Below are 144,179 nucleotides of genomic sequence, written 5' to 3'. Positions count from 1 at the left end.
TAAAGCAACATTTAACAGACGTGAACTGGAAACAGATGTGCCACAGTATCCATACACCAATCCTAAAACACTAGAAACAAATAGCAGTGAATGTATTATCTGTCCATTCCAATGTCTGGGTAAGCGCTATTACACAAACACAATTACTGATTCCGATTCTGATATCACATGCTGCCGTCATACACTTACCAGCACTGTGTGACGCACCAGATTGAAAGCAGATAAAAATGTGTTTTTTATTTTGTATGGAGTTGTTATAAAGAATGACTTTAGGGGATTATGCACCCAGCTCATAAATTGAATTGGGGTAAAGTAACAGCAGTAATACACAATAAAATGGTACTCTGATATGCTTTATGAATATGGGCCCTGCAGTTCAGCATGTCCATAATAGAAACAGTGAGGAGTCTTAGATGACAGCTTCTCCCCAGGCCAGACAGACACCACTAGGATTTGGCCTATGTGAGCACATTAGTCTGCTTTTTTATTTCCAACAACATTCTTTCCTTATGGCAGTTTAATGTATATATGTACTGAGCTTTTTCTGCCTACTCTGGCAGTGTTGGGATGTTTATAAATTACCCTTTCACTGCTGTGTCCATGGCAACCCATTTCCCTTGCACTGTTCTGTAGTAGTGGGGCCTGTCCTCATTCTAACTCTGTCTTTGTTGTGTTTCCTGTTGTCCCAATTCTTCCTCAGCGCTGCAGTAAGCAGTAAGGGAAAGACAATGACGAGAGAGTTACTACTGAAATGACTCAAGTGTTCTGTGGCTGTCCTCTTTTTTATGGCCCTTGGGGAAGAAAAGGGGCCTTGTCTGGTCGCATTAGGGGCCTGAGCTTTTGTCAAGACACTAGAGAAAGACTGCTCTACGAGTACTGTGAACAGTGGTAGAGTTGGCAAGCGTAGTCAATGCGTACAATGAGAGAGAATTCTTCAACGCTTCACTCCATGACTTTCAGGGCATACAGTAGGTTTGAGATATAAAATACAGCTATGGAGAGAATTCACAGAATTTAATGACTGGTGCTGTTCAACTATTGACCATATTTAAAAGTAGACTATATACATGCCAATAGTACATGCATCCCCGTTGGCATAGGGTGCAGATACATTTGATCTACTAGTACTGTTGAAGATAAAGATCTTATGAGGATAAGGATAAGACAGGTACATGACCTGCATTGGAAGAAAGGGAGGGCGAGCATGATACAGAATGCAAAAACACAGATACCAACACAAGTTTAATATTATATTATTTATCTTTGTACAATGTAATTACAATACAAATATGTAGGTTTAAATACAAAATTCAGTAAATAAAGAATAAAAATAAACTCCACTAGTTTGTTATCACTACACTGTGGTTTACAATCAAGTTTATGAGGTAATTTAGTTCTTATTTTGAACATAATTAACCTACATTTTAATTTAAAGGGCGTGCAAACAAGGGTAATTTAACTAAATAAAAACAGCAATTTCATGAATGACTATGTCTTTTCTCTTAAAAGACGGGGAGAGAATTAATTTAGAAAATCTATTTGTCTAAACAAGCAAAAGCATGGCTCCTCACTACTGCTTTATGTCTTTGGGAAAGCAAATGGATGTCAGTCAGTATTGTGCCACGTGAAAATGGCAAAGCCTGATTCGCCGAGTCCTAAGGAGTTAATGACCAGGAGAGCGGGATGGATGGAGCCTGTTTGTCTAGTTGTGATGTCCATTCAATAACACTGGTCCCACTCCGTCTCACTCCCATACACTCCTGTTGTTTGGGGCAAGATCATACATAAAGCATTATAATGGCAAATAGCATAAACCATCTCATCTAAGCACATGCGTTTGCCCCGTCTTGACCTGCCATTGGAAGTCCTGCCAAATGGGCTAAAATTCCGATATGGGATTGTAGCTATAGTATACTGCACATTTATTGTCTTTGTGTGTTTAAACTAGTCACGGAAGGAAATGCTTGCCTCTTTTGAGAACATGATCAAACAGTCAAGTATTGTTTCTATGGAGCTCTAAATGCATGGTGAGTATCATTCTAACAGAATTACCTTTGTTTGGGAGTAGTGAAAGGAGTTTAAAGGAATGAAACAACCAGTCTGTTGAACTTAACATTTTTCTTCTTTCATCTTTTCTCAGTTCATCATAGCCCTTCAATAGTCCACTTCCTCATCTCATTCTCGTAAGTATGCCCTCGATCTCTCCGTCTACCTTTCACCTTCCCGTTTTCTTTCCCTCTCCCCCGACTATCCGTATCACTTTCATGTCTTTGTTTTCCCTCTACAAAGATGGATGCCTTCCTCTGTCTGTTTAAAGTGGTAAATGACTCATCACTTCCTCTAGGCATCTTTACTCAGCCTGGTACTCAGCACACACAGCAGGTGCCATAACGTCTTCCTGTCACAATGGCCTCAGATCCAGAAGCCTCTACAAACTGACTGTAGTCCCACTATGTCAGAAGTGCAGCTTGACCAAGCCCACTGGGCACACACTGGTTGAATCCACGTCATTTCAATTAAATTAAGTTGAACCATCGTTGAATTGACGGCTGTGCACAGTGGGAGGCACTACTTTTGACCAAGGCCCTATGTAGGAATAGGGTGCTATTTCAAACCCAGCGACAAAACAACATCATAACTTCCTCTCAAATAAAGCTATGCCGACCTCGCCCCAAACTCACCATCTTTATCTTACGAAGTGCTCAAGCTCCTTGCCTCCCTCCTCCCTTGAACATCAGGCTCAACATTCCCAAATAGACCCTCGTAGTGTTGACTGACTAAACTCGTACTGGGGGTGACTTGACTACTACCCTGTTTCAGAATATAACGCGAGTCAACCAACCACGTTGGAATGTGCCATACTATTTGGAACATTTGAACCCTTTCCAGAATGTTCTAGGGTTCTAGTGTGTCTGCCGTGCAGGTGGAGTGGCACTGGGACAGAGAGGTGTTAGGTCACCATGGTGATTTAGCTAACAGTGACTCATTTGGGTTGAAAAGCAAATTGACAGTTATACGTGGATTGGTAATAAATAGAGGGTGAAAAAAGCATGCTATTTACACTCGTTTTCAGCCTCTGGTTTCATGACTCACTCCCTCTCTTTGCTCCCTCCGCTGCCAGTTACAGTTGCTAGTTATTTCCCTCCTCTTTCCAGTTCCACACAAAATAAATACAGGGAGAAACAACCTTTGAACACTGATGAAGAAAAATAAAAGTAAAACTATAATGGTTCAAATCTAAGTAAAAATAATAAATACAACTATTTTGGCCGTCAAACTGTCACTCTTATTGGTCGACGCCTCCTTTGGGGTCTCTACCGCCGAGTCGTGTCATTGGCTAGTTAACCAGGGCCTTTGCTGTGCTTGGGTAACATCAACGTAATCTCTCAGTGTCCTGTGATGTGTCCATATTCTCTGGGTCTTCCACAGATCCCCACGCAGAACATGATTGCTAGAAATCCCATGGAATGCATCGCGAGGAGCCCCATACACAGTCATCATGTCCCCCCTGCATTCAGACCCAATTTACATCCTGGAGTCTCAACAGAGGAGGAGAAAATTAAGAGGGGGGTAGCGAAAGCATTTAGGGCAGGGGGCTGGGGGGGGAGTGGAGTGGTTCAGTCTGGTTGGGGGTCTGCATCATCATAGTCTATGCAGTGGCCTGGCCTGGGTTAATACCGAGTTTGAGCTCGATCTCAAAGGTCTTTTGCAAGTCATTGGAGAAAGGGTTGGGCGCCGCCTTGGGTTGCGATTTGGTCTCCAGCGCAGCCCACTTTGCCTCGAAGCGATCAACCTCCTGGGCATTGGCTGGGGGCGGGTTGGCCAGCTGTGCGCTCTCCGGTGGCCAGCTGCTGCTGCTGCCACCATTGCTGCTAGTGCCGTTCTGCGTGATGGTGGCGAGGGAGGAGGTGGGAATGTTGTGGGGGAGGCCGTTGACGGTGGGATGAGCTCCGAAGGGTGGCATAGGGAACCCGCCCGGCTGGCCGGAGAAAGAGTGGCGATGCCCACCGCTGAGCGTGCCCATTTTAGGCCCTGAGCCCATGCCCATGGAAGGCCCGCCGGTAGAGCCGCCTGCCGTGCAGAAAACATTAGCCACCATCTGGGAAGGCGTGATGCCCACCACAGGCACACTGGCGTTGGAGTACGTCATGCTGTTGGCCAGGGCGGGCAAGTAGGCCTGCATGGGTACAAACGCTGGCTGCAGGGGTGGCTGGGTATACATGCCCACGGGCGCGGGAGTGGCATCAAACGCCAAGGGAAAGGGCTGCATGGAAGTGGGCAGGGAGCCAGGTACCCCTGGCATGGTTGCCCCCATTAGGGGCACACATGACATAGGTGCGATTGACATGGGTGGCCCTGGAATGGCAGGGGTGGGCTGGATGGGTGGCGGGGGCAGGTTGGGGGTCTGTTGCTGGGCTTTGACGGCCTGGGCCACCTCCTCCAGCCAGCGCTCAGCCTCGGAGGGCGTCCTCCTGTGCCCACTGTGGACCACCGGTGGAGGGGACTGGACCGGGGGCTCCGCCTGCACCCAGGAGGACGTGGCTGTGGAAGAGAAGCAGAGAACCACACGTCAATCACATGTTACATCAACCCTGCTGCTGGATCTCTCTACCGCTTTACCATGTCAAGCACAGAGGACACACCCTACACACCTATTTTTAAGGGTTGAGCCGACATGCACAACATTTACCATGAATATGACCTCCACAAACATCGGGTAAAAGGCCTTTAAAAAGCTGCATTGACGGCTGTATAGTGACCTGCACTATAGCACATCACAGGCTGAGATAACTGGCAGAGATAACTGACACTTCACAGGCAAATCAGCCTTACAAGCAATACAGCATTAGAACCATTACAAATACAAAGTTGGAGTTGACCTGTACACTACATGTTAAGACAGACTAGAGCTCATAGAGAGAGACTGATAAGGTATTCAATGAGTTACCTTGCAGGGGGGCGGGGGGAGGGGGGATGGCTGGGGGCACAGTGCAGGCCGGCAGGCCGTTGGGGGTGGGGTTGGAGAAGAGTTCCTCAGAGGGCCTGGTGAAGGAATGGTTGATCTGGCTGCACAGAGCGTTGATGCTGCTGTCTGCCTCGCCACACACGGACAGATCCATCTCTGGGACTACAGAAGGGGAGAAGGGTTGAGGATTGGCTTTCCTTTGGATGATTTGATGGCAAGATTAAAGTCTTGGGCCAAACATACACTTATATAATGATATAAGATTAAGGTACATGACACCGGATGTAAACATTTCTAAGCCTTTTGTTGAAAAGTAATCTGTTCCCATGGTCCTATGAGGTCTACATAATCGTTTGTACTTCAAAGTAAGAAAATAAAAGTTCCTCTGTAACACACCTGACCAGTCTGTTTTTCATGCATGAGATTCTCTATAGCCTAAATCCTTAGTGTAGAAAACAGAGAAAACCTCTCAACCTATAGCCAGTAGATAAAAATAGCTCAAAATTTGTGTAATTCCCCTATCAGTGACCTGTCCCTGACAGAGAGAGAGAGCAAAGCCTGTGGAGAGCAGAGAGAGCTGTGGGGCCAATCAGAACCAGAGGGGTCAGTGGTGGATGTAATCCCTATGGAGCTGCTGCTGCACTGTCTCTCTGTTGGGTCCTATTAATTAGGGCACACCGTAGCAAAACCTTTTGCAACGAAAACGAGTAGTCACACCCTGTTTCAGTCAGTTTTCTTCTGTTTGGTGGCTAATGAATATGACCTTGCTTAGAAGAACTACTCCAGGTGCAGATGTAGTGTCTTTCTGTCTGGAGAGCCCTGCTGCTTTGTTCATGACTGCCTTGTAATGTCTCTCTTTCTGAACATTTCATTGGCCTATAGGGTTCAGAGAGGATGGGAGCAGCTGTGGGGTTTCTCTGTGTAGTAGTGTAGTGTTAGTGTGCATGCATGTGTGCATGCGTGTGTGCATCCGTGAGTGTGTGTGTGTGTGTGTGTGTGTGTGTGTGTGTGTGTGTGTGTGTGTGTGTGTGTGTGTGTGTGTGTGTGTGTGTGTGTGTGTGTGTGTGTGTGTGTGTGTGTGTGTGTGTGTACTACAATCTCTGGGTCTATGGCTGTGAGAGGGGCTGGCTGGGGGCTGTCTCTGTGGACATGACAGCTTTAAGGGGATGTGGAGGGACTGGTCTAGTGGAGACTGCTCATAGACACATTGTTCACTGAGAGAGCTGTGAAATTAGCTGCTACTGTGTGTGTGTGGGTGTGTGTACATGTGTCCTGTGCTTGCGTGTGTTCATGCTCGTGTGGCTTCTATTGCTAGCTAAGTGCGTGTGTGGGTGTCTTCTATGCATGCGTGGGATTCAAATAGGTACAGATCCTATACGAAAGAGAGAATCTCTGTACACTATGCTACTGCTGCTACTGCTGCATACATGAATGTAAATAGATGTCAGGCACAATTGTGCTGCAACCATCAGAAATGTGTGTTTATTAATTATTAAAAGCCGCGGTCTGCCACCATCAGCCTCATAATAACTATAATCAACATAACTGAGAGGTTTAATCTACCTCACTACAGCAGGAACAAAGCCGTGCTGGGAATCCTAATTATTATACTTATAACCATTACATGGACTCAGCAATCAGCCACAGCAATTAACAACATCCTTAATAACACACTAATGATCAACTCCACTGCTATTATGACCCCAATCAATCTCTGGCTTCACTTGTTCCTGGTCAAATACTACTTTGGTGTAATTATAAACACCACCATACGTTGTCATAAGGGTCCAGAGTTTTTCCTGACCCATGATCTGACCAGGAAAAAGCCCTGAGTTAGCCTTGGTCATGTCATGAAGGCAGGAAAACTCCAGGCTCTGGTTGACATTAGCCTTGATTTCCAGGCTTCCTCCGAGTGATGAACACAACATGGAAGGGTGGCATTGCAGGACTATGTTGTCCTATACAGGAGAGGCTAACCCCTCTTCGCCCTAGGTCATAGAATGCAGAGACTTAGCTAAGCTAACATAAACAGGAGAGGCTAACCCCTCTTCGCCCTAGGTCATAGAATGCAGAGACTTAGCTAAGCTAACATAAACAGGAGAGGCTAACCTGGGTTCTTGCTTTGGAAGTCGGCGGTCTTGCGCTGCAGGTTGGAAGGCAGGTCGTTGAGGCGCAGCGAGAGCTGCCTCTTGAACGGGGAGTTCTTCCCGCTGAGGGCCGGGAAGCCCCGGAAGGAGCCCTGACGCACCAGTTGCTCAATGGGCGCGTGGCGCCGCGGGATGGCGTGCTCCACCCCCTGCCCCACAGGCGAGGCCGCGCCCTCAGGGGGTGAGGAGGTGCCAGAGGGGATGGCTGGGATGGTACACGGAGGCTCTGGAGACAGACAGAGTGGTTAATGTTGGACTACAATGACCAGGGTTAATGTTGGACTACAATGACCAGGGATAACGTTGGACTACAATGACCAGGGATAACGTTGGTTGTGTAGCGACCCGCACAGACAGCTGTGTGTTATGTGTTAGGCTAGTAGATGGTTGTGTTGTACCTACCAGAACCCAGTGTTCGCGGGGTCCGACATGCCAATCAACCTGCTATCTGCCAATCACGGGAATGCCTGGAATGTTCTGATGCCGGGCATCCTGGCGGTTGGCGTCGAGGGGGGTTGGGCAGGGGGATGGAGCATTGGAAGTTAAGACCAGGTTTAGCCTTTGTTCTCCCTCTTTACGTCTGGGCTTCACAAGAGAAGGTCACGATTGGCTTGTGGGTTATCTGTCATTTATTTGGCGTGTGCTACGGCCCAAACAGTAGCCAGTGTAAAGTTGGTTTAATAAACCGTCAATTCGCAAACTCAAGCCTCTGTCTGGACAATTGTTCATTTATGATCTTGTCAGGTCATTACATTGGTGTCAGAAGTAAAAACGTTGATAAAAGTTAGCCAGCTAGCTAGCTGACTTCTGTGGCTAGCTACCGTAGGTGAGAACCGGGGTTGAAAATGCTTCGAGGGAATCCGAAAGTGAAGGTGGAGGTAGGGGACGATTATGGCCAAGGAGGTGCGTGTGCATGGACGTCGGAGGTTCTGGCTGAGGAGATCGCCAGGGCGTCGGAGCGCAGAGGCCGCTTGAGGGAGGACGTTAGAGTGATGGCGGCTGAAGCGGGCATAAGCGCCTCGTCGACTGTGTTTCGCGCGGATTCAGGTGGGCGGACCGAAGTGGTGACGTCGACGCGGCGGGACGAGGAATCTGGGGCTCAGGATGTAAACAAACATGGCGACGCCCAGTTCCTGGCTGCGTCAGTATCTGTTAAGACCCCGAAGTATTCCGGTAAGGCGGATTGGGAAGCTTTTCATGCTCAGTTTGAACTGTTAGCTCATTTTAGGGGGTGGTCGGATGAAGAAAGGGCACTGCAGTTGGCATTATGCCTCACGGATGAAGCTCTGGCCTGTTTGATATTGATTAGCCCCGAGGACAGACATGATTATGGTGCTTTAGTGGGAGCACTGAGGCGGCGCTATGGACAGTGTGTACAGCCCGGGCTACTGCGCTCCGAACTGAGTAATAGACGCAGGCAGCCTGGAGAGCCTCTACGGGTGTTAGCTAATGACATTGAGAGCCTCTCTCGGCGGGCATATGCTCACATGCCCCCCTCCGTGCAGAGCGAGCTAGCACGGGACCAGTTCATACAGGCGCTCTCTCCTACGGAGCTGCGCATACAGACCCAGCTGGCTCATCCTGAGTCATTGCAGATAGCCTTGGAGATGGCTTTGGAGAGGGAGCTGGTGTGGGCTGGGGCTTCAGCTGGGGCTTTGGTGGGGGTGCAGGGAGACACACCCTCTGTGCGAGCTGGGGGGCAGAGCAGCCCGGAGCCGGAAAAGCCTGCATGGGTGGCTGAAATGACAGAACTCATTCGTGCTGTGTCGCTACAGGCGGCACGAAACACACGCCCTGGTCCCAGGGTCTGCTGGGGTTGTGGCCAGCCAGGCCATCTGCGCCGAAATTGCCCCATGTCCCCCAGAGCTCGGCTCGGGGTCCGCATAGACCGGGTAGTGCGGACCCCTGGCTTTCTATCCCAACCACCATCTTCTTCAGGAGGAGCCCACCGGCACAGACGGGGAAGCAAGGCTCCACTTCCCCCAGAAGCAGACGAGAGCAAGCGGATGGAGCCTGTTGTTGTGGTGGGCCGGACCTGTGTTGGGGACTTTTGTCATGTCCCTGTCACTGTGGAGGGGGTGCCCTGCTCCGCCCTGGTGGACACTGGGTCCACAGTAACCCTGGTGAGGCCAGATATTGTGCCAGGTTGGACTCAGTGTGAGCCTACAACTGTGCAACTCCGCACAGTCACAGGTGAGCTGGCACCCATGAAAGGGAAGGGAATAATGACTCTGACAGTAGGGGGCAGGACTGTGCGTCATCCTGTGTGGGTGGCGGCTGTGCAGGACCCTTGTATCCTGGGGTTGGACTTTCTTAGGAGCACAGGCTGCCAGTTAGACCTAAATAGGGGCACACTGAGCTTCCAGGGAGGGCCGGAAGTCACCATGGCCCCCCCTAATGTCACATTCACTCAACCCAACAAACCCTTTACTCCAACAGTTAAAGCATCAGAGACTCATGGCTGCCCCCCCTCCCCCACAGCTGTGTGTGACTTTTCCCCAGCCCCCCTGTCACCTACGGCGGTGTGTTACATTCCCCCAGCTACCTCCATGACACAGCCCTCTGTGAGCCCGGGCCGTGCCCCCCCAGCCCAGCTACCCCAGATGGGAGAGGAGAGGACACTGTCTGCAGTGAGGGAGATATGGGGGAGGAACTGTGTTGGTCTTGACCCCGAGCAGCAGGAACGGTTGTGGCAGTTGCTGTTTGAATTCAGAGACAGCTTTGCGCTGAGTGAGGAAGAGGTGGGTCAGACTCATCTGGTGCAGCATGAGATCGACACAGGTGATGCTCGACCCATCAAGATGCGTCCCCGCCGTATCCCGCTGGCACGCCAGGAGGCGGCAGACAAGGCTGTGTTGGAGATGCAGCGGGCAGACTTCATTGAGCCCTCAGACAGCCCCTGGGCGGCGCCAGTCGTCATGGTTCCGAAGAAGGGGGGCAAGCTGAGGTTCTGTGCGGACTACAGGCGGCTGAATGAGGTAACCAGGAAGGACTCATACCCCATACCACGTATCGATGAGTCGCTGGACCTGGTTAGGGGGTCCTCCTGGTTCTCCTCACTAGACCTCCGCAGTGGCTACTGGCAGGTGCCCCTCTCCCCAGAGGCCAGAGCCAAAACTGCGTTCTCCACTAACAGAGGACACTGGCAGTTCAAGGTCCTGTGCTTTGGCCTGTGCAACGCTCCAGCTACTTTTGAGCGTTTGATGGACAGGGTGCTGGATGGCATCCCCCGACAGCAGTGTCTGGTATACCTCGATGACATCCTGGCCCATGGCAGCTCCTTCCAGTCAGCCCTGGGGGCGCTACGGTGTGTGCTGGAGAGGGTGGCTGCCGCAGGTCTGAAGCTCCACCCCGAGAAGTGCCACTTCATGAGGAGAGAGGTGTCCTTCTTGGGCCACCGAGTGGGGAAGGAGGGGATCAGCACCATGGAGGACAAGGTAGGGGCTGTCAGAGACTGGCCCACCCCTACCGACCAGCGTCAGCTGAAGAGCTTCCTGGGCCTGGCCTCGTACTACAGGAGGTTTGTACGGGGCTTCTCAAGCGTTGCTGCTCCACTGAACCGCCTGCTGCCGAAGGACAAGGCTTTCACTTGGACAGTGGAGTGTGAGGAGGCGTTCAACACCCTCAAACGTGCACTGATCGAGGCCCCCGTGCTCGCCCCCCCTGACCTCACCTTGCCCTTTATCCTGGACACAGACGCGAGCAATGTGGGCATGGGTGGGGTGCTGGCCCAGGTGGGGCCAGAGGGGGAGAGAGTGGTGGCGTACTTCAGCAAAACATTTGACAAACATGAGCGCCGCTACTGTGTCACCCGGCGGGAGCTCTTGGCTGTTGTGGCTTCCGTCAAACACTTTAAGTACTACCTGGGTGGTCTGCCCTTTACTGTAAGGACTGACCACTCTGCTCTCCAGTGGCTCATGTCTTTCAGAGAGCCAGAGGGGCAGGTGGCACGCTGGTTGGAGGAGCTTCAGCCGTATGACTTCACGGTGGTGCACAGGGCAGGGGCACGCCACTCCAACACCGACGCCATGTCCCGTCGGCCCTGTACTGCAGACGGCTGCCGCCACTGTGAACGGAGAGAGGGACGGGAGAGAGAGCTGTGTGCAGAGGAGGGGGTCTGTGCCACAGTGTGTCGGGCGAGCGGGCCTGTCTGCTGTGAGCTGCAGACTGTCGACGTGGCTGAATGGCGGCAGCAGCAGGGACGGGACTCAGACCTACAGCCAGTGCTACAGTGGGTAGAGGCGCAGGTGAGGCCACCATTGGAAGAGGTGACAGCGCTCTCACTCGCGACCAAAGGGTTGTGGTCAAAGTTTGAGAGACTGCGGCTGGCTGATGGCGTGCTACAGCGGGCATGGAAGGAGTCAGCTACGGGAGAGGAGAGGTGGCAGATGGTGGTCCCAAAAGCATTGCGGGAGGCTGTGCTCCAGAGTACTCATGGGGGGGTGGGGACTGGACACTTTGGGGTCACAAAAACACTGCGCCGTCTCCGTCAGGGCTTCTACTGGGGGCAGCACAAGAGGGATGTGGAGGACTTTTGTCGCCGCTGTGACAACTGCACAGCGAGAAAGGGCCCCCCAGGCCGCTCTCATGCTCAGCTCCAACAGTTCCCAGTGGGGGCTCCCATGGAGAGGGTGGGAGTGGATGTAGTTGGGCCGTTCCCCACCACAGACAGTGGAAACCGCTGGGTGCTCACGGCCATGGACTATTTCTCAAAATGGCCCGAGGCCTATGCTCTGCCTGACCAGGAGGCAGAGACCATTGTCGACGCCCTGACAGCGGGGATGTTCAGCAGGTTTGGAGCGGCAGAGTCCATCCACAGCGACCAGGGCAGAAACTTTGAGTCCCGTGTGTTCGCCACCATGTGTGAGAGGCTGGGTATGCACAAGACCCGCACTACTCCTCTCCATCCTCAAAGTGATGGCCTTGTGGAGCGCTTCAACAAAACGCTTGGACAGCAGCTGGCCATCGTCTCTTCTAAACACCAGCGTGACTGGGACAAGCACCTGCCTATGGTCCTCATGGCATGCCGCTCCGCTGTCCAAGACTCCACCTCCTGCTCGCCTGCCCTCCTCATGCTGGGGAGAGAGATCCGCACCCCTGCGGAGATGGCGTTTGGTCGGCCCCTGGATAGCCCTCATGTTCCCCCGGGGCCGGAGTATGCCCGGAGACTCCAGGACCGCCTGGAGACAGCCCACACCTTCGCCAGAGAGCAGCTGGTGAATGCAGGTGTGAGGCAGAAGAGGAACTATGACGTGCACACCCGGGGAAGGCACTTTGTGGCTGGGGAGCTGGTCTGGGTCTACAGCCCGCTAAGGAAAAAAGGCAGATGCCCCAAGTTGGACAGTCACTGGGTGGGACCCTGCAGCGTCCTGGAGAGGGTAGGGGAGGTTGTTTATCGGGTGCAGCTTCCTCCCAGGGGGAGAAAGGTGGCACTGCACCGGGACAGGTTAGCCCCATACAGAGGGGCCTCTTCTCCCCAAACCCCAGGAACCCCCACAATTCCCCTCTCTGGCAATGACATTCTCCAGGCACCCACCCCCAGGTGCCGCAGACAAGGCTCCAGACAGCCCACTCCCCCTGTCTCCCCCCCTGTGTCACCGCGTGGTTCCCCAGAGCCACGGACTGTATTACCCGTTCCCGCTTCCTTGTCCCTCATATCCCTGCCTTCATCCCCTGGTTCCCAGAGGGGCACTCTGCGACCATCACGGCCACGCAGGCAAAGGAGACCTCCGGGTCGCTTCAGAGACTTTGTTTGTTCCCTCGGGGACGAGGGACTTTGTGGTGGGGGGGCTGTGTAGCGACCCGCACAGACAGCTGTGTGTTATGTGTTAGGCTAGTAGGTGGTTGTGTTGTACTGACCAGTACCCAGTGTTCGCGGGGTCCGACATGCCAATCAACCTGCTATCTGCCAATCACGGGAATGCCTGGAATGTTCTGATGCCGGGCATCCTGGCGGTTGGCGGAGTGGCGTGGAGGGGGGTTGGGCAGGGGGATGGAGCATTGGAAGTTAAGACCAGGTTTAGCCTTTGTTCTCCCTCTTTACGTCTGGGCTTCACAAGAGAAGGTCACGATTGGCTTGTGGGTTATCTGTCATTTATTTGGCGTGTGCTACGGCCCAAACAGTAGCCAGTGTAAAGTTGGTTTAATAAACCGTCAATTCGCAAACTCAAGCCTCTGTCTGGACAATTGTTCATTTATGATCTTGTCAGGTCATTACAGTATATAATGACCAGGGATAATGTTGGACTATAATGACCAGGGTTAATATTGGACTACAATGACCAGGGTTAATGTTCGACTACAATGACCAGGGTTAATGTTGGACTATAATGACCAGTGTTAAGGTCTGGACTACAATGACCAGGGTAAATGTTGGACTATAATGACCAGGGTTAAGGTTTGGACTACTATGACCAGGGTTAATGTTGGACTACAACCAGTAACCACTACAGCCAATAACACTGATAAGGGTTACTACTAGCCAACATACAGTAGATGTGTTGTTACACAGAGGGATTGAGGAGAACAACAACCATCGAAAGTGAGTGAATCCTCCTGTTCCTGTTAGCTCTATAACACAGGCCACATTTGACTTTCCAGTAACTTTCCAGTGATATATTAGAATGTGAGAGACAGGTGTGACTGTCTGTGTGTTTGTGCTGCTCTCCATCTCCTGATGAGTCATACCTTTCTTCTTGTCCTGCAGCTGCTTCGTGATGTCATCGCGCTCGCCCCCCTGCTGGCTGGACGACGTCATGCGGAACGAGCCCTCGCGCACGAAGGAGGTGCGGCTGGCGTCGAACGAGGCTGTGACGCCGCACTCTTTCTCGCGCCGCTGCTTCCTCTCCAGACAGGCGGCGAAGGCACAGCCCACGGCGTGGCTCATACGCTCGCCCTGGTGACCGCAACACACCCGGTCAACACCCCTCCTCAACACCCCTGTGTGTGTACGTGGGCGCATGCATGTTTGCGTGTGTGTAAAACTCTATTATGTGTGAATGGCCACTAATACTGAAACATACACATTGGCAAATCTGAATATAGCCTAAAGCCAGTCAATTTCCATACTGGAAAAGCTTTATCAAACCAAAGCCATGTCTTTGAGCAATGACTTGGCACTATAAAAGTGGTTATCATCCTGTAGGAAATATGTCTCTGAGTGCCAGGAGGTCACAGTGGATAGCGCTCCAAGAAGCAATTGAGACGGAGATAACCCTAGAGTAATCCTAATCTTAATCCCTGGGTGAGCGATGCGGGGATTGGACTAGTCGCTGGGCCTGGGCCCACTCACACACACACACCCTCACCGAGTCCTTCAGGGCCATGAAGCAGTGGCAGATCCAGCGGCGTGTGGTGCCGTCACGGCAGATGTAGGAGAAAGCCTTGTCATAATTGCGGTCGGGCGCGCAGAAGGACACCTTCTCAATGGTCTGGTCTACGATGAGGTCCTAAAGACAAAGACATTACATTGTAGAGAAGGCTGATTTTGCCACGTCATAAATGAAACGTATCACACATAACATGGTAGCCTATAGAGAATGTATATAATTAAAACACACATACTAAAATATCAAATGTAATTATTTGGTGAGGAAAGATAATCTACCGAAAATCAACCTTTGTTACTCTCAAGCACTAGATCTTGTTCACAGCTCTACAAAACATGAGGTAAAACATGATGTAAAGCATGATGCAAAACATGATGTAAAACATGATGCAAAACATGAGGTAAAACATGATGCAAAACATGAGGTAAAACATGATGTAAAACATGATGTAAAACATGATGCAAAACATGATGCAAAACATGATGCAAACATGATATAAAACATGATGTAAACATGATGTAAAACATGATATAAAACATGATGTAAAACATGATGTAAAACATGATATAAAACATGAGGTAAAACATGATATAAAACATGATATAAAACATGATATAAAACATGATATAAAACATGAGGTAAAACATGATATAAAACATGATATAAAACATGATATAAAACATGATGCAAACATGAGGTAAAACATGATATAAAACATGATGCAAAACATGATATAAAACATGATGCAAAACATGATATAAAACATGATGTAAAACATGATGCAAACATGATATAAAACATGATGTAAAACATGATATAAAACATGATATAAAACATGATGCAAACATGATATAAAACATGATGCAAACATGATGTAAAACATGATGCAAAACATGATATAAAACATGATGCAAACATGATATAAAACATGATGTAAACATGATATAAAACATGATGTAAAACATGATGTAAAACATGATGTAAAACATGATGCAAACATGAGGTAAAACATGATATAAAACATGATGCAAAACATGATATAAAACATGATGCAAAACATGATATAAAACATGATGCAAAACATGATGTAAAACATGATATAAAACATGATATAAAACATGATGCAAAACATGATATAAAACATGATGCAAACATGATATAAAACATGATATAAAACATGATGTAAAACATGATATAAAACATGATGTAAAACATGATGCAAAACATGATATAAAACATGATGCAAACATGATGCAAACATGATATAAAACATGATATAAAACATGATGTAAAACATGATATAAAACATGATATAAAACATGATATAAAACATGATGTAAAACATGATATAAAACATGATGTAAAACATGATGTAAAACATGATATAAAACATGATATAAAACATGATGTAAAACATGATATAAAACATGATATAAAACATGATGCAAACATGATATAAAACATGATGTAAAACATGATGCAAAACATGATATAAAACATGATATAAAACATGATGTAAAACATGATGCAAAACATGATATAAAACATGATGTAAAACATGATGTAAAACATGATGCAAAACATGATGTAAAACATGATGCAAAACATGATATAAAACATGATATAAAACATGATGTAAAACATGATGTAAAACATGATATAAAACATGATGCAAACATGATATAAAACATGATATAAAACATGATATAAAACATGATGTAAAACATGATATAAAACATGATGCAAACATGATATAAAACATGATGTAAAACATGATGCAAAACATGATGTAAAACATGATGCAAAACATGATATAAAACATGATGCAAACATGATGCAAAACATGATGTAAAACATGATGCAAAACATGATATAAAACATGATGCAAACATGATGCAAACATGATATAAAACATGATGTAAAACATGATGCAAACATGATATAAAACATGATGTAAAACATGATGCAAAACATGATATAAAACATGATGCAAACATGATGCAAACATGATATAAAACATGATGCAAACATGATGCAAACATGATATAAAACATGATGTAAAACATGATGCAAACATGATATAAAACATGATGTAAACATGATGTAAAACATGATATAAAATATGATGTAAAACATGATGCAAACATGATGTAAAATATGATGTAAAATATGATGTAAAACATGATGTAAGACATGATGATATAAACACTTTGTTTTTCTCTTGTTCCAGAATCTGTATCAGGCTCATTCAGGAGTTTCGGCTGGTGACCATAGGGAACTATCGGGTGAGGAAGGGGCCCCCTCTGTTACACCCCACCCCCCGCCCCATGCCACTAGTGGCCCCTGGGCTCCCGACACCCTCTGAGTCAGAGTGGAATGAGTGGGAAACAAGAGATGAAAGGGAAATGGGGCTCACACTCATCTAGGGACTTCCTTCCACTCTTCATCTGGGAATAGGAAGAGAGGGATGAATGAAGCGGGCAAGGAATAAATAACAGTCTATTCATTCAGAGCCAATTAGTAGATGAAGAAAGGCTGGTGGTGGAAGTGAACGTCTGGTTATGTGTGTGCGCGCGCTGGACTGGGTTTCCTCTGGGTGGGTGGAGGTGAGGGGGATAGCAAGGGGTATGTGTGGGCTTGTGGGGGATCACTCATAGGCATGTCACTGAAAAACTGAAAGTGGGCAGAGTGCTGAGTCATGTCACATGGGTCAGATACAGAGGCGGAGGGAGAGGGGGCTTTCTTTCTCTGTGGCGGTGGTGTTCTTTGACGCTGACTTTAAGTGGACCGGGAGAGGGAGGGAGGAGAGGGTGGGGAGGGGTCTTTAGGAGACTGTGCTGACTCAGTGAGGTAGGGGATTACAATAAAGAGGGGAGGTAGAGGTATGCTGAGGGGGGATGGGGGGTCCATTTGTCTACTGCCACACAGGAAACAAAAAAGACTGCTTAGTGGGACTGTTTCTCCCCCCCTTTCTTTTCTCTGGCCTGACAAGAAACGTGGGTAATTGCACTCGCAATAGGGGCCCCTGGCGGCCAGACAGTCCTGTACTGAGGTGTGCATGTGTGTTTCTTTGTGTGTGTGTCAAATCAAATGTTATGTGTGTGTGTGTGTACTGTGTCTCCCTCCCCTACACAAAGCCTCCTTTGACATCCAAGTATATAAAAGCATCGGACTGGTGAAAACGTTGGCTGGAGGAAGTTCCTTGCCCCAATCCATTCCTTTTAAATCCATGAGGGAGAGTACACAAGTAAACACTGTGTGAGAGAAGGAGGAAGAACAGAACTGGAATTTGCAGTCAGGCTCTGTCTGAGGCCGAAGTACGAATTTGATGTGAAGTTCAAGTCATGCTGTCAATATATTAAAATTTGAAATGTCAAGTGTGAAAACTCAGCAGTCCGGCCTAAAGTAAATCTGGCCAGCGATGATAAACACAGTCATCGGGACAGGCACGAGGTACGGTCCTTGTGCTCTGATTCTGAAGAGTGACATCATCAAGCCCAGACTGAGAATGGCAGGTGACCTGGGAAAGTGCTGGGGTAGAGAGACCTGCAGTGTGGGTAAGGAGAGGGGGGAGAGTAGCAGCCGAAAGGGTGGTGAAGGTGGAGGGTATAGGGGGGAGAGTAAAAAACGAACGGGGGAGTAGGGGGAGGGTAGAGGGGGAGAGTAAAAGATGAACGGGGGAGTAGGGGGAGGGTAGAGGGGGAGTGCCAGCTTCTCGCCTGCTGAGCAGTTTTCTCTCTTTGTCTTTCCAACACACTTTACCTACTAGAGATGTAGGATCTTAATTTGAGGCAGTTTGCTACAGAATAAAAATTATCCTGCAGCAAACAGAAATGGGAATTATTATGTGGATTATAATTATGGAAACGTTTGTAGGGGTTGAAAGATTTCCATGTGGAAATTACAAACTTCAGAAGCCTTTTTAAATATCAAATACACTATACATTTCAAATGTCCAGCATTGCAGGAAAGTTATCCTGCATCAGAGTGATCAAATGATGATCCTACATCTGTACACTTGCTCTGTCATACGAACTCTGGACTTACTGAGATAGAGACCACCAGCAGGGGTATCTATGGTCCCAGGCTGCTGTTTCATGTTTAGTCACTGTTTACATCTGGAAGCAGACTTTGTGTGTTTGTATGTATGATTAGCACACACTTTTATGCAAACAGCCCTGCAGGCACACTCTTACCTTGGTTTTGTCATCCACCACTCTGAGACCGTCTGCTGAAACCCACAGCACTGCTTTCACTGTCTTCTTGCCACTCTGTGGAGAGAGACCGAGATAGGGGGAGAGAGAGAGAGAGAGAGAGAGAGAGAGAGAGAGAGAGAGAGAGAGAGAGAGAGAGAGAGAGGAGGGGTGAGAGAGAGAGGGAAAGAGAGAGAGAGAGAAAGAGAGAGAGTGAGTGAGAGAGAGAAAAGAGAGGAAAAGAGAGAGAGAGGTTTTCTGCAGTATTATAAATGTAAGAGTTCTAAACTTCCTCAATAATTGGATTTATACCAAACATCGCAAAACTGATCATATTTCCACCCTACACACTCTGATAGATAAACATGTCCACCACAATAAGACCAAAATGTATGCTTGCTTTATTGACTTCCAAAAAGCATTTGATTCTATTTTGGCATACAGGACTGTTCAAAAAGTTAATGAAAGTGGTATAGGGGGTAACATATAACACAATTCAATGGCAATACGAGTATTATCAAAATGAGCAAGAAAAAAATAAAATTCTTTAACCAGGTACGAGGCCTTCAACAGGGTTGCAATGTCAGCCCCGCATTCCTCAATATTTACATCAAAGAATTGGCCAATATTATAGAAAAATAATAGACTTAATAGACTTAGACCAGCCTCTGGTCTAAGTCTCCACAATTCAGAGGTTAAATGCCTGCTATTCGCAGATGACCTGTGGCTTCTGTCACCCACAGCACATGACCTACAGCAGAGCCTGGACCTGCTAGAGCAGTACTGCCAGACCTGGGCCCTGGCAGTTAACCCCAAAAAACACAAATAATTATTTTCCAGAGAAGATCCAGATCTCAGGGAATTAGACCAAAGTTTTCAATTGGTAGAAAATACAGAGTACTGCACACACTACAATTACTTAGGTTTAAAAATAAGCTCAACTGGACACCTACATGAGACAGTAAATGAACTGAGAGAGAAAGTACACAGGGCATTCTACGCCATTAAAAAAACAAATTGAAATTGAAATACCTATTCAAATTAGTCTAAAACGAATTGAATGTCTCATTGCACTTAATGGCAGCGAGGTGTGGGGTTCACTTGCAAAACAAGATTTCACCCAATGGAACAAACACTGCATGCAGAGTTCTGTAATATTATCTTACATGTCCAGAGGAAAACTACAAACAACGCATGCAGGGCAGAATCAGGCCAATATCCACTAATAATAAAAACTAAACAAATAGCAATTACGTTTTGGAAACATCTAAAATACAGTGACCCACTCGCATATTATTACCAGGCTCTGCAATGCCAAGAGTCCTGGGGCTGAGTTCACAAACCTGTTCTACTAACACACTGACGCCCCAGGACCAGAACATCCAATCAATCAGAATAAACCAAATTACAACACAGTCTAAACAAGACTACATGACCTATTGGGAAACACAAGCACAAAGCAAAATGCTGTGCTATCTGACCCTAAATCAATAGTACACCATGACAAACTATTTGGCCATGGTTACTGATCAAAACCATAGAAAAACCTTGACAAAGTACAGGCTTAGTAAGCACTGCCTTGCCATTGAGGAGGGTAGACACAGGAAAACCTGGCTCCCTGTAGAGGAAAGCTGTGCAACCACTGCACCCCAGCAGAACTCGAGACAGAGCGGCATTTCCTGACAAAATGTACAAAATACAGTATAAAACAATTAGAGTGTCATTTAACCAAATTTGAAACCCTTATTAAAGGTTTCAAAGACCTCTCTGATGATGAAAATAGTCTACCTGTCCGGTTGGGCGAGGACACAGAGAACTGTGGGTTTACAGCGCACTACATTGCTGCCTGCCATAAGATGAGGCACAGTGTCTGACAGACCAACCAACCTGCACATGTCCTCTATGCCATTTATTGTTGTTACTGATTGTCCCGTTGACAATCTTGATTACTATTATTTTGATTATGTTAATATTATAAATTAATGAATCACTTAATTTCCAAAGTACGCTTTGGCAATATGTACATTGTTACATCATGACAATAAAGTCATTCAAATTTAATTTAATTGGAAGGCAGGGATTGAGAGAGAGAGAGAGAGAGAGAGAGAGAGAGAGAGAGAGAGAGAGAGAGAGAGAGAGAGAGAGAGAGAGAGAGAGAGCACCAAGGGGCTTCCACTCTCATCGAAACACACTCACACCACAGGGCCAATCTATCACTCTGGCCTGGCATCATCAATTGTGAACTTATCTGACTGATGCTGCAGGACCGGTGCAGTCAGATCACCAGAGGCCTAAAACATATGGCTGTATAGTAGATCTAAGGGTTTTCATTGTCCTCAAATGGCAATAGTGGAATGCATGTCCCAGTTGTTCTGTTTCTCTGTAGGAGGCAGTAGATAAAGAGAAATAGATGAGGGTATCCTACTGAGGGGAGCCAGCTGGCTGTCTCACTTCACAAGCCTCTCTATCTATTCAGCAGGGGGCACCAGAACAAGGCCAGGCTAAAAATACCATCAAAATATGAGGATAGCTGGGAGAGCAGTGCTCCTGCACTCCTACTGAGTGGCTGAGATGTGTGTGTGTGTGTGTGTGTGTGTGTGTGTGTGTGTGTGTGTGTGTGTGTGTGTGTGTGTGTGTGTGTGTGTGTGTGTGTGTGTGTGTGTGTGTGTGTGTGTGTGTGTGTGTGTGTGTGTGTGTGTGTCTGTGTGTGTGTGCGTGCGTGCGTGTGTGTGCGTGCGAGAGAGAGAGAGAGAGAGAGAAAGAGCGAGATGAGGGAGACGGAGAGCGCTGCAGGAAATGACTTTGAAAAGCGTGGCAAACCGATGAAGCGTCAGTATTTTGCATAATCCCAGAGAGAAAGCGCGAGGGCAGAGTAAAGGAGAGGGGAAGGAAGAGAGTTGAGGCAGTGAGAGAGCTGAACTAGAGGAGAGGAGAAGGAGGACGATGTAAAAGATAGAGAATCGTGTGAAAAATAAGGTAAAGCGATGGAGAGATAGCGGGAGAGGAAGAGGAGGAGAGCCTCTGAGAGAAGCTAAGAGTTGCTCCCTGACTACCAGCCGGAATTACAGCCAATCACTATACTGCAGAATGGAGAGAGAAAGAGAAAGAGAGGGAGAGAGAACTGAGTGTGTGGATAGGTAAAAAAAAAAGTGACAAAGGAGACGACAGGGGTGCAGCAGACTTGCTGATGAAGGCTTAAGGATAGAAGAGATACACACACGCTAGAATGCACACACACACACAACACACACACACACACACACACACACACACACACACACACACACACACACACACACACACACACACACACACACACACACACACACACACACACACACACACACACACACACACACACACACACAACTACCCTGCTGAGCAGTGGACAAAGCCCATGAAAGACGATGAGAAAAAAAGGGTCAGGCTGGGAAAACAAACAAGACAGTGAAACACCGGAGCCGGCCAGGCTTCTCCATGGGTCTAGGCCTGCTCTCCCAACTCCTTCCCCACAGACAGAGCACCGAGGTCGGGAGAGCCTGGGAGCTGACAGGGGGGTGTCCCCTCCTTCCTGACCCCACTCTGACTGCATGCCACCCTATCCCCAAGACCCTGTCTAGTATACCAGGCTTCTCTGCAACACTGGCCCGGGCAGCAGCACATGCTATGGTCGCAGCTTGTGCTTGTGTGACCCGGCCTGTTCTGTGCCTTCCCAGAGGGCCGAGTGGCGGGCGGCTGTTCTAAAGCTGTGGTACGGGGATGGTCAGGTCTGAGACTAAGGAGGGCTCAGCCCCACCAGGGGAAGGCTGCAAGGGGCTTAGATTAGGAATTAAATGCAGATGCTTGGGGTGGGATTGGGCTGAGCTTAAAGGCAAAATAGACGTAGGGCAGAAGAGGAGAGGAGATATGGATCTGGGGATAAGAGGTAAGAGGTGAGTAAGGAGAAAAAAGGGAATTGGCAGGAAAAAATCAAAACAGGTGAAAAAAGCTGAAAAAATCTCGAGAGGGAGCAAGACACTGCAGTGGTATCGGTGCGTGTGTGTGTGTGTGTGCGCATGCGTGCGCGTGTGATTGAGTGTGAGTGCTTGCGTGCATGTGTGTGTTGAACTACTGCATACGTGCACGGTGCAGGATATCTTATAATGAGTTGATAACTCCACCAGGATAAGAATACCTGCCTATACAACAAAACATGGCTGCTTACGTAAACAGAAATACAACAGAGGTACCTGCAGGGGGTTAGAGTGGAGGGATACTTACAATTTTGAGCTTTTTGACAGCCTCCTCACACACATGCATCCCTCTGGATTCCTCCACCTCCACCAGACCCAGGTACTACAGATAGAGATGGAGCGAGAGAGAGAAAGAGAGAGAGAGAGAGTGAGAGATAAAGAGAGATAGAAACAACGAGAGAGAGATGGAGAGACAGAAACAACAACAGAAAGAGAGAGAAAATGTGAGATACATTAAGACAGAGGGAGATGCAAAGGCTATTATGAAGATTCATACAAACTGCATGAACACACAAATATGCCCAAGTACCCTATGTAATCTATTTAATATCCTCTGCAGTCACATTATCACAAAATAGTGCAAGTCCTTCCATTCCAAAGTGAGCCACCAGACTGTGTTAGTTGCTAATAATGAGGATGAATGAGGGAGGATAAGAGACCTTTTACGGGATTAGATTTCCTGTCCCACCGAGTTCCCTGTGGCGCATCGGAGGCCCTTGGAGACAATTAGGTTGAAAGAGCTTTTTTTTGTAAAATACAAACCCATTCCTCTGAGCCAAGCCAGCAGAGTGAAAAACATACAGAAAAGCTGCCTCAAATACAGTAGTTGGATACTATCTTTCCACAGAGGCCTTTTGAAAGCATGAGTCACTTTATTTACCCCATTTAGAGTTGTGTGGCTGAGTGAAGGTGGACAGAGAAAATGAGAGAGCGAGAGAGAGAGAGAGAGAGAGAGAGAGAGAGAGAGAGATAGGCAATGTTCTCTCAAAATTGTTTCATCACTGAGCAGATTTCAGGTCTGCTGAGCTCAAACTTGAACATTGTGCAACTTTGTGCAACTTCCGGCGTGCTTTTGCTGTGAAAACTGAGGCTGTACCCACTTTAAGTTAGTTTTAACAGTGGTCAAGTAGGCTTCTGTGGCTATTTGATCATAATGTAGGCCTAACAATGGAGAAAACGCATCCAATAACATTTTAACATAGAAATAGCTGTTCTATCATTCAGTCTACAGTGGCAGCCAATGTGTGGTGTTCAATGTAGGCCTACATTCCATGAGACTTTTGAAAAAAACCTACAGGGCTTGACATTAACCTGTTTATCCATGTGTCCTTCAGACAAGGAGGTGACTGAACATGTTGTTTGATGCAAGAAACCACTTTACAAAATAAATGCAGCATTATTCCCATACCATTATTACAGAGAATTAGACAAATTATGCTACCCTCTGCCTATTGGCTACTTAGGCTTGAATAAGCTTTCTCAAAATACAACATTGCCTTTTTAAACAACAAAAAAGCTCTTTACCTATCTCACTTTTCAAAGATGTCTAGAAATACACACGTTTTGTGTTCTTGTAGGAAGCAATCACTCCCCCATTGCTGACTACAAGGGATCTATAACTGGGGTAATAACTCACTAACTAGTTAGGATAAGGATAAGAACAAATGTACACACGTCGCTACATGTAGCTCTCACTTTGATCTCAAAACAAGCGCATCTACCCACAACCGCTGATGCTGTAAACACAGTCCAGTTCAAAGTGAATGGCACAGATCCATATATGGCAATGGTCTATTTGCATATACAGTAGGCCTACTGCAGCTATGATTGGTTATGGCGCACCGGTCTGTGTAGAGCACGGGCTGAGTAGTGGTGTCATTGCAATAGAATCCTACTCTGATGTGTTCTGACTACAACAAAATATCTTATATAGTTAATTTTGTCTTGCATAGTTCGTTTTGTTTCGGTATGTTGCTTTGAAAGTGGCTAATATTTTGTTGATTCGATCACAATTCCCACAGTAAAGGGAACCGTTGATAGTGTTAACTCTAGAAAAACTCTAGAAAGCTGAGTGAAGTTCAATCTTCTGCTTCTCTGCGCAGGCTGATATTTATTCTGTGCAGCAGTCCAGGGGAGCTGCGTACCCACGCGCAGTTTAGAGGGAACATTGGAGAGAGGGAGATAGAGAGAGAAATAAAGGGAGCGAGAAAGAGAGAGAGAAACAGAAAGAGACACCTTGTGTAGAATTTGGCCTGCCTCCAAACACTGCTGCTATGTGCTCCAAACAACTGCTGCTATGCTCTTGTAGCAAGATGGCACCGACAGACATGGTCGCCTTGTTCCTAGTTCTATAAACATTTCGCTGCGTACGCGACCAATGAACTTGAATTTGTATAGACCTTTTTACAGCTTTTTGAGGAGGACCCCAAAGAACTTCCGATGCGTTTGTAAACAACAGCTGTTCCGTCACGGCTGTAAACAGCTAGCTAGCTAAGCTAGTGAACTTAGTATAATTCAGGGGTAGACCGCGAGCTAACAGAAGCTCGCCAAGCAATTATGAAAGTACCTGCATTTTTTCATTTGTTCCATTACAAACAGTCATAAACATAAAGCTCCCGGCTACTATCCAATCAAAGCCACATTTACATTTTCCCACCCTAATATCTGCCAATTAATTTCCAGCAATATTTACCAACTGTCTGTTTTGTGTGCGTGTTTGTTTATCATTCCATGTAGCCAGTTAGCGATGCTAATGATAACCATCTTGTGGGTAGACAGAAAGACTCCCCAATAACCTTCTCAATTAAATGTTAACTGCAAAGTAGGCTTACCTGACAGAACCACAGTACCAGTCAAAAGTTTGGACACACCTACTCATTCAAGGGTTTTTCTTTATTTTTACTATTTTCTACATTGTAGAATAATAGTGAAGACATCAAAACTATGAAATAACACATATGGAATCATGTAATAACCGAAAAAGTGTTAGACAAATCAAAATATATTTTAGATTTAAGATTCTTCAAAGTAGCCACCCTTTGCCTTGATGACAGCTTTGCACAATCTTGGCATTCTCTCAACCAGCTTCACCTGGATGAGAGAGTACAGAATGAAGATACGGCTTTTCCAATAGAACTCCCTGATCACACTTGTAGGTGATGTCATGGCGACAATGGCTAGCTAAGCTCTCTCTTGCATAGAAACAGATCATCGGGTCAAACGGTTGTCTCACGCCGAACTGCGCATGTGCAGGCCGTGAAATGGAAGGCACTCATTTGATATAAAGTAGTTTGAAAACGTGTCAGTTTGTCAGTCACGAGGTTGGAGTAATAACATGTTCAACTACTTAAGACATTGTCTCGAATCTCGGTTGTGCCTTTAGATGTTGAGAAAATGAACAACTAAGGAAGCACTTCTCTCATTTATTTCTCAAACCCCAAACTTTGGCCTGGTCTGTTTGACCTATTTCGCAAGCGTTCCTGTAAGTCTTACGAAGTTGCGCCTCTGGGTTTAGAAATTCTGTGCCATCACATTCCTCTCTTGCTAGATGCACAATTAAAAAGGAATTACACTCAAAAATCTTTGTTTACCTAAAAAAATGTAATCTGATTTTGACCATAGTATTTGCACGTGGGATGGTCCTGGCAACCATGGTTTCATCTATTTTTTTTAATTAATGTTTATAGATTTCCCAAAGAAGCATCGCAGCGGGCTGCATTTCCTGCATGGATAGTAATGCTAGCAGCAGGAGGTGGTGGCACTGGGATTATGTGCAGCACACAGGCAAGTTGTTTATCAAGTTAACCATCTATTCCAGGTAACGTCAGCTAGCTAGCTTGCTACATATAAATAGGATAGACAGACATCCAATATATATATTTTTTATGTCACAAACGTTAGCTTGATCTGCTAAAAACAACAACGTTAGCTACCTAGCTAGTAGCTAAACTCGTTAGCTAATGAACAGATTTCCAGTCCCAAAGAGAGAACTATGACAATACAAAAACACAATTGCAACGAAATATCAAATGCTATAACACTTGAGAATAATGAAACAAGTCCTAATTTCTATGTTTCCTAACCTCAGATTCAGAGACCTGTGAAATCTGCTCAACCCTGTCTATGGATGAAGGTCCCAAAGAAAGTCACAGGTCCTGGAGAAACTGAAGGGTATATCTCCAATGGGCTTCGGAAAGTATTCACACCCCTTGAGTTTTTCCACATTTTGTTACGTTACAGCCTCATTCTAAAATGGATTAAATAGTTTTTCCCCCTCATCAATCTACACACAATACCCCATAATGACAAAGAAAAACAGGTTCTTACATTTTTTTTGCCAGACCCTTTACTCAGTACTTTGTTGAAGCACCTTTGGCAGCGATTACAGCATCAAGTCTTCTTGGGTATGACGATACAAGCTTGGCAGAGTTGGGGAGTTTCTCCTATGCTTCTCTGCAGATCCACTCAAGGACATTCAGAGACTTGTCCCGAAGCCACTCCTGAGTTGTCTTGGCTGTGTGCTTAGGGCCGTTGTCCTGTAGGAAGGTGAACCTTCACTCCAGTCTGAGGTCCTGAGCACTATGGATGAGGTTTTCATCAAGGATCTCTCTGTACTTTGCTCCGTTCATCTTTGCCTCAATCCTAAGTAGTCTCCCAGTCCCTGCCACTGAAAAACATCCCCACAGCATGATACTGCCACCACCATGCTTCACCATAGGGATGGTGCCAGGTTTCCTCCAGACATGACGTATGGCATTCAGACCAAATGGTTCAACTTGGTTTCATCAGACAAGAGAATATTGTTTCTCATGGTCTGGATAAGAGTTAGGATAAGAGTAAAAGTCTGAACTAAGTTAGAGCTAAGGCTAGAGTTAGGTGTGATTTTGTTAGACGAAATACAACTTCCTTCCCTGCTGTCCCAGATAGTATGCCAATTGAATCTTATACCTCAATATTTTGAACCAAAAGATTAAGAGTGATAAGAGTTAGGTTGAGGATTAGTTAAGAGTCAGCTTAAGACCAGGTCCCAGGATAGGGGTCTCAGTCTTACCCTGACAGGGAAGTTGCATTTGCCCTTGCGTACGGCCTCCTCGTCTGCCTGCCACTGGTGGGGTCTACTGGCCTCCGGCACGTAGGTGGGCTTCTTCCTGCGCAGGCTCTGACGCAGCTTATTCATCTCCGGGGTCTGGGGCTCCCTGTTGCTATGGAGACAAAGACACACAGGGGGGCGAGGTCAGTATGTGTTAAGTGTGCACTCGTGACAGCGAAGGGGCGGGAGGGTGTTATCATAGAGGTGAAACGACAATGACAAGAAATGGCACCTCTGCTCTGAAAGCGAGAGAGACAACTATGGTGGCCCAGAGGGGCAAACCCCATTTTATGGAAATCAAGTGTAGACAACACTGTAACACGTGGAACATTTTAAGTTCCTTGGCGTACACATCATAGACAAACTGAAATGGTCCACCCACGCAGACAGTGTGGTGAAGAAGGCGCAACAGCGCCTCTTCAACCTCAGGAGGCTGAAGAAATTCGGCTTGTCACCCAAAACATTGACAAACTTTTACAGATGCACAATCGAGAGCATCCTGTCGGGCTGTATTACAGCTTGGTACGGCAACTGCACCGCCCTCAACCGCAAGGCCCTCCGGAGGGTGGTGCGGTCTGCACAACGCATCACCGGGGGCAAACTACCTGCCCTCCATGACACCTACAGCACCCGATGTCACAGGAAGGCCAAAAAGATCATCAAGGACAACAACCACCCGAGCCACTGCCTAGTCATTCTGCTATCATCCAGAAGGCGAGGTCAGTACAGCTGCATCAAAATTAGGACCGAGAGACTGAGAAACAGCTTCTATCTCAAGGCCATCAGACTGCTAAACAGAAATCACTAATTCAGAGAGGCTGCTGCCTACATTGAGACCCAATCACTGGACACTTTAATAAATGGACCACTAGTCACTTTAAACAATGCCACTTAATAATGTTTACATACCTTACAATACTCATATCACATGTTTATACTGTATTTTATACCATCTATTGCACCTTGCCTATGCCGCTCGGCCATCGCTCATCCATATACTTATATGTACATATTCTCATTCACCCCTTTAGATTTGTGTGTATTAGGTAGTTGTAGGGGAATTGTTAGATTACTTGTTAGATATTACTGCACTGTCGGAACTAGAAGCACAAGCATTTCACTACACTCATTTTGCTGCTAACTATGTGTATGTGACCAATAGAATTTGATTTGATGATTTGAAATGAATGACAGTAGTGTTTTACACACCTACCACAACCTAGTAATTGAATCCATATTATCATCATTAAATATCTATACAGAATTCTCTCGATTAGATGTGTTTAATCACATCTCCATCAATGTTTAGAGTCAAAAGGCTTACAGGTAGATTAGTCCACAAACCCCAGACGGTCCTTTCAACCTGTGGGCTTTGAACATTGGAATTATTGCCGGATGTAAAACACACACACACACACACACACACACACACACACACACACACACACACACACACACACACACACACACACACACACACACACACACACACACACAATTAGGTCATTCAGCCGGAATACCTGTTTTGCATTGGTAATTTCAACGTCTTCATAATGAAACATGACACTATCAAAACAAGTCCTGTTAAAAAATGCTAATGAGTTATTTTTTGTGGGAGTCAGTTTCTCGCTGTACAAGTCTGAACACTGAACCAGAGAAAGAGAAACATCTCAGAATATCGCACGGCCCGTTTAAAGCGGAACAGACAAATGATCTTACTATCTTGGGCATCTCAGCGATCACGCCCCAAGCTTCGGCATTCCTTTCTCCTGGCTTTTACTAAGTATTTGTCTAGTTGGGGTGTTGAAGTGTTCCCAAAAGTTTGATCAGAAAGTATAATCAGCTGATCTAGATAAAGCTCTTCCAAAGCAATCTGTCAGCCCTGTAGAACTGTTCTCCTCCCTTAAAACACACAGGCCAAGGTTTATATACTGACTCAAACACACTACTATTAGATAAGTCTGGGACACACACGTACACACAGCTCTATCACCTTACGGGATGGGTAGCAGGTGTGAGGCATGGCACGGCTGAAGTGAAAGTGTGTGTAAAATCGGGTGTGTGTACACGCACATTGGGATCTGTTTACGGGGTACACTCAAAGTGTGTTTACTCATCGCTGGCATGGCTGGCATGTGGCCTCTGCCAAGAGTGGCATGTCCCTCAGAGGCCCGGGAGGGAGGGGTGTTTCTGGGCAGCATGCCGGCAGCGTGGCACCTGGCCGGCGCCCCCTCTGGAGCAGGTGCAGGGGGGTGGCTGGCGTCAGATGGCCACCCAGGGAAGGAGCAGTGGAGTGGGCTTAGCACCCTGCCACAGGCCCTGGGACATGGGGGACCAGTCCAGCCCAGGGAGGGCCCAGGGAGGGGCCAAGGCTCTGAGTGTTGTGCTCCAGTTTCAGGGCTGATCTAATCGACTTGCTATGAGGTCATGTGACCTAACGGCTGAGCTCCTGCCAAGGAGGCCGCAGAGGGACAGAGGGGAGGGAAACGAGAAGTATGGAGAGAGAGAGAAATAGATAAAGGGAGAAACGGTAACAGAGAAGGAGGGGAATGAGAGAGTGGGAGGGAAAGTGTCAGAAAAGGAGAGGAAAAGAGAAGTGGAAGAAAAGATGAAGAGGGAGGAGGGAGGGAGGAGACTTTGACATCTCAATCTCATCTGATTGAGGTCACAGTGTTGCTGCTTGCTTCTCTCTGCCAGGGTATCAACCCCCTACACCCAGCGCCCTGCCACTCACCCCAGTCAGTACAGACCCAGCATTCAGAGGGCGGCACACTGGCACTGCCATACCAAACTACAGCCAGAGTGCAGTGAAGGAAACGTTGACAACACTTCATCCACTTTTACACCTCAACCTCTCACATTTACCGTCTAACTTCTCATAATCCTAGACCACTGTAGCTTTACAAAACATGCATCTCCACGGCTGAGTACAGACAGACACTGACACTGACACAGACACAGACGTGCACTCAGGCCCAAGTCTCATTCAACGCCTTCCTGCAATGAGAACCAGCTGGAGTTCACAGTTCAGCACAACAACAAAAAGTAAAGAAGAGGGAGAAAAGAGAGTGGGAGTATCCCTGTCTACAAATCACTCACATAAATAAGACACACATGCATATTAATTGCACAAAAAATACATACACACACACACATATTTGTTTTACTATCTTAGTGGGGACCAAACAATTGATTTCCATTCAAAATCCTATTTTCCCTAACCCATAAACCTTAACCTAACCCTAACCATTAACCTAACCCCAAACCCCTAACCTAACCCTAACTTCTAACCCTAGCCCCTAAGTCTAAAATAGCCTTTTTCATTGTAGGGCTCGGCGAAATGTCCCCTGAATATTCCTTTTGAGGATAGAAAAACACCCCAAAAACACACACACACACACACACAGTATAGGTCTATGCCAAGTTTCAACTACGAACAAATAGTTGCACCTCGCCCAATATTTTCATTTGAAGACATCTGGAGTACATTGTACTGGGAAAGTGTGTTTGGTCGGGGAATGACTAGTCTTTATTTTGTTTACCGTAGACTGAAGTCATCCTCCCGGTTTGCTCCCTCCCTCACCCCGTTTCTTACTTCATGTCTCTCTTTCTGACTCTCTTTGCCTCTCTCTCTCTCTCTCTTTGCCTCTCTCTCTCTCCTCTCTCTTTGCCTCTCTCTCTCTCTCTCTATGCCTCTCTCTCTCTCTTTGCCTCTCTCTCTCTCTCTCTCTCTCTCTCTATGCCTCTCTGCCTCTCTGAGATTCACATTCACAACTAATCAGGCAGGAAACACGTTGTTTAAACACTACTAAAATATTGCACAGCACAGTTTAAGAGACTAATGTAAACATTCTGCACAGCACTCCATGTTTGGCAATGGAGACCTTTGAATGAAACAGTGACAATATAAGAGTTATAGCTTGGGAGTCATGTTTGTTAGCCCAATGTTGATATTACACTGGCGGCAGGAGTGTGTGTGTGTGTGTGTGTGTGTGTGTGTGTGTGTGTGTGTGTGTGTGTGTGTGTGTGTGTGTGTGTGTGTGTGTGTGTGTGTGTGTGATGAGTACGCCCTTCAGCCAGAGCAGCACCATTAGAACAGCATACAGCTCGAGCTTGAGGGCAAACTGTCAGGGCACCAATCACAGCCAATCAAAACAACCAGGAGGAGCCGCCACACAGCTAGCCAATAACACATATACCAGTCCTCACTCACAGACTCCTCCTTCATACACACTCCTCCCTAAAACCCACTGTTTGGCTGGCAGACACAACCACAGCGGCGCTAGAAAAGGCATTGTAACGCGCCAAGAAACCTGTACGAAGAGAAAGCTGCATCTGTCAGCATCCAATGCCAAGTCTAACCCTCCCTGCATCTTAAGGTGTATTGTCTTGTACAGTGTGAGGCACTGTGGGCTTCAGATATACATTCAAATCCAAGAAATAGTATTAGCTTTATTCATTGTCATCCTTATCAACACAAAACAGCAACTATAAATGTCTGTAGACCAGCCGCAAGGACTCTATCCTCTCTCCCCCTCAGATACCCATCTCTCTCGCTCTCTCTATCTAAAAGGTGTGTGTGTGTATTAGTGGTATCTTCTCTATCTCTCTCTCTCCTCTCTCAATCCATCTCCTCTTCCTCTCTCATGTGTCTGTGTCTGAGGCTGCAGGAGGGAGTTGCAGCAGTGGCCTGTCCCTTTAAGAGTGTCTCTCTTAGAAGTGGACCTGCTCCATGGGTGGGAGAGAAAACGACGAGAGAGAGAGAGAGAACGAGAGAGAGAGAGAGAGAGAGAACGAGAGAACGAGAGAGAGAACGAGAGAGAGAGATACATAAATAGAGAGAGAACGAGAGAGAGAACGCAGAGAGAGAGAGATACATAAATAGAGAGAGAACGAGAGAGAGAGAGAACGCAGAGAGAGAGAGAGAGAGAGACAAGCTGCAGCCGTGAGCTGAGAAAGTGACAGTCCTCTCCCACTGTAGGGAAACATACCACCCCGTATGGCAGTCTCCACATGCAACATGGGATTGGGCTGGTTTAGGGGGTGGGTATTATTGTGTGACAGTGTGCATAAGCAACCTGTCTCTCTCTCTCTACATCTCTCTCTCTCTCTCTCTCGCTCTCTGAATGTCTCCCTTTCTTGCCCTGTATCTCTCTGTGCATCTGTTATACAAACCGTGACATGTTGAATACCTCTGTTCTTACACCCTTTTGTCATGATGTTGGCCTGTGGGTAAGGTTATGCCCCCCCCCCCCCCCCCATAAATACCTTTCTCCCTTCCCTCTATCTTGACTCTACAGAGGGACTCTTGAATAGCCTTTGTTAAAAATAGAGAGTCTGGGAACATCAAACAAGTGGAGGGAAAGGAACCATATTTCGGGAATAGAACCAGTTGAAAATATGCGTTGGTACTTAATGAATATGATGTTAGTTCGGTTGTCATCTGAGACATTATGACTGATGACAGGACGACCTAAACTGTATCTGGGAAAGTCTACACATTATAGTTATCAGATTCACATGGAATTGTTGTGCAAGATTTGGGTTTTCATAAGGTTAGGGCTCTGCTCAATCAGTGGCCCGCCCCTGTGAAGAGACATGGGTTATAAACTATGAAACACACCCTTCTCCATCCACTATATAAGCCCTTGACGAAAATGTAACCTTCTGTTCCGGGTACATTAGGACTACGGTCCGATGTCAGAAGGATTCTGATAATAACTACAGAACGAAGCCAACCTCAGAGTGAGCTTTGGTTGTGAATGGTATGAACTTTGAACTCTTATTCGCTACAGAAGTGATACCTCCTAGCCGTTGAGTTAGCAGCGGCCACTGTAAACGTGGGCTAGGAAAGGACGGACAGAGTATCCCGTCAACCACACAACGACGACACTACAACGTTTCCACCAGAGACACTCTTCAAAGGACAAAGGACTCTGTTGGGCAACACGGCCTTCCATCTACCACCAACCTGTTGAAGCGCAGCTCAGAGTAAATATTTATTGCATTTTCCTTTTCCAAATGGGTGGTAATTGAGAATACATAAGATTCTGTATTTACGATAGAGTAGCTGCCTACGGCCCGATAGAGACATCGCTTCTCCCTTTGTTCTTCAGTCTTCCCGGTCTTTCACTCAAACCCAACCCCCTTTTCTTTGTGTAACCAGCTGTCATATCTGTTCCGTCCGCTAGGGACGTTTTCCTTTATGACATAATTTATAATCAAGGTATGATTCATTCTGTGTATATGTAATTCTGTGTGATTAGTTAGATATTTAGTAAATAAATAATTAAACCCAATTTTGTATTGCTGATTCAACTTGTTAGCCAGGGTTCGTGAAGATAACCAAGAATTTACAACTTTCAGATGAGACTGAAATAAGGTGACGATTAATATTGACTGCTATTGATGTAAAATATTACTAGGTCTTTAAGAGTTTATTCGGAAGATAACAGCTCTATAAATATTATTTCGTGGTGCCCCGACTTTCTAGTTAGCTCAATCAGGTAATATTAATTACAGAGAAAGGATTTTATAGAATAGCATGTCATATCACTTAATCTGGCATAGCCAAAGACACAACACTTTTCTAAGATTTTCTCTCCTCTGTGATCTAATCAACCTTCTCCCTATTTCCTTCTCTGTCAGTCTGACCTATATTCCTCCTTTGCATCTCTCCATCACCTCCTCCTCCTCCGTTCACCTTGCTCTACCCACAGATATACAAGCCTGGAATCAGAGCACGAGATTACAGCTACATGGGCTTTCTTTTCTCTCTCAGTCACAGTGCACATAAACCTCTGCGATATTAACAACAGGAATCAGAGAAGTAGAGCAGGCAGGAGTGTGTGTGTGTGTGTGTGTGTGTGTGTGTGTGTGTGTGTGTGTGTGTGTGTGTGTGTGTGTGTGTGTGTGTGTGTGTGTGTGTGTGTGTGCGTGTGCGTGTGTGTGTGTGTGTGTGTGTGTGTGTGTGCGTGTGTGTGTGTGTGTCAGAGAAAATGAAGTAAAAAGATATAAAAACAAGAGCAGTATGCAGTTATGAGAGAAACCAAACGGGGAGAATGACAAAACAAAGATGAGAAAGAGGTGTGTGTGTGTGTGTGTCTGTGTGTGTGTCTGTGTGTGTATTAGTGGTTGGAGGTAGACGATGGCAAACATATGGAGAAAGAGAGAAAGACCATTTGTATTGTTTATTATCCATTTCACTTGCTTTGGCTATGTAAACATATGTTTCCCATGCCAATAAAGCTCCTTAAATTGAAATTGAATTGAAATTGAATTGTGAGAGAGAGGAGGAGTGGGAGGATAGGAAACAGGAAAAACGAGAGACAGATAGTGGTGAAACAGGCTAATAAAACTAGGATGGACTCTAGCATGGAAAATCATCAGTAAAACATTAGAGTTGGGCCACCACACATAAACACACAGCATTGAGGCCCCTCACAGTGGAACATCAGAGTACACACACAAAGATAGTGAATTTAGAGATAAACCATCCTAAATTCATTTGAGAGGAACAGAATTTCAATTTGTCTATGGAAAATGCGTATTCCTGTTCAAGACTTTGGAAGCAGTGTTTGAAACAAAACCACTCCATATAGGGCTTCTCGAGTGGCACGGCGGTCCAAGGCACCGCGCCGCGGTGTTGTCACGCCAATACAACTTGGGGTTTGATCCCAGGCTGTGTCATTAACGGCCGTGACCGGGAGTCCCATAGGGCGGCGCACAATTGTCCCAGCATCGTCCAGGTTAGGGGAGGGTTTGGCCGGGGAGGCTTTACTTGGCTCATCGCGCTCTAGCGACTCCTCCTGGCGGGCCGGGTGCTTGCAGGCTGCCTCCGGTAGTCAGCTGAACAGTGTTTCCTCCAACACATTGGTGCAGGTGTTAAGAAGGTTCGGGGGTTCCGATGACTCGACCTTCGCCTCTCCCGAGCCCGTTGGGGAGTTGCAGCGATGAGACAAGATTGTAATCACGAAATTGGGGTAAAAATAAAACAATATTTTAAAAAACACTCCACATGCACACTAGGTTAGTAGAACATCAGTCTAGTTCATTCAGTAACGGTAAGTCTATAGACGAACAACAGAGTTGACTGAGTTTATTACCGTTACTGAGGTAATATAGTTATCTCGGTAAAGTATCATGGTCTCCCACAGTTAGAAAAGCCTGACCGCAGGGCAGGGAGCAGGGAAAACGTTTATCAAAGCAAATGAGAAATAGACCAACTAGCCGTGGTCAGGGGTAAGCAGCCGCCACACTGTGAGAGACAGCTGATGATTAGGTTCTACTGGACGAGCGTTGCGGGAACGTTCCTCCGGCCATGTCAAAAATAATTTACTGAGGGAGTGGTGAGGAAAAAAACGTCTGTTGTGTAAAAACAGGAACCGTCTTTATGATGTTAACTGCATTCTATTTTTTGTGTGTGTATTTGATGTGGAGAAAGACATTTTATTAATAGATCACATACACACTGTGCTGCGTCAGGATGATCCAATTTCCGGGGCCTCTCGGACACTAAATGTAAATACTGAGCGACCCAGAGCAAGAAAAGAGTCGGCTTGTCCCCACGACAACCGTCTGTTTCCGCTTCCCCCTCTCTCCATTCCACATATCCAACCCCCCCCCCCCCCCCCCACCCCTTCTCTGTGTGTGTGTGTGTGTGGTTGTGGAATGAGGGAGCGGAACCAAGCCCACATAAACGGGGGCAGCAGTGTTTTGACTGCTGTCTGACCCTGGGAGAAGAGGTCGGCCCCACTTCATTCCAGTGATACGCAACTCTGGGGTCAGCGGTCCTTCCTGCTGATGTCACATTAGCCATAGTTCATTTGATACAGAGAAACCCCTGAGGAGAGGACAAGACAGAACTGTTGAGGAACACTGCTAATAGATCATCATCTGTAGTCTGTACTGGTAACACTGAACAAATACAACAGTAATGCTCTGGTGGTTACAGTACACTATGAAGGCCTATACTGTGTACTGGAACGGGATGGTTATGCATATTATAATGAGTGTGGGCTGTGTGCTGGTGCGTGTGTGGGTGGGTGGGTGTGTGTGCGTGTGTGAAAGCTGATGTGGAGAGACAGCTGGAACAGAGGCTGTCATGTGTAAAGGCAGTCTTCAGCCTGACGGACTGACACTCTCTCTAACCAGCACAGACTTCCTGTCTGCCTCCTCTCTACCCCCCACCAACCCGGTTTATCCTCAGTTCACCAGCACTGGGTCCTATTCATTAGGCACCAAAGGGAAGAAAACAGGATGAAACAGGGAGGGAATACCTGAACTTGTCCAATAAGAAATGCAAATTTCCATTTTGCGTAAAAAAATTGCTTGCGGGTGTGTCGTTATGAATATAACCCAGCTCTCTCCACTACTGTCACTATGCTAACTACTGCCTGTAGCACCACCATCCATCACATAGCACCACTCTCTCACCCATCATTGTGTAACTAAACATTGTTTCTCCTCAATCGCGACCATATATCATTCCACCGTCACACTTATCTACAGTACCTTTCCAGCCTTCTCTCTTTCACTGTCTCTCTCTCTTTCCCTGTCTCTCTCTCTTTCCCTGTCTCTCTCTCTTTCCCGGTCTCTCTCTCTTTCCCGGTCTCTCTCTCTTTCCCGGTCTCTCTCTCTTTCCCTGTCTCTTTCCCTGTCTCTCTCTTTCCCTGTCTCTCTCTCCATCCCTGTCTCTCTCTCCATCCCTGTCTCTCTCTCCATCCCTGTCTCTCTCTCCATCCCTGTCTCTCTCTCCATCCCTGTCTCTCTCTCCATCGCTGTCTCTCTCTCCTTCCCTGTCTCTCTCTCCTTCCCTGTCTCTCTCTCCTTCCCTGTCTCTCTCTCCATCCCTGTCTCTATCTCCATCCCTGTCTCTCTCTCCATCCCTGTCTCTCTCTCCATCCCTGTCTCTCTCTCTTTCCCTGTCTCTCTCTCTTTCCCCGTCTCTCTCCCCATTCCCTCTCATAGTTCATCCAGCAGACACTCTCTGTCATTCCACATCTATATTCATGTCACTTAGGCCATGCCGTAATACAATCACCCTCCAACACAGTAACGTGGACCATGTATGCCTTGTGTAGGCTGTGATGGCAGTGTGGGTGACAGCCAGGACTGTGGACTCTGATGTAAGGTAGATTATACTGATACATAACCTCTGACACAACACAAACACATCACACGCGGCGCGCGTGCGCACACACACACACACACATACACACACAGACACACACACATCTGCTCTCTACACACACACACACACACACACACACACACACACACACACACACACACACACACACACACACACACACACACACACAATCTTACCCCCCCCCCACCCACATTTCCAGACAGCGGTGACCCGGATGACCCACAGTGGTGGAAAAAGTATGACCCAATTGTCATACTTGAGTAAAAGTAAAGATACCTTAATAGAAAATGACTCAAGTAAAAGTGAAAGTCACCCAGTAAAATACTACTTGAGTAAAAGTCTAAAAGTATTTGGTTTTAAATATACTTAAGTATCAAAAGTAAATGTAATTGCTAAAATGTATATAAGTATAAATCATTTCAAATTCCCTATATTAAACAATCAAGATGGCACCATTTTCTTGTTTTTTAAATGTACGGATAGCCAGGGGCACACTCCAACACTCAGACATAATTTACAAATTAAGCATTTGTGTTTAGTGAGTCCGCAAGATCAGAGGCAGTAGGGATGACCAGGGATGTTCTCTTGATAAGTGCCTGAATTGGACCACTTTCCTGTCCTGCTAGCCATGCAAAATGTAACGACTACTTTTGAGTGTCAGGGAAAATCTATGGAGTAAAAAGTACATTATTTTCTTTAGGAAAGTAGTGAAGTAAAAGTAAAAGTTGTCAAAAATATTAATAGTAAAGTAAAGTACAGATACCACAAAAAACTCCTTAAGTAGTACTTTAAAATATTTTTACTTAACTACTTTACACCTCTGATGACCGGACGGGTGTGGGGGTCAGAACACACAGGGCATCTGTTATTGTGGTCAGATAGTTGATGTACCTCGGCATGGCAACAGACATAATTAGCTTTAAATAGGCTATGACACAAACACTCCATCAGTCCTTCATGTGGCCCTAATGCAATTAGGAAGAAGAAGCCACAGGCCGAGGGGCTTCTGGGAAGACCACTGCTGAGAAGGTCCAAGGCCCAAACTCAATTAGACTGAACCACAGGCTGGTCAGAGAGTTAGTCAGTTAGTATAATGAGTGATGCTCTGCCCTGGTCTCTGATTGCCTGTCACTCACACTGCTCTGCTGGTCTCTGGGATTCCTCAGCATATAAAGTACATGAATAGGGTGCATCACCACGACAACAGGTGAGGTGGTGGGGCTCTCTGCAAGTAGTTCCACAAACCCACTAATAGAACAGCATATTAGTACTGAACACGCCTAACAACGCAGTCATGGGAATATCTTTAAAGTTGTCACGTTATTTATTATTTATGGCCGTGGAGACACATTTCAAGCGCAAACAGCTAGTGTGAGGGAGGGCGCAAAAAAAAAAAAAATATTAAATGCATTAAGTCATAACGCTTAAAGGCATTAAATGTGCCTTATCACTATTTGTCTTGTTTCTGCAGAGGCAGCATTTTTCTCTCCAGAAGATTAGTAACATTTACAGCTCAGAGCTCTTCCTGAATCCTATTGTAATGTATGGCACAGTAAACAATGTCTTGCTATTCTGCGCGAACGTTGCAAACATAAATGTACACATACATGTTATTCAATCATTGCACCCACACTGCTCGCACGTGTCTGCGTGGCCAGTCTCTAAAATAGAAATTGGTTCTATTTGTGACGCTTAACGCGCTGCAAGTTCTGCCTCTCCTATCTCCTCATTGGTTTTTAGGAGTATATACCCACGGGGGGATTGAAAGATGAACTTAGGGCCACACTCCAGTCGGTTGCGGTAATGCACCTAAAGTTGTTTGCCAACCGCCATGTTAAGTCCAAAATAAGAAGAAGAAGAAGAAGCCTGAAGGAAGGAGGAGAGATGACTAGACACAAATTCGGTTTACCGTTTTATCTGTGGATTAATTGTCGGAGTAGAGGACCTTGTGCATTTCAGGTAAAATTGCCATAAATGTTTCATGCTTTTTGACCTGTCCCCAAATGAATATAATTGGTTCAGAGTTTGTTTTGATATTTCAACCTGCGTGTCGTGATCGCATCTGGTGTGGGGTGGACAAAATCAACGTGTGCAGTCTGGTCAGCATATAAGGCTACAGGACAAAATAACCGTCTGCATGTGTATGTGGATGGGGTCGAGCTTCAGTGTGTGTGTGTGTGTGTGTGTGTGTGTGTGTGTGTGTGTGTGTGTGTGTGTGTGTGTGTGTGTGTGTGTGTGTGTGTGTGTGGACATGTGTGCGTGCGTGCGTGGGATCTTCTGCTCTCTGTTTCCATTATATATACACATCATCGAAGAAGGGGTCGAGTGAGTGTGCCAACTGCCAAGACCGAGTTGGAATTTCCATAGTGCTTCCATAGCAGTGACTTTCCAGTTCTCAAACATACATTCACCCAGACCAGTACTACCAAGCATACATACTGCTAACTAGGAGAGAGCAAATTGACTTCCTATTACAGTCATTACTATGTAGTGCCAACCAAATTTATCAAAGCATCTATCAGAATGCATTTGCAGTACAGATACAGCAGCATTGTCTAAGGAGTGTCATGTATTTACAGTAAAAATACAGCAGCAGTGTCTAAGGAGTGTCGTGTATTTACAGTAAAGATACAGCAGCAGTGTCTATGGAGTGTCATGTATTTACAGTAAATATACAGCAGCATTGTCTAAGGAGTGTCATGTATTTACAGTAAATATACAGCAGCATTGTCTAAGGAATGTCATGTATTTACAGTAACGATACAGCAGCAGTGTCTAAGGAGTGTCATGTATTTAAAGTAAAAATACAGCAGCAGTGTCTAAGGAGTGTCATGTATTTAAAGTAAAAATACAGCAGCAGTGTCTAAGGAGTGTCATGTGTTTACAGTAAAGATACAGCAGCAGTTTCTAAGCAGTGTCATTTCAATTTCTGGCAACAAATCAACCTGCTTTCCCAACCTGCATCTCTGCCAAGTGATCTCAAAATGATGAATCATCAAGGACATCAATATCAAACAGGACAGGAGCAACTTGAGACCAACAATGATCCAGTATTGTCTCTGCCTTTCGGATATGATCACTGAGAGAGACACATGGACATGTCCCAAATGCCACCCTATTCCCTGTGTAGTGCACTACTTTTGACCAGGTCCCAAGTAGTGCACTACATAGGGCACTGGTTCTCAATCCTGGTTCTGGGGACCGAAATGGGTGCACATTTTTGTTTTTGCCCTAGCACTACACAGCACTACTACACAGCACTACACTACACATCAAAGCCTTTTTATGAGTTGATGATTTGAATCAGCTGTGTAGTGCTAGGGCAAAAACAAAAATGTGCACCTCTTTGGGTCCCCGGGACCAGGATTGAGAACCACTAACATAGGGAATAGGGTGCTGATTTGGGATACAACCACAGTGAGACCTGTTAGGGAGCATTGAGGCTTGGGAATAACAAGCTAAAGGGTAACGGTAATACGCTATATGTTTGCAATGTGAAGGTAAGACGTTCTATGCCAGGGACACAGAGCCATATGGTGCAAGTAGAGCCTATGTGCCATGTCACCTTTTCTCATCTCATAGACCTGCTACAAAATCAGAACATTTTGACTTATCATCTGTGTGGGAGTAAATCCTACAACAAGATTGTCTGATGTCCCTCCCTCTTCCCAATGTTAGGGGGGGCAGGTAGCCTAGTGGTTAGAGCGTTGGAACAGTAACCGAAAGGTTGCTAGATTGAATCCCCGAGCTGACAAGGTAAAAATCTGTCGTTCTACCCCTGAACAAGGCAGTTAACCCACTGTTCCTAAGCCGTCATTGTAAATAAGAATTTGTTCTTAACTGACTTGACTAGTTAAATAAAGATAAATGTAATGTCCCTCCCAAACACACAGCTGTGTCCTCATAGCTTAGTCACACTCCTCTTTCCTCTGTCCCTCCCTTTCTTCACAAACACAGGCTAAGCTCTTAGCCAAGGGCCTCTGAGTGAAGATGAGATACACACGCCTGTGTGTGTGCTCCAAGACATGGAGATGAACAACAAAAACACCTAAATCCCCCTGTGCCCTTGGAGCCGGGCAGAGAGAGAGAGAGCGGGCATGGCTGCAGTGGGCGGTCCAGCTGGTCCAGGGTGTTTGTAGGGGCTCCCTAAACAGCAGGACTAATGTAAAAACACGGCAGCCATGTGAAGACCTCTCACATGCTCTTATCTGCCCAGGCTAGACCCAGGCTAGACCCAGGCTAGACGTCAGCCACAGGCTCTCTAATCCACAAGGAGTCATTCAGACAAGAGCAAGTGTGCAGACAGCACTCACATCTCGAACACACACCGCAGGAAATAACGTGTGAAAAACATTTCCCTTTTCTCAACATAAGAGAAGTGTTGCATTGCCAATCACTCAAACAAAAAGAGAAAAACAGTCCCACTTTTCTCCTGTGTCTGCTTAACTTGGCTTTTACTGCTACTTCTTCTTCTACTTCTGTGGTGGTAAGATGACTAAGATTCATCCTTTTCTGCTACGAAAACATCCCTTAGCATTTAATGTCGCACACGCGGCACATAAACAAATATTAGGTCTTTTGGGATATCAATTGAGACTCTAATCTGCTCCATATGGGTGCGGGGGCTAATAGAGCTGCTAAGACTATGAGCTCTCGGAATAAGCTAATAGACGCCCCGTCAGTTTTGACAGCTGCTGAAATGGCTATGGCCAATAATAACCGAGGCTAATGCTATCGCTAACTACAGACACGCTAGAGCTAGGCTATTGACCTGTGTTCACAGCTACTGCAACACATCAGCCTATCCTACTGTAACCCCCCCCCCCCCCCCCAATCCCACCAGCCACAAACACTCACCTTAGCTCGATGGCCTCCCCCATCTCAGCGCTCAAACTCATCTCAGACTAGTGAAAGCAGAAGAAGAGGCAGAGAGCAGTAGAAGAAGAAGTGGAGAGATGATGATGATGATGGGTGTTCAAAAATGCGAAAAAGAGAACGCCCTGAGACTCGCAGCGGCGGCAGCAGCAGCGGAGGAGAATTAAACTAACAGAACATGCGATGAAAATCTGCTTGGGGATCAGAGAGAGAGAGAGAGAGGGAGAGAGAGAGAGAACCACACCTCTTCTTAAGAGATTAACTTGGAGAGAAGGCAACCGACACATTCACACAGACCCCTGTCGCTGTGTGTGTGTAATGTGTGCGTGTGTCTCTAACACACACACACTCCTGTCTGAATTGCCTGTGAGAGGGACGGTTCATCTTCAGCCTCTCCAAAACCTGTCCGAGAGGATGGGAGGATGAAGAGGACAGACAGAGAGACACAGAGAGGATGAGAATGAGAGAGGATGAGAGAGGAAAGAGTGAGAGGGGGAGGAGCGGAGAGGTGATTAGGCTAGCGGTGACACAGTTTCATCCGTCCATCTGTGATAGCCAGTGAGGCTGAAGGCTGTAGGCAGGGGTCTGGGATGGGGGGGTTTTCTGTGCCTGCAGCCTGCCTGGTCACACGTTCACCTCTGCCTGGGAGCCACTCATTCACTAAGCACTATACTGCTCCAAAGACAAGGAAGCAACACTCGCTCTCAGCTTTTGTACACTCTCAGCTGGAGAGATGAAGGGAGAGAAAGAGGGAGGGAGAGATAGCTAGACCTATAAAAATAGACAGTGCGTGAGAGGAGGACAAAGAAAGAGAGATAGCTTCACAAAATGGGAGACAGTTAGAAAGAAGGTGTGTCCATCTGTGTTGTGTAATATAGAGAGATTAGGTTGATAATTCACTGTAGGCAAAGCGTACAGAGATGGGCTGAGCTCTCCCATAAGCCTATTAATGGTATAGTTATTGAACACAATGACCTCACAGGCTGGATGGGAACACATACTGCTCAGATTCCTCCTTACATAACAAAAATGGCTTCCAAAGAATTTAATCAACCAGTGTTTTAACATCACCATCACACCCTAATCATTCCCATGGTAACACTAGCTCTGCTGTTCACCACTCACCAGAGCCCTGTTCTTGCTGTTGATTACACATAGAATTAGAATATAGTCATTATCTTTCTATTGAGCTAACTAGAGTGCACACCTAAACGAAACTATGAGTAATCTTCCCCTGTGGATTGCATTTAAATTAGGACTTAGAATACAGGATCTTTATGGTTTTCCAACTGTGTTGTTGTTCTGTTTTCCCACGGGATCATGGAGAAGACAAGAGCAGGCAACCGGCGGCCCGCGGGCCAAAACCGGTCTGTGAGTGATAATTTAAAATATATATTATATTATAAAAAAATAAAAAAGAGACATATGTGATCGTGTCTCAATGTAATCAAGGTATATAATGATTCTTATTTTCAAATAAATCTATTTTTGGGCTTAGTTGTGGTCAATTTGCAGTGTAAAAAATATTATAATTATGTTCCGACAAAAATCATCTTGCGGCTGAATCTAGTTGTCTACCCCTGGAGTAAAGGTTTTACCCCAACAGAAATAGCAATGCAGCCTGGTGTAGTGTAGTGTGGTGTGGGGTGGTGTGGTGTGGTGTGGGGTGGTGTGGTGTGGTGTGGTGTGGGGTGGGGTGGGGTGGTGTGGTGTGGTGTGGTGTGGTGTGGGGTGGGGTGGTGTGGTGTGGGGTGGTGTGGGGTGGGGTGGTGTGGGGTGGTGTGGTGTGGGGTGGTGTGGTGGGGTGGTGTGGGGTGGGGTGGTGTGGTGTGGGGTGGTGTGGTGTGGGGTGGGGTGGTGTGGGGTGGTGTGGTGTGGTGTGGGGTGGTGTGGGGTGGTGTGGGGTGGTGTGGTGTGGGGTGGGGTGGTGTGTGGTGGTGTGGGGTGGGGTGGTGTGGGGTGGTGTGGGGTGTTGTGGGGTGGTGTGCTGAGCCCTAGGCACTGTGAACATTGATTGCTCGGTGATGTTAATTGAATTTCTCATGACCCAAATGAGGGCCCACCAGTAGAGCTGGCTTGGTGTGTGTGTGTGTGTGTGTGTGTGTGTGTGTGTGTGTGTGTGTGTGTGTGTGTGTGTGTGTGTGTGTGTGTGTGTGTGTGTGTGTGTGTGTGTGTGTGTGTGTGTGTGTGTGTGTGTGTGTACATGTTTTCCTACATTATCAAGACCACAATGTCCTGACAAGTCACCAGAACGTTCTGACAAGGTAGGAAAACAATACAAATTTGAAAGGTTTAGGGTTTGGGTTTAAGGTTAGGGTTAGGTTTAAGAGTTAGGTTTAGCGTTAGAGGTTAGATTAGGGTTAAGGTTCGGTTAAGGGTTATGGAAAATAGGATTTTGAATGGAAACACATTTTTACTCACCAAAAATTCACGAAAACAAAGCTGTGTGTGTGTGTGTGCTCTGATGTTCCACTTTTGAGTGGCCTCAATGCTACGTGTTTATGTGTGGTGGAGCAACTTGTAAACTCTAATGTTTTACTGATGTTTAACTATGCTAGAGTAAGCACAGGACCTGCGGTGGTAGACATATTCTTTCATGTCCATGAACAGACACGCACGCGCAATCGCTCGCATGCGAACACGCACTCACGAACAGTCGAAACAATTCCGATCAAATAGCCTACCTGTACAAGGCTGCTGACGGGAGGACGGCTCATAATAATGTCTGTTTGATGATTTGATACAATTCCACGCGGTCCGCTCCATCCATTATCATGATCCCGTCCTCCCCAATTAAGGTGCCACCAACCCCTGTGCTGTACAAACGCTCGATACTAAATCATTTGTGCTTGTGAAAAAAACATTACAGACTCACATGCACTACCATGCAAACCCACAATACACATCCCACTCTGCACAAACTTGTTGAATCAACGTTGTTTTAACATCATTTGTCAAAAATAGTGACGTGGAATCTACATGGAAAATGCATTGGATTTGAAAACAATTCATCAACTGTTGTTTTGAGGGTGTCATTTTTACCACAGGATTATGTTATCATGGTAACCAATTTTTAACATAGACAAACCTTTTATAAAATATGTTGAATTTGTACCTTTGAAACAATGTCAGATCTCCAACATTATATCCACTATCAAAACAAATAAAAAATAAGCTGGGCAGCACCTCCTACTGGAGAATTGATTCATGTACAGCAGTCCATTTGATCTCCCATCCAGGGTTTTAACCAAGTCCAGTCCTACTTAACTTCCATATTTGTCACTGACTAATAGCAATGCGCTATCGTGAGAAGGATTAGCAAAATATTTCTTACTATAACTAGATTCACTGTTGCTATCAAATGCATTCCAAAGGGTAGATTTAACAAAGCAAATGAAATGGAACCATCTTTTCTACGTCATGTACCAGCAAATCCAACATCGGCCTAAATATTGATGAGTCATTAACAGCTATTGTTTCAATTTAACCCAGGGTTCAACAAAAAATAGACAATACAGTCCTAGGGTTTCAAGCTTTGATTGATTTCAAATGTAATCTTCAATTGTTAATGAATATGTTGGATTCATGTCTCCATCTCAACCAAACATCTAAGTTAAAGAATAGGACTATATCAAATCAAACTTTAAATGCACTTTCGATTTTTGGTTGAGATGGAGACATGAATCCAACATATCCATTTTTAATCTGTAGACATGGAATTAAAGCCAGACTCAGTGGCACAAAAGAGACATCTCCTTCAAATGTTGATATTCCGTTGCGTTGACAACCAAACACAATCAATATCACTTTTACAATACATGAAGTATCATTACAAACTAATGGAACAGTATTTACTTAACCTTCAAATGAGAAACACATCTATGGCAACATGTTGAGGTTATGTAACTATAAATGTCTTCATATGTAATCCTAGAACGCGTGCAGGTTCAAGATATCATGCTAAGGTCGCAGGTCTGTAGAGATCTTCACAATATGTCTAGAATAATCTGCACAGAATCTTGAACAGCGTTGATCACTTTGGCACTTTTCATGTCATCTCAACTGCAATCCAGGTCATTTGGTTGTGCTATTAGATAAAGCACAGTGATAGCACATTGTTGTTGCATAAATACAAAATGTCTGACACCGTATTCCCATGTGTACTTTGCTGTGCTTTTAAACGGTTGAAAGCGAAGTTATAACACAATTAGATGACAACTAAACCAAAAATGTCACGTTGTTCTTCTATTGGAATTTGGTTGTGCTTTCATGGTTGAAAGCACAGAGAGAACACATTAGGAATTCTACCAACTTCTGGCTGTCTTTTTAACTGAGCGAATAAAGGTTGAAATCTTATTGATCAATGTCTCAACCAAATATTACCCACATTTCCACGTTGAAATAATCTATGCACACAGGCAAACCCCCCAAGCATATACTGGCACAATATAGGCTAGACAGAAACTTCGCTGCAAATTCAATAACTTACATATTCTCAAGGTAGACCGTGACACTTGTACAAATTCAAGTCAGACTCACATATATATATAGTTTTCCAAAAGTGCTCATCTCATCTCTCCATTCTCAAACTCTGTGTCAGTTATTTTTATTGTATGTACATAGTTGTCCTGTTCTCTCTCTTATAGGCATCTCTTTTCCTCTCTTTCCCTTTTTCTATCCATGTCAGCGATTCCTCATCTCTTCTCACAACTCTCCCCCTCCTTGTATAATCCTCTTTTTCCTACTCTCCTTCCAAATTTTAGACAAACTTTGGTTCTCATTCTATACACAGTCTATGACAACAATATAGCCCTGTGTTTTCTTTTTGTATTCATCTTTATTGCACACGATTCTTCTAATATTATGGCAAGCCCAAACAGACAAACTATTTCCATGGGTTTGGGATGGAAATTAGAAACCTGCACCAACTGCTGCTGGATGATGTCATTTCCTGAAACATACCACAAGCCGCAGGCATTTCCCAAACCTCAACAGCAAGTGTGTGTGTGTGTGTGTGTGTGTGTGTGTGTGTGTGTGTGTGTGTGTGTGTGTGTGTGTGTGTGTGTGTGTGTGTGTGTGTGTGTGTGTGTGTGTGTGTGTGTGTGTGTGTGTGTGTGTGTGTGTGCACACAAAGTACTTCCATACTCAAATGCACTCTACTGTTAGGAGTATATGAACAGAGTACACTAAAGATACACTGGGCCAGTTTGAAAGTAACTATGTTTGCAGTTGACTTGTGTTGCTGTGCTACTATGATTCAAACATTATGTGCATGGATGAGCTCCAGTGTAAGTGTGCTTTCAACCAGGCTCATGTCAAGTGTGTGTATCAATTGTCTGGGAATGGTTTGATCTGAAATTCCTGTTTGCCACACTGTATGAGATACAGCTCAACATTCCTAACGATTGTCGCAAATCAGATACCAATCAGCTAAGCCCACAGAAGTAAATAACTCGTGACTCTCCTCCTGTCCAATCATCTTCTGAGCTTCGGGACACAGCCCCACTGTCCGGTCCAGTGCTGGCCAGAGCCAAGTCCAGACACTCATCTAAAAAGCACTGGGATCGATGTGTGGCTCTGTTCAATGCCTATCGCTCTCTCTCCCTCTCCCTCTCCCTCTCTCTCTCTCTCCCGCTCTCTCTCCCTTTACAACCAAAAGCCTGTTCTGTTCCCCACTACAAAGACACATTGTCACCAATCTGGTAAAAAAAACTATGGAGGATAGAGAAATGTGTGAGTATGTGTGTGTACCTCCTTGCGGCATCCCAAAACATTCAGAATGCAGCCTATTTAACGGCACCAACCAACCATGAAGGAAATGCTCCAGCCTCTCTTTTTTACTGTCTGGTAAATAAACTGTGGCTCTCGCCTGTAAATTGCCTGAGAGAGAGAGGATCGATGGCTTTCCTCTCTCCAGGGTGTGTTTGTGTGTGTGTGTGTGTGTGTGTGTGTGTGTGTGTGTGTGTGTGTGTGTGTGTGTGTGTGTGTGTGTGTGTGTGTGTGTGTGTGTGTGTGTGTGTGTGTGTGTGTGTGTGTGTGTGTGTGTGTGCATGTATGTGTGTGTAGAGGGAGCAGGCAGACTGAATTGGGTCACATGTCTGGTGGGCTAACAAAGGGGCAGCAGTGAGCCTGAGACCTGATATGCAACACCAGTGCTCTGCGCACACACACACACACACACACACACGCACGCACGCACGCACGCACGCACGCACGCACGCACGCACGCACGCACGCACGCACGCACGCACTCACGCACGCACACACACACACACACTATAGCTATTACACGTGGGCCACTCAACCTCTAATTGTGTCCACAAGGCAGGTCATTGCAGACGGCTGGAATACTGACCATGGTACAGTTTTCAGAGTAATAGCCATGGAGGGGAGCCCTCAGCCTACGTTGAGTTCTCTGTCAGGCCTGTTTTCAGCACCTGAGGACTGGAGTGTTTGGCTACCCTCTGATTGCTTGTCGTAGTAACAGAGTACCGCCCTATCTGTCGCCTCTTTCAGTCCCAACGTGTCTCCTGTACACCTTTCTACTCGATTATCTTTAGCCTTCCTGCCCTCGTCCTCCTGTGTTTTTCCTAGTCGTGCAGTGTGTGATTCTCTGTCTCTCTCTCTCGCTCTCTCTCTCTCTCTCTCTCGTCTCCTAATTCCCTCAGCCTTCTGGGACTTTACTCCTCTCTGATGAAGTTGGCGCTGCTTACACTTGAGATGAGATGAGAGGGAAAAAAACAGAACGCAAGCACAACCTTGTGCTGAAGAGGAAATGTGCCAGTGTTTACAGCAACAAGACCTATTCCTGAGCGGGATCAGAGCAGAGCGAGAGAGAGAGAGAGAGAGAGAGAGAGAGAGAGAGGGGAATGAGAGAAACAGAAACAGGGACTGAGAGACAAAGCAATAGGATGCTGAAAACCCTTTCCCTCCCACACACAGCCAAACACACACATTTGCAAACATTTCTAAAAACCCGTTTTTCTTTGTCATTATGGGGTATTGTGTGTAGCAGCTATTCCCAAACTGGGGTAGGGGCAATGCCGTCGGGGGTACGCCTCGTTTCACTGCCAAAAATACAATTAAACCATCTAGTGCTCAGCGAAATAACAACACAATGGCAAATACAGGTAGCCTAGTCAAATAATTGTATATCCAATCACATGAATCATTACTCTCTCGCGGGAAACCTTCACTCTTGCGCAGACATTTACAAACGAAATGTGACAATTCGAAAAATAAGCCACAGGAGTTTTCTGAGCGAGAATAAAGACGACTTTCGAGTAGTAAGACATGTATAAAAGCAACAGATACCATTAATAAGAAGGGGCTAGAACCTCTTATATGGTGAGCTACTGAGTGGCTAGGACAGGCAAGCCCCATACTATTGTGGAGGACTTAATTCTTCCTGCTGCCGTGGATATGGCTGGGACAATGCCTTCATCAAACAACACTGTTTCACGATGCATCAGTGACATGGCAGGAGATGTTTTGAAACAATACCTGCTTTCCATACAAGCCAGTGAATTATATGCGTTACAGCTGGATGAGTCAACAGACGTGGCGGGCCTGGCACAGCTCCTGGTATATGTCCGTTACATTTATGGGTGGTCAATTAAGGAAGACTTCCTCTTCTGCAAACCACTGGAAACTAGGACAACATGAGAGGATATTTTTAAAGTACTGGACAGCTTTGTGACATCAAATGGACTTTGGTGGTCAAGATGTGTTGGTATCTGTACTGAAGGCGCAAAAGCCATGACAGGGAGACATAGTGGAGTGGTAACGCGCGTGCAAGCAGTTGCTCCCGATGCCACTTGGGTACACTGCAGCATCCACCGAGAGGCTCTTGCTGCCAAGGGAATGCCTGACAACTTAAAATATGTTTTGTACACTACAGTGAAAATGTTTAACTTTGTTAAAGCAAGGCCCCTGAACTCTCAGCAATTTTCTGCATTATGCAATGATATGGGTAGCGACCATGTAACGCTTTTACAACATACAGAAGTGCACTGGTTATCAAGGGGCAAAGTATTGAAACTTGCCTGAATGATCTGAATCTAGGATTACAGGTACTCTCTGCAACTATATTTAATGTGCGGAACAAAATTGAGGCTATAATTAAGAAGTTGGAGCTCTTTTCTGTCTGCATTAAGGACAACACACAGGTCTTTCCATCATTGTATGATTTTTTTGTGTGCAAATGAACTCAAGCTTACGGACAATGTCAAATGTGATATAGCGAAGTACCTGAGTGAGCTGGATGCGCAATAATGCAGGTACTTTTCTGAAACAGACGACACAAACAACTGGATACATTATCCCTTTCATGCCCTGCCTCCAGTCCACTTACCGATATCTCAACAAGAGAGCCTCATCGAAATTTCAACAAGCGGTTCTGAGAAAATTGAATTTAATCAGAAGTCACTGCCATATTTCTGGATAGGGCTGCGCTCAGAGTATCCTGCCTTGGCAAATCGCGCTGTTAAGACACTGATGCCCTTTGCAACCACGTACCTATGTGAGAGTGAATTCTCGGCCTTCACTAGCATGAAAACTAAATACTGGCACAGACTATGTGAGGAAAATGATTTAAGACTGAGACTCTCTCCAATACAACCCAACATTGCAGAGTTATGTGCATCCTTTCAAGCACACCCTTCTCATTAACCTGTGGTGAGTTATTCACCATTTTTGATGAACAAATAAGGTTTTATATGTAAGATGGTTAAATAAAGAGCAAAATTATTGATTATTATTATATTATTATTTGTGCCCTGGACCTATAAGAGCTCTTTGTCACTTCCCATGAACCGGGTTGTGACAAAAACTCACACTCATTCTTATGTTTAATAAATGTATCGTATAGTGTGTGTGTGTGTGGCAGGCTTACAATGATGGCAAAAAACAACATTTGAGAGTGCGCTGACCCTGGTGCTAGAGGGAGTACACAGCTGGAGGTTGAATGTATGAAGGGGTACGGGACTATAAAAAGTTTGGGGACTACTGGTGTGTAGATTAATGAGAAAAATATATATATTTTAGAATAAAGCTGTAAAGTAACAAAATTTTGAAAAATTCAAGGGGTCTGAATACTTTCCGAAGGCACTGTATGTGTGTATGGCGTTGCATCAGTATGCATGTTTGCATATTGTGTGTGTGTGTGTGTGTGTGTGTGTGTGTGTGTGTGTGTGTGTGTGTGTGTGTGTGTGTGTGTGTGTGTGTGTGTGTGTGTGTGTGAAATCAAAATGTTATTCGTCACATGCTTCGTAAACAACAAGTTAGCGCAAAAAGGGTCAATGCAGATAGCCTGCAAAATATAGATGAAAACTATTTGGCTTAACTCAGGCGTGCAGAACCTTGAGACTTCCTTAATATTACAGATTGCGCACCAGCTGATGTTAACAAAGACACACCCTTACACGGCGCTGCCGTAAGGTCTTGACGGTGCATGGAAAACACAGCTAGATGTATATTATCCATGTCCTTGTGCAGCCACAACTCTGAGAAACATAGTGTGTGTGTGTGTGTGTGTGTGTGTGTGTGTGTGTGTGTGTGTGTGTGTGTGTGTGTGTGTGTGTGTGTGTGTGTGTGTGTGTGTGTGTGTGTGTGTGTGTGTGTGTGTGTGTGTGTGTGTGTGTGTGCTGGGGTGTCAGTGTAAATATGTGTGAGTGTGTCGGTAAGAGTCCAGTGTGTGTGCATAGAGTGAGTGCAAGAGAGTTAGTGCAAAAAAAAAAGGTCAATGCAGGTCGCCCGGGTAGCCATTTGATCAGCTATTTAGCAGTCTTGTTTAGCGGTCTTATGGCTTGGGGATAGAGGCTGTTCAGGGTCCTGTTGGTTCCAGACTTGGTGCACTGGTACTATTTGCCATGCGGTAGCAGAGAGAACAGTCTATGGATTGGGAGACTGGAGTCTGACAATTTTTGCAGCCTTCCTCTGACACCGCCTGGTATAGAGGTCCTGGATAGCAGCGAGCTCGGCCCCAGTGATGTACAGGGATGTGCTCACCACCCATTGTAGAGTTGAGGGCCTTGCAGTTGCCGTACCAAGCGGGGATGCAGACAGTCAAGATGCCCTCAATGGTGCAGCAATGGTGAAGAATGTTGAGGATCTGAGTGCCCATGCCAAAGCTTTTCAGCCTCCTGAAGCGGAAGAAGCGCTGTTGTGCCCTCTTCACAACTGTGTGAGTGTGTGTGGACCATGTTAATTCCTTAGTGATGTCGACACAGAGGAACTTGAAGCTCTCAACCCGTTCCACTGCAGCCCCATTGATGTGGATGGGGATGTGGATGGGGATGTGCTTGTCCCTCCGTTTCCTGTAAACCACGATCAGCTTATTTGTCTTGCTGACGTTGAAGGAGAGGTTGTTGTCCTGGCACCACACTGTCAGGTCTCTGACCTCCTACCTATAGGCTGTCTCATCGTCATCAGTGATCAGTCCTACCACTTTCGTGTCGTCATCAAACATGTGTTGGAGTCTTGCGTGACCACGCATTCATGGGTGAACAGGGAGTACAGAAGGGGACTAAGCACACACCTCTGAGGGGCCCCCATGTAGAGGGTCAGTGTTGCGGATATGTTGTTGCCTACCCTCACCGCCAGGAGGCGGTCTGTCAGGAAGTCCAGGATCCAGTTGCAGAGGGAGTGTAACGTCCTGACCAGAGTTCTTATGTGTTTTGCTTGTTTAGTGTTGGTCAGGACGTGAGCTGGGTGGGAATTCTATGTTGTGTGTCTAGTTTGTCTGTTTCTGTGTCCAGCCTAATATGGTTCTCAATCAGAGGCAGCTGTCAATCGTTGTCCCTGATTGAGAATCATATATAGGAGGCTTGTTTTGTGTTGGGATTTTGTGGGTGATTGTTTCCTGTCTCTGTGTTTTGTCTGCACCAGATAGGGCTGTCTCGGTTTTCACATTTGTTATTTTGTTACTTGTATTAGTGTTACTGTTTATTCGTCTAATTAAACATGTTGAACACTAGCCGCGCTGCATTTTGGTCCTCTCCTTCACCTATGGAAGAAAACCGTTACAGGGAGGTGTTCAGTTCCAGGGTCCTGAGCTTGGTGATGAGCTTTGAGGGGACTATGGTGTTGAATGCCTGAGCTGTAGTCAATGAACACCATTCTTACATAGGTGTTCCTCTTGTCCAGGTGGGTGAGGGCCGTGTGGAGCGCAATAGCGATTGTGTCATCTGTTGGGGCAGTATGAGAATTGGAGTGGGTCCAGGCTGTCTGGGATGATGGTGTTGATGTGAGCCAATACCAGCCTTTCAAAGCATTTAATGGCTATATATGTGAGTGCTACGGGGCAAGTTGGTATTACAGACCGGGTCAGGGAAAATATCAGTGAAGTAATCCTAGTACTCCTTTTTCTATGATTAGGGTCTCCTCAGAGAACAGCGTTCACTTTTAATTAAAGATTTCCACTGCCGGCCGAGAACCACATTTACATCCAGGACTGAGAAATAACATCGCAGGGTCAAGCAACGGGTGTATTACTGAGGGTGTGTGAATCTAATCCTGGGATATGATAGGCTGAACCGTCCTAGAGGCACATAGTGAGATCACTAGGGATGCATACGAGTTAGTCACGGGATGAACTAACTGCTACACGGTGCTGGGAAATAAGAGTACATATCAATAACAGTGTAGAAATATATGACAACATTCTATTTCAGCAGAGAGGAAGGTGTGTGGCTTTCAAGCCCCAGGATATTTCCTATGCATCACATTCAGTATGGAAACATCCAGAACATATATTTCACAACATCCCCTAAAGCAGTTAACTGACCGCAAGAGACTTGTGAGAAGAAAACAAAGTGCTACCAAAAGACAAGTTCCTACAACCTCCACTTTCTTCCTCAACAGGTTTCACTCATGACATCACTTGACTGACTTCCTGTCCCTCCCTCTCCCTCCCCATCTCATCCCCACCTTTCTCATCCACACGCCTCTCTTCAATGTAGAAAGATGGAGAGGCAGTGGTGACTGGGTATCTCTGTGTCTGTCTGGGCCATACCATTACCTCATGCGGCTCTGGTTTAAAAACGACACTCACATTCTTACACCGCCCCTCTAAGGCTGTAGTTGGAGTGACAATGTCATGTTTAACTTTGTCGCGCTCTGATTGGGTGTAATGTGAATTACCTCATGGTATTCTAGGAGGCCGCAGTGGTCTGACTGTCTGTCACACCCTGCCCTGCTCTGAGTGACTCACAGTAGGAGAGGAGAGAGTAAGAGTAGAGGCCAAACACAGATGGCCCACAGCAGGGCTGGGCTGGCCCAAATGGCCCCACCATGACAGCTAGCAGCGTCCCTGGTGGGGAACAGAACCACGCCACTTTGTCATGTTAATGGAGGGGGGACAGCTGCCGGGTGGTGGGGGGTGGAGGTGGGGTACGGGACCAGACAGGAGGGGGACACAAAGGAGGCTGAGTGAGCCCCATACAATCACCCCCACGTGCCAAAAAATACCATAAAGCCAGGTCCCTCTTCGCCTGTGTCCCTTGGCCCCAAGTGAACCCACACATGCGATGCGAGGCAGCCAGGAATGCTTTCACCCTGGACGGGTGGGCAGTCTGTTGTAGTGACCCACTGGGAGATCAGACAGTGGAGTTGGAGAGAGTGGAGTCAGGCTAGCTCTGAGAGATCGATAAGCTTTTAAGTCAGCATGTCTCTGTGACTCTGTCTCCCTCCACTGTCTGTCTACAGGCGGGTGCTCTCACTGGAAGCTGAGAGAAAAGCTTGCAGAATTTTCTAGGGCAATGAGAACAGCGGGACTCCCGGCAGCAGCAGCCTAAAGACAGGCAGCCAGTCACATCCCCTAGCCAATCCTACATTTAACGGAGAGTGTTCGTGCAGAAAAGCACCACTGGGCACACACTGGTTGAATCAACGTTGTTTCTAAGTCATTTCTATTAAACTACGTTGAACCAACGTGGAATAGATGTTGAATTGACGTCTGTGCCCAGCGGGGCCAGACTCGTCAACGAACATCTGGTGCCACGCAAAAACAGGCCGACTTAAAAAAAGCCCAGTCAAAATGTTTCGTTCAGAACTGTCACTGCACCCTATAAGAGTAGAGGTAATTGTCTTCAACAACATCGATTGCAGTTTGGTAGGTGGTGTTTTAGACTTGAGCCTTGGTACCTGAATGACCTTGACGGGCTACAAAAACGGTATTGATCCCAAACGAATGGCCTGATTGGTGCAGATAAACAGAGATTCAAGCATTTAGTGGGCTACACCAGGGCTGCCGTGTGTCAGTGTCTATGTACACTTGTAACAGGGCAGAGGAGCATGTGCCAGTCAAAGCACTCATCTAGTGAGAGAGAGAGAGAGATCAGACCAGTTGTTTAGTCTCGTTGCTATGAGACAAAGAGAGATCAGACCAGTTGTTTAGTCTCGTTGCTATGAGACAGAGAGAGATCAGACCAGTTGTTTAGTCTCGTTGCTATGAGACAGAGAGAGATCAGACCAGTTGTTTAGTCTCGTTGCTATGAGACAAAGAGAGATCAGACCAGTTGTTTAGTCTCGTTGCTATGAGACAGAGAGAGATCAGACCAGTTGTTTAGTCTCGTTGCTATGAGACAGAGAGAGATCAGACCAGTTGTTTAGTCTCGTTGCTATGAGACAGAGAGAGATCAGACGTTTAGTCTCGTTGCTATGAGACAAAGCATCAGAGTGAAGAGTGGCCCAGGATCAACAAATGACACTTTCAGCTCTTCAGGCAAAGAGGAGAAGAGAGGAGATGAGAGAGGAGGAAAGGAAGTGAGAGGAGAGAACGTCGACCTTCTCTGCCTTACAGAATGGCCACGGCAGAGAGGAATAACTCAGAGCCCAGGACACTTACAACACCATGTCTGTCCACTCACAAAACCCAGTGAGAAGACAGGCTAACCACAACAATGACAATACTCCCTAAACAAGCGTGCCAGGACAAAAGCAGGGATTTTGGGGCAGAGAGGGAGGGAGGGATCATGGGAGGAGTGTGGGTCCACAGTGTGGGCAAAGCACAGATTAGAAGCACGAATCACAGATGGCCGTCGCTTCTCCCCTTTTCACTGTAGCGCCGCAAATAATTAACCGAAGTGTCCCCCTTTTCTCTTTTGTCAGCACGCGTCTATCAAATGAGAGCGTGTGTCCGACGCAATGGCTGCCACACAAAGGCCCGCCCACCCCCCACCATCAGCGTGAATAGAGAGGCACTTGCAACTTGTCAGGGATTGGAACAATGGGATAGGGGAGGGGAGGGAGGGTGTGGCATCAGGCCAGCACGCAGCAGCCCACCCTCGAGGCCTCACAGCCAGCCACTGGATTGTAACTACAGCTCCAGGCTTCTACCAGTCCTGGAGGCCTCAGAGGCACACAGCCAATACTAAGCCACAGCCTTTGGTATGACTGATCAAACATTTGTCTCAAGGGGGATTGCATAGGTGTGTATTTCTATTTATTATGGATCCCCATTAGCTGCTGCAGAGACTGCAGCTACTCTTCCTGGGGTCCAGCAAAATGAATGCAGTTTATACAATTTTAAAAACATTACAATACATTTACAGATTTCACAACACATTGTGTGCCCTCAGACCCCTACTCCAACACTACCACATATCTACAGTACAAAATCCATGTGTACATGTGTGTATAGTGTGTATGTTATTGTCTGTATGTGTGTGTGTGTGTGTGTGTGTGTGTGTGTGTGTGTGTGTGTGTGTGTGTGTGTGTGTGTGTGTGTGTGTGTGTGTGTGTGTATGCACGTGTCTGTGCCTATGATTGTGTTGCTTCACAGTCCCCACTGTTCCATAAGGTGTTTTTTTAATCTGTCACTCAGGGATAATGAGTATGTGCGTAAGTGTGTGTGCATGCATAAGTGTGTGTGCATGCATAAGTGTGTGTGTGTGTGTGTGTGCGTAAGTGTGTGTGTGTGTGTGTGTGTGTGTGTGTGTGTGTGTGTGTGTGTGTGTGTGTGTGTGTGCGTAAGTGTGTGTGTGTGTGCGTAAGTGTGTGTGTGTGTGTGTGTGTGTGTGTAATCAGGTTTGTTCAGTCGGGGGAGAAGGAAAGTGAAAACCCTGGAACAGCTGGGTGGGGTCTGGGGGGACACAATGAAGAGAGAGAAAGGGGGAGGAAGTGAACAGGGGAGGGTAAGAGATGCAGATGCAGGCAGCTAGGCCACCTCTCCAAACGCTTGACAGGGGTCTTTTGTGACAGCAGCAGGTTTTGGAGGGGGTCAGACCAGCTGTGTTTTCATTGACCCTCCCTCCCCCTCCCCTCCCCCTCCACTGCTCCCCAACCAAACACAGCCAGCTGTAGGCTGGGGAGAGGGGCGAACAGGGATTTGAGGAGAGGAGTTTTCCTCAAACCCACGGCATGTGGTCATCTATCCCCGGTTCTTAACACTGAGCCTCATGCAGTCTCCCTTGACAACCCACCTGGCTTACTCCAGGACTAGCACATGGCTTAGAGGGAGCACTGGAGAATGATGATGAGGATGAGGATGAAGACGAGGATGAGGATGACAGGCCACAGGAAGCAGAAAATGCCAACCAACCATCTGTAGGAGAGCGTGTCTGTCATGTCATGTGATTTCCCCCTATACCAACACTGACAACATTTTTGCAGCAACTTCCACCACGTCCCATTAGACGAACATCAACTGAGCCAGCCACAGCCAGAGTTTACCCCAGAAATCTCTTCTAGAATGGACTAACTGGAAAGCACCTGGACACCAGCACACCCTCCTCCTAGTGAGGCCCAGAGGACCATGTGTGGCCCTACAGGCTCCAGAAACACCACGGACAGCAGAAACAGACAACAACACAGCAGAGAATCTGTTTCATAGTCATACTCTGTACTAATCATAATCATACCTGTCTCTCAGTCCACATCCACTTCAGCTTGAAAACGTGTAGTTATGGAAGAAAAACGAGTGTCTATCTGACTATTCTCACATGATACTCGTAACAGGGAGCAGAAACACAGAAAGGCAGAGAGCGAGAGAGAGAGAGAGAGAGAGAGAGAGAGAGAGAGAGAGAGAGAGAGCACGAAAGAGAGAGAGCAAGCGGAAGGGAGGGAGGGAGGAGAGTGAGAGACGGAGGAGGAGACAAGTGGGCCAAAGACCTAATTTCGCTGCCAGAGAATAAGCAGGGACGGGGCATGGATGGGGGAGTTGTTACGCAAGGCCTTGGCCCAGTCTCTCAGAGGACGAGTACAATGGTGAATGGGGGGTTAGAGAGACTGCACTGTCTGCAGAGGGATAGAAAGGAGCAACTTACTGTAAGTGTTAAGGGAATGTAAGTAGGGCTGGGTCAGTGAAGTCAGTGTTAGCAAGTAGCATTAGCATGGCTTTGGTTCAGTATTTTATTTGTATTTTTATTTATCCTTTATTTAACAAGGCAAGTCAGTTAAGAACAAATGCTTATTTACAATGACGGCCTACACCGGCCAAACCCGGACGACGCTGGGCCAATTGTGCGCCGCCCTATGAGACTCCCAATTACAGCCGGATGTGATACAGCCTGGATTCAAACCAGGGACTGTAGTGGCGCTTCTTGCACTGAGATGCAGTGCTTTAGACCGCTGCGGTAGTAATACAACATCCTTATAACACTAGAATAGAAATAATTAAATATCTTGATAACGTGTAACATTCTGGAGGTGGGAGAAGTCTGATTTAGTGTTGGGTAGTCAGTCATTTAGGGCCATGTTTGGGCATAGTGTAATGCTACCTGAACATACTCGAAGTCTTAATACATGCTAGGCCTATTTCTGGATATATTTTTTCCAAAAGCACTTTAAACCGCAACCTACCTCAGACAGACTCCCACCTGGCCAATCCCCAACCAACCAATTCCATAAATGTACTTTTAAGAAGGCGTACCTATTAATTGAAATGCATTCCAGGTGACTACCTCATGAAGCTGGTTGAAAGAATGCCAAGAGTGTGCAAAGCTGTCACCAAGGCAAAGGGTGGCTATTTGAAGAATCTCAAATATAAAATATATTTTGATTTGTTTAACGCTTTTTTGGTTACTACATGATTCCATATGTGTTATTTAATAGTTTTGATGTCTTCACTATTGTTCTATAATGTAGAAAATAGTCCAAATAAACAAAAACCCTTGAATGAGTAGGTGTTCTAAAACGTTTGACCGGTGGTGTATGCCAACTCTACCCCCCACTCTATCCATCTACTTCCTCTGAAATGAATGGAGCTTTCTATAATAAAGTAACTCATAAATACCATCATAGCTAAATATCTTTATACGAGCAGCCCTGTATGCCTCCTACTCCTGTTAATCTAAGCTTGGTCGACTTTCCATGCAACGGCCTGGAGAGTCTTCCAGGAAAGACTGTAGTTTACCGCCAGGCATGCACTCTCCCCTTCACTCTCCTCTTGGATCGGATCGATGTGAGGGAGGGAGGCCATGGCCATCTCCTCTCCCTGGGGGCAGCATGGCTGAATATTAGATAGACAGATTGCATTAGATAAGGGCCCGGGACCCAGATAGAAGCAGGGCCAGGCAGAGTAGCATGACTCAGGGAAGATCACACACCACCATGGAGAGAGAGGAATGGAGGACGCTGGAACACAACCACAGACACACCTGCACAGTACAGACACAACAGGCGTGTCTGGTCCAACTCCTAGCTGCTTGTTAAATTGAGACTGCCCAGAGAAAGAGACAGAGATGGCGACAAACAGTACGTCGATCAGATCACACATTCCTGTACTTAAAAAAAAGCACAATGCTTCTGAGAGAGATCGTATTGAGGAATGGGAAAACAACCGACATTGCATTTCCACATGACGGAATGGAAGAGAGTGGCTCTTAAGTGCCTCATGGTATGGCAGCGATGATGTTATTTTATTAGTGAATACCCACACAGTAAAATGAATCACTCAGCGATGGAAATGAGGTCTCCTACAGAGCCAGAGAGTCATAGTGTATTACTTTAATTTCACCAGTTCAAGGAGGGGCCTCAGGCGCCACTTTACTACTTATATATTTGGATATGTTTGGAAATGTGAGACTCCCCTCCGTTGGATTGGGATTCCCAAAAAGCAGCAGCTCGTAGTAAATGGGAAAAAAACTCAAACAAAAAAGATCAGTGACCGTATTCATAAAGCTCAGAGTACGACTGCTGATCTAGGATCAGGTCCCCCCTGTCCATATAGCCTAATCATATTCAAAACTGATCCTAGATCAGCACTCCTACTCCGTAGCGCTCTATGAATATAGGCACAGGATGTCTAGCCTACTACCTACAGCCTTGGGATCTGAGCTGTTCTGTGAGATTCCTCTCTGCCCGATGAAATGTGTGTAGCTATATACCATGAAGATCACATTGTGACTTAAACACCTTGTTAGTCATGTAGCTGCATTTTAAATGGGAAGCCAGACGGGGGGAGTACACAAGATCTGTCTGAGGGAGGAGAACACTCTGCTGCCATGAATCACAAGCAGGGATTTTCCTCCGAATCAGTTGGATTCATCAGCTGAACTGGAACAGCAACAATCTCCTGCCAATACTAACCACAGAGGAGTTCAGTAAGAGCAGACACACACAAACGCACACGCACACGCACACACACACACACACACACACACACACACACACACACACACACACACACACACACACACACACATATACACAGTGTAGTAGTGAGCTAAAAAAACGACAAGGAGACATGATAGGCATATGTCCCAACTGCCGGCTACATTCATGCCACCGACACCATGTGTGTTTGTGGCTGCTGCTGCTGCTGGGGGATTGGAACTGTGCTGCGCTGTCTGTCAAACCCTGTTTCTATGGAAATGGACACAGGCAGTGGATGGAAAGAGTACAGCATGTCAAGCATCTCCTCCACCCACCAGATCTCATACAGAGTCATAGAGCGAGACAGAACAGCTAGCCAGCTAACCACACCAAGACGAATGTCCAGTCCAACGAGAGCAGCACAGCCACACAGAGATATGGACCAGAGACATGGACCAGAGACATGGACCAGAGACATGGACCAGGCAGACCTGAACAGCTTCCTTTGTGACAGTGGAGAGAAGCATTGTGCGAGGCTGTTGTGAGGATGTCAACAGAACCCATTATGAAAGGACCAGTGTGGTTGTGGCGGGGATTGAGGGTTCAAAGACATGCAGTCGGGAGGAGGAGCGGGAGGAGGGAGGGTGCCGTTTGGGGTTATGATTTTCCTCTGGGTTTCTTGGAATGCCAAGCCACGAAGCTGGAGCAATAACAAATTCCCCATGTTGAGCAGCCGGAACTGTAACACACAGGCCCCTCCATGTCAACAACAGCACAGGAACCGGAAACATGAACTGATCGACATACAGTATGGTATTCATATTCACTTAGCTACTTAGCCTCGATTCCAGGCTTCCTGCATGAGACTTGGGACTGGGATTACAGTAACACGAGACTGCTATTCACTTGGCTTAGCTGGTGGAAGGCCTTGTGAGATTGTGTACTACTACTATAGGCTACAAGCAGGTGGAAGGAGATCGTATGAATAGGGAGGGAGAGCAATGGTGGCTGGCTTTATGACCGAGACTCCTACTAGAATAACCTACTAGAATGATGGGTAGACATGTAGTATGTAGAGGAGGAATGGGAAGAATGGGAAAACCTCCCATGGCCCATATGCACTATGTATTAGCTGTCTGTCTGTCTCTCTCTCTCTTCCTTCCCACCATCCCACCTCTCTACAAAATCTATCATGTCCTCTCCAGCATAGCTCAACTCGTGCTCCTTTCCTTTGTCCCTGTAAGCTTTCATTACTCAGGATGGGTGCTGAAGATATCAGCAGACACAATCTAATGCTCCCCCAGCCTTCTATCCCCTCTCCTCTCTTCCTCTTCAATTCCCTCACCATGCCCCCTCCATCTCAGCCTTCTGTATTAGTGCTTCCTCAGCCTATGGGCAGAGAGAGTGCACTGGTCTGGTGTGTGAGCAGAGGACACTTCTCTGCTGCTGCTACTGTTAATTGATCCCCAGTGATGGATGCAATGCAGCCCTGGAGCCCTGTCTGGCCAGAGCTCTCTGGCTCTCTCCCTCCCTCTCTCTGTGGACTGGCCTACTGACTGAAACCCTGGATGGCCCCAGTGCTCATCATGCAAGCACGACAAACAATGGCAGGTCTGTTTGTCTGTAGGGGCAGACTCCCTGTCTTGTAACGACCACTTCCACCCGTTCGATAATGCTAGATGCCGAGGCATTAGGTCTATGTGAGTGACAGACATTCACAGGGCAGGGTCGGCCAGAGGGGGGAGGCAGGGAGGCAGGGAGGCAGGCAGGCAGGCTTGTTAGCTGTAGTCAATGTCCTGAAAAGGCCAACTTCTCCATTCAAATCCCTGCGGTTTCTTATGGATACAGCAGGTCCTCAGTTTAAAGTGCAACGATCTGCAGAATCGGCAGAATAATGTGTTTCTATGACTAATTTATGACTAAGTAGTAGGCTATCTTCAATGAGCAACCATGATTGTCCCTGTAAGACACCAATAATGGGATCTGACCATGTATGCCTGTAGGCCTACTGTACATCTTCATACGGTGAATGTATGCAGTTCCCAGGCAATGTGACCAGGTTTCTTTCTGATTCTGCATCACACAGCAATAACCTTCCACTTCAACTTGGTTCCCATGCAGTTCCCACACCCTCTGTGGAGGAAAACATGGTCGGACATCTTAAAAAGGAAATCACCCAGCGGTTTGGGGTCAAGAGTAACACATTCTAGACCCGATGGGAGCAAACAACTAGGAACTGGCCTCTTCTGCAGCTGAAGGATTGGTGTTGATTGTGAAATAAGAGAGATGTATCTTTCCCTCCCAATCTATCCCTCCTCCTTCCTTCCATCCTTCTCTCCCAATCCCCTTCTTTCTCCTTCCCAGTGGAACTCTGCGTAACAGCTGGGTGACTCGGCCACATCTGGGGAGAAGCTGGGGGTTTTCAGACAGGCACACCGGGAGGCAGGGCTGAGAGGGGCAGGGGAGGGCAGAGAGGGGCGGAGAGTACGAGGTGAAGTGGGAGCAAGAGCATGCCGAAGATCTCGTTGCGAACCAGATGCGCCAAATTGTCTGTGATACCATCAGCCATGGCTACGGTAAGTAATGGCCATAAAAAGAGAAAGGAGCATGCCTCGTTTGCAAATTTACAACCAGAAGTCATCCAAAGCCAGCAGACTCTCCCAACAAAAATATTTAAGCAAGCCTAAAATGGATGTAAACCGGATAAGAGATGATGTACAGAGATGATGTGCAGCCAGAGTGAATCTCAGATGTAACTTTGATGTTGTAACCTTTTCTCCGGGCATGAGTCATTGTCTGTGACTTTCTACACAGCTGGAGGGATCACTCACATCTGCTTTGGATCTCAATTAGCTGTCTCTTCTAAAGCGGTCTCTTCAATTTCTGCTCTCTGCCTGGCTTGAAAGGTAGAAAACATTGCTTCTAAAGCACTGTTTTCAAAGGCATAATACCCAAAGACAAAGGCATATACTAAACAATATAGAGTTCCTTTCAGACAAGTATCTTCAGTCAAGTATCTTCAGTCAAGTATCTTCAGATGAGGAAAAGAGGTTTGACTGGTGTCATCCCAACAGATTTTGAGTAGGTGCTGGTGTCGTGATTTTGGAAAGCTGCCTCAGATCTGTGTCCTGAACTGTGTTGTTCCAAATGAAGAAAGATTGAAACATCAATGACTACTCATGTCTTGAGCTTGATTGCTAAGCTTATAGCTAGAGTCGTTTTCTCTGGAATATCAAATGAGGAACTGTGATAATGTCCTCTGCTCCTCCCAGGTGAGGGAGGACATGACGGAGCAGGGGTCAATCTTCAGTTCCGTCTCAGATGTGATTAGAGTGACAGGCCCTGATGGAGAATTTCATCTCAAATGTTCCAAAATTAGACGCTTGACAGAGCAGAGACGTGCTCTGAGACACACAGAGATATGCACACCAAGACACACACACACACACAAAATCTAGCAGGGACCTACTGCTTCTGTTAACCCCAGAAAAAGTCCTTCCCTGCTGGCTGCTACCATCCCTTCCTCTCTGTTCAGAGTTGCTTGCCTGGATGAGTTGGGATAATTCAGCCTGTGAAGCCATCCAATTCAACCCCAACCCCATCGAAAAAGCACCCAGCCTCATCAACCCTACCCACACCCCCGCTGTCTCCCTTCTCTCCACTCTTGACGGAGCGAGATGAATAGCGTGCTCTGTGCTTGGCAGATTGTGGTTCAGAAAGTCCCGGTAAGCTCCACTTCTCTCCTGTCAGAAGACACAGAGCTCTACCTCAAACTTAGCCCACCACGCAGCACAGAGTCAGACCTGTTCAACCGTGAGCCTGTGTATCACACAAGATCACGACCCCAATCATCTTTTGAGGATTGCACTTGTTTGTCACACCCATTTTTTTATTTCACCGATGGCATAGCATTCATACACACACCGACCACATCCTACTTGGCCTTGCTAAGAAACAGCAATTCACTTGTTATCTGCAGCCAAAATGTCACTGAAGCGGAAGAATCAAATCAAACTTGGTTTTTCACATGCGCCCGAATACAACAAGTGTAGACCTTACCGTGAAATGCTTACTTACAAGCCCTTAACCAACACTGATTACCAGGGGAAATCGGCAGACGCAAACAAAATTGTATGATTGCTCTCACGCACCAATCGCTTCACTCATACAAACACATACTCATAAATTTCTTATATGGCTGTTGGACAGAGTTCATTCGGAAAGTATTCAGACCTCTTGACTTTTTCCACATGTTGTTATGTTACAGCCTTATTCTAAAATTGATAAAATGATTTCCCCCCCTCATCAATCTACACACAATAGCCCGTGACAAAGCAAAAACAGGTTTAGACATTTTTGCTAATTTATTAAAAATATAAAGTATTCAGACCATTTGATATGAGACTCGAAATTGAGCTCAGGTGCATCCTGTTCCATTGATCATCCTTGAGATGTTTCTACAACTTGATTGGAGTCCATCTGTGGTAGATTCAATTGATTATACATGATTTGGAAAGGCACACACCTGTCTATATAAGGTCTCACAGTTGACAGTGCATGTCAGTGCAAAAACCAAGCCGTGAGGTCGAAGGAATTGTCCGTAGTGCTCCGAGACAGGTTTGTGTCGAGGCACAGATCTGGGGAAGTGTACCAAAAATGTCTACAGCATTGAAGGTCCCCAAGAACACAGTGGCCTCCATCATTATTAAATGGAAGAAGTTTGGAACCACTAAGTCTCTTTCCTAGAGCTGGCCGCCTGGCCAAACTGAGAAATCGGGGGGAGAAGGGCCTTGCTCAGGGAGGTGACCAAGAACCCGATGGTCACTCGGACAGAGCTCCAGAGTTCCTCTGAGGAGATGGGAGAACCTTCAACAAGGACAACCATCTCTGCAGCACTCTACCAATCAGACTTCATGGTAGAGTGGCAAGACGGAAGCCACTCCTCTGTAAAAGGCATGATATGACAGCACGCTTGTGTTTGCCAAAAGAAACAAGATTCTCTGGTCTGATGAAACCAAGATTGAACTCTTTGGCCTGAATGCCAAGCTTCACTTCTGGATGAAACCTGGCACCAACCCTATGGTGAAGCATGGTGGTGGCAGCATCATGCTGTGGGATGTTTTCAGCGGCAGGCACTGGGAGACTAGTCAAGATCGAGGGAACGATGAACAGAGCAAAGTACAGAGAGATGCTTGATGAAAGATTGATGAAGGGAAAAAAACAATATAATCCATTTTAGAATAAGATTGTCACGTAACAAAATGTGGAGAAAGTCAAGGGGTCTGAATACTTTCCGAATGCACTGTACATAGCCATTGAGTGCTCTAATGAAAATGACACAATAGGCTGAATGCAATTAACTAGCAAGAAAACCAATCACTCAACTTAGCATATAGGCACAGAAAAGATAAGCAAGTCCTGATGTACGAATGTCTGTGTACAAAATTGTGGGCCACAGCAGCTGACAGAAACACAAATTGAGGAAGACAAGAGACTCTTCTGGCTCAAAGCTATGCACATGTTGATGTAATCATTTCCAATGACCTGAGGATTTTTCTGTCGGGCATAGAGAGAAACAGGAGACAAATAGCTTTCCCCCCCCGTTGGCTAATTCCCATCTCTCTCTTTCTCTCCCCCTCTTTCTTCTGTGATTAATTCAGCCACCCAAAATAGATTGCTATAATTAATGCTAGGTTACTAGTAGAGCATAGTCCCTTTCACACAGACTCAGAGTACAAACATGAGAATTGTCAAGAGGCTGACAAAAATAGCACATCCCAAAGTAACTTCCTTTAGTAACCTATATATCACTGGGCTGGTTTCAGAGACAAAAAAGACCCCTCCCATGTTCTCGACTGGAAGTTACAAGGCCAAAACCCTAAACAGTATATTCAAACACTGCCGGTCAGAGCGGGGTGGAAGTTCAGCCCGTTGTTCAGCAGTCACACCCTGATTATCACAAAGGGAGCAACGCCCTCCACTGCTGGCTGCCTCTCAGCTCGCCACTGATTGGATTACCTTTGACCCCCTCCCTTTGTGAGCCCAGCTGGTCTGTCCCTCCGTGTGTCCGTCTGGCTAACAAAACGGTGCCAACTTTAAATGCTGCAATCTAACTAAAAGGAAGGGGAAACAGTTTGGGGAGATGAGAGGTTGCCAGGCAATCAGTTGCTTATTCCTCAACCAAATCCTCATCCATTTCTTACTGACTGCATTAAAATGGTCTGATACCAGCCAAGACAATAGACCTAAGTTTAAAGTCATTGTACCACAGGGCTGCACCCAGGTCAGACCCAGCCCAGCCCTAGAGATTCCTGCCCATGCAGCTGTCTAGCTATCCAAGCAGGTGGTCCTGGATCCTGGGCTAAGCCACACTGTCCCCATGTTAATACTCGGAATGTGACACCAAGGAGGGGAAACCATAGCACTCAGAGGCCAACAGACTGACAGACCCCCGAAATAACATGACTCGCTGTGCTCAAGAATGTAAGGTATGCAATCAAGACACGTGTAAAGAATGTTCACGCACTGTTGTTTATCGATACACGATATGCATACCTATATGTCAACTCAAGCACTTAAACCGCTTTTTTTATTTTAAATTACAAATACATAGGGTACTCGAGATCATTCCTAGCGTTGCTTTGCACATTTGACGGTGGGACTTTTTCACGGGTGGGTGACGTCGATGTAAAACTTGTCTTGAGTTGTCAACACTTTGGCCTCAAGGAGGGGAGGGACCTCTGGCTTTCTCATCCAATGGGGTTTGAGAAGGAGACGAGGAGAGATTAGAGAGGACGCGAGGACAACGCAATTGAGATCTACCCCTGTTCTCTGTCTCAGGGCGGAGAAACAGATCAATACAGCAGATACGCACCACCTGTCAATGTATTACATTCATCGATGCCTTTCAGATGGGCTGCTGAGTCACATATTTTGCCTAATGGTGACAACACCATGTCAGGGCGCATAAGTATGGCAAAGAAATGGCCATGATGGGATGACAAGAAATTTGATGCATCCTCATCATCATCCCCAGCCTCAACAATCATTGGTTTCTAACAAGAGGATAAGTGTATAGTGTGGGGGACATCTGGGGTCAATGTCTGGACGCTGGTCTGGACACATATCTCAGCCATCCTACCAGAGTATCAGAACCCGCAAGTCATTGTATTACCATATTATTAGGCTTACAAACCAGTCATATATTCTGCATAATGTTAGTGTCGATCCCTCCATACCAGCCCTGGCCTGAGGTCTTTCTTGACCCATTCCCATATGGCCAGAAGGAAGGTCCACAGAACTGATGTGCTTTATATCATTCCATTACAATAGGATACAGTAGGCAAACTACACTTCCTTTCAGCCGCACCTATACTATTCCAGTTGACTGTTCACTTTGCCATATCAAAGGATGCTGACAGCTAGCCTACATGACAGTACAAGGTGGTTCATTGCAGGCATGCGTCGTATAAAAATGCAGGGCGCGTTTTTGAAATGTATTACTGTAGAGATGAATAGGAAAAAACTATTGCCGCACAGAACACGATAGGAGGTGGGTATATGGCTCTACTACACCGGACACAGATATTTCATAGTTTACCTTTAAATAAAACCCAGATCATGTTTCTACACCACAAGCCGAATACAATGGTATACATCTGACTCAGAACGTAATGATTCGGCAATGCAGAGGGGCTTGTAAGGGTGGTCTTGATTGAACCATAGGTTACTGCAGACACTGCAAATCATTTAATATATTACATGCATATAAATAGCCTATTTCAAAATATTATCTGCAGTTATTTTTCAATAGATCTGAATTGTTTCGTATCTTGTTCATACTAATTGATCCCATTTCTTGGATTTGAAAACGAAGAAGACTTCCGAGACATGCACGCGCGGAGATGAATTCATTATTAACCATTAACAATCAACAAAACATCAAGTCCCCATAAATAACGGTATAGGGAATATAGAGTGAACTCACCAATGAGAAGAGTGAATAATTATGTGAGTCCGTGCCGCCTTTTGTGTAATCCAATCCCAGAGAAATATGGAAGAACATGTAATTTCAGAACGTCTTCATGAACATTGGACGGAGCGATGATGCGATGCGGGCAAGTGGTCTTCTTGATGCAAATACTTGTACGAGTCAATCCGTTTATGATAAAATAAAACAAAAAAACAAGACGGAGCAGTAAAGAACGATTTCAATAAATTGTTTGTAATCTTTATGCTTTAGTTGACTGTGCACTTACTGTCGCACAGACTGGGTTCCTTTCCCAACTCCAATCGCTGGCCCTGCCTTCTGAGCGAGCCTATTGGCACAGACGCCCGGACATGGAAATTTACTCTACCCATTGATGTTTTACAAAAACATCACGGACCCGTGTTTCACACTCTACAGCGCCACCGTGTGATTGTATAATTTAAAAAAAAGTGACTGCGCTATTGCCACTGAAGTGACAGAACCTTTCTTTCAAATTGGATTATATTAAACCGAAATTGATGTTGAAGACTACAATAAATGGGCTTTAAATGGACAAATGTGTTCTTGTCAGGCAGAAGATGCCATGATGTCCTGCCTTCAAGTTTGTGGATGAGAATCTACTGAATGGCTGATGTGTTCTAAAAAGCTTCAGAGATAAATTCTGACTGTGAAGATCCTAAAAAGTCTCCAGATTTAGCTTCTATAAGAAATGTTTCATTTTCCCACAAATTACTTTGTGGTTTCAGTAGACATCATCAGCATTTAGCAAGACACAATGAAAAGTGGTGCCTAATAAAATGTGTGATTTAGAGCCAAAATGTCAATTTTCATGCCGATATAAACTAAAACCAGCTGGTCATTATTAGCACCATTGCAATCCAACTTTCCATTACACAAAACTACAACATCACTGAGCCTTTCCTTTCCCAGTGTATGTGCCAGTCATTACATATTATTTGATAAATGTCCTTAGAAGCAGAGGTGGAAAAAGTACTACATTGTCATACTTGAGTAAAAGTAAAGATACCTAAATATAAATTGACTCAAGTAAAAGCAACCCAGTAAAATACTACTTGAGTAAAAGTCTAAAAGTATCAGATTTTAAATGTACTTAAGTACAGCTGTGGAAAAAGTACTCAAAAGTAAAAGCTATACATCACATTCCTCATATTTAGCAAACCAGACTGCACACTTTCCTTTTTTATTACTTTTTTGACAGCCAGGGGCAACTCCAACCCTCAGACATTATTTACAAAGGAAGCATTTACGTTTAGTGAGTCCATCAGATCAGAGGCAGTAGGGATGACCAGGGACGTTCTCTTGATAAGTGTGTGAATCTGACCTTTTTCCCTGTACTGCTAAGCATTGAAATTGTAACTAGTACTTTTGGGTGTCAGGGAAAATGTATGGAGTAAAAAGTACATCATTTTCTTTAGGAATGTAGTGAAGTAAAAGTAGTCAAAAATATAAATAGTAAAGTACAGATACCCCCAAAAACTACTTAAGTAGTACTTTAAAGTCTTTTTACTTAAGTATTTTACACCACTGCTTAGAAGTGGCAATTAATACTAACACTCATACTCGTTTAGCCCTACATGCATAATTGTGTAACTTAAAACCTGTGACTACAGTACTGCAGCGCAGCTCTCCTCATAAAGATAATAGTTAAGGTTTTCATTATTGATAGCTTCAGGGTTTGACAGTAATAGCCTACTTAGTCAATATTCTACCTTGACAATCAGAGGTACAGTGGCAAGAAAAAGTATGTGAACCCTTTGGTTAAAAAAAAAAAAAAAAGTATGTGAACCCTTTGGAATTATTGTCATAAAATCTGATCTTCATCTAAGTCACAACAATAGACAAACATAGTGTGCTTAAACTAATAACACGCAAAGTATTGTATTTTTCTTGTCTATATTGAATACATAATTTAAACATTCACAGTGTAGGTTGGGAAAAGTATGTGAACCCCTAGACTAATGACTTCTCCAAAAGCTAATTGGAGTCAGCTAATCTGGAGTCCAATTAATGAGACGAGATTGGAGATGTTGGTTAAAGTTGCCCTGCCCGATACAAAACACAAAATTTGAGTTTGCTATTCACAAGAAGCATTGCCTGATGTGAACCATGCCTGAAACAAAAGAGATCTCAGAAGACCTAAGATTAAGAATTGTTGACTTGCATAAAGCTGGAAAGGTTTCCAAAAGTATCTCTAAAAGCCTTGATGTTCATCAGTACACGGTAAGACACATTTTCTATAAATGGAGAAAGTTCAGCACTGTTGCTACTCTCCCTAGGACTGGCCGTCCTGCAAAGATGACTGCAAAAGCATAGCGCATAATGCTCAATGAGGTTTAGAAGAATCCTAGAGTGTCAGCTAAAGACTTACAGAAATCTCTGGAACATGCTAACATCTCTGTTGACGAGTCTACGATACGTAAAACACAAAACAAGAATGGTGTTCATGGGAGTACACCACGGAAGAAGCCACTGCTGTCCAAAAAAAACATTGCTGCACGTCTGAAGTTCGCAAAAGTGCACATGGATGTTCCACAGCGCTACTGGCAAAATATTCTATGAACAGCTTAAAGGCACAGCATACCAACATCAAAACCTCATCCCAACTGTAATGTATGGTGGAGGGAGCATCAAGGTTTGGGTCTGCTTTGCTGCCTCAGGGCCTGGACAGCTTGCTATCATCGACGGAAAAATGAATTCCCAAGTTTATCAAGACTTTTTGCAGGAGAATGTAAGGCTATTTGTCCGCCAATTAAAGATCAACAGAAGTTGGGTGATGCAACAGGACAACGACCCAAAACACAGAAGTAAATCAACAACAGAATGGCTCCAACAGAAGAAAATACACCTTCTGGAGTGGCCCAGTCAGAGTCCTGACCTCAACCCGATTGAGATACAGTGGCATGACCTCAAGAGATCAGTTCACACCAGACATCACAAGAATATTGCAGAACTGAAAACAGTTTTGTAAAGAGTAATGGTCCAAAATTCCTCCTGACCGTTGCGCAGGTCTGATCCGCAACGAGTCCTTTATTGCTTCCAAAGGAGGGTCAACCAGTTATTACATCCAAGGGTTCACATACTTTTCCCACCCTGCACTGTGAATTTTTACACGGTGTGTTCAATAAAGACATGAAAACGTATAATTGTTTGTGTGTTATTAGTTTAAGTAGACTGTCTGTTGTTGTGACTTAGATGAAGATCAGATCAAAATTGTATGACCAATTTAAGCAGAAATCCAGATAATTCCAAAAGGTTCACAGGCTTTTTCTTGTCACTTGTCTGGTACAAGGTAGATGGGCCAGAGATGACGAAATATAATGGCTAACTCTCCAGTAGATTATTGTGGAGGAAATAGCATTAGAATGGAAGGATCTATCATCATGATGTTCTGTATGTAGACCCTGGAAGGTCTCCTCTATTTCAGTCCAGAGACATGAACAGTAAATGACTCACGGGGAGTGAAGAAGGGAATCCAACAGGTTGGGCTCACACCAGTAAACCGCCTTCTCCGTATGCACCTTACAGTGCTTCACCTTGTGTACATCAGAGAGTTTAGCAGAATATACAGTAAAGATGGGCCATTTAGTCAATGTTCCATTCCCTGCCCCATCTCTTCATCAGAGTGAACATGTCAAAGGTATGTTTTTGTGTTATCTACTGAGCAGGTAAATTACCTCATTACTAGCAGGCGCCTGCTAATACAGGCGTATATTCATTAGTGCAAACCATAGCAAAACGTTTTGCAACGAAATGAGCGTTTCTTATTGGAGAAGTGGAGGTTATCCTACACATTTCAGTCCGTTTTGTTCTGAATTCAATTTAAACAGCTATCCCGTGGCAATAGGTCTGCCTTTTAGTCAACTGTTAATTGCAAGGATGGAAACCCACAGAATAATCATTGATTATGTCTTATGGAGGTGGAGTATGGTCCCAAAGTGCATGGAACAGAACATCAACGCACACATTTATGCGGCTGCTTTGTACAGGCGCCGTCATCTAGCTGGACTATTTTATCATACTGTTTTCAAGGACATTAGGGTTTCCATCAAACAGCCCTTTAAAATCCGTAGAACAATGCTCATCAACATGCCGTGGAAATACATTCACAAGACGGCTTAATACTGCAACCCAAAAAAGTCAGTGAAATAAGCCTTGTAAAGAAGTTATTTTACGGCATTAAATATTCCCCACATTGTGTTTTTTAGCCAAAAATATACCTGTTGAAGATTGCAATAATATCTGAAAGAACAATCTTTGTAGTGTGTACAATAACATCCACTTCACTTTTCAGTGTAAAAATTGCTTTGAGGACAAACACTGCCATTTTCAGAAACAAATGCGATGTTTGTGGCATTAGCATTAAAAATGACAGTTCGATGGAAACCATTGGACCAGGGCACATCAAAAAAACAATCCAACACTCAAAACATATAACCTTTTCCCTTAACATAGACACAGCTCAAATCAATTATATGTACAGCAAGTTGGACCATACCTTTATACAATTATTAACACTAATCTCAAGTGAAATCACACAAATGCTATAGAGTTTCTTTCTGTTCTTTTATACAAGCAGACGCTCTGCCTCCCACTCCTTACTGCCAGACCACCTCACTGAGTTTTGGAGTGGCATCAAGTCACTGACAGTCAAAGTGCTGGGAGTCTGTGGATCACCAATGTAGTGCAGTTACAATATCTTAAATAAACATAGTCCACAGCCATGGGAGTTGGACAGTCAGTTCTGCCCACTAGGATGCAGTCTGAAAGGGTGACCACTAGTAATGACCTTTGACCCTATCTAGGCCTGAATTTGGGCAGCCTTCTCTTTCTCCAGCCGCCGCTGTTGGTAGGAGTTGTAGATGTCCAGGAACATGTCCTTGCAGGCGATTTTGGCGCCAAGCTTAGAACAGATGAGGAAGGAGCCGGCCATCTTGCGGTGCAGGGAGTAGGTCTCCTCCGGGGGCGGGGTGAGGCGGTGACGCAGCATGACGGGGATCAGGCTCTGGATCCGCTGCGTGGTGCTCTGGGTGCCAAATTCAAAGGGGTCAGAGTTGGCGAAGGCCTCGCCCAGAATCATCACCGCCTCCACGTGGGCATCCTGGAACGCCTGGGGAGAGAAGGCATTTCAACACTACAACTCGGTAACACTCTGCATGTATAACGCTTTGTTTCTTGTTATAAGCATGTATGCACCTTTATGGCTTATAATATTATTATAACTTAGTAAAAAAACAAACAAAGGGACATACATTTTAATAACTCAAAAGTATAGAACAGTACATGGCAATGTATACACCCCACCCCAGTAGAAATAGAGGAGAGCGGGAACAGAGAGAGAGAGAGAGGGAAGGGATGTCATAAACCACACGTCAAATGTATGCGCTTCATGATACCATAGTTACCACCGCACAAAAATACCCTCTTACCTTGGCCTCAAACCCTGTGAGGAACTTAAGGTCCTTGGATTTCTCCAGTACAGTCTCCCTATCTCCGATGGAGGCTGCGTGCACCACCTGGACACAGACAGACCAACTTACGTCATCAAAAGGTTACAGAGAACAAAATCAAAGCCATGATTAGATTCTACCTGTGGTAAATTCAGTTGATTGTATACGATTTGGAAAGGCACACACCTGTCTATATAAAAGGTCCCACAGTTGACAGTGCATGTCAGAGTAAAAACCAAGCCATGAGGTTGAAGTAATTGTCAATAGAGCTCCGAGACAGGATTGTGTCGACGCACAGATCTGGGGAAGGGTACCATAAAAATGTATGCAGCATTGAAGCTTCCCAAGAACACAGTGGACTCCATCATTCTTAAATGGAAGAATTTGGAACCACCAAGACTCTTCCTAGAGCTGGCCGCCCGGCCAAACTGAGCAATCGGGGGAGAAGGGCCTTGGTCAGGGAGGTGACCAAAAACCCGATGGTCTCACTGACAGAGCTCCAGAGGGCCTCTGAGGGGATGGGAGAACCTTCCAGAAGGACAACCATCTCTGCAGCACTCCACCAATCAGGCATTTATGGTAGTGTGGCCAGACGGAAGCCACTCCTCAGTAAAAGGCACATGACAGCCCGCTTGGAGTTTGCCAAAAGGCACCTAAAGGACTCTCAGACCATGAGAAACAAGATTCTCTGGTCGGATTAAACCAAAATTGAACTCATTGGCCTTAATGCCAAGCGTCACTTCTGGAGGAAACCTGGCATCATCCCTACGGTGAAGCATGGTGGTGGCAACAGCATGCTGTGGGAATATTTTTCAGCGGCAGGGACTGAGAGACTAGTCAGCAGAGGCAAAGATGAACAGAGCAAAGTAGAGAGAGATTCTTGATGAAAACCTGCTCCCAGGGAGCTCAAGACCTCAGACTGGGGCAAACGTTCAGCTTCCAACAGGACAACAACCCTAAGCACACAGCCAAGACAATGCAGGAGTGGCTTCGGGACAAGTCTCGGAATGTCCTTGAGTCAATCAGCCAGAGCCCGGACTTGAACCTGATCTAACGTCTCTGGAGAGACCTGAAAATAGCTGTGCGGTGATGCTCCCCATCCAACCTGACAGAGCTTGAGAGGATCTGCAGAGAAGAATGGGAGAAACTCCCCAAATACAGGTGTGCAAAGACTGTAGCGTCATACCCAAGAAGACTCGAGGCTGTAATCACTGTTTCAACAAAGGACTGAGTAAAGGGTCTTTGTAAATGTGATATTTCCAGTTTATTTTAAAAACCCGTTTTTGCTTTGTCATTATGGAATATTGTGAGTAGACTGATGAGAATTTTTATTTTAATCTATTTTAGAATAAGCCTGTAACGTAACAACATTTGGAAAAGGTCAAGGGGTCTAAATACTTTCTGAATGCACTGTAATTGTTAGGGCACACGGTAGCAAAATGGTGTCCAGGTAGTCTGTCCCTGTTTCAGTCCATTTTCCTCCGTTTGGTGTTAACTTCTTGACGCACGGATCCCTTTAGCGGGATCATTTTCGTAAACAACCGCTGAATTGCAGAGCGCCAAATTCAAAGAAAATTGCTAAAAATATTTATATTCATGAAATGAAAGTGCAATATAGCAAAACACAGTTTAGGTTGTTGTTTATCCACCTGTCGTGTCAGATTTTTGAAAATATGCTTTACAGCGAAAGCAATCAAAGCGTTTGTGTGAGTTTATCGATCACTAGACAAAACATTAAGAACACCTAGCAGCAATGTATATTGGTCACGAAAGCCAGAAAAGCAATAAAATTAATCGCTTACCTTTGATCTTCGGATGTTTGCAATAAATAAATGTTCCTTTTGTTCGATAAAGATTTTTTATATCAAAAAACCTCCATTTGTTTGGCGCGTTATGTTCAGTATTCCACAGCCTTAGGCAGGTCATCAAGGCTTCACGAAAATTCCAAAAAGTATCCGTAAAGTTCGTAGAAACATGTCAAATGTTTTTAATAATCAATCCTCAGGTTGTTTTTAACATCAATAATCGATAATATTTCAACCGGACTGTAAACTATTCAATACTGGAGAGAGAGAAAATGTCGAGCAACCAGTGTCGAGCGCATGAACTAATGTAAGGACCTTCGTCTATCCACTGACGCGTTTTGATAAATCTCGCTCATTTTTCAGAATAAAAGCTTGAAACTATGTCTAAAGACTGTTCACACCCTGAGGAAGCCATTGGAAAAGGAATCTAGTTGATATCCCTTTAAATGGACGAAAGGCAGGCAATGGAACGGTGATTTTTCTAAATAAAAGGCACTTCCGGGTTGGATTTCCTCAGGTTTTCGCCTGCAAAATCAGTTCTGTTATACTCACAGACAATATTTTGACAGTTTTGGAAACTTTAGAGTGTTTTCTATCCTACTCTGTCAATTATATGCATATTCTAGTATCTGGACCTGAGAAATAGGCAGCTTACATTGGGAACGTTATTTTTCCAAACATAAACATTCTGCCCCCTAGCTTCAAGAGGTTTTAATGCACACGACTGAGGTTAATTTACCTGTACGTAATCATCTGTGAAGGCTTCAGGGTAATCCCGGCACGCACCGAAATCCAACAGAATAATCTGGAGACACAGTGGGCAGAGGTTAAACTACATCACATCCCCACCAAAACAACAATCGCCACCGTACATGTTCATAAATGCGGGGAATATAGTGTGGTATGTTCTCATGAAAATGAATGTTACATTTTTTGTACATGTAATCTGTTATAAATTCGTTATAAAGCTAATTCATACACAAACTAGCTTGAAGGTCAGAGTCATGGTATTGATGAATGACAAAGCTCGGAATCCCAAATGGCACCATATTCCCCAGGCTCACTCGCCCTCTCACCTTGTTCTGCTCAGCGTTGTAAAAGAAGTTGGCCCAGTTGGGGTCCGTCTGCATGAAGCGGAACTCAAAGAGCTCTCTCAGACACAGCTGTAGGATGTTGAAGCAGATCTGGGGGGGGGAAAGAAATTTGAGACCACAGGGGTCAGTTTACCACTCCTAGCCTGCATCCCAAATGGCAACCTATTCCACCAAATAGGGAATAGGGTGACATTTTGGACACAACCCTACACAGTGAGCGATATCAGTGTCACCACTCAACTCGGGTTACGGCCCTCTGCTGGTCAAATGTGCATAGTGTTGCATCAGAAATGTGGTTTTAGAGCATCCTTTTAAAACCTCTACAGGATCAGTGTCCTCACTGCGGGACGGTTGCGCTAATGTGCACTAATGTGATTAGCATGAGGTTGTAAGTAACAAGAACATTTCCCAGGACTTTCTGATACGGGCAGGAAGATTAAATTATTTTACAGTAGCTATTACAGTGAAAGAATACCATGCTTTTGTTGAGGAGAGTGCACAGTTATGAACTTGAAAATGTATTAATAAACCAATTAGGTACATTTGGGCAGACTTGATACAACATTTTGACAACAGAAATGCAATGGTTCATTGGATCAGTCTAAAACTTTGCACATTCACTGTTGCAATCTAGTGGCCAAAATCTAAATTGCGCCTAAGCTGGAATAATACATTGTGGCCTTTCCCTTGCATTTCAAATATGAAAAAATAAAAACCGCATGTTTTTTTTCTTTGTATTATATTTTACCAGATCTAATGTGCTATATTCTCCTACATCAATTTTACATTTCCACAAACTTCAAAATGATTCCTTTCAAATGAAATCAAGAATATGTATATCCTTGCTTCAGGTCCTGAGCTACAGGCAGTTAGATTTGGGTAAGTGATTTTAGGGGAAAATTGAAAAAAATGGTCCGATCCTTAATAATCCTCTCAGGTTTTCTGTGGTTTCCATTTCATTCCAATGCCACAGGTGCTAAATCATGAGTGAAACATTGTCCGTTTACAAAGTAAGAACCTGGAGCCATTTTAAACCAGATTCTACAAATCACTAGAGCCATCTAATAAATATACATGATTCCTCTACTGTAGAGACAATGGCATATGTGATTCATTGCTTCAGGGTTTTGGGGGAAATGCCTAATTTCTTCAAATCAATGACAACTGAGAAGAGCACATTATACAGCTGGTCTGCAGAGTCATAGTTTAGCAACCTATCTAACGGTTAAGGGAGAGTTTCCCAAACCCAGTCTTCAGGACCCCAAGGCGTGCCCGTTTTGGTTTTTGCCCTAGCACTACCCAGCTAATTCAAATAATCAACTAATCATCAAGCTTGGATAATATGAATCAGCTGTGTAGTGTTAGGGCAAAAACCAAAATGTGCACGCCTTAGGAAAGTTGGGTTAAGGGCAGTCATAGCTACAAAAAGGTCTCCAGTCAGTCACCAGTCACAGAGTTAGACTAAGGGTAGGTAATGATGTGGCCACAACATCACCCCACAGCGCTACCAGGAAAAAGACCCTTCACCACATTCACCCAATGTTTATTCTCCTGGGTGGAGATCAGAGGTCAGCTCTTACCTGGTTCCTTGTCTCCTGATCCAGATCTACACAGCTGTCCAGCGGTACCCCTGACACCAGCTCCATGGCCAGAACCCTCCTTCCTGAGAGCTCGTCCACCACAAATGGCACGTGGAAAAATGGGTCATCCGCCAAAAGTGACCTGAGGCAGACAGAAATCAATCATCTGCTCAACAGGACTAAACTGGTACATTACTATGAATCACTATACAACAGGCACACAATGTGGACTACCATCAGATTCACAGTGCATTAGAGAGAATATCATCTTGATAGGAACTAAACTAAATAAATCTAGAAAATAAAATGAGGACCAGCATCCCCAATACTGTGGAAAGTGGTATTTTAAGTGGTATTTAATTTATAGTCACTGTATAGTAACATTTGGATACACTAAGAGGACTACTACAGGCTATTCAAGTTAATGATCAGTCCTTCTGAAGAGACTTCATGCTTTATGACAGACTCGGAGGTGTAGGGCTTACTTAAAATGCTTGGCACTCTCCGCCTCTCTCTTGTAGTCACACTCCCACGCCAGCTCTCTTTGAAGGACCTCTAGACTACTGTCTGCAAACAAGCCTGTGAGAAAATAATGTCAATATAAGTTAGGCAGCCTCCTCAGGGCATTTTCCCAAGTACTTGGGACTTTCTCACTACAAAGCATTCAATACAGAGGACCAATTATTATTTAAGCGTTGAGATCATTTTTGTAATGAAAAGCGCTATATAAGTTGAATAAATTCTTATTATTATCATCATCGTTATTACAATAGGTTTAGATTTCTGAACCCTTACCCTCTGGTAGAACAAGACTTATCTTCAGCACAGACATCAGGTTGTTGATGTCACTGTGGATGCTCTCAGCTACTCCTGGGTACTGCAATAGAGAGAGAGAGAGAGCGAGAGAGAGCGAGAGAGAGCGAGAGAGAGCGAGAGAACAGAATTACATGAGTAAAGATCAAAGACTGTCTGAGAATATCAAGAATCTAATCTTAGAGCTCCCATGACAAAACACAGCGAGAATCTCTTCACCAGAACAATAACCTTTTTTACAAGTTAGTGTAACTAAGATTTTACAATGACAAATTAAACCTTTATTCATGGGTCAGTGACTGATACCATTACTTTTGCTACCATTACTATACTATTGCTACCATTACTATACTATTGCTACCATTACTATACTACTGAACCTGGCATTGGAGACTGGTTCCCTTTGGATGTCAAAGGATATTTATGGGATCCCTCACCTGGATCTTCATGGCGATCTCCCTGCCGTCTTGCAGCATCCCGTGATGCACCTGGCCAATTGAGGCGGCGGCGAAAGGCTTGTCCTCAAACGACAACAGCTGCTTCCTCCAGCCCGCACCTAGCTCCTCCTCCAGAACTTTCTGCAGTGACATACACAGCAGAGAGGACATCAGTCTAGAAGTCCAATTCAATTCCAAAATGACTTACAAACAGTCACAGTAAAACAGTCATAGTAGTGGAATGTCAAATATATGGATTGTCTATCTGTACTATACAATAACTGAAGTTTAAGAAGATATTTCAGTGTACGCATGACGCACATTCATCTGCCAGGCGGGCATGAAGTCCGCGCTCTGTCGGACCCGCTCAAAGATCTTCTGTAGCTGGGGGTTTATGAAGGAGTTATCTACCGGGAAGAACACAACAAGTGTTAAATTGACCTAGTATACAGCGCATTCAGAAAATATTCAGACCCCTTGACTTTTTCCACATTTTGTTACGTTACAGCCTTATTCTGAAATTGATTAAATATGTATTTGTTTCCTCATCAATCTACACACAATACTCTAATGACAAAGTAAAAAAAAAAAAAAATGTTTTTAATTTTAGCAAATGTATTCAAAATAAAAAACCGAAATGCCTTATTTACCTAAGTATTCAGACCCTTTGCTATGAGACTTAAAATTGAGCTCAGGTGCATCCTGTTTCATTGATCATCCTTGAGATGTTTCTACAACTTGATTGGAGTCCACCTGTGATAAATTCAATTGACTGGACATAATTTGAAAAGGCTCACACCTGTCTATATAAAGGTCTCACAGTCGACAGTGCATATCAGAGCAAAAACCAAGCCATGATGTTGAAGGAATTGTCCGTAGAGCTCCCGAGACAGGATTGTGTCGAGGCACAGATCTGGGGAAGGGTACCAAAAAAATGTATGCAGCATTGAAGATCCCCAAGAATACAGTGGCCTTCATCATTCTTAAATGGAAGAAGTTTGGAACCACCAAGACCGTTCTTAGAGATGGCCGCCCAGCCAAACTGAGCAATCGGGGGAGAAGGACCTTGGTCAGGGAGGTGACCAAGAACCCAATGGTCACACTGACAGAGCTCCTCTGTGGAGATGGGAAAACATTCCAGAAGGACAAACTTCTCTGCAGCACTCCATCAATCTGGCCTTTATGGTAGAATGGCCAGGCGGAAGCCATTTCTCAGTAAAAGGCACATGACAGCCCGCTTGGAGTTTACCAAAAGGCATCTAAAGGGCTCTCAGACCATGAGAAATAAGATTCTGTGGTCTGATGAACCCAAGATTGAACTCTTTGGCCTGAATGTCAAGCATCACATCTGGAGGAAACCAGTCACCATCCCTACGGTGAATCACTTTCGTGTTTTTTACATAAAATGTTTTTGTTGTACTGTATGTGTGTTTTATAGTTATGTTTAATGTTGTGTTAGTGTATGTAAGTTGTTTTGTCTGAAACGTTCCCCTTGCTGCTATTGGACCAGGTCTCTCTTGGAAAAGAGATGTTATCTCAATGAGAAAAACCTGTATAAATAAAGGTAAAATTAAAAAATGGTGGTGGCAGCATCATGCTGTGGGGATGGTTTTCAGCGGCAGGGACTGGGAGACTAGTCAGGATTGAGGAACAGCTGAACGGAGCTAAGTACAGAGAGATCCTTGATGAAAACATGCTCCAGAGCGCTCAGGACCTCAGACTGGGGAAAAGGTTCACCTTCCAACAGGACAAAGACCCTAAGCACACAGCCAAGACAACACAGGAGTGGCTTTGGGGCAAGTCTCGAAATGTCCTTGAGTGGCCCAGCCAGAACCCAGACTTGAACCCGGTCAAACATCTCTGGGAGAGACCTGAAAATAGCTGTGCAGCGACGCTCCCTATTCCAACCTGACAGAGCTTTAGAGGATCTGCAGAGAATGGGAGAAACTCCAAGCTTGCAGCGTCATACCCAAGAAGACTCAAGGCTGTAATCACAGCCAAAGGTGCTTCAACAATGTACTGAGTAAAGGGTCTGATTACTTATGCAAATGTGATATTTCCATTTTTAATACATTTGCAAAAATTTCTAGGCCTGATTTACATTGTCATTGTGTGTAGATTCAGGGAGAAAAAAAACCCAATACATTTTAGAATAAGGCTGCAACTTTAACAAAATGTGGAAAAAGTCAAGGGGTCTGAATATTTAGATGGATGGTTATGCTGCATCTAACAAGTATTCCAAGTAATTTAATCAAAGGTGGGTGACAGATGGGAGGGTAGATCACTATACCTTGTATACTGAGCATCTGTCCTATTTTGAGGGCTGCCCCTCTGACTTTGCACAAGGTGTTCACTATCCTCTCAGCATTGGCCTCGGACAAGAGAGGTGAGTCCAACAGGGCACCCTCTGAGAGAGACATGGTGGAGTTTATTACAGAATCAGAGTGAATGAGCGAGTGAAACAAACTAGTCTGAATTCATGAGCAAGACTGAAGTAACTACACTCTTGAGAAATACTGTATATCATAACATACAAAAGGTGAACCAAGCCATATTGAGAGGAACTTCAGTCTGTCCAGCCTGGCAGCCAATCGTACAACCTCCAGTGCCACCTATCATGCAGCTTCTTCATCTCATGTCTGTTTCAGAGATGCATGGAGGAACCTACCTGCACGCTTGGCTCCCATAGATTGCTTTACCACCTCTGCAATGGCACCTAGTCCCAGCCCGACTGCCAGACCTGCGAAGGATGCAGACATAAGGAACTATGGTAAGTGTGCCTACCATTATATGCATTCACTGCTGAGACACACCGATCATACACAGTAACATGTACCATTTAAGATGAGTCACAGAGAGCTTGGTGTAAGTGATCATATAGAGCTATACTTGACTCAAGGTCATAGGGACAGTGCTGTGCAATGATGTCATGACTATAATAGTTGATTTAAGAATATTAGAAATATTGATTGTAATATAGCTGCATGCTGGCTGGGTCATGTTTCCTTCGACATCTGTTGTATGGCATTATAGCAATAGAATCCTATAGGTGTACCTAATACAACTTCAATATCTGGGGGTGATTTACATTAATTGCATTGAAACGCTTACCCCCGAAGTTAACCAGCCTGCTGATTCTCGTGGCAGGGACCTTCCTCTCTCTTGCACGATCACTAAGCTGTAAAAATGAGAATGTTATTGTTTTAAAGATCAAATTTGCTAATTTGAGCTAATGCCAAAAGGGCAAGTCTCATACCAAAGGACAATACTGCACATTAAGACATGTTAAAAAATATACTGCGTGCACAATTAGGCAAGTGAGTATTCTGATCTCATTATTTCTATGCACATTTTCAACTCCAAACCATATAAACTTGAATGCTTATTGGATATAATCATTTTTCAGGTGATATGTATTTGTGTAATGAGGGAGGGTTTGGGAAAAGTTAACACCTTATATTAAGGTGTGCATAATTATTAGGCAGCTTCATTGCCTCAGGTAAAAATGGGCCAAAAAAGAGATGACACTGAAAAGTCAAATTGTAAAATGCCTTTCAGACGGATGCAACGCTCTTGAAATAGCTAAACTATTGAGGCGTGACCACCGGACAAACGTTTTGTTGCGAATAGTCAACTGGGGCGCAAATTAACTGCAAAAGACTTCAAGCTACCAGGAACCCATTGACCTCCAGTGCCACCATATTCCAGAACTGTAACCTACCTGGAGTGTCCAGAAGTACAAGGTGTCAAGTGCTCAGAGACATGGCCATGGTCAAGAAGGCTGAAACACGACTACCACTGAATAAGATTCACAAGTTGAAGCGTCAAGATTGGGCAAAGAAATACCTGAAGACAGATTTTTCAAAGGTTTTATGAACAGATGAAATGAGAGTGACTCTTGATGAACCAGATGGATAGTTCAGTAATGGACACAGCGCACCACTTCGAGTCAGGCGCCAGCAAGGTGGAGGAGGGGTACTGGTATGGGCTGCTATCATTAAGGATGAGGTAGTTTAACCTTTTCGGGGTGATGACTACAGTCCCCTAGCACTCACGTCCGTAGCCATGAAGTGCTTTGAAAGGTTGGTCATGGCTCACATCAACACCATTATCCCAGAAACCCTAGACCCACTCCAATTTCCATACCGCCCAAACAGATCCACAGATGATGCAATCTCTATTGCACTCCACACTGCCCTTTCCCACCTGGACAAAAGGAACACTTATGTGAGAATGATATTCATTGACTACAGCTCAGTGTTCAACACCATGGTACCCTCAAAGCTCATCACTAATCTAAGGATCCTGGGACTAAACACCTCCCTCTGCAACTGGATCCTGGACTTCCTGACGGTCCACCCCCATGTGGTAAGGGTAGGCAGCAACACATCTGCCACGCCGATCCTCAACACTGGAGCTCCCCAGAGGTGCGTGCTCAGTCCCCTCCTGTACTCCCTGTTCACTCACGACTGCTTGGCCAGGCATGACTCCAACACCATCATTAAGTTTGCAGACGACACAACAGTGGTAGGCCTGATCACCGACAATGACGAGACAGCCTATAGGGAGGAAGTCAGACCTGGCCGGGTGGTGCCAGAATAACAACCTCAACCTAACCAAGACTAAGGAGATTATTGTGGACTACAGGAAAAGGAGGACCGAGCACGTCCCCATTCTCGTCGACGGGGCTGTAGTGGAGCAGGTTGAGAGCTTTAAGTTCCTTGGTGTCCACATCAACAACAAACTAGAATGGTCCAAACACACCAAGACAGTCGTGAAGAGGGCACGACAAAGCCTATTCCTCCTCAGGAATCTAAAGAGATTTGGCATTTTGAGATCCTCAAAAGGTTCTACAGCTGCAACATTGAGAGCATCCTGACTGGTTAGTGCGTACGGCCCAGTACATCACTGGGGCTAAACTGCCTGCCATCCAGGACCTCTACACCAGGCGGTGTCAGAGGAAGGCCCTAAAATTTGTCAAAGACCCCAGCCACCCCAGTCATAGACTGTTCTCTCTGCTACCACATGGCAAGCGGTACCGGAGTGCCAAGTCTAGAACAAAAAGGCTTCTCAACAGTTTTTACCCCCAAGCCATAAGACTCTTGAACAGGTAATCAAATGGCTACCCGGACTATTTGCATTGTGTGCCCCCCCAACCCCTCTTTTTATGCTGCTGCTACTCTCTGTTTATCATATATGCATAGTCACTTTAACTATACATTCATGTACATACTACCTCAATTGGGCCAACCAACCAGTGCTCCCGCACATTGGCTAACCGGGCTATCTGCATTGTGTCCCACCCACCACCCGCCAACCCCTCTTTTACACTACTCTGCTACTCTTTTACTGCTACTCTGTTCATCATATATGCATCGTTACTTTAACCATATGTACATACTACCTCAATCAGCCTGACTAACCGGTGTCTGTATGTAGCCTCGCTACTGTATATAGCCTGTCTATTACTGTTGTTTTATTTCTTTACTTACCTATTGTTCACCTAATACCTTTTGTGCACTATTGGTTAGAGCCTGTAAGTAAGCATTTACCTGTTGTATTCAGCGCAAGTGACAAATAAACTTTGATTTCAGATGGACTGAAACTCAACTCCCAAACCTACTGCCAGTTTCTGGAAGATACTTTCTTGTACCACTGCTTGAAGAAGAAGTCCTCAGCATTCAAGAAGGCCAGGATATTTATGCAGGACAATGCTCCATCACATGCATCCAAGTACTCCACTGCTTGGCTAGCCAGCAAGGGCCTCAAAGATGCCCGAATAACGACCTGACCCCCCTTCCTCACCAGACTTAAATCCTATTGAGAACTTGTGGGCCCTTCTCAAATGTGAGCTTTACCGTGAGGGAAGACAATACACCTCTTTGAGCAGCATTTGGGAGGCTGTGGTTGCTGCTTCAGTGAAAGTTGATCGGGAACAGAACAATAAACTGACAGCCTCCATGGATGGAAGGTTCATGGCAGTTATTGAAAAGAAGGGTGGCTATACTGGTCACTGAATATTTTTGAAAGGCCATTTTATTTTTTTTATTGTCATTGTGTCACTTATTTGTTACACTTACTCTAAAAATTGAGAATAAACAAGTGAGTTTGGAGAAATTATTTTTTGTAATTTAGTTGCCTAATAATTGTGCACACTTATATTCCCCTGAGAAAGACAACTCACTTTTCCTTTGTTAAACAATCAGGTTCGAGGTTCAATAACATTTTGGATTGATTGAGAGAAATTGTTTGTTCAACAATAAAATTAATCCCGAGGAATACAATTTGCCTAATAATTGTGCACGCAGTGTGTGTATATCAAATTGGTTCATCCCAAAGATTTTTAGATTTACAATATTCTTGAGAACACACTACAGTAGGCCTACGTATAAAGACAGCCATTGCATACTTCTTTAGAGATGGGGAAATTATTTCCTAATACAGCACAGATCAACTTAACCCCCAATGCCCCATCATGATTTAAACCTACCTCAACATCAGCCCAAAATCCAGTCAGTGGAACAGCCCACACATGAGATCAAAGACAAATCAGGAGGTAAGCCTACGCCACTGACCTTCTGCTTAACAATAGGCCTGGCAAATGCCTGCTTGGACTCCCTGGCCTTCTTGATGTCCTCTGGGGTGAGTCTGGCCACTACAGAGTCATGGAAAAACCTGCTGTGCCATTGCGTCAAGGCAATGTGCAGGAACCGGGCACTTTGGCCAGGCCAACCTGCTCCCCTTGGACCCCCAGCTGGGCTGAGAGGCACTCCGCTGGGCATCTCTGTGGCCTCTAGGCCTGGTGGGAATTCGGAGCCCACCGCCCATTTAGCAGCCTCGTCCGGATCCATTTCCTCCCATCCCTCAGCATCAGGGAACACATCCTCCTTGATGGACTGTTGCTGAATATGGGAAAAGTCACATTCAGTGCCTCATTCAATGTCACTCCAGGCAATATACACCATGGTGCATGCAATTGTATTTGGCAGAGTACTATAACACTTTATGTAGCCTAAAAGCTTAAAAGGACATTGAACTGTGATAATGTCGCCAACGTCCTTCTATTTGATGTGTGCAAAAAGGCCCCCCTTCTCTCCCGTTTGAACATACCATGGCAGCACCACCCATGACTGTGCCCATCACGCCCTCGACCACCTCCTGGGCAGCTTTGACCCCAGTGCCCAGCGTGGAGTTACAGGCCATTAGCCTCAGCATCTCCCCTTGTGTGTTGGCAAATGCTTGGCCAACCTTCCCTGCTCCCCGCAGCACCTGAAACACCTCAGCTAGCATCACTGGAAAGACAAACACACGCACACTTTAAACAATCTAGCTACCTATACATTTAGTCTAAGCTTCGCTTATCATTGAAGATGATTCAGTGAGCATGACATGTAATACAGACACATGTGACTGAGACCTGCACTCATGAGCTAAGGCATTAACTAGCTAATTGACTTATATCCTTTCCAAAGACGTTACCGTTTGATTACCGAGTGAAGATGGTGGTACAAAATTAAAAAAATTATTTGGGTAACGATGAACGCATACATATAACCCAAGCCTGTTGTTCACACTAGCTACTATGTTAGGCTTCACACCCCAACACCAGAGCCAATTAATCACTTAGTTAACTGTAGCTAGCTAATTTAACATATACAGAGGAATTGTCAAAGTCCACTTACTATAGATGAAGGGATGCCTCCTATAGACTGTGGAGTAACAGACGTCTGTCCTCTTGCCTGTGAAGTGGAAGGACGCTGTTTTGCAACTACTTTCAAACCCGGAAATAGAGGTTTGACTAAATTGACAGACGTGCCTGTGGTCCAACTGCGCTCCGCGAAATATGAGAAGGCGGGCATAATATAATTAGACCAATCATACGGCACGTTTAAATGAAAGTATGTCCACTGAACAAATCAGAGAAGTGACAGGAGAAGCTACGGCAACCCAATGGCCAATAACTTTTAAAGGGCGTATCATGTTGGAGCAGGACCAAAATGCAAGTGTTTGGAATGTAGTTACAAAATCATGAGGATGGTGCTGTTGCTTAAAGGCGTGTATTTATGGTTGAACATTTTGCCCAAGAAAAAAAGAACAAATATAAAATAATGTATCTTTCGTCTCTCTGTGTTTCATAAGTTATTCAATTCGCAAGAGGCGGAATGTATCTCACCAGAAAAAGCATACGAGCGAGCGATACAGCGCCCCTCTGTCTCTGTATGTGTAGCCCATCTATCTGATGCTATGTTGCAGCAGCCAGCCAGCGCCAGCCGTCTGCTCAAAAAGAGTACGCTTCGATCACACCGACAGTGTATTTGCATTTTAGTACACCAGAATTTTATTAATTTCCAATGAAACACTGCGTTTGCCTTGCAGCGTTGCATCGCAGAGGCATTTATTGTACGTTCTGTGTGGTACATACGTTGGATTTATCGAACGTATGCGTCAAACTGTCTGCGTAGACGGCTTGACATTAGAAATGGTGGCAGAAGGCGAATGTTGAACTTTTGTTGCACACATATCCAGATGATGCTGCTTACTATTTTGCGCAATGATACTATAGCGGGGCAAAATGATATGCAGCATGCAACTAAGGTAGATAAACAACTACATATCACAGTCATAGCAAGTAAAACAATTGTTGTTACTGTTACTGAGAATCTTGTAGTAGCAAATGTATTTTGTGTCGAAATGACAAAATACCTCTTTATATCTGTATTTGATGTAAATACTGGAATGGTATGTTTAGCTGGAATGGAATGTTCTAAATGACTAAAATGTCAAATGTAAATGTTTTACATACAGATCTCATATTACTGTATTTAATGATATATATTTTAAATATTGATGTCATTTGTACAGTTCTTTATTAAAAATATAGTTATCTGTTACATTTGACTGCGTAGAACCCCAAATCTAGCAGTACTACTTTGCTGAGAATGACAGCTCTATAACACACATTTCTATGAATTTAGGTCGCCCCAAAAAGTTACATATTGCAGCTTTAATGAGAATAATTTATATTTTGACAGTACTGTGTGCAACTGTAACTACATGTGGAAGGTCTGGGATCATGTAAAAAAAAAAAAAAATGTTGTTCTTGTTTTTCAATCAACCAACAAAACACATTCCACATTCACAGATGTGACAGACTTAAAAATATATATATAAAAAAATAACAATAATAATAAAAAAATAAACATTATAACAAAATAATTATTTAAAAAAAATATATATAAAACAATATATAAAAAATAAACTTGCAGCAGCACTATCAAGGTTCTTATTAGCTATTTCCAGCCTTAGCTGAGACGGCGAGCAAATAATTAGTTTTTAAAGTACCTTACACAACATGTATCTGCTATTTTCCCTAATCACCCCATTTACTCTGTCCAATTTGAAAAATAGTTGAGTAGTGGAGACCAGAGTCTATCAAACTTGGGCTGTCTCTTGTGGAGGTCATAAGTGAGCTTTTCAAGAGGGAGAAAGTCAACAATCTGGTCAATCCACATTTTAAATGTAGAAGAGGTATTAGAAGCCCACAATAGAAGAATACATTTCTTAGCAAAGTATGTGATAGTCATAAACAAATTTTCTCTGTCAGGATCAAGAACAAAGTCCTTCTGGGCATTAAGAAGATAGATACACGGGGTCATATCAAACTGTACATCTAGTATTTTCTGTGCAGCAGTATGTATAGATTGCCAAAATCTGGCATTCTCTCTACAGCTCCAAAATACATGCATATAGGTTCCACTTTCAGAGGTACATCTTTTACAGTTATGAGAAATGTATGTTTTCATTCTATGGAGTCTCATTGGAGTGTAAAAAAAATTGTAATTAGATTCTTTCATTTTTACATTAGTAGAGGAGCAGTATACCCTGTCGCAAACCTCCGCCCATAACTCATCACTGATAGTCAGACCAAGGTCCCTTTCCCAGATTATTTTCTCAGAAAGGAGTCTATAGATATAGGAGATTTTGCCTTTAATGGATTGTGCTGTAGCAAGAAGGGTTTCAACTTCATTCAGCTGAGCTCTAAACCTCCTCTTGGAAGTAAATGAGGAAATGTCATATCTAATTTGAAGATATATATCTATTCTTTAATGGATCTTGGCACATTGAATTCACTGCAGAGCTCTTGAAAGGATTTCAGTGTAGTGGTTTTCTGATGAAATAGTTCTGAAAAGGTCCTGATTCCTAGAGTATGCCAAAGATTAAAATTGGCATCACTCAGGCTTTTGGCAAGTCGTTGTATACTATAGGCGAGTGAGAACATATTTGGGAGGAAATGCCCAGGTATTTCTTACAGTCCCTCCACTCTAGTAGGGTGCTGTTAATCACAAAGGTTTTGGCTATGTTGCCCACTTCACTAAAGTTATTAATGAATATAATTGAGCTAAGGGCCAATGAACCACAGGATTGGGCTTCTGAATCCACGTTGAGTCTTCTCTGTTTGTGATCCATGTTAGCATGTTACGGATTTGGGCAGACCAGTAGTACAATTGAGCAAGACCACCCTTAGATTCAGGTTTCGATAGAGTGGAGAACTTGATCCTAGGTTTATTATTGCCCCATATACATTTGGTGATGCTTTGGTTAGTTGTTTTGAAAAAGGAAACTGGGGTTAGCATGGGAGCATCTGAAATAAATCGTTCAATCTAGGGAGGATGTTCATACAGATGACATTAATTCTTCCGACTAAGCTAATTGGGAGGGAGATCCAGGTTTGGAGATCGTTCTTGATTCGATCCAGGAGTGGAAGATAATTTTCCTTGAAAAGGCTATTCAGATCTGGTGTTACGAAGATCCCAAGGAACCGACATAGTGTCTTCATAGAGCTGGTGAGTGTAAGATTGAGAGGGCAAACAGTGGATTTGTTCAAATGTATCTTATATCCTGAAAACTTGCCATACTGAGCAATTCTGTCTAAAATGGAAGGGAGGGATTTCTCAGGGTTAGATATGTAGAGCAAGACATCATCAGCGTAGAGCAAAATCTTGTGCTGCAGGCCGCCTGCAGAAACACCCATAATACTTGGATTGCTCCTTATCGACTCTTCCAGAGGCTCCGCCCCCAACAAGTAGAACAGGGGGGACAACGAGCACCCTTGTCTTGTGCCCCGTCCCAAAGGGAATCTGTCAGAGTTCAGTCCGTTAGTAGTCACCATGGCATTTGGATGAGAGTATAGGGACTTAATCCATTTAATAAAGTTTGGGCCCATATTGAACTTTTCTAAGACAGAACAGAAAGCTCCACTCCATCCTGTTGAACGCCTTCTCAGCATCCAGTGAAGCCAACAGGACAGGGGTCTTCTGTGCGTTTACTTGATCAAAAATATCAAAAAGACGGAGAATGTTATCAGAAGAGTACCGGTCTCTAATAAATCCAGTTTGGTCCGCTTTTATTATTTTGGGAAGAGGAGTGTTTAGTCTTTTGTCGAGCAATTTGGTAATTATTTTGTAGTCAAAATCCAACAAGCTTATGGGCCGGAAGGACGAGCAGGATAGAGGGTCCTTGTCTTTTTTGAGCAACACTGTAATGCGAGCTGTGTGCATAGAGTCTGGGAGAACTCAGTTTTTGCAAAAATCACCCAGCATTGGCATGAAAATAGGGCTAAGCTAGTGCCATAAAGCTTTGTAGAACTCTCTGGGGAATCCATCTGGGCTGGGGACTTGTTAGGTGGCATGGAGGTAATTGCCTCCAGGACCTCCTCAGGAGTGAAGGGGGAGTTGAGATCTTCTCGGTCGGTCTCTGATAGTTTAGGTAGCGAGATTCCCTCTAGGAAGGAATGGAGTTCTGCCTCCGTATGTTTTCTCTCAGAAGTATATAGTTTGCAGTAAAAATCATGAAAAGTTAAATGTTTCTTTTTTGGGTCATATGTGACCTCGTCCTCTGCTGTTCGGATAGCCATGATTGTACGCTCTGACTGCTCTTTTTTTAATTGGTAAGAAAGAAATATACTAGGCCTATTGCTATACTCATGTTATTTCTGTTTAGTAAAGAAAACTTATTTTTTATCTCCCGAATATAGTCCAAGTTCAGTTAGGCTTTGGCTGCTTTAAGTTGACTCCAGGAGGTGCTCCAGGAGCATGTATAATGTACACAAATGACACAGTAAGATGGTAATTACACAATAATAACTAGCCATAACAATACATTTACTACAAATAAGATAAATAAATGGTTTAAAGTTCAGTATAATGGGTGTTTACATGCATGATTCCCGAGTGTGTGTGAGATTGCGCGCTCAAGCATGGAGCCCAACACTCAGAAGTTCCATCTGGTCCTCTGCTGGACTGTATCAGCTGCTCTAAGCTCCTTCTACACACAAACATGTGCTACCATTTGCATGCATGGACATCATGCATTTGAAGAAGAGGCAGTATAAAATCTTGGCATTAGTATTTTGTTGTCAAATCTCAAGCAATGATACAATCCCCAAATACATTTACAGGACTTATAACAATCTTCTACTCTGATAGTACGCCAACTTGAACACTTTATTGCAAAATACAAATGTCATCCGTCAATGCATTCAGTTTTGTTGAGAGAATGTTCACACATTGTTTAGATCAGTGTTGCATTGCTGATGGTTTCCTTCAAACTGTAAATACAGTGGGAGGCAAGTTGTTTACCAGTCCTAAATCATATACGATGTAAAGCGAGACCTGCACTTTAAGGACTGTCTGGAGTTCAATGGACTTTCTACAAAGCTCAGAGATGCAGAAAATGTTGGGCTAATGATATACCTTGGACACATTGAGGGTTCCTTTCTTTTTCCTTCATTTGTATATATAGTAATAAAACTGTGAGCGCGAGCGAGACACTATTCTGAGCCTGACTACACTGATGCGGGCGGTAACCACCACATATTTGGACACCTCTCCTTGTAGAGTTGCCTTATTATAAATAATAGAAACAGTCCTGACCAAATACTGTACAAAAATTTGAAGGAGTTAGAGCGTCTCTGTCGGGCCTTAGGCCTGTACATGCTTAATGGTAGAATCAGATGGGACTCTTTAGGTCGGTTTACTTACTGTCCCACTTGTCTTGGGACAAGTGTAGTTGATTATGCCATCACTGACGTCGACCCCTTCTCCATTAGTGCATTCACCGTCAGACACCATTGTCAGATCAACGTGTTTCTAAAGAAATTAACCAGCAATACTCATAAAAAAACTGCCCAAAAAACTCTACAACATGAACCAATCGTACAGCTTGGCTCCAAACAGTGCAGAGAGATTCATTGAAACATTGAACTTAAATGAAATGAACTCTATACAGCTCTTCAATAACTCACAATACCAAAACAATAGAGAAGGTGTCAATTCGGCTACTCAAAACATCAATTGCATATTCCAAAAAGCAGCATCAAAAGCAAATGAGAAAACCAAAGAAATGCAACATCAGAAAACACAATGTTTCTGAAAAATGGTTTGATAACAAATGTTAAACAATTAGAAAACACCTAAGACAAATGTCAAATGAAAAACAATAAGCATCAAAACAATCCAGAGCTATGCCATGAATACTTTGAAATTCTGAAACAGTATAAACACACTGAAACGCAAGAAATTGAATTATACCAATTAGGCACTTGATGAAATTTAAAACACAATTGACCAAAATCAGTTCTGGGACATTGAGAACAATTTAAGCATGACAGAGCCACAAGAATTAGCCATACAAGATGAAGGAATTTTGAAAACGTATCTTGATAATCTATACAAAAATATCCCACAAAAAGACTTAACCAATTAGAAATTCAAGTTAAATTTAGCATCCTTGAATTAGTAATTAAAAACAACCAAAATCCACTAGATTACCCAATAAGTACAAAATGAAAAGCTATAAAACCAAAGGCTTGTGGTCTAGATATCAGAAATGAAATGCTGAAAAACAGCACACCTTAGTTGAAAAATGCTGTGCTTAAATTGTTCAACATAGTACAAACTTCTGGCTGCTTTCCTGATGTCTGGAACCAGGGGCTCATCTCCCCTATCTACAAAAGTGGAGACAAATCAGACACCAATAATTACAGGGGAACTTCAGAGTCGATAGCACGCTGGACTTCGGGCTAGAAGGTCGAGGGTTCGAGGCCTGCTCCCTGCCTGTTTCATTACAATATGTTTCCCATGCCAATAAAGCCCCTTGAATTTAATTGAATTGAGAGAGATGCGGAGGAGTGAGACCTAAAGAAGGGGGGTGAGTGGGGCCATATATGCCATATATGGGCACACCATCGACTCTGCCTTGCTATTGGCTGTGGGCCTTATGCAGCTGCCTGTCAACAAGATGGCCTTCCTCTCCACGGATGTTCTGACTCCGATTATTTTGGTTGTTCAGAGAACATACCGTAAAGGTCAGCCTGTGTCAGTTCTGAAAAGGTAGCCAGATGAACGAGGAAGAGTTTGAAACAGGATCAGTATAGATAGGTTGTGTACAATTGAAAAACGGACAGTAGGCTTCGATATTAACATTAGGTTGATATTGGAAAGTACTCTGCAGCCAGATAGCTAGCTAGTTTACGTGGACAAGTAAAAGATAACCCGAGTCACCTGCACCCCTATCCTTTCTCAATCTGATTCATCGGTCGGTTGTTGAGAGGAAAACAGGCTTACGACCGGGGGGGCTTGCTAGTAACGTTACTGTCATCAGCACTGTTGCAGGTCAAGTGCTTGCGGATCTACAGGTAAGATGACGGAAACATTAATTACTTCACTTTAGCGAAGCTTAGCTGTATTTAAATTCAAAAGCTAGTCAACGTCGTTAGCCAGCAACACACAATATGGGTTCCATTGCAATTTTGTTTGGCTAACCAACGTTAGCCTAGTCAGCACACAACGTTACACCCCACAACGTTACACCCCTTAACGTAGTTGGCTAACTCGTTTTTATTTTCGTCAAAGACGATCAGTTGGTGCCTATCAGTTAGCCGCGCCTTGGCGAGTGTTTGTAACATCAATGTAACAACGAGATTGTTGTTGGCCTTTTGGGCTGTAGCGCGCTAGCTAACTTAGCCTAGTTAGATAGCCAGCCAACGTTAACTTTTTAACGTTAAGCTAAACTAGTAGCAAAGAAATTAAGTTGGTTAGCTAGCTTTGATAGCTAACGTTACCTAGCTAACATGAGTGTTTAATGTTACTTCTTTGGCCTGCACATCATTTAGTTGCTAGTTAGCAAAAGTGATTATCAGATAACTAACGTAAGCTCACATTAGTTAGCTAGTTAACCAACTTGGTTTATTAATACGAACCTCGGGGGTAAACTTAGTTAACGTTACTGTAGTTGTAAGAATAGTTAAACACACAGGCTGGATTTCTGTTTCGTCCTATTCCTAGCAAGATTGCGCAATTCTTGTAAAATTCTGACATTTTTGCACATTTCAACTGACCATTTGATCAGCGTTAGACAACTGAATGAACACCTATGAGCATGTCAATAATTAGTCCTTGGCTAATCATGGTTACCCATGCTGACCACCTACCTGTATGTTACAACCTAATGGAAATGTGCCTTAAAATTCTGAAGGCGCTTTGTTTATAGCTAGAGTCCATGTCACCTGTACTTCCTCAGTGCAGTAACGTTTCTCTGTCTATTTTGTTTTTTCTGCTTCTTGATTTATTATTGGCTAGGTGACCACGTTTTCCAAACACTGTTAAATATCTATTCTGAATTAAGATTCAACAATGTCTGCAGAAACAATGGGGTGTCAGCTATGACACCTTGATATATTTTGGTTATTGAAAAATATATTTTGGTTATTAAACTACAGTATGTGAAGTGGATTTAGAATTGCGGTAACATAATTACATCATAGGTCCCTGATCTGTACTACACACAAATGCATGCATCATTATGGATATTAAGGTGTTGTATCCTAAATAGGCACACAAATGTAGAAATATGCATATATATTATTCTACACACTGGCTATTTTAATGAGACCAAATTTGGTTGGACCGGGCCAAATCTGAACCAGTCACTGATGTCTGTTTCCACATTTGCCCTCAGAACAGCCTCAATTCGTCAGGGCATGGACTCTACAAGGTGTCAAGTGTTCCACATGGATGCTGGCCAATGTTTCCCACAGTTGGCTGGATGTTCTTTGGGTGGTGGACCATTCTTGATGCACTCAGGGAACTGTTGAGTTTGAAAAACCCAGCAGCGTTGCAGTTCTTGACACAAACCTGTGCGCCTGGCACCTACTTCCATAGCCCATTCAAAGGCACTTAAATATTTTAGTAGTTCAGCACAGTACATTAGTGTACTCTAGTGTGCTTTACTGTGTACTGAACTGAACTCTTTTCTACTCTGCTGTACTGAAGTATACTGTACTCAACTTTTTGTGTTGTGCTCAGAAAAACTTGTGAAACATAGTCTGGTCCAAATCTGAACCAATCATGGATGTCTATTTGTGCCAAAAAAGGCCGGTCTGGACCGGACCAAAAATAAATCATCTGTGGGCGTTAATCTTTTCTCAAAGACGAAAGAAGTAATCAAACTACAGGATGAGCACCTATGTTGTTGGTGAGCTGGTATCTGTTATTCAACTGAGAACTAGGCCTATACATCTTTATCTTTGGTACTTTAGAATCAGAAGTATGGGAATAGTGGAGCAATGGGGCATTGAAATGTAAAGCCTTTGGCATGAAGATGCCAAAAATATTCAATAGTTAAGTTCCAGGGAACATCCATTGATGCGCCTGCTTGGTTCAGCCTAAAATCCTCTCAGAATAGCCTGTGTATCAGTTTTGTACTGACAGGGTTTGTATTCAATGTTTACAGATAAACAATTCACCATTTTGGCAACCACTGTCCTCACCCTTACAACCAACACTATTTGAGTAAGGTGGTTGATGATGAACTCTTTTGGTTGAAGCCACATGGTGGAAAGAAACAACCTGATGAAGAGCTATAGTTTAAAGGAGTGCATAGATATCCATTGCAGTTCAATGCAGTTCTGTTCACTACCAGAGAAGCACAGCTGACAGACCATACACTTCTATAGCCAGCTTGTCTGCCTGACCTTCTCATGACGAAGGCACTCTGGGTTCATTTTATCAGGGATGGGTGGAGTCCATTGTTCTTGTAGACGAGCATCATCAGCCTCACCTGCTGCCCGGGCTACTGCTGTATTGTCCCTGCAGGGGCAGCCAAGGCAAGCACCATTTATCACCTCCCTGCGTTGTCCACCATTCCCAAAGCCTCTGAGAGGGAGGATAGCGCTGGAGGTGAATGAGGGGCCTGTCTGAATTATCTGAGGACAGCCTGGAATTGGAAGAAGAAGAAAATAAGTGGGTTTTTTTGTTTGAAAGGTCCTTCCCTGCTTACTGTGCCTAAGTTGTCTTTTCAATATGACATTTTCTCTGTAATAGGACTGGTGTAGTGCTGAACATTCCTTCAATGCCTGAGACTATTCTAACGGTGCTATTTTAGTGGGCACAATGTTTCCGAATGCTCCAGATAGAAACGCAAGTTTTAGAATTGACGTTTTATTCTGTGGCTGTCATGTGGCCAATTGACAACTGTTTTGTTTCTATACATTCCCTGGTTAATCTGGAGCATTGTGTTATGATGTTGAGCCTGCTGAATATCCTCCAACAGAAAGCCTCTGGGTTGTTTGAGCGAGGTCATGATGGAGGAATGAATCCTCCTGCATTGGTGTGTGTAGTTCAGAGGTCGGGACAACTTGGGGAGCCAGTGAGAGATGAGCCTCTGGCGCGGCACTCAGCGATTTCTGTACTGCGGCTGGGCATGGACAGGATTTGGTGGATTATGCAAAAAGCTTAAAACCAGCCTTAATTTGCAGGAATTGTTTCAAATGAAAACTGCATTATCATTGCAGAGGTTTTATCATCTGTCGGGGAATGAAGTCTTCATGGATACAGATTGTCGGCAACATCTGGGCCATGTTTTGGCCCGTGGATATCATTCGAATACAATGAAGGGACTTCTAGTCTCATGTCCTCATATTTTATGTGGACTTTCTCATAAATTCAGGCTATTACTCATTACCTGATATTAAGCCAGTATAGATGTCTTTAAACAACTTGTATATGATGGTGTCTCCCTGCAGGGTTCAGCCTTGTTTAACACCTGGTATGGAGACAAGTGTAAAATAGCTACCCTATAGGCTACTAGGCCAGTCATTAGAACCGCATACTGCATGCCATCGATTACCATCGTAGCATTTTACTACCACCTGTTCATCGGCCGCCTTACTTCCTAATTAAATTTCAGGGTAAACCGTCGGATAGCCTATGAATTGACAACGAAGACAACAGCATGGATTAAAGCTACTGACTCCAGCCTCTGGATGACTGGTAGTGGACTGCCCCCCCCCCCCCCCGCCCTCTTCCATCTTTCCATCTTCTGAAGCACTGTTGGCTGGCTGGCTCTGAATAATAGATACTGGTCAATAGAGAGGGAATCTGACTGGAGCCATTCAATCACGCACTGGCTGCCACTCACTGCCTCTCTCTCACTGCTTCAGGAAGTGCCTGTTTTAGTCACAAAGATGGACTGACGCTCACTGTCCCTGTTACGCCATCCAATCTTTTTATCGGTGGGGTGGTGGCCCTGGGATCTACTTCATACAGAGAGTAATCTGCAGGCTCTTAGCTGGAGCTGTGCGATTATAAAGCCCTTAACCAGCCCAGGAGTAGTTCTGGCCTCTGACGCACACAAACACACACACACACACACACACAGCCTGGGTAGCAGACTAGTCAGACTTTCCTCTTCAGCCGAAGGTACACATTTCACATTATCATGCTTTCAACTGGCGACAAGTATAGATAGGCTAGATATCAGCCTACGTTTGCCTGGTAAGAGTTGCCAAACTATAGTATTATACTAGTGCTGTCTGTCTCAACTTGTTTGGGATCACAGGATGGAAAAAGTGGGGCTTGTTCAGTCTTTTTACTATGTTTTATATATACAGTTGAAGTCAGAAGTTTACATACACCTTAGCCAAATACATTTAAACTCAGTTTTTCTCAATTCCTGACATTTAGTCCTAGTAAAAATTCCCTTCCTTAGGTCAGTTAGGATCACCACTTTTATTTTAAGAATGTGAAATCTCAGAATAATATTAGAGAGAATGATTTATTTCAGCTTTTATTTCTTTCATCACATTCCCAGTGGGTCAGAAGTTTACATACACTCAATTAGTGTTTGGTAGCATTGATTTTAAATGGTTTAACTTGGGTCAAACTTTTCGAGTAGCCTTCCACAAGCTTCCCACAATAAGCTGGGTGAATTTTGGACCATTCCTACTGACAGAGCTGGTGTAACTGAGTCAGGTTTGTAGGCCTCCTTGCTCGTACACACTTTTTCAGTTCTGCCCACAAATGTTCTATAGGTTTGAGGTCAGGGCTTTGTGATGGCCACTCCAATACCTTGACTTTGTTGTCCTTAAGCTCTTTTGCCACAACTTTGGAAGTACGCTTGGGGTCATTGTCCATTTGGAAGACCCATTTGTGACCAAGCTTTAACTTCCTGACTGATGTCTTGAGATGTTGCTTCAATATATCCACATCATTTTCCTACCTCATGATGCCATCTATTTTGTGAAGTGCACCAGTCCCTCCTGCAGCAAAGCACCCCCACAACATGATGCTGCCACCCCCATGCTTCACGGTTGGGATGGTGTTGTTCGGCTTGCAAGCCTCCCCCTTTTTCCTCCAAACATAACGATGGTCGTTATGGCCAAACCGTTCTATTTTTGTTTCATCAGATCAGAGGACATTTCTCAAAAGTACGATCTTTGTCCCCATGTGCAGTTGCAAACTGTAGTCGGGCTTTTTTATGCCGGTTTTGGAGCAGTGGCTTCTTCCTTGCTGAGCGGCCTTTCAGGTTATGCCGATATAGGACTCGTTTTACTGTGGATATAGATACTTTTGTACATGTTTCCTCCAGCATCTTCACAAAGAACTTTCTTCTGAAACTCAGTCCATTCTTGTTCTGCGAAATGAAGGCTATTCCATGTGAGAAATTGCCAATAAACTGAAGCGCTCGTACCATGCTGTGTACTACTCCCTTCACAGAACAGCGCAAACTGGCTATTCTGTGAAGGGAGTAGTACACAGCGTTGTATGAGATTTTCAGTTTCTTGGCAATTTCTCGCATGGAATAGCCTTCATTTCTCAGAACAAGAATGGACTGAGTTTCAGAAGAAAGTTCTTTTGTTTCTGGCCATTTTGAGCCTGTAATTGAACCCACAAATGCTGATGCTCCAGATACTCAACTAGTCTAAAGGCCAGTTTTATTGCTTCTTTAAACAGAACAACAGTTTTCAGCTGTGCTAAAATAATTGCAAAAGGGTTTTCTAATGCTCAATTAGCCTTTTTAAAATTATAAACTTGGATTAGTTAACACAATGTGCCATTGGAACACAGGAATGATGGTTGTTGATAATGGGCCTACATACGCCTAAGTAGATATTCCATTAAAAATCAGCAGTTTCCAGCTACAATAGTCATTTACAACATTAACGATGTCTAGACTGTATTTCTGATCAATTTTGTTATTTTAAATGGACAAAAAAAAAGACATTTCTGTGACCCCAACCTTTTGAACGGTAGTGTACATAAAACCTTTGACCATTATTGTATTTATGACACCTACTCATTCAAGGATTTTTATTTTTTTAACTATTTTCTACATTGTAGAAATAATAATAATAGTGAAGACAAACTATGGAATCATGTGGTAACCAAAAAAGTGTTAAACAAATTAAAAATATATTTGAGATTCTTCAAATAGTCACCATTTGCCTTGACAGCTTTGCTCACTCTTGGCATTCTCTCAACCAGCTTCATTAGGTAGTCACCTGGAATATATTGCAATTAACAGGTGTGCCTTAAGTTAATTTGTGGAATTTCTTTCCTTAATGCATTTGAGCAAATCAGTTGTGTTGTGACAAGGTAGAAGATAGCCCTATTTGCTTCAAGACAAAGTTCATATTATGGCAAGAACAGTTCAAATAAGCAAAGAGAAACGACAGTCCATTACTTTAAGACATGCATGTCAGTCAATACTGAAAATTTCAAGAACTTTGAAAGTTTCTTCAAGTGCAGTCGCATAAACCATCAAGTGCTATGATACAACTGGCTTTCATTAGGACCACCACAAGAAAGGAAGACCCAGAGTTACTTCTGCTGCAGAGGATAAGTTCATTAGTTACCAGCCTCAGAAATTGCAGCCATAATAAATGTTTCAGAGTTCAAGTAACAGACACATCTCAACATCAAATGTTCAGAGGAGACGGTGTGAATCAGGCCTTCATTGTCGAATTGCTGCAAAGAAATCACTACTAAAGGACATCATTTAAGAAGAGACTTGCTTGGACCAAGAAACAGGAGCAATGGACATTAGACCGGTGGAAATTTGTCTTTTGGTCTGGAGTCCAAATTGGAGATTTTTGGTTCCAAACGCTGTGTCTTTGTGAGATGCGGTGCGGGTGAATGGATGATCTCTGCATGTGATGGTGTGGCGGTGCTTTGCTGGTGAAACTGTTGGTGATATATTTAGAATTCAAGGCACACTCAACCAGCATGGCTACCACAGCATTCTGCAGCGATACGCCATCCCATCTGGTTTGCACTTAGTCCCACTATCATTTGTTTTTCAACAGGACAATGACCCAACACACCTCCAGGCTGTGTAAGGGCTATTTTACAAAGGAGAGTGATGGAGTGCAGCATCAGATGACCTGGCCTCCACAATCCCTCGACCTCAACTAAATTGAGATGGTTTGGGATGAGTGAAGAAAAGCAGCCAAGTGCTCAGCATATGTGGGAACTCCTTCAAGACTGTTGGAAAAGCATTCCAGGTGAAGCTGGTTGAGAGAATGCCAAGTGTGCAAAGCTGTCATCAAGGCAAAGGGTGGCTATTTGAAGAATCTCAAATGTATATAATATTTTTGATTTGTTTAACACTTTTTTTGGTTACTACATGGTTCCATATGTGTTATTTCATAGTTTTGATGTCTTTGCTATTATTCTACAATGATGAAAATAGTACAAATAAAGGAAAATCTTGAGTGAGTAAGTGTTCTAAAACCTTTGACCGGTAGTCTGTATATTAACTGTACCAGTAAATTTTTATGCGCTTCAACACTCGGCAGTCCCGTTCTGTGAGCTTGTGTGGCCTACCACTTCGCGGCTGAGCCGTTGTTGCTCCTAGACGTTTCCACTTCCCAATAACAGCACTTACAGTTGACCAGGGCAGCTCTAGCAAGGCAGATATTTTTTGAAAAGGTGGCATCCTATGACGGTGCCATGTTGAAAGTCACTGAGCTCTTCATGAAGTCCAATATTTGTCTATGAAGAATGCATGGCTTTGTGCTCGATTTTATACCCCTGTGTATGTTTAGACAAGTCTTCACATTAGTGGATTTGGCCATTTCAGCCACACCCGTTACTGATATACACTGCTCAAAAAAATAAAGGGAACACTTAAACAACACAATGTAACTCCAAGTCAATCACACTTCTGTGAAATCAAACTGTCCACTTAGGAAGCAACACTGATTGACAATAAATTTCACATGCTGTTGTGCAAATGGAATAGACAACAGGTGGAAATTATAGGCAATTAGCAAGACACCCCCAATAAAGGAGTGGTTCTGCAGGTGGTGACCACAGACCACTTCTCAGTTCCTATGCTTCCTGGCTGATGTTTTGGGCACTTTTGAATGCTGGCGGTGCTTTCACTCTAGTGGTAGCATGAGACGGAGTCTACAACCCACACAAGTGGCTCAGGTAGTGCAGCTCATCCAGGATGGCACATCAATGCGAGCTGTGGCAAGAAGGTTTGCTGTGTCTGTCAGCGTAGTGTCCAGAGCATGGAGGCGCTACCAGGAGACAGGCCAGTACATCAGGAGACGTGGAGGAGGCCGTAGGAGGGCAACAACCCAGCAGCAGGACCGCTACCTCCGCCTTTGTGCAAGGAGGAGCAGGAGGAGCACTGCCAGAGACCTGCAAAACGACCTCCAGCAGGCCACAAATGTGCGTGTCTGCTCAAACGGTCAGAAACAGACTCCATGAGGGTGGTATGAGGGCCCGACATCCACAGGTGGGGGTTGTGCTTACAGCCCAACACCGTGCAGGACGTTTGGCATTTGCCAGAGAACACCAAGATTGGCAAATTCGCCACTGGCGCCCTGTGCTCTTCACAGATGAAAGCAGGTTCACACTGAGCACATGTGACAGACTTGACAGAGTCTGGAGACGCCGTGGAGAACGTTCTGCTGCCTGCAACATCCTCCAGCATGACCGGTTTGGCGGTGGGTCAGTCATGGTGTGGGGTGGCATTTCTTTGGGGGGCCGCACAGCCCTCCATGTGCTCGCCAGAGGTAGCCTGACTGCCATTAGGTACCGAGATGAGATCCTCAGACCCTTTGTGAGACCATATGCTGGTGCGGTTGGCCCTGGGTTCCTCCTAATGCAAGACAATGCTAGACCTCATGTGGCTGGAGTGTGTCAGCAGTTCCTGCAAGAGGAAGGCATTGATGCTATGGACTGGCCTGCCCGTTCCCCAGACCTGAATCCAATTGAGCACATCTGGGACATCATGTCTCGCTCCATCCACCAACGCCACGTTGCACCACAGACTGTCCAGGAGTTGGCGGATGCTTTAGTCCAGGTCTGGGAGGAGATCCCTCAGGAGACCATCCGCCACCTCATCAGGAGCATGCCCAGGCGTTGTAGGGAGGTCATACAGGCACGTGGAGGCCACACACACTACTGAGCCTCATTTTGACTTGTTTTAAGGACATTCCATCAAAGTTGGATCAGCCTGTAGTGTGGTTTTCCACTTTAATTTTGAGTGTGACTCCAAATCCAGACCTCCATGGGTTGATAAATTTGATTTCCATTGATAATTCTTGTGTGATTTTGTTGTCAGCACATTCAACTATGTAAAGAAAAAAGTATTTAATAAGAATATTTCATTCATTCAGATCTAGGATGTGTTATTTTAGTGTTCCCTTTATTTTTTTGAGCAGTGTATATCACGTGCACTGCGACTTGGTTTCTGAACCGCCTAGAAGCTGATTTGCCTATCATTTGCTGTGCTCTTGCTGTGTGGCTAGAAGGTGAAATTTGATCCAGTGAGAGTCTCACACCCTTTCATAGTGGTTGCTTCTGAATCAGCATGTCTCACATATTATTTTTATACTTTACATTTTTTTGTTGACAGAAGTCATACAGGGTGTATTTTACAGATGAGCCCTACATGCATCAGACACATAAAATATACGAAATTACAAAACCATATTAACAACAAGACACCATCACAGAGGTCTAAATATCTTGTTGAAACAGTCTTGCGCCACTTGTTCCTCTTAAGCCCCCAGTGCCACATTTTTGGCATGCTAACATGTAATGGCACAGGCACCCTGCGTAAACGGTTTTCCTGCCGGCCGCAGCCAAGGTCCTTTAGACTCTCAACATCAACCACTACTCTCCCCTTCTAAAAATAGGTTAGGCATATGCCTTCCTTGCCTCCTATTAGGCAGGTCCTCTTTGAAGCGTCAGGATGGGAATCTATTTTCCTCCCCTCATCCCCTCCTTTATCTCCCTTCATCTGCCCCAGACACAAGGCTCCGAAATGGAAGCCTTTAATTAGATTGAAAACCTTCAAGGCGAGAGAATTTATATTACAGTCAGCGTATGTAATGACTAATTGAGTTTAGCTGTTGAGGCTGTCTGAAAGCATGAGTCTTCCTGACTTGTGACCTTTGTTTCTGAACCGCCAAGAGGCTAGGAGCTGATTTGCCTGTCATTTGCTGTGCTCTTGCTGTATTTAATGGCTAGGAGTTGAAATAACCTTCTATAGTGGTTGCTTCTGAATCAGCATGTCACACAATTAGATGAGGTCATTTTAGGGACTTAATACTAATGCAACATGTAGAATGCATAGGAAGAAATTCTCCCTCAAATTACATTTTTAGAAGATGTCTAATTAAATTTGATGAAATGACATTACTCATGTTTGTCTCCCCCGGCTAGTTGACCTATGATGGTGAGTATTGTAATAAAACTCCTCTCTGTCCCTACAGATTGTATGCCCTGTTCCCGTGACGGTGCCTACTGTCTAGCACAGAGAGAATGAGTGGCATGGTGCACAGCAGATGCCCAGCCTAGACGCCGCTGATATGCTTCCCTCCGGCCCGTGATGGACCGAGACACCTTCTCCCACATCCGACTGTGGTGCCCACGCCCCTTTGGCACCTACTCCCAGAACAAGCCCCGAGGTACGGGGGGCAGTGGGGCAGCCCCCTTCATCTGCAAGGCTGACACTGCGGGGCGCACGTCGCTGGAGGTCGGGGGAAGTGTGGATGGCCAGGAGGAGGAGGAGGATGCCGGCTCCGAGAACAGTCCCCCAGACGCCGACCCGGCCTCGGCACTGCAGGCTCCCTCCACCCCTCCCAGCACCACTCAGATGGAGGATGGGAGGGTGCTGCTGGACACCTGGTACGTCATCAAGCCGGGCAACACCAAGGAGAAGATTGCCTTCTTCGTGGCCCACCAGTTCAGTGGGGTGGGCCTGCCTCGACCCAGCGCCATAAAGGTGAAAGGGAACTGGGCCACGGACTGCACTAAGGCCAAGCGCAGGCGCCGCTGCTCCTCCTATGACCCCCCCGCCCGGGCCCAGACAAACATTATCCCTGCCCCCCCGCACCCAGAAGCCTCCACCCCAGAGGACATCCCGGGAGTGAGCGAGACTGACCTGCTGTCCGTTGCTGAGATGGTGGCCCTGGTAGAGCAGCGTACAGCCATGGCCTTGCAGGGCATGGTGACCCAGGGACAGACTGCCACAGAACACCCCGAACACACGCTCCTGCAGGGCACAGTCTCCGACCCCAGCCCCATGGTGTTCCTGTCAGAGAGCCCAGAGCCCCCGCACCCCCCACACAGTGTCCTGGAGGAGGAGGAGCAGCAGGAGTCGCGGCGTGTGGCTAAGGCCATAGCCCACTTTGAGTCCCAACATCAGCTCCTGGAGAACACACTGAGGCCTGTGTCGGGCCTGGACTCCCCCAGGGAGAGGGAGAGGAGCGGGGACTCTGGGCCCACCCACGGCCGAGGTGAAGTGAGGATTGCCTTCCGGGTATCCAGCCTAGATCCTGGCTCGCAGTCAGAGCCCGCAGGCCGGCCCCGCTGCATGTTCATGAGCTGTGGGGGAGGAGGGGGCCAGGCGGGGGCCCGGGCCAACGAGAAGATCACCTGTGATCTCTACCAGCTGGTCAGCCCCTCGTCACGTGACCCCAGCCTCCTGCTGGCCGGCTCTCCAAAAGCTGACCCCCATGGGGAGGGCCATACGGACCGGCCAGCCTCCAGCAGCCCTGACCCCAGCCAGGAGCTTGGCTCTGGGGAGAAGAAGCCTGTGGCCCGGGAGAGGGTGACTGGCTTCCACGTGGAGGTGGTTGTCACGGGTGCTGTAGACCAGTGTGTGTTCTATGGCAAGGACAGCACAGAGAATGTGCAAGAGGAGACGGTTTGTTTCGCCATGCCCAGTGGGGCCGACGGCTCAGAGGACCCCCCTCCAGGCCAGCTGTTCTTCCTGCAGCCCCAGAGAGGGTCTGACGAGGACAGTGGCACCGGCAGCAGCAATGGAATGTGCTCTTTGGACTGCACCAATAACAACAATCCTGCTGTGGATGCTGCTGACCGGCCGGACTCCCCCCTGGCCGGCGTGGAGGACTGCTCGGACCCCTCCCTGTGCCGTCTCTACCGCCACGTCTCTCACGACTTCCTGGAGATCCGCTTCCAGATCCAGCGGCTGCTGGAGCCTCGTCAGTACATGCTGCTACTGCCTGACCACATCATGGTCAACATCTTCAGCTACCTGCCCACCCGCTCGCTGGCCGCCCTCAAGTGCACCTGCTACGACTTCAAGGTTCTGATTGAGATGTACGGTGTGCCCGCCACCGACTCGCGCTGGAACCAGGACCCGCTGTACCGCGAAGATCCCTGCAAGCAGTGCAAGCGGCAGTACGAACGGGGCGACGTGTCTCTCTGCCGTTGGCACCCCAAACCTTACCACCACGACCTGCCTTATGGACGCTCCTATTGGATGTGCTGCCGGCGTACGGACAAGGACGCACCAGGCTGCCGTGTGGGGCTGCACGACAACAACTGGGTACTGCAGCCCTGCGAGCTGGTGCAGACCCGCGCTAAGAGGGAGGACGGGAGGTAAAGGGGCCCTCCCCAGCACCCCTCTTACTCCCTCTAGACCCCACTGCCCCCTGGTGCTAAACTAAAGACCAGGGTTGGGGTTCTCTCCTGTGTTGTCAGCTCTCTCTCTCTGCTCGTTATCACCTTGTTCTGAGTTCTTAGCAGTTGACTAGCTCCCTACTCGGATGTTAGTACATGTGAAAACTGGACTCATGATGAGTGGGCCCATGCTGGTGGTATGGTGCTCTGTGTTCTGCATGGGGCCTGATGCTCAACGTTTCTGCCTATTGGTCAACTGACAGTCGCGTCCTAGCCATGCTGTCATTGCTAGAGCTGACCCCAACTTTACTGACCAGAGAGCCAGCCACTGAGGACTGACTGGCTGGCTCACAGAGGGAGTCTGTGAAAGTTTAAAGGTTCAATGCAGCTGTTTTTATCTCAATGTCAAATAATTTCTAGGTAACAATTAAGTACCTTACTGTAATTGTGTTCAATTAAAATGGTAAAAAGCAATTTCTTAAGCAACAATTTTTGATAGGACTGTATGGGACTGGTCTGCTCGGGAGGGGAAAACTAGCTGTTATTGGCAGAGAGGTTTGGAACTCTTTCTTATTGGTCTATTAACAAATGTACTACCCGTTGTCACCGGGCAGGCCAAAAATCCATCCCACCAAAACGGGCTGAAATTTCAGACTGTGTTTTTAAACAGCTCTTACACTAAAAGGGCATTTTCACAATTGTACAGTATAATTCCAACCGCATAGTGTGAAAATGTATGTAAAACACAGCCAAATCACGTTTTTGACTGCACTGGGCCTTTAATGAATGAGACTGGGGCAGGAGAAGGCAATTTGATGTCACTTTGTATGAGTTTTGACTGCTTTTTTAATTTTAATTTTAGTTTTTTTGGTGTGCGCGAATGTTTGCTGTTATTTCCTGTTTTTTTTTAGGACTGTTCTCCCTCCCTTCACCTCTTTTTATTTTTTTACCCCCTCCCCACTAACCCCCAGTCCCAACCTGCTAGTCGGCAAGAGGGCAGTCTTTTTATTTTTTACCCCCTCCCCACTAACCCCCAGTCCCAACCTGCTAGTCGGCAAGAGGGCAGTCTTTTTATTTTTTACCCCCTCCCCACTAACCCCCAGTCCCAACCTGCTAGTCGGCAAGAGGGCAGTCTTTTTATTTTTTACCCCCTCCCCACTAACCCCCAGTCCCAACCTGCTAGTCGGCAAGAGGGCAGTCTTTTTATTTTTTACCCCCTCCCCACTAACCCCCAGTCCCAACCTGCTAGTCGGCAAGAGGGCAGTCTTTTTATTTTTTACCCCCTCCCCACTAACCCCCAGTCCCAACCTGCTAGTCGGCAAGAGGGCAGTCTTTTTATTTTTTACCCCCTCCCCACTAACCCCCAGTCCCAACCTGCTAGTCGGCAAGAGGGCAGTCTTTTTATTTTTTACCCCCTCCCCACTAACCCCCAGTCCCAACCTGCTAGTCGGCAAGAGGGCAGTCTTTTTATTTTTTACCCCCTCCCCACTAACCCCCAGTCCCAACCTGCTAGTCGGCAAGAGGGCAGTCTTTTTATTTTTTACCCCCTCCCCACTAACCCCCAGTCCCAACCTGCTAGTCGGCAAGAGGGCAGTCTTTTTATTTTTTACCCCCTCCCCACTAACCCCCAGTCCCAACCTGCTAGTCGGCAAGAGGGCAGTCTTTTTATTTTTTACCCCCTCCCCACTAACCCCCAGTCCCAACCTGCTAGTCGGCAAGAGGGCAGTCTTTTTATTTTTTACCCCCTCCCCACTAACCCCCAGTCCCAACCTGCTAGTCGGCAAGAGGGCAGTCTTTTTATTTTTTACCCCCTCCCCACTAACCCCCAGTCCCAACCTGCTAGTCGGCAAGAGGGCAGTCTTTTTATTTTTTACCCCCTCCCCACTAACCCCCAGTCCCAACCTGCTAGTCGGCAAGAGGGCAGTCTTTTTATTTTTTACCCCCTCCCCACTAACCCCCAGTCCCAACCTGCTAGTCGGCAAGAGGGCAGTCTTTGCCAAAGCCGTCGTTTGTGTCAATGCGGGTGAAAAGAAACACGGACCATAGAGCTCTCTACACCAGCTTCCAGCCTTAACCCCACTGGTCCTGCTCACAATCCCTAAATCTGCAAAACCTTGACAAATACAGTATAGAGAACTTTGTTCACTTGACCCCTCTGACTGGGTAGGGGAGACCACTGTAGGTTTCAGTTGTACAATGCTAATGGGAATGTGCTTCTCAAATAAACAGAAATGATTAAAACTGGAATTTGACCCTTGACATGTTTCCTTCTGCATGATGACCTGTGTTGGTAACGTTTATTTTGATAGAGAAGTTGCTACAGTGTGGGGAAACTCCAGTCCTCGGGGGCAGGATTGTTGTCACTCTTTCTCCATCCCTAGCAAACACAGCTGATTTAATCAAATTCCATTCTAAACTGAAGATCATGATTAGGTGATTATTGGAGTCCGGTGTGTTAGCTGGGACACCAATCAGGCCCCAGAGGACTGGAATTGCCCACCCCTTGTGTTGGGGTTATTGAACATATTGATTTACTTTTGCTTATTTATAGATTAGAAATGATTTGCAAACCATTTGTCCTCCACATGACTCTAGTGGCCATTGCATATGTCTAGAGGGGAGAGATGTGTGCTAATGTCCAGGTTTAGCACAGGAGTGTGGATTGTTTCTTATACCCAATTTCATAACGATGATATTACAAGAAAGGGGCTACACAGAACGACTTTATTTTTCATGAATAGGTGTGTGTGGCCATCGAATGACATACTAGATTCTGAATTAAACAAAGTGTGAGAATGACCAAAAGTGCACTTCATCAATGGTCACTAGCCCCCTCATGCATAGTAACCCCACAGGAAGACTGCCACGGCCATCATAACCAGGGCATTAGCATCAACAACATGCTTCCAGAAGGGCTCCTCACTGATGTCAGGCAGCTCTTTGGATGCCTCAGTAACCTCCTCCTCTGTGAGCTCTGGGACCTGAGCGCCACTGACGCCACAGAACCAGCCAATGAGACGACAGATACCTGATTTGGGTTCAGCATCCACTAACAAAGGAAATAAAACAAGATTATGGGCCTGTTATACATTGCAAGCGAGTCAAGACAATCTACAAATCCCCTCGCATAATAAATAAACGAATCGTAGATCAGTCAGTCCCAATTTACCCACAATGCATCATGGATTTGATCTGCACGACTAGTGGTGGGAGTTGACACCGAAGTGGAAGTATGTTCTCATACCTGGGCTGTCCTCAGACTTGTCTCTGCTTTTCTCCTCTGCCTCCCTGCGTGCTATCCTCCCCTTCACTTCCTGCTTCCAGTCAAGGTCATCCCTCTCTTCCTTGGAGTGGCGGAGGCTGAACACAAGACGGTGGAGCTAGGAGAAGAGCAGTTCTATCAGAAATCACTCACAGAGCATTACATACCACCATAGGTTTATTAATCTCTGAGTTTATAGTAAATTCTCATCATAATGGGTAAGATTCCCTTGCATTAATAATATCTAATGGATGCAGGCATTTGATAACAGAATGTTGAGGCACACTGTCTATTCTGCCTACGAGCACTCACATGTATGTCGTCTATGGCCGGTGTACAGTAGCTGACAAGCAGCACCAGGATGGAGGTGCAGAAGAAGAGCAGCACAGCGAAGTAGAGGTAATGGACCCCACAAACCAGAGTGGGGCAGTCTGAGGGGAACAGGCAGCTGCCTGAGCCAAACCAAAACTCTGGCCCCATACGGCACAGCCCCATAGCTAGGCCCCCCATCAGGCCCCAAAACGCCCCCTGAAAGAAATAAAAATGTAGTACCAAAGTAAACGGAAGGAAAAATTCATCCAGTGGTATATGTCTATTCACAAAGAGTCTCAGAGTAAGAGTGCTGATGTAGAATCAGTTTGGCATTTCAGATCATAATGAATAAGGTTATATGAACGGGGGGGACCTGATCCTAGATCGGCAGTCCTACCTTGAGATGCCTTGTGAATACGGGCCCAGATGTCTCTCTCACATTCATAGGTTACATTGCCAATGCTTTTCCTATGTCTCTCACAACAATGTAACTAGAACACAACACACCCTCTGACCTCACCTGCTCATTGACCCTTTTCACAAACACAGCCAGGAAGAAGACTGAGGCGATAGGCGGGGCCAGGTAGCTGGTCACTGATTGGATGTAGTCAAACAGCTGACCGCTCTGGGCCGCCTGGACCACAGGGATCCAGCAGATACTGACGGCTACGATGACGAGGACCCACACTCTGAGAGGGAGAGACGGAGTCAGTGAGAGGCGGACATTTTATTGGAGCATATGTTATGTTGACCTACTCCAGCTAATGGTCTGGGACAGTTGAACTTTTCTACCTAAACCAGGTTTGCCCATTTAAACCAAGTGAAAAAAGGCCCAGACCTGCCAACGACCATGAGCTCGCTCTCTCTGGCCTGCGGTCTGAAGCGGGTCCAGATGTCCATGGTGAACAGGGTACTGCTGCTGTTGAAGATGGAAGCCAGGGAGCTCATCAGGGCCGCCAGCATGACCGCCAGCATCAGGCCCCTCAGACCTGGGAGAGAGGGAGAGGAGACGGGGGGAGAGGCAAATTGTGTGTGTGTTAAAAAAAAAAAAAAGTAATACGGTAAAAGTGTCACCCAGATCTGAGCAACTAGTTCAGCAGAGGAAAGAGACTTCTCACCATTGGGCATGACAGAGACCACCAGTTTGGGGTAGGCGATGTTGGAGCAGCCCACCTCCGTCCCACACACCTGCTTACACACCTCTGGCACCACACAACCCACCTCATCTGTCAACAGAGAGAAGACAAGCTGTTACCATGGAGCCCATAATGACAGGAGGAAAAGAAAGGGAACACCACACACACATATTCAGGGTAAAAGAGGTGTAACAAACTGTCTTTTACTGAGTCTTTTGCTGCGTGCTAGTTTCCCTGTTCATGAAACTCTCCACTCAACTCTGTGTCAATCCTATGATGGCATATTTTTGGGAACTCACTTGGGAAGAGCACGCGGCTGATCATTCCGGGGAACACCATAAGGAACATGGGGAGCAGTTTCAGGTATCCACACATGATGCAGCCCGCCTTCACATGGGTCAGACTGCGTGCCGCCAGGCAGCGCTGCACGATCACCTATAAACACAGACAAGGGGGAAGATCCCAGATCAACTCAACCAACGATTTAATCTTCCCATCTGATCCATGTTGTTTCACATCCATCAAATGTAAGTATCTCTCACCATAGCAAGAGAATGAGCAGAGCAGACATCAACATTATGTCAAATTAGATTGTCAGCAATGTGCAGTTTCGAATGGGTCATCTACACTAAATGTGAAATAAACCCACATATGAATTCCATCCACTGTGTTCCTATGAGCTTATTTACCTGGTCGGTGCACCAATACCAGCCGCCCACGATGGCGATGCCAAAGAGGACCCCCGGCCAGGGCAGGTCCCCGGTCACGGGGTCCCTGAGCAGCTGGAAGGCGTCGTCTCGGGGGGTGAAGCACTGGCGGGAGATGTTGTAGCGCTGGGGCTCCAGGGACTGGTACGTGGAAGGAAGTGCTAACTTGTACTTCTCCAGCAGAGCGTTGTAGCCCCCCACCTCAAAGAAGGCTGAGGACAGGATGAGAAAGGAAGAGGGACACACACACACACACAATGTCACATAGGGAGCAGAGATCAGGACGAGTGGACTGGGAGATCTATAGTGGGTCTACAGTGAGGCTGGGTCAAGGAAGTGGTTTACTAAAGGTGGTGGTGGATGAGAGAGGGAGGTTGGATGAAGGAGTGACTGAGTGAGTGGTGCACTAACAGATTCACTAGACACGGCAGCTAATTGAACAGGACCAGTTGAGTCATGAGTTAGAAACATTTATTAAAGTGTCACTTCACAATGATACAATAGATGACAATACAAAATACACATTTTAAAAGTCACATTGTGGACCACTGAAATAGTGTTTTGAGACACTAAATGCAGTCATAATCAAAACATGGTACAGTATTTCATTTGGAAGTACAGTACCCATAATACATGACATCATTGGTATCAGTTAGTACACGGTGCATTCAGAAAGTATTCAGAACCCTTTCCTTTTTCCACATTTTGTTACGTTACAGCCTTATTCTAAAATTAATTAAATAAAATATTTTCCTCATCAATCTACATACAATACCCCATAATGACAAAGCGAAAAACAGGTTTTTAGACATTTTTGCAAATGTATTAAATAAAAAACAGAAATACCTTATTTACATAAGTATTCAGACCCTTTGCTACGAGACTCGAAATTGAGCTCAGGTGCATCCTGTTTCCATTGATCATCCTTGAGATGTGTCTACAACTTGATTGGAGTCCACCTGTGGTAAATTCAATTGATTGGAGATAATTTGGAAAGGCTCACACCTGTCTATATAAGGTCTTACAGTTGACAGTGCATGTCAGAGCAAAAACCAAGCCATGAGGTCGAAGGAATTGTCCGTAGAGTTCCGAGACATGATTGTGTCGAGGCACAGATCTGGGGAACTGTACTAAAACATTTTTGCAGCATTGAAGGTCCCCAAGAACACAGTGGCCTCCATCATTCTTAAATGGAAGACGTTTGGAACCACCAAGACTCTTCCTAGAGCTGGCCGCCTGGCCAAACTGAGCAATCGGGGGAGAAGGGCCTTGGTCAGGGAGGTGACCAAGAACCCGATGGTCACTCTGACAGAGCTCCAGAGTTCCTCTGAGATGGGAAAACGTTCCAGAAGTACAACCATCTCTGCAGCACTCCACCAATCAGGCCTTTATGATAGAGTGGACAGACGGAAGCCAATCCTCAGTAAAAGGCACATGACAGCTCGCTGTTTGCCAAAAGGCACCTAAAGGACTCTCAGACCATGAGAAACAAGATTCTCTGGTCTGATTAAACCAAGATTGAACTCTTTGGCTGGAATGCCAAGCATCATGTCTGGAGTAAACCTGGCACCATACGGTGAAGCATGGTGGTGGCAGCATTATGCTGTGGTGATGTTTTTCAGCGGCAGGGACTGGGAGACTAGTCAGGATCGAGTGAAAGATGAACGAACAAAGTACAAAGAGATCCTTGATGAAAACCTGTTCCAGAGCTCTCAGGACCTCAGACTGGGGTGGAGGTTCACCTTCCAACAAGACAACGACCATAAGCCAAGATAACACAGGAGTGGCTTTGGGACAGGTCTCGGACTGTCCTTGAGTGGCCCAGCCAGAGCCCGGACTTGAACCTGATCGAACATCTCTGGAGAGACCTGAAAATAGCTGTGCAGCGACGCTCCCCATCCAACCTGACAGAGCTCGAGAGGATCTGCAGAGAAGAATGGGAGAAACTCCCCAAATACAGGTGTGCCAAGCTTGTAGCGTCAAACCCAAGAAGACTCAAGGCTGTAATCGCTGTCAAATGTGCTTCAACAAAGTACTGAGGAAAGGGTCTGAATACTTATGTAAATGGGGGGGAAAAACAACTTAATACATTTTAGAAAAAGGCTGTAACGTTACAAAATGTGGACAAAGTCAAGGGGTCTGAATACTTTCTGAATGCACTGTATATACACAGGAATGCATAAACAAAAATGACATTTAAGCACCGATAAGAAAACGTCTCAATTTCTTGTTACTCCGTCATGAGTAACAAGTGGAGTCAACAAGATGGAATGTGTGGCACTAGGACACAGGACTCTGAACTTACCGAAACCTGTGAGGCTGAAGGCGCCAGCGATGATGACAAATGTCTGGACGGTGTCTGTGTACATCAGAGCAGCTAGGCCCCCTAGTAAAGCAAAACAGATCACCACAGATTAATACGTTTCAATGTCAAGTATAGGGAAATGCCTTTCTTGACAACTCAAAACACATAACAATACATAACAATGTATTACTAGAAAGAAAACACAAGAAAGTAGAATAAGAAATATTAAATGCACAATAAAGTAAATAAGTAAGCATAAGTTCCAATACCATATTTACATGTACAGGGATACTGGAGTGATAGAGGTAGATATGTATAGAGGTAAAGTGACTAGACAACAATAACCCAGTTAATGAACAAACCACTGAGGTCATCTAGGACAGTGTTTCCCAAACTCGGAGTTGGGAAACACTCCTCTCGGATACACACACACAATACAATGATTATCTATTCACCTCTAGATGACCCTACACCCTCTTTGGGTTGAGGGTAACAGACAAAATGCCTGAGGCCCTGTTCTTTCTCTATGGGTCATCTTTTCCAAACATGACCTCGCTTTAATCGCGGACAGCCTTTTCTTCAACAAGTAATGAAAGCGTTTTGTGCATAATTTGATCAAACAGATGTTACCTGTGACTGTGTACAGAGCTGTGATGGAGAGGAGGGCTATCACAGCCACATAGATGTTCCAGCCTAGAGCCTGCTGTATGAACACAGCCCCAGAGAACATGTCCACCTGGAGAGAGCGATGAGGAGACAGACAGACTGGTCCACGGGTATGTTTATACCGCAATAAAACATACAGAACTCAGGAGTCTTAGCAATACCACAGATACTATCAATATTGAAGAAAATGTCATGATAAAGGACTGTGGGGGACGTTCATAGCATGTTACAAACAGTGCCCCATAGTGTTGTCCTAAACCAGGGCTCTCCAACCTTGTTCCTGGAGAGCCACCCTCCTTTGGGTTTTCGCTCCAACCCCAGTTGTAACTAACCTGATTCAGTTTATCAACCAGCTAATAATTAGAATCAGTTGTGCTAGATTAGGGTTGGAGCGAAAACCTACAGGACGGTAGCTCTCCACGAACAGGGTTGGGGAGCCCTGTCCTAGACTCACAGAGATTTTGGTGAAGATGTAGAGGAACAGAGAAATGACGGAGAGGTACAGACTGATCCTGGTCCCCCCAAACCTCTTCTTCAGGTACTGAGGCATTGTAATTACCTAAGCAATGGGAAATGCAGAAATTACAGACAAATGGACACAAATCTCTGCAGCATGTTAGCTGGCATAAATGGTCTTGTGTAACTTACCCCCGCTGTGAGGTAAACGGGGACAAACAGCCAGCCCAATAGGAGCACGATAAACAAGGCCTGGGTGGAGAAAGAGGGCTACAATGTCAGAAGAATCTCAATTTCCTGATCAGCACATATTACCAAGTATTGTCACTGTGTATTGTACTCAAAACTCTGTAATAACATGTCATAACTTATTTTAAGGGGGCAAATTATACTTACATTCCACTCAAAACCCCCCACGGCAATTCCACTGGCCGCTCCGGTACCAGCAAGGCCCACAAAGTGACCACTACCAATATTACTGGCAAACAGTGATGCTCCAACCTAGAGAAAGAGAGAGAGAAAAAGACAGAGAGAGAGAGAGAGAGAGAGAGAGAGAGTCACCAACCAAGCTGACACCAGCACTGCTTCAAAAGAAAGAATTCCAATAAACAAAATCATGAACCAATCAAAGGACTCATATATACAACATTGGAAAAACGAAACAAAATCCCAAAGCCGACTAAATTGCTATCTGACCCTAAACAGAGAATATGAATTGGCTGAATATCTCTACTCTGTCAGAGATACGAAGCAGAGACAGATCCTTACCAAGTACAGGCTGAGTGACCACCGATTGGCAATAGAAACCGGCAGACATAAAAAGACATGGCTACCCAAAGAGGAGCGTGTATGTGGTCACTGCACGACAGGGGATGTAGAAACAGAGATGCACTTTCTCCTTTACTGTGATAAATATTCCTCACCAAGAGATTCATTATTCACAGAAAGGTCTACATTTATTCCAAATTTTAACTTATTAAACCCAGAGGAAAAACTAAAAATACTCATGGGCGAAGGAGCAATGGCTCCTCTTGCAGCCAAATATGTATTTGCCTGCCATAGCCTGAGGGACACTGCATAGTAAGCAGTATTATGACTGTTACTTATTATGACTGTTATTGTTATTACTGTTATTGTTATTACTATTATTATTGTTGTTTATCATTCCAAGTAGTAATGGTATGGGTGGTAATGGTAATGATAGCAGTTTAATGATGGTGGTGGTGGTAGTAGTGGTAATGATGATAGTAGTTGTAGTAGCGATGTAATGGTGAAGATGACCGTTATTTAGTTATAAGTTAGTTATAGTTTCATTTTTTTATTACATTACATTCGATTATTGACTGTTACCATTTTATTGTTACTATTTTTATATTTAATTTTGTATTATTATTTACTGCCATTCTATATTATTATTTGTCATTGTTTATAATTTTATTACAATGTATATTGTATACATTGTTGCTTTGGCAATATTGACACAATGTTTTTCATGCCAATAAAGCAGCTTGAATTTGAATTTGAGAGAGAGAGAGAGACGGGGGAGAACTGTTCAAGGAGAAACACATCCTCATGATGTGGCATGTGACACTTTGCTTCTGGAAAATCCTATATCTTGAAACTTGACTTTTGACATGCAAAACATATTGGGACTGTATCAACAGTGGACTAATTAAACAAATACCAAAAGATAGTTTTTGAGTGGAATTGTCCTTGAACACACATACAGGCTGTAATGTACACAATGGGACTGGGCAAGACAGGAAAGGTGACTGGAAGCTAAAACTAGTGGAAGCAGAGACCCAACGGGTTAGTTAAAATACAAGAGTTGTCAAAGGGGTTAAAGGTCAAGTTGAACTCACTGGCCACCATGTCATGGTCCGTCCTGCCAAAAAGTAGCCTCCCACAGTTCCACGGTTGGTCCGGAACATAGACTGGAAGACAGGACATTCACTGGATGTAAGCCCTAAGCAGTGGTTTACCTCATGACATACTCTACTGTATTGTACATGTCAATAAGTGGAATATAACCTATACAAATACCCAGTTTGACATAACATCATTATGATAAATTATACATGGAAAGAGTAATGTATAACTTAAAACTATGTAGGCTACAGACAGATATACAGATAGGTGTAACTACTAACCCAGACGCCTACGCCAATGACCAGAATGAAGTAGCCGATTATGACCAAGATATCAGCTAGATTATTAATGGTCCTCGTCGCCGGTGTGGTCTCAGACGTGGAATTCTCCATTTCTCAACAAAAATGAAGAACGGCGTCAACGGCCCTAATAATGTCAAACCAAAGGGTATCAGTCCAAGACTTGGAGGAAAGGATAATGATAACAAGTGTCTATTAAATAGAGGGCTCACTCCCTAACGTTCGATAAGACAAAGGCCAGGTGAAGGAAAGGAGAGAATGGTCAGAGTGGATGGTCAGTAAGACCTTTGGTCGCCAGAAAAAGAGACTGACTCAGGAGTTTATTAATGACAGTAATAATTAACGCATAGCCTCTTCACTTACACACATGGTTTAGTTCTAGTAAATAAATAAAAAACTCTGTTAGTTCAGTCCAACCTTCTATCGTAACATGTCGAACAAACTTGATTTTCTCTTCCATGTGAAAATTGTTATATTGGTAACTTAATTCAATTGTTACAGGTGTTAACATTTGGTTTACCGTGACCCAAAATGTGCCTAAAGCAAGAACAAAGACTACATCCGCTGTCATATCAGTCTCTGACCAAAGGCTTCACCCCCACCACTACAAAGACCCTGCTGTAAATGTGTTGAGCGAGAGTACGAGATGTGTGCATGAGTGACTACAAGACCGTCCATTCTAAATGTGACTCGGGTTAATGATTTCTTCTCTTTTAGTAACATACACAAAATGACAGAACGACAAACAGACCTGTTGTCGTAGCCCAGAGGAACATTGTAAAACAGGAGAATAATGCCAAAAATCTTAAGCAAATATGTCCTTTAATCATTTGATAGAATAACTGTCATCAAATTATCAATTTGTCTTTCAGTTCAAAAACATAAATCAGATTACATCAGTGAGGTGATGTTTTTCTTATGAGGTATTGGGGGGTATCCCTTGTTGTTACAGTGAGGGGGAAAAGTATTTGATCCCCTGCTGATTTTGTACGTTTGCCCACTGACAAAGAAATGATCAGTCTATAATTTTAATGGTAGGTTTATTTGAACAGTGAGAGACAGAATAACAAACAAATCCAGAAAAACACATGTAAAAAATGTTATTAATTGATTTGCATTTTAATGAGGGAAATAAGTATTTGACCCCCTCTCAATCAGAAATGTTGCAATGCAAACCAAAAATGAATGTATAGGTTATTGGACAAGTCCAGGTAGGTGGTCCTTCCCCGTTTCAGCTAATTTTCTTCTGTTTGGTGCCTAATAAACATGGCCCTGGAATCACTGGATAGTGAAAGATTAAAGTTACATGAGTGGGATCCTTTGGTGAATTTCAGAAAGTTTGGGATAGAAAAGGCAGAAATAAAAAATGAAAACGCCTCATCAAATTTCAATAAACAAATGTAAGCCCTGCCAAACATTCACAGCCAGTCATTCACAACATAGGAATTTAACGGCTGCATAGCCTATAAATTGGCAAAGGCTGAGGATGTGTGTTCAACAGGCAGACAAGTTTCAAACCATTTAAATACATTCAAATCATTTTTGAGAAGGACTTGAGCGTTTTTGTGGCATACGGTGGTTACATTCAGATGTGAGTCCCTTCCCCCCACTGTCTCAAGTGTTAAAAGTTAATTACATTTAATTTCATTATCGAAACCCCATGAATGCTGGTCTTAGCCATAGCTCATTAGTCCTGCTGTGGCTAGTCATCATCAGGATTGTGGTCCTCCCGAGCCAGTCTCAGTCGGGACAGGATGTGTTTCTTGGGGAACTTGAGGGTGGTACAGCCGAACTGGCTGACTCCCCCCGTGTCTCCGGGTAGTTTCTCCCGTCTCTGGACCCAGCTGCGCCAGCCAGGCTTCCAACAGTACACACTGTCATAGAAACGGGAGCCGTTCTCCCCGCCCAGCACGTATATCCTGCGTTTCCACCTGGCCACGCCCCCGGCAGCGATCCGCCTCGGCAGCCCTGGGAAAACCACCGGACTAGGGGCTCGGTCGCTCCCCCCGCTCCTCTCTGCCACCACCGCCCCCGTCACCTCCCGCTCCACTCCTGAGCCCCGGCCCTCCCTGAAGAACAGCACCCGCCCCGTGGCGTCGAGAGGTTCCAGATGGGTATAGTTTCCATCTATAAACTTTGTGGCGTCCCTCATGTAGCCTCCGATGGCACAGACCCCTCCCCGCACCGCCACCCCTCCAGCCAGGCAGGTGGCGCCAGAGTCCAGTCCCACACGGGTCCATGAGTCAGTCAGGGTGTGGTAGATTAGCACGCCAGCGTGCACCACAGCCCGGTTCTGCTCCAGCGTGGTGCCGCCCAAAAGGTAAATGCGGCCGCGCAGGGTGGCACAGGCAAAGGAGCGCAGCGGCAGGGGCAGACGGGGCCCGGGGCCCCACTGGAGAGAGGCCAGGTCCATGATCTCACAGGAGTCCAGCATGGCTCCTCTGTTGCAGCCCCCCAGGGCGTAGAGTGACTCCCCACAGCCCAGCAGACCCAGCATGGCTCGGGGCTGCACCATGGGCGACCGCTCCTGCCAGCGATCCAACACAGAGTCATACTCATGAACCTCCGTGGACACCGTGCCCCCCCGCAGGATGCCCCCCGCTACGAACAGCCGCCCCCCGATGGCCGTGCAACCTGGGCACAGCAGAGAGCCCAGGGCAGCCAGCTTCTCCCATTTCCCTGTACGTGGGTCGAAGCAGTCCACAGTGAAGTCCCTCTCGTTCAACAACTCGTCATCCCGCGGCTTCAGGTCCACACACACGATCTTCTTCTCGAACATGCCTTCCCGGGGCCTCAGTGGGCCTCCCAGGCCCTCCCCGGCTGCCGCAGGGCCCAGCTCCTGGCTCAGCCGCCGGCTCTCCTCCAGGGACAGCAAGCCGGGGCGGAGGTGGTGGAGCAGGGCCGGCATGTGGCTGTAACGGTCCAGGGGCTGGTGCTCGGCCCAGCGGCGCGCAGCGTCGTACACCTCTGCCTCAGAGTCTACGCCCAGGCGGTCAGATCCCAGCAGGCTGCCCAGGGTGCCTGGGTCCAGCAGAAGGAAGTCCTTTTGGCGGGCCACGCGGGGGAAGTGCTGGGCCACCAGCCTCAGAGAGGCCCTCAGGAGCAGCTGGTCGTGGTGGGAGCGGGCCAGAGAGTACATGCCCAGGCAGTTGTCCACAGACAGGTGTTCAAACAGGAACCTACAGACACACAGATGTTTGAGGATGGAAAACCAGACAATAAAAGATGGCTTTTAAAAATTCTATCAAAACTCTGTGTCAGTTACTGAACTGCACCGGCTTAAGAGTATCAGCAGCATTCTGGACCGGGGAAAAGACAACGTATCTGTGTCAGGCAGCACTGACTATATAGTTACCTGGAGCACAGATCCTGCAGGGGCATCACTTGAAGCCGATTGGCCGCCACAAACAGGTCTTCGGCCGTGTCCAAGCAGAGCCCTGCCTCCCCAGTGTAGACGAACTGGATGACAGTCTCCATGACTGACGGCGTCACCTCCTCCAATCGGATCTCAGTGAGACGGGACTCCACCAACGGGCTAGTGAACATGGCACGGAAATACGGGCTGACGGCTGCCAAGAGGATTCTGAAGAGAGGCAGAAGCACAACGTCATTCACATAAGGGTGAGATAGGGTGTGACTACAATGAACTGCAGGACACTGGAGTACTGAAACGGCAGCAGGCATCTGAGTATGTGTCACATAGTGCATGTTGCTACACACAAAGGAATGTCTGGATGTCTGTAGTAAACTAGAATTGAGATTAGATCATTGACCCTACCTGTGACACATAAACCTCTTCCCCTCCACTAACAGAGTGACGTCACACAACTGCTGAGCATCCAGTAGCTGCTTCAACCCTGACGGAGATAAGAAGTAAAGAGTGAGGAGATAGAAAGAGACTTATATGATATAGGCAGCACATGAGTGATGCATTCATTTGGATGTTCCCATTCCACCGGACCATGTGTGACGTAGTCTCCTAAAGGAGTGGTGCTGTCGTCGGGAAAGTCCTCTTCTTCGGAGTCGCTGTCCGAGAGGGGCTCCCCGCCCCCACCGTCCCCGTCCTGCCAGGGCTGTGGCCGCCAGGTGATCGTTCCTCCACGGACTGCACTCATCTGAAGATAGTCAAGCGTCGACATAATATACATAGGAATATCAGGAACCTTTAACAACAACAAAAAACATTATTTCTGTCTCAAGGAGCCAGATACACAAGATGGTGGCCAGTTATAATTATGATTTGATGTAGATAGATGTTAGTAATCTATTTAAGAGTAATTAGAGGATCATGGTCAAGCTAAACTTCAAAGCCCTTTATGAATCGTATCCAACACTAAGCTACAGGCTGAATGAATGTCTTGCAAAGCTCTCAAAGGCAGCATTCCCTAGTCCTCTCTCTTATTGTCTCTTATTGAGAAAATCAACAGGGTACATTCAGGAATAGTGACACAAAATGACTTTACCTTGATTCAAGGGAGACTACCCTACTTCGTTCTCCTGTCCTGGGCTCCGATAGTGTGGATGTGACCAGGGGCCAGACAGTTGGTAGCTTCACCTTTAAGCCCGATTGTCTGTAGTCAGTCAATAAGGAAAGCTGACAGTTGCATTCCGTGTGTCCCAACCTCCGATCCGCCTGTCCTGGTCTGGGTGAGTACGGCCTCCAGTGTGGGGTGCAGCACGGCTCATGGTTCTCAAAACCACCATGCAGGCTATAACAACAGACCGCCTGGCGGCGGCTAGCTAACGTTAGTTAGCAACTGCTGAATGCAGCTCTCTAAAAAAACATCCGCCAAAGCACCCCTTTCTGTCTTATCCGGGGAATCAGTAAAAAATGGCAAGAAATACAAACATCTCAAACGCATTACAGTTGTTAAAAATATGAAAAACTGGTTGTATTGCCCCAGGACCTGCCTGACTATTGTCGGCCGCACAATTCACTTTTCCCCCTGTCCCAACTGCATTACCGCAATGCAATAGTTCCGCTAGTCTCATTGGTTAGCCTTTGAACCGGTGCACGGATGTGACGTTTTGTTTTGGACTCATTTGTGCGCCTTATTTTATAACTAAAGCAAATTTAAGCGATATTTTGTTTTCTACTTTCTAAACATTACATTTGTTACAGATTTTGCTCATATAATTTTCAGGTCCCGTCATTTCATTGGTTGTCTTATTTAGTTCCGCCTCTATTTACCAACCTACTTCCGCATTGAAACATGGCGACTTGCATTGGCATGGTTACCCGGCTTTGCACATAGAACGTCTTAAAACCGGTTTCAAAACGCTTTACAAGGCAGGGGCAGGGAACGAAAGTATTTACCCCCTGCCGCTCCACACATGAGATGCGCAGTAGTCTGTACGAACATGTCCGCGAGAAGACTGACAAAATCATTGCCAATGTGGAGACTCGGAAAGGGGATCTACGGGGAGCAGATGTCAGGGAGATTGTAAGCGTTTCTGTATATCTCATCTCACCATGTTGAATACTGTAGATGTAGCCTAGTTACATGCGCTTTGCATGCTCTCTTGACCATCAAGTCATTGAAGTGTCTTTGATGTGCAAGAGAGATTGCCTCTGTGCTTTCATATGCTCTGTCTGTCAGTTGCCTTGAAATACATTCTTACGAATACAGTAAGGTGACCAGATTTCTAAAATGAAAACCGGGGACATTTCCAGTTCGGCAGGTCAATATATAATTAAAATATCCAATGTTATTATCTATGAAATATAATGGGGGACAATTCCGGTTTCATGTATTTAGTCTAACAGGCACACTGTGATAGAGAAAACAACTATATTACAGAAACACTACAGACAAGACAGAACTGTCCGATCTGAACAGCCATTCAGTGGTCCTGGTAGAATAAGAGCAGAAGAGAACATGAGCAAAATTGAAAAAACAGACAATAGTATATGTGAAATACTTAACATAATAAAGAAATAAGATGCTGATGAGATTGGTAACTACATAATATACTTATACCAACCTAATCTGTATATTTCTCAGAAGAAGGTATTTTCTTCAGGATTGCTCTGTCTTTGGCCAGCTTCTCCATGAACTCCTGGCAGGGGAGGTTGAAGTTCGTCTTCACAATAAGCATGGCCTTGATGGTAGGAACAGTGAACCTATTTCTTACTGCTGTCCATAGATCATTCATTTGGGAGAACACTCTCTCGACTGGTGCAGTGCTTACCTGGAAGTAAATGACAACAGACACTAATCTAGCCAGGTTAGTGTGTGGGATGTCATTCTCTTTGAAGTGGGTAACCACCATGCTCCATCTCTGACTAAGCGGTGTCTCAGATGTTTTCCATTCTTCAAGCGATCCCCCTTTAGGAACTCTTTCAGGCCAGTAACCTCGTCACACAATGCATCCTCATTGATGGTCACAGTGGGGCATTTTTCCTGCAGTGTGCCTGCTGCCTTCTGGATCTCTTCACACAGAGTTTGCCTTTTTAAAAGGAGACAATGTAAATCTTTTAGATTATCTGTGTGCTTTCCCCATGCTTGCAAGTAGTTCACAGCTATAGTGAAGAATGATTGTGATGTTTTGAGAAAGCTCTCTTTAGACATGGCTCCATTTTCCTCTAGCTCTCTCAGAAGTCCTCTGACCAAAACTGGAATGAAGTTGGAATGAAGTTCACTTGCAGTGAATTTTGCTTCAACGTTTCTCAGAATTGCAGCGGACTCCACAGCACAGTGGTCCTGGCCTCCAAGCATCTTGATCGTGTCACTGAATACGGTCAAGTTTCCATGGACAAAGGCCAGCCAAAGTTCAGTCAGTGGATCTTCGAACATTGTTCACAGGACAACAGGGCTTTTGTCTTCAGAAATAAAAAAGGATTTCAATGGCACATACATTTTCAGCACTCTTTCTAGAGCAGGGAGCATGGACATCCAGCGAACATGGCTGTGTACTAAAATGTTATGGTACTCCTGGCCAACAAACTCACAAAAGCCCTTCAGTCTTTCTACTCTGACGGTGAAAATATGAACATATCCAAATATCTTTGTGAGCGGGTACTCAACATCATATCCAAAGATGTTCTGGCCATGTTATGAATGATGTGGGCAGGACAACCTAAGCCAATCACCTCACGCTGCAGAGCGTTTTTAACTTTGGTATGGACATTGACCCTCCCCAGCCTATTCAGTCCTCCAAAGTTGGTATTTGTTGTCGGCAGAGAATGTTTCCAGGTTACATTTTTGGATGACCACCAGGACCTCAGCTGCAATTTTCTCCATTCAATTCAACAAAATTAAGCAGTTTTGTTTCCATAGATGTGCTGCCATCATATATCTTACATATCTGACTACTATAGGCAGCAGCTTTACATGTCCATGATTGGACGCATCAATGGCCAGGGACACAAATTCAACCTGGTGTAGGTCCTGTGTTACCAAAGTAGTTGCCCATGGTGCTAACACGTTACTCACTATGGCGTCACATTTTGTCCTAGCACATTTTGCAAACACGTTACTCACTATGGTGTCACATTTTGTTCTAGCACATGTAAACTTTGGCTCACAAAGCTTCCGTGTCAGTTGTGCTGTGCAGTCCATAGATCTGTAACTATGATTGGGTCACATAGTGTGGTATGCAAAGACACCCTCCTGCACAGCTAAACCATATTCTTCTTGGGAAGGCTCTACCTTCTTGAAGAATGTGGTGACAGAGGGCCAACACGGCCAATCAGAGAGGCTTTATGCTTTTTCGTCTACTGATGTTCTACCACTGCCGTTCTTCCCCGGCTGCCAATTGAAAGAGAGGAATTACAAAGGGTGCAGTGAACAATTCTATCGTCTTGACCTGAGCGTATAAATGGAAATTCTCTCATGTTTTTCATTAAAAGTGCATTTCCATTTCTTGGAAAGAGTCATTGTATCTCCTCTGTCTGTTCTTCTTCACTCTCCTTGTGTCACTCTTCTTACTCTCCTCCAATCTTTCTCCTCCTCGTCTTCCTTTCCTTCTCTTCACCTTTCCACCTCACTCTTCTACACTCTCCTTGCTTCACTCTTTTTACTCCCTTAATTTTTTCCTTCTCCTTCCTCTCCAATCTGTATTAATAAATAGCATACTATTAGATAAAATACTTTTGTTAACAGATTCCCATTGCTTGCCTCATTTTTGTATTTTATCTCAAAAACATTGTTTGGAATAATAAATTGGCAGGCTCTTGTAACCATATCTTTACCTTTCCTCCTCTGTCTCCTTCACTATTCTTCCTATCCAGTCTTCTGCCTCTCCTTCCTCTCCACTACTAATGTTATCCATGAACATTTCTAAATATATTTTCACACTACTTATTATAATGCCAAACCATTAAAATTGTAATCTACAAAAATATTCTCAGAATTAATTGTACATTCATTTAATATAATCATATTTTAAAAATAGCCCGTCCACTGCATGTTTACATGTGAACCTTTTTTAACCTAGCTACCACAACAGTAGCTAGCTAACTTAGCTAGATAACTTGGTCTACATAGCTAACGTTAGCTAGCATAACCTATTTAAAACCTTATAGAGCAGATCATCTATCTATATAATAAATTGTGACATTACATCACTAGCTAGTATCTCAAACGATTGTAATTTACCTGGCTTGAAAATACATTTCTGGTGATGTTGTGGATTCACTTGATACTTGCTAGCTTCTGGCCGAGTTTTCCACAGCAGTTTTCTCTAAAACTATCGCGAGCAAGTAGTTAGTAGAAGAAGAGTGAATGAAGCTGCTATAGCGAGCAGCGCCCTCTGCTGGACAAAACCAGCACAAAGTGATTGAGACGTCAACCGGTAGGCTCTGCTGCCCGGTCTTTCTTGCCAAGTAAAATATTTCACTTTGGGATCTGTTTTTAACGCACAGTTAAAAACGGGGACATGTCCGGGGACAGTACCAGCTGGGGACTGTCCCCGGAAAACGAGGACGTCTGGTCACCCTAGAATACAGCCTCCCTGGATGTGGCGGTGTAGGCTACTGCATTTGTATCAAGCACATTGCCTGGTCTCTATAGGCCTACGTCAGTGGTGTGTTTCTGATGTAAGTGTGTGTCTGGCAGCAACTTGAGGTGGTGCGTGAGGAAGTCTCACAGCTGGAGGAGCAGAAGAAAGTGATAAGTCACAGAGTTCGGGCTCTTGTGGTCAGTTGATATATTGACAATGATGCCAATAACGGTGCTTCGAAACATTGTTTTCATGTTATGATGAGATATTATTTTGTGGGATTATTGTGATCAACATTTTCCTTCTCTTCACAGGATCAGAATAACAAGAAAGCCCTAGCTAATGTACTGTATGTTCTGTCTTGCCTGCTGTGACCTTATGGTATTTTCATTTAACATCAAGGCTGAATAGAAAGAATACCCTTGTGGAGTAAGTAAACCCTTATCTTCTTCAGATTCCTGAGTTCAACGAGGCTACGAAGGACGGTCGGGAGATCCGCTACCGGCTGAGCCAGCTTTACCCCGGAGAACACTATGGCTGAGCCCTGAGGCTGCCCAACACCACACACCTCGATGTTAGAGAATCATTCTGAGAGAGACCTATGCGTATAGACCTTTAACTATAGGGAGACATTTTTGAATACCTGGTAAAGTCAATAGTTTGGAACGCCGGTTTCATCTTCAAACTTCCCATCTCCCTCTTTCAGCCAATTGGAGATTAGAGCCTGGCGGGAGTAGTGAGGAGGCAGAACAATACAATTACATGCTGTCCTCATGATCTCATAGACGTCCACAGTAGGGCAATATTTGATATGCAGTTGTCCCTGACCTTTTTCATCAGCGTTTTGACTTCAAACCCAGGGGACACCTAGAGATCGGGGAGGAGCTTGGTCTTATCAGACAGAGGTGAGACACACTGGTCTGCTCTCTGGCTTTCGTTCTCTTTCTCCTGTAACTCTCCATATCCCTGGCTCTTCATGTCACTCTGCTTACTCGCTCTCCTCACTGTTTACCGTCTTTTTTTTCTCTCCAGACGTTTCTCTTTATATCTAATTTTCTTCTTCACACACACAACATACCCCCTCTCTCTGTTTATTCTCATCAGATGATCCTCCAGTCCCAGTGTTCTTGCCAAAGTCCTACAGGTAAACACATAAATAAACCTCATCAACAGTGCAGCCAAACAGGGGCTCACCAGCGTTATCCTCTGGTGTTGTTGTTAACAATATGTAGCCTTGGGCTTGTCATTAGTAACCGGGTGCTTAATATTGTTTGAGTTCTTTCTATGTCTAGAATAAAACATTTCTACAGCAGGTCGCCAGGGTCTTAGTTAGATTCAAAGATTAACAATATTTTGTTTCTCATTTCCCCTCGATCGTCTTATCTTTTTTGAAATCTTAGTTACCGACTCACCCTCTATAATTTCCAGGTGAACAAAAATGAGAGCAGTTGTTGGTAAAGTCAATCTATCCGGTTTATTACCAGTTGGAACAGGGAGACACCTCCAGCACAGAAGCAGAGAAAATGTCTTACTGGCCTGCTCTGAGAAGGTCCTTATAACCTAATAAGTAGATACTGTAACTGTTCTGTATACACCAGCCTGAGAGGCTTGTATGAAGTGAAAACAAAAGGCAGTGACAACCGCTACAGAATCACACTGTTTCACACAATACAATAATAATCAGTGTCCTCTGTCCCTGTACCTCCAGCCTAGGGTCATCAATCATTATCAAGTAATTCATAACATTCAGCTGCAATCTTAGTGACCATCAACCTGCACCTTGAATATTCCCATTACACCATCTCATGTGGTTTACGCTGATCTTCTCTCTGCAGGCATCTTGCCCATGTCTCAGGTCATACTATCTAAGGGAAGCGGGGGCCAGACTCCAGTCTGCTTTATAGAACTTCGCCTTGGAAACACTGCAGCGGCGGGTGTGTAAGATACCTTCTGTTCGACTGTGTTATTAGGGAGAATGTGGCTGAATATATCTGCAAAATGTGTGATTATCATTTCAGATTCAGAGTGTTTTTAATACTCACATGTACAGGGTTGCAGGTGTGATTGCAGGGTACAGAGAACATCTTAGTTGCGCTGAGCTCCAACATGCAGGACTATGTGAAATAAAATAATGAAAATGGTAATAAAAAAACAACAAATTGAAATAGCACTATATACATCATAACAACTGTAGCAGTGATGAATAAATAAATGTCTCCCTACTTTGAAAGCAAATCATTTTTTTCCATCTCTCTCAGGGGTTTATACCAATGGTTGTGCCAGACATGCTGAATGGGGCTGTATTTGTGAGTATCTGACTCTATCCTTCATTTACACTACAGTATGCACGGCAGACATGCATGCATAACAATATTCAAACTGGAAAAAGAGAGTGAAGCAGTCAGAGATGTGTGTACCTAGTAGTGAGCCAGATTTCACAAGTAACATTTCTCCAAACTGACACGTTCTCTCTTTCTTTTTCTCTTTCCTTCTCTGGCTCTCTCTCAATCTTCCTCTCTCATACAAACAGGAGGGTTGTGAAATGCAGCCTCATGCCCACAGGTCTCAGGTGTACTCTCTGGACCCTGCCTGCTTCCCTGACCTCAACCTGGCTGGCACGGGGGAGGTGGGCGTAGCAGGTGAGGCCATGAGTTAGGCTGCGATGGGGAGGTCATGGGGTGAGGTCATCTGTGTGGGTGGGAATGGACAGGCCATGGAAAAACCAGAATGACTAGTAGTGATATACTAGTGTGCAGTTGTCGCTGTATCAACAAAGTTTTCTTTTCTCTTCTAGGTTATTTTATGGACCATGCTGTTAACTGGAAGGACCTTCCTGTCAGGTGAGGCACTTTCTGTGTAATAGGTTTGATTTGCTGACAACCCAGTGTAACATACAAGTGTATATGTGTTTTTATTAGAGATGAATGGTCAGATTTTTCCATTGTATGTCTGTGTGCAGTAGCACATGTTACAGGGCTGAGACGGACACAGGCAGAGAGACTTGGGGCCTTTACATAGTACATCACTTCAACAAGGTAACGGGAAACAAAGCCAAATCTTTTAGAATCAACCAAGGACCAAGTCGTCCGCCATATTTGATGAGTGGTGTTAAAGTATCCTTGTGTCCTCATCCTCTGCTTGTGTGTCTGTCCAGGTGGAGATGTTTGGTGTGACTGCGGATGAGACTGTGGAGGAGAGCTCTCAGATAGATGCTGGAGGAGTTCCTGTCCCTGCAGAAGGAGATCTCCTCCCTGGAGCTCCACTATAGGTCAGTGCTCCTCTCTGGCTCTCTGCACACACTCAATGCTGCTGGATAGATGCATAGCGTATGCTTTGAGTTGCACTGTACAGTGTATTTTGACATTTTTACACACCATAGCCATATATTTACATTTACACTACCATTCAAACGTTTGGGGTCACTTAGAAATGTCCTTGTTTTTGAAAGAAAAGCAATTTTTTTTGTTGATTTTAAAATGACATCAAATTGATCAGAAATACAGTGTAGACATTGTTAATGTTGTAAATGACTGTTGTAGCTGGAAACGGCAGATTTTTTATGGAATATCTACATAGGCGTACAGAGACCCATTATCAGCAACCATCACTCCTGTGTTCCAATGGCATGTTGTGTTAGCTAATCCAAGTTTATCATTTTAAAAGGCTAATTGATGATTAGAAAACCCTTTTGCAATTATGTTAGCACAGCTGAAAACTGTTGTTCTGATTAAAGAAGCAATAAAACTGGCCTTCTTTAGACTAGTTGAGTATCTGGAGCATCAGCATTTGTGGGTTCGATTACAGGCTCAAAATGGCCAGAAACAAAGACCTTCCTTCTGAAACTCGTCAGTCTATTCTTGTTCTGAGAAATGAAGGCTATTCCATGCGAGAAATTGCCAAGAAACTGAAGATCTTGTACAATGCTGTGTACTACTCCCTTCACAGAACAGCGCAAACTGTCTCTAACCAGAATAGAAAGAGGAGTGGGAGGCCCCGGGGCACAACTGAGCAAGAGGACAAGTACATTAGAGTGTCTAGTTTGAGAAACAGACGCCTCACAAGTCCTCAACTGGCAGCTTCATTAAATAGTAGCTGCAAAACACCAGTCTCGACGTCAACAGTGAAGAGGTGACTCCGGGATGCTGGCCTTCTAGGCAGAGTTCCTCTGTCCAGTGTCTGTGTTCTTTTGCCTATCTTAATCTTTTCTTTTTATTGGCCAGTCTGAGATATGACTTTTTCTTTGCAACTCTCCGTACGCCTATGTAGATATTCCATTAACAATCTGCCGTTTCCAGCTACAATAGTCATTTACAACATTAACAATGCCTACACTGTATTTTTTATCAATTTGATGTCATTTTAATTGACAAAAAAATGATTTTCTTTCAAAAACAAGGACATTTCTAAGTGACCCCAAACTTTTGAATGGTAGTGTTCATATTTAGTTGTTTAGGCTGTTTGTGCAAGTACTCCCACACAGTATTGATTTTACTCATTAAACCCCTAGCAAGAGTGTTCCTGTAATCCCTGCATTCTCTCTACCTATAGAGTACTGAACATGCCCACTCAGGAGCTAGGTCGTCCAGCACACAGGAAGTACGACATTGAGGCGTGGATGCCAGGGACGGGACAGCTATGGCGAGGTGGGCATGATGGCACTACTATGATTGGTTAATCATATCCTGGATGGATGTTGTTTTTGTTTGAAAATCATTTCCCATTTTTGCTCTCAAAGCACTCGTGTCGTTTTTGTCATCCAGGCTTGATGTTTTTGTTTCTCCATTGGCTTGCCTTAGATCTCCAGCGGGTCTAACTGTACAGACTACCAAAGCAGACGCCTAAATATCCTATATGAGCGGGAGGATGGTAGACTACACTACGCTCATACGGTGAGACCAGGAAGGGGCCAGTACATTATTTATGTTGTGAGATTCAGTATTTCTGTAATAGATTGCACAAGAAGAGATTAAACATTTTCTAAGCGTTTGAAGGTTATAATAACCACCATTCTTTGCGTCCTACTCCAGGTGAATGCCACTGCGTGTGCTATTCCTTATACTATCATTGCTATACTGGAGACTCATCAGACCAAGGTAAGATAGAACACCTACTGTATTCCCAATACTTTGATGAATACATTCACCCATCATGAAAAGAAGTGTCTCTGATAACATGGAATGTATCTTTGTTACTCTCTATATCTCACTCACATGTCCATTTTCAGGAAGGGACAATGTGTGTGCCTTGTGCCTCGCAGCCCTATCCGGGGATGGAGGTGATTGAAAAGCCAAAATACACTCCTTTTGAAATACATGGGGCCAAACCAGCCCAATCGCATGCCCCGCCCTGTCCCAAAGCCCAGATGACATCATGCACCAACACACTTACATCAGGAGAACAACTGAAGCCTTTCCATCTACAGTTGAAGTGGGAAGTCTACATACACCTTAGCAAAATACATTTAAACTCAGTTTTTCATAATTCCTGACATTTAATCCTCGTAAAAATTCCCTGTTTTAGGTCAGTTAGGATCACCACTTCATTTTAAGAATGTGAAATGTCAGAATAATGGCAGAGAGAATGATTTATTTCAGCTTTTATTTCTTTCATCACATTCCCAGTGGGTCAGAAGTTTACATACTCAATTAGTATTTGGTAGCATTGCCTTTAAATTGTTTAACTTGGGTCAAACGTTTCAGGTAGCCTTCCACAAGCTTCCCACAATAAATTGGGTGAATTTTGGCCCATTTCCTCCTGACAGAGCTGGTATAACTGAGTCAGGTTTGTAGGCCTCCTTGCTCGCACACGCTTTTTCAGTTCTGCCCACAAAATGTTCTATAGGATTGAGGTCAGGGCTTTGTGATGGCCACTCCAATACCTTGACTTTGTTGTCCTTATTATATACTCAGAAACAACATATAAACATAACATACGGCAAATAAGTTTTTCAGATGTGGTTTCATTCATTGGGCCGCTGTTTATGCCCCACATAGGTGCAGTGCTGAGCCTGTGGCTGAACAGATTGCTCTGTCAGAGGCTAATCGTTCAGGAGTGAGATCACAGGGTCCTTCACGCCCACTGCCTCGAAGTACTAGCACATTGGAATTACTGGGTGAAGAGGCACCAAACAGAGCTGTAATGACTGTGTTCCTATCCTTAATGCTGGGAAATGGATTAGAATAGAATTGGTAATGAAGCCCAGATGTATAATGTGCCCCATCCAATAGCCAGGAAACACAGGCAAAGATGTGGACAAAATGCTGTGCCCATTAGACTGGGCATTACTTGTCATCAACTCTAAATGTGTAATTAATTGTGCTAGACACTCCTATAATAACACATTATGGAAATGTACACTACTTGTCAAATAAAAAAATGTAATCTCCGTTCCCCCACTTTACATAAAGCATGCATGCATACAGCATGGCGGGTTATGTGTTTTAATACAAACCTGCTGCTGAGGCATGATATTGAACAGCAGGGAATTGGCGTTACCTCCGGTCAGATGTGGTCAACTCAGCTTGGAGCGAGCAATCCTCTCGTTATCTCCGCGTTAGTTGTTACGCGTTGACGGGGCATCATTCTCCCGACCTGTTCTCCTGCATTACCTGGCCCTTCGAGCCAAGCATACGCGCCTATCAGCTCTTTAGCGGGTCCTTGCTCGCTCGACTTGAGAATAAGGTCGCGGTATTATTTCAAGGTTATTTCCTTCTCTGTAAGGCCTCTATATTCAGATCCTATGGGAGTTTTTATTTTCACGGCGTTGTTTTGGACCTTAAGTGGAGGTAAGTAAAATCAGGGTTTCATTTGTGAGGCTGCTGATCCATCAATGTATGAGCGTATCCAGTGTTAGATAACGCTTACGTTAGCCGAATCCATAGCCTGGCTGTTCTAACAGCCTTTTTAGTTATAGCTTTGCTTGGGACATTAGCCAAAACGTGTGATTGTAGGCTATTGATTGCAGTTAAGCGGAATGTTTATGTTATTTGGAGGATGTTTCCATTTTTTATAATATAGCCTATAAATAAAACGGAGGGGATATTGGAATTAAACCAAGAGGAGAAAAGTACAAAAAGGTCAATTGATAGAATATATCTTAGCTTTTAAGATTTAGGATCAAGATAGACTTGTTACATAATTTGTTTAGAGCGCACCTTATCCAGTCCGTCACAAAATCTGTCCGTTAGCTATACATTTTCCCCAGGTATTGTGACTACATATTGATTGCTATTGAATACATGTGTATTGGAAATAGCCTTATGTAAGAATTACATCATAAATTACGGGTATTTCTACATCACCCAACCTAAAAGGAAATTATGTTGTCGTGCAAGACGTGATGAAAGCAGGGCACGTACGCTCCTGTAACTGTTAAACCTATTAATAATGCGCGTGGTGTTACAACCATGTCTTGCTTGAATATGCAAACATTGACCCCGTCACCATGGTTTGATGTGAGCAGTTTTGTATCGGTGTCAGGGCCTTTCAGGGAGTGTTTTGGGAGTAAATATGTACCGATGTAATGTTTTGAGAAAGGGAGGGTAGGCTATACATCTATTATATAACAGTGTTGTGTAAAAATATAACTGAGCTTAAGGGTAATGGTCTGTGTATCGTGAAATGTTTAGAGGCGTTACAATCACCAATGTGCATGTGTGTGTGAACATACAGACAGATTCCAGTCTCCTTGCCAATTGCCTTGTGAATAAAGAGGGTGAAGGGAGGTCTGCCAAGCCAATCAACATGGGATTGCAGCTTTAAAGGACCTGTGTCCCAGTTTAGGAGGAAGCATAACACGCTCTCTCTCCCACGCAACCTACAAGCCCCTGTTGTTCGCACGTGCCTTTGAATTAAGGCCTACCATTGACCTCCATTATCAATAACCTTAATGAGATATGTCAGGGGATATGACTCAGAGTCGTTTAGCGCTTGTGTAAAATTCATTGGATGCCATGTGAGGCTGTAAACTAATAACATGGACATTTCCACTTCCTTGTTGAGGGAGGATTATAAGATCCTGTCCTGTTAGTTGCTTGGCATGTGACTGTCTTGGCCTTAAAAATAGACCCTGCTACTTTTAGGCCGAACAATTCAATTACTTTCCTTTTCTTTCCTGGCAGTGTTCAATCACCTCACTATGTGTTTTTGATTTGATTTATTAGGATCCCCAATAGCCGACGCCAATGGCGACAGTTCATTTTACTGGGGTTCGACACTTAACGAAAAAGACATCACAGACATTACAATACTTTACAATTTACATACATTTAAAAACATGAGCATGTAGTGTGTGTGTGTGCATCTATTAGTTACACATACATGTCAGTACATAAACACAAGTAGGTCACATGGGGTAGAGGCGTTGTGCCGGGAGGTGTTGCTTTAATTGTTAGTTGAAACCAGGTTTGCTGTCCACTTGCGCTATATGAGATGGAAGGGAGTTCCATGCACTCATGGCTCTGTATAATAAAAATCAAATCAAATCAAATGTTTTTTGTCACATGCGCCGAATACAACAGGTAGACCTTACCGTGAAATGCTTACTTACAAGCCCTTAACCAACAATGCAGTTAAGAAAAATAAGAGTTAAGAAAATTATTTACAAAATAAACTAAAATAAAAAAATAAGAGCAACAATAAAATAACTTTAACGAGGCTACATACAGGGGGTACCGGTACCAAGTCAATGTGCGGTGGTACAGGTTAGTCGAGGTAATATGTACATGTAGGTAGGGGTAAAGTGACTATGCATAGATAATATATAATACTGTTTTCTTGAAATTGTTCTGGACCTGGGGACAGTGAAAAGACCCCTGGTGGCATGTCTGGTGGGGTAAGTGTGTATGTCAGTGCTGTGTGTAAGTTGACTATGCAAACAATTTGGAATTTCCAACACATGAATGTTTCTTATAAAAACAAGAAGTGATGCAGTCAGTCTTTCCTCGACTCTTAGCCAAGAGAGACTGTCATGCATAGTATTTATATCAGCCCTCATTACAATGAAGAGCAAAACGTGCCGCTCTGTTCTGGACCAGCTGCAGCTTAACTAGGTTTTTCTTTGCAGTACTCGACCATATGACTGGACAATAATCAAGATAAGATAAAACTAGAGCCTGCAGGACTTGCTTTGTGGGTGTGGTGTCAAAAAAGCAGCACATTTCTTTATTACGGACAGATCTCTCCTCATCTTTACAACCATTTAATCTATATGTTTTTACCATGATCGTTTACAATCTAAGGTAACACAAAGTAATGTAATCTCCTCAACTTGTTCAAAAGCCACACCATTTATTACCAGATTCAGCTGAGGTCTTGTAATGGGTGCGTGTTGGTGGCAGGGAAGTCAGGCGCAGGAGAACGAACTTGGTATAAGTTCGAGTTGTTTAATACGTGCTCACAAACCTCCGAAAACCAAAATATACAAAATAATAAAAGTGGGTACAAAACCCACCGCACATCAGAACATAACTTGCACATAACATACAATCAAACAATCTCCGACAAGGACATGAGGTGAAACAGAGGGTTAAATACACAACATGTAATTGATGGGACAGGAACCAGGTGTGAAGGAAGACAAGACAAAACCAATGGAAAACGAAAAATGGATCAGTGATGGCTAGAAGGTCGGTGACGTCGACCGCCGAACATTGTCCGAACAAGGAGAGGGACCGACTTCGGCGGAAGTCGTGACAGGTCTACAATTTAGGGAATGATTTGTACCAAATACGATGCTCTTTGTTTTAGAGATGTTCAGGACCAATTTATTACGGGCCACCAGGGGTCAAAGAAGATTACATTTCTTACGGTACGGGACACCCAAGTGCGCGCATGCCTTTTTTTATACTACAAAAATTACAGGGCCGCCTACTCTGCTGACACTGACAAACAGATCAATAAAAACGATGTTGTCTGATCCATATAATCGGCCTACGAAAAGGGGAGACACAAATACAATATGATGTTCATCAAACCTGGAGGAGGAAATTCTTCTCCAAAAACAAACAAAAGTGGCACTAAAACACAGATTGGAGTCTTTTCATTCTCATCTCTTTACAGCGGTAGCCATTTGCTTTCCAGACAGTTTTTCCGCGATTGTATTTTTCAATATTGCGATATGCCTGTCTGGGTCTCTCTGCTTTTCACTGACAGTCGCAACTCAACAATCATCTATTTGATATTTGCAGGGCGCACTGCCCATATTGCAGGACCTTCGGACTGTGGGCTATGTGATTTAAAACAATCCACGGCTTTCTTTTAAAGAAGCGAATGATCCTCTGTGGCCAAATCATGTTTTCTGGATTAGTAGCCTATTTTGAATGATTTTTATTTAATTCTGCATTGCTGATAAGGATATATAATTTTGGCTATTTAATTCAATTTACTTTAGGGAAAGCTTCCGCTAGCCTTATGGACGGGTCGCCTATGCATTTTAATGTGGCATAAAATCATTTTTTTTTGTTGTATGATCTCATACACTATTTTAGGCCCAGCTTTTGGAACTTTGGCTTTCCTGGATATAGCCACTGTATTCTGATCACTTTATCCAATGGGTACAGATACAGCTTTAGAACAAAGTTCTACAGTATTTGTAAAAATGTGATCGATACATGTGGATGATCTTGTTCATGTAGTGTTTGTAAACACCCTGGTAGGTTGATTAATAACCTGAACCAGATTACACGCACTGGTTACAGTGAGAAGTTTCCTCTTGAGTGGACAGCTTGATGAAAACCAGTCAATATTCAGGTCCCCAAGAAAGTAGACCTCTCTGTTTACATCACATACACTATCAAGCATTTCACACACATTATTTAGATACTGACTGTTAGCACTTGGTGGCCTATAGCAACACCCCAAAATAATAAGCTTTAGATGAAGGTGAACCTGTAACCACAACACTTAAATAACATTTGACATGAGATCTTCTCTAAGCATTGCAGGGATATGGATCTGAATATATACAGCAACACCTCCCCCATAAGCATTCCTGTCTCTTCTATAGATGTTATATCTTTATGTTGTTACTGCTGTTTCATCAAAGGAATTATTTTATTGAGTCTCAGAAATGGCTAATGTATGATGTTATCTGATGTTAGCAAGTTATTGATTTCATGAACCTTATTTATTTTTAATTATACATTTTTTAGAACTTTTTACCCCATTTTCTCCCCAACTGGTAGTTATAGTCTTGTCCCATCGCTGCAACTCCTGTATTGACGCGGGAGAGGCGAAGGTCGAGAGCCATGCATCCTCCGAAACACAACCCTGCCAAGCCGCACTGCTTCTTGACACACTGCTCACTTAACACGGAAGCCAGCCGCACCAATGTGTCGGAGGAAACACCGTACAAATCAAATCAAGTTTATTTTATATAGCCCTTCGTACATCAGCTAATATCTCGAAGTGCTGTACAGAAACCCAGCCTAAAACTCCAAACAGCAAGCAATGCAGGTGTAGAAGCACGGTGGCTAGGAAAAACTCCCTAGAAAGGCCAAAACCTAGGAAGAAACCTAGAGAGGAACCAGGCTATGAGGGGTGGCCAGTCCTCTTCTGGCTGTGCCGGGTGGAGATTATAGCAGAACATGGCCAAGATGTTCAAAATGTTCATAAATGACAAGCATGGTCAAATAATAATCAGGAATAAATGTCAGTTGGCTTTTCATAGCCGATCATTAAGAGTTGAAAACAGCAGGTCTGGGACAGGTAGGGGTTCCATAACCGCAGGCAGAACAGTTGGCAACCGTGTCAGTGGGCATGCGCACGGCCCGCCACAGAGCACGATGAGACAAGGACATCCCGGCCGGCCAAACCCTCCCCTAACCCAGACAACGCTGGTCCAATTGTGCTCCGCCTCATGGGTTTCCCAGTCGCGGCTAGCTGAGACACAGAATTTAACCCGGATCTGTAGTGATGCCTCAAGCACTGCGATGCAGTGCCTTAGACCGCTGCGCCCCTTGGGAGGCCTCATGAACCTTATTTCTAAGGCTACATATATTAATATCGGCTAATGTCAGCCCTTTCCTGGGTAGCTTATCAGAGATAGACACAATATGTAAAAGAGCAAACAAAGCAAGAGAAAAAAACTAACATTCAGCAGACACAATATACAATTATTTGGAAAGACTACATTTGTATCTCCCTCTCTACTCTCTCTCACTCTCTCTCTCTCTCTCTCTCTCTAGTGGGATGCCTGCCTCTATCCTCCTATCTACCGGTTGGAAAGGTCAGAGACAAAGCATTTGTGTTATCTCTATGATGTTTATTTTGAGTGTATTATAACACTGCTAACTAATTGTGTGTGTGTGTGTGTGTGTGTGTGTGTGTGTGTGTGTGTGTGTGTGTGTGTGTGTGTGTGTGTGTGTGTGTGTGTGTGTGTGTGTGTGCCCTCAGGTTGCTGACTGTATCCAGGACTCCCTGAATAGTAACGGCGGTGTGCCACATCCTGGCTGTGACAAACAGAAAACTGGTGACAACTCCTATCTTATCTCTTATCTGACATAATCTCCTTCAGCTGCACAAATGCACTAGACCACACAGTGCACTTATTCAACTATATTCACAATGTAATTGTAATGCGTCAACATTGAGATTTAGTTTATCATGACAATGGAATCATGACACTGATTACTGTACGTGAGGAATACCCTTTATTTCATCTTGCTACATTTGACTATAATGCTGTTCATTATTTCAGCAACACCTGTCACTGAGGCAGATGGGTATGATTATGTCTAGTCTGATAAGATGGGCATGGTCAGTGTTGAGCAACCAGTGTTGTGTTGTGTTGTGCAGATGATGCTGTCCACAGGCACCAGGGTCTCCTGAGGGAGCTGCAGGAGCTAGCCCAGGAGGGTCAGTCTGACTACAGTTATTAGCTAATACTTTACTACTGAAGTACCCAGGGACAGACTGGGATCAGAAATTAGTCTGGGTATTTCTAACACACCTGTCATTTTTTTTCTTTGAATTATAATTTGCCGCAAAACCCCCAAATTAGAAGGCCCATTGGGCTTCAAATGAACCAGCCCTTCTGGGCTACTTCCATCTCTGGAAGTAGCCCTGCCAATGGTGTCATCATCACAGTAATATGGAATATCAAAACGTACTGACTAATTGAGAGAAACAGTCTAATTGTTGCAATATCTTTGCTATGCTATGTTGGTTTCAGAGTCAGGTAATTATACATGGAAATCACATGGAAATCAAGATAAAAATCTTCCTAAACATGTTTTGTTGAACTTGCTGTAATATGCTTTAAATTGTACAGTAACTAACCACTTCCACTCTTACAGAGAGGGAAAGAGAGAGAGACTATGGGAGGGAGAAAGAGCGAAATGAGGAGAACCAGGCTGAGGGAGAGAGGGACAGAGAGAGGAGGGAGGAGGAGGAGCAGAATGATGACCAGAAGGAGACTGAGAAAGAAGAACTGAGAGAGAAAGAGATGAAGGCAGAAGGGGTAGAGGAGGAGAAGGTGGAGATGAAGGACATAACAAATGAGGAGATGAGAGAAGAGCCCAGACTGGAGGAGAAAAGGGGGGATGAGGAAGAGAACGCGAAAGAGCTGGAGGAGCTCTTCTCAAAGGAGCTAAGGAAGATAGGAGAGGAGGAAAAAGAGGACAGGGAGCTTGAGGAGCTGCTCAAGGAGCTGAAGAAGAAAAGGTACGAGTCGGTGAAGGAGAAAGAGCTCCAGAGTGGGTCAGAAGCAGAGGAGGAGAGGAAGAAGGATGAGGAGGAGGAGCAGAAAAAGGGAGAGAGAGAGCGGCTAGAAATTCTTGAGATTGAAGAGAGGAAACGCAGCAAGGAGAGGAACAACAACGAGGTGGAGCTGCTGGTGGAGAAAGAGAAGGTGGAGCGGGAGCTCAAGGAGCTGCTGGAGGAACAGGACAGCAAGAAGAACGTGGAGAAGGAAAAAGAGAGGGAGGAAAAACAGGAGGAACTAGCGGAGCTCCTCAAAAAGATGAAACGTGTGCAAGAGGAGGAGGAGGAGAGAAAAGAGGAGGAGAAAAGAGAAACTGCCGGGGATGAGGCGAAAGTGGACAACGAGAGCGAGAAGGAGGGAGAGATTCGCAAGGAATTGGAGAAGGTGAAAGCGGGAGAGAGTGAGGAGGTTAAGGATCCTCAGCAGAAGAGAGTGATGGAGAAAGCGAGTGATGAGTCGACCCGTCAGTTTGAAAAGGAGAGGAACAGGGACGATGACGATGATGAAGAAGCAGATGAGGCAGATGAGGTTGAAAACAATGAGGATTGGGAAGAGGAAGAGGAGGATGAGGACAAAAAGGAGGATGTTGAGCAGGATGAAGGAGAAGTAAGTGGGCGAGAGTCAACAGGATTTAGCACGGCTGAGCTTGTAAAGCTGATACTGTAATTGCTAATTGACTATGTCTCTCTGTGTGTGTGTGTGTGTGTGTGTGTGCACTTAACACACTGTCTGATCTGTTCTGTGTGCCTACAGGAGCTTCTGGAGATTGAGGCAGAGCTGCGAAAAGTGGCTGCAGAGCTTCGGGAGCTTCACAGGAGTCGTTAAGTTCTAAATTACACACACACACACACACACACACACACACACACACACACACACACACACACACACACACACACACACACACACACACACACACACGCACACACACACTTAGTAACATGGTATAATCATAATGCTTTTGATGGGATGTACTTCTGTAAGTAGTTGCATTTTAGTACAAACATACAAGTACACTTCTCCCCATCCCTGCATTCAGAGATTACAAGCTCTTTAGATGTGTCTTTCTGTGTGCTGCCATTATCAAAGATTGTTTAGTAGGCAAGATGTACAACCTTGCTCATGTAAAGCTATCGTTAGTCTACATCTCATGATACAAGGTCTTTAAGTGGGAAAGACATCTCCTTTACGGTATGTCTCGTATATATATATTTTGTGCAATAATTAAAAATCTATGTGTGAGATTTGTTATGGTCATTGAGACTGTTAATGTAAGCAATTAACTTACACTGTTATTACTGTTATTACAATTAACTTACACTGTTATTACTGTTATTACAATTAACTTACACTGTTATTTATAATATTGACATATTGATTTCTGTGATTGATTTCCATGTGTATATCAACAAAATGTGAGGATTGTGCTATCTGGCTAATGCACTGTTAATATCAGACTGTTAATTAAGAACTGGGGTGACACTCAGGGACAATCTCCATTGCATACTCCTCGCGTACTCTCTCCTCACTTCCTTCTCAAAACCCATTGGAGGAGAAGGTCAGAGGGGAGAGTGTCTGTCTTTCTCATCCCATGGGTTTTGAGAAGGAGACGAGGACGTGAGGAGTATGCAATTGAGATCTTCCCTCAGAAAGAGATGGCGTGTGACCACGGAAACCTCTTTTGTATTGATGTACAGTGTGTCATAACATAATGTTCAATAATAAGATGAGCATGATTAATCCTGAAGTTTAGTTTTTTATTTTTGCAGTTCGAGTCACCAAGGTGGTCAAGAGTCATAGAAATAGAATGAATGGGAATGTCCGTTCTAGTAATTATATTTCTATGGCCAGAGTGGCACCCCAGCTCTTCTCCCAACTTTGCACTCCTATCTTAACCAGCCAAGGAAGTCTAGAGAGGGGAGTGACATCACTAAGACATCTCTAGTATGTGGTCCTAATAAACAATGACAGTTATAAAACTTTTTTTTAAGTTGGTAAAATATTGATGTTCACCGTCATCCTTTTTCATAGTTTGGGATCTCCACTGTTACGCAGCCATGTTTGAATAAGAAATATTAGGAAACAGTGCCCCCACATGTTAAATCAATATAAGTTGCATGGTTAATAACATGTGGAGGAATAACAATAACTGCAATACAAGAAGAATAGGAATATTAAGACAACTTATTCAAACCTATAAAGTTTTAAACATGTACATATTTAAGCCAAATATATGATGATGATTTTCTGTAAATGTACTTTATTATGTAATTAAAATGCATCATGAATTGACTTTTAAATGTAAACACTCCTTTTCTATCGAACATTGATTTACAATTATAAACTGGGTGGTTCAAGCCCTGAATGCTGATTGGCTGACAGCCGTGGTATATCAGACCGTATACCACAGGTATGACAAAATGTTTATTTTTACTGCTCAAATTACGTTGGTAACCAGTTTATAATAGCAATAAGGCACCTCGGGGGTTTGTGGTGTATGGCCAATATACTAAGGGCTGTATCCAGGCACTTTGGGTTGCGTCATGCAAAAGAACAGCCCTTAGCCATGGTATAATGGCCATATACCACACCCCCTCTGGCCTTATTGCTTAATTATGTAACACTGGTAACTGTTGGGACGCATATAAAACTAATATAAAACACATCAACACCATGTAAGGAATCAAACAGGCTACTCACTACATGTTGTGAGATTTACTCAAGAATGTATACCATTTCAACATTTAGAAATATATTTACCAAATGTATTTCATCAGAAAAGGGTTGTGGATTGTAAGTGGGATGTAAAG

The 144,179-nt window shown here is 44.8% G+C and overlaps 5 protein-coding genes and 1 pseudogene across 9 annotated transcripts; 2 read left to right on the top strand and 4 right to left on the bottom strand.

The window, feature by feature from the left end:
* Positions 1 to 1,263: 1,263 nt before the first annotated feature.
* Positions 1,264 to 42,808, bottom strand: LOC120018327 (numb-like protein). Its single transcript, XM_038961461.1, has 9 exons — positions 42,747 to 42,808; positions 27,698 to 27,848; positions 22,895 to 22,969; positions 18,638 to 18,712; positions 14,421 to 14,561; positions 13,801 to 14,008; positions 7,076 to 7,339; positions 4,949 to 5,128; positions 1,264 to 4,542 (listed from the first exon to the last, which is right to left on the bottom strand). Exons 1-9 carry the CDS (start codon positions 42,785 to 42,787, stop codon positions 3,650 to 3,652), a joined length of 2,028 nt encoding a protein of 675 aa, XP_038817389.1. The 5' UTR covers positions 42,788 to 42,808; the 3' UTR covers positions 1,264 to 3,649.
* Positions 42,809 to 72,471: 29,663 nt separating this feature from the next.
* On the bottom strand, positions 72,472 to 88,255 carry LOC120018326 (atypical kinase COQ8B, mitochondrial-like). The gene is made up of 15 exons (XM_038961460.1): positions 88,168 to 88,255; positions 87,596 to 87,777; positions 87,061 to 87,387; positions 83,597 to 83,663; positions 83,154 to 83,225; positions 82,776 to 82,892; positions 80,807 to 80,892; positions 80,486 to 80,626; positions 80,031 to 80,112; positions 79,721 to 79,814; positions 79,236 to 79,377; positions 77,638 to 77,745; positions 77,301 to 77,366; positions 74,736 to 74,822; positions 72,472 to 74,416 (listed from the first exon to the last, which is right to left on the bottom strand). Coding segments are annotated over exons 1-15 (1,881 nt in total). The 5' UTR covers positions 88,169 to 88,255; the 3' UTR covers positions 72,472 to 74,107.
* Positions 88,256 to 94,787: 6,532 nt separating this feature from the next.
* Positions 94,788 to 108,552, top strand: LOC120018324 (F-box only protein 46-like). Its single transcript, XM_038961459.1, has 2 exons — positions 94,788 to 95,180; positions 105,558 to 108,552. Exon 2 carries the CDS (start codon positions 105,674 to 105,676, stop codon positions 107,693 to 107,695), a length of 2,022 nt encoding a protein of 673 aa, XP_038817387.1. The 5' UTR covers positions 94,788 to 95,180; positions 105,558 to 105,673; the 3' UTR covers positions 107,696 to 108,552.
* Positions 108,553 to 110,422: 1,870 nt separating this feature from the next.
* LOC120018794 (sodium/glucose cotransporter 2-like) lies at positions 110,423 to 118,965 on the bottom strand. Of its 2 annotated transcripts, XM_038962006.1 has the most exons (15): positions 118,707 to 118,965; positions 118,419 to 118,490; positions 116,953 to 117,057; positions 116,749 to 116,808; positions 116,555 to 116,659; positions 116,065 to 116,170; positions 115,435 to 115,515; positions 113,112 to 113,341; positions 112,722 to 112,857; positions 112,405 to 112,512; positions 112,125 to 112,275; positions 111,807 to 111,975; positions 111,287 to 111,502; positions 110,957 to 111,092; positions 110,423 to 110,761 (listed from the first exon to the last, which is right to left on the bottom strand). In XM_038962006.1, exons 1-15 carry the CDS (start codon positions 118,815 to 118,817, stop codon positions 110,547 to 110,549), a joined length of 2,001 nt encoding a protein of 666 aa, XP_038817934.1. In that variant the 5' UTR covers positions 118,818 to 118,965; the 3' UTR covers positions 110,423 to 110,546. The 2 variants fall into 2 exon arrangements, with proteins under 2 accessions (XP_038817934.1, XP_038817935.1); XM_038962007.1 differs by lacking the exon at positions 118,707 to 118,965 and having other exon boundaries at positions 110,547 to 110,740.
* Positions 118,966 to 119,785: 820 nt separating this feature from the next.
* Positions 119,786 to 127,414, bottom strand: LOC120018323 (kelch-like protein 12). Of its 4 annotated transcripts, none has more exons than XM_038961457.1 (6): positions 127,325 to 127,414; positions 123,188 to 125,174; positions 122,686 to 122,887; positions 122,503 to 122,581; positions 122,080 to 122,307; positions 119,786 to 121,903 (listed from the first exon to the last, which is right to left on the bottom strand). In XM_038961457.1, the coding sequence occupies exons 3-6, from the start codon at positions 122,870 to 122,872 to the stop codon at positions 120,427 to 120,429; spliced, it is 1,971 nt and encodes a 656-aa protein (XP_038817385.1). In that variant the 5' UTR covers positions 122,873 to 122,887; positions 123,188 to 125,174; positions 127,325 to 127,414; the 3' UTR covers positions 119,786 to 120,426. The 4 variants fall into 4 exon arrangements, with proteins under 4 accessions (XP_038817385.1, XP_038817386.1, XP_038817384.1 ...); XM_038961458.1 differs by having other exon boundaries at positions 122,686 to 122,839; XM_038961456.1 differs by having other exon boundaries at positions 122,686 to 124,577; positions 124,710 to 125,174.
* LOC120018642 lies at positions 124,064 to 133,101 on the top strand (annotated as a pseudogene).
* Positions 133,102 to 144,179: the final 11,078 nt, after the last annotated feature.

Source organism: Salvelinus namaycush, chromosome 23 (assembly GCF_016432855.1).
Source record: "Salvelinus namaycush isolate Seneca chromosome 23, SaNama_1.0, whole genome shotgun sequence".
NCBI lineage: Eukaryota > Metazoa > Chordata > Actinopteri > Salmoniformes > Salmonidae > Salvelinus > Salvelinus namaycush.
This window is presented reverse-complemented; position numbering and strand designations above follow the sequence as displayed.

Coding starts and splice junctions, on each gene's coding strand:
- LOC120018324 (XM_038961459.1), top strand. CDS start 105,674: ATGGACCGAGACACCTTCTCCCACATCCGACTGTGGTGCCCACGCCCC.
- LOC120018794 (XM_038962006.1), bottom strand. CDS start 118,817: ATGGAGAATTCCACGTCTGAGACCACACCGGCGACGAGGACCATTAAT. Junction 115,516..116,064: donor AGCTCTGTACACAGTCACAG/GTAACATCTGTT, acceptor TTGCTTTACTAG/GGGGCCTAGCTGCTCTGATG. Junction 112,858..113,111: donor GGTATTGGTGCACCGACCAG/GTAAATAAGCTC, acceptor CTGTGTTTATAG/GTGATCGTGCAGCGCTGCCT.
- LOC120018326 (XM_038961460.1), bottom strand. Junction 80,113..80,485: donor AGATCGCCATGAAGATCCAG/GTGAGGGATCCC, acceptor TCTCTATTGCAG/TACCCAGGAGTAGCTGAGAG. Junction 77,746..79,235: donor ATCAGGAGACAAGGAACCAG/GTAAGAGCTGAC, acceptor TCCCCCCCCCAG/ATCTGCTTCAACATCCTACA.
- LOC120018323 (XM_038961457.1), bottom strand. CDS start 122,872: ATGTATATTATGTCGACGCTTGACTATCTTCAGATGAGTGCAGTCCGT. Junction 122,308..122,502: donor AAGAGGTTTATGTGTCACAG/GTAGGGTCAATG, acceptor GCCTCTCTTCAG/AATCCTCTTGGCAGCCGTCA. Junction 121,904..122,079: donor CTGCAGGATCTGTGCTCCAG/GTAACTATATAG, acceptor GTGTGTCTGTAG/GTTCCTGTTTGAACACCTGT.
- LOC120018327 (XM_038961461.1), bottom strand. CDS start 42,787: ATGAGTTTGAGCGCTGAGATGGGGGAGGCCATCGAGCTAAG. Junction 7,340..13,800: donor GCTGCAGGACAAGAAGAAAG/GTATGACTCATC, acceptor GTCTGTCTCCAG/AGCCTCCGTGTACCATCCCA. Junction 5,129..7,075: donor CTTCCAAAGCAAGAACCCAG/GTTAGCCTCTCC, acceptor CCCCTTCTGTAG/TCCCAGAGATGGATCTGTCC.